This window comes from Anas acuta, chromosome 2 (genome assembly GCF_963932015.1).
Source record: "Anas acuta chromosome 2, bAnaAcu1.1, whole genome shotgun sequence".
NCBI classification, from domain to species: Eukaryota; Metazoa; Chordata; class Aves; order Anseriformes; family Anatidae; genus Anas; species Anas acuta.
The window spans coordinates 5460981-5577760 of record NC_088980.1 but is presented as its reverse complement, the minus strand read 5'-3'; the positions used below and the strand labels follow the sequence as shown (position 1 = coordinate 5577760).

The following is a 116780-nucleotide window of genomic DNA, read 5'->3' as shown; positions in this document are numbered from 1 at the left end:
CTCCAAACAGGTTGTTTGGGCAATGAAAATGATTCCACAGGAACTCAAATAAACCCGAATATCCTGCACAGCCAGTGCTTAAAAAATAGTGATCTTATTGTTTGTGCTTCTGGTTCTGCAATGTTTCTAAATATCTCAATGATCCATTTATGAGGCTAAGATTATTTGAGATGCATTTTTTTCATGGCATTTCCATCAGCCAGGAACCAAAATATCATGAAGAGACAGATGCTGCATTATTTCAGCACCATGCATGGCTCCTCAAAGCACTGAAAGAGTTGGAGAAAAATAAAATACAAAGATTTGAAACTCAAGTATAAGCTGAAGCTTGCAAGGTCTCTACCAAAACAGCAGAGAACATACAAACTTCAAAATACCAGATGAGTTGCCATAGGTTTCTGGGATCTTTGGATATAACATGATATTGTTCATGATTCTTTGTCCTAGCAGGTCACTGTATTCTCACACAGTTTGTTTTAGGCAGATATTTTCAAGAGCAAATTGGTTGGATGAACTACTTGTAACAGTGGACAGGGGATAGATGACCTTGTCTTGGCCATACCTCTGGCTGGTCACAGGAGAAATTTAGCTGCCGATCCAGCTCATGAAATAGTAGCCATGAAATGTGCCACATTTGAAGTTAAGTGCCCATGTTGAGTACAATCTGTCCCAACTCCATTTCAGGCACTGGTCTCCATTAAAATGCTTAATCTTAGGGCAGAGAGCTTGGTGCTCACAGTCTTCTCCACTCACTGATAACAAAAACATTTTTCAGGCTGATACTTTCCTACCATAAAGATTTTAATGTACCTAGAAAACAAACAAATAAACAAGCAAACAGACATCAAATGATGAGATATAAGCCAGCTGCCACCTTCAGCGTGGCAGCAATCAGCAGTGTACTGAAAGCCTTCCAGCAATAATCCGTCACCATTTTTCAAAGTCTTAAGATAATTTCCTTGCCCACAGTGCCATTTGATGGCTGCTAATCACCTCCCCATCTACCAAACCGTTAGTGAGGCTTATGCCTGGGGCTGGTAAAAATACCTCTGAAGACCAGGAGTATTTGCCACGCATCAGTGAGCACTTAAAATAAATTTCCCTGGTGTCCTCCCTATAAAAGATTTTATCCTGCATCCCCTATAAAAGATTACCCCACTTTGGGAACACGCTGCAGGAGTACATGTATTTATTCACAGCTACGAGCAGAGTGATCTTGTTTATTTGCTAAACAGCTCTGCTTCCTTCCTTGGTCATGATTAAAGGAAAACATTATTTTTTATATGGCAGAAACACGTCAATAGTTACACTCTGCTCTGCCAGAACACACCTTTGTGCTCCATGAGAGCTCATCACTGTCAAATGTTTGCAATACTACCTAGATGTAACCGTGATCTGTATCACAAAATACATCAAAACAGCTGGATGCAAATCAGTCCAGTGACTGAAATTTATTGTGGCAAGGATCAGCACTCCATCATCACAAGTGATGCTGTGTTCATGCAGCTGCCCATCACCTCTCCCTGTTTTTTGCCAAATAGCCTGCTTGTTTCCTCCAGTGAGCCAACATCTATGCCAAAGATGCAGAGCTTCAATTTCTCTTTGAGAGACCCACTAACACGGTATCACTTCCCGTCTGTTTCCTGCTACCATTTTCCACTTGGAACATCTAGCTCTTTGCACAAAAGCACATTTCAGCTTCACCTTCACCAGCCCTGCCCTCCCTTTGGCATCAGCACAGTTCTGCAGCCACGTTGGTGAAATTTATCTTGCCTAATTGCCCAATTCTCTCCAGCTATATGGGCCTTTTTTCATTGTAGCTTTATCCCCTTCTAGATTTCATTAGCTGGGTCTTCACTGAGTGTACTGTGAGCTTAGACACTTATTACATATGTATGTGACAGGACGATGGTCTCCTCATTATAGAGGATCTGGAAAAGCAGAGGTATGTTGAGATCATTGAAGGCTGAAGAGAAGATGGAGCTTTTGTTTGGATTCTTCCATCTAGACAGAGGGAAAAACTAAAGACATTAAATTCTTCTTCTTGAAAGTGTTGGAAACCAAAGATGACTTGACTGCACTGGTCTGTTCAGCCAAAAAAAAAAAAAAAGAGGTAATTAAAATATTTATGTCCACACAGGCACACATTCCAAGTGTCTGTTGCAAGTAAAAGAAAGTGCTCTGGTTTCCTTGTTAGCTCATCTCTCGAGATATGCTGTGTGTTTCTGATGCAAAAATATCTTTCATGCTTCCTCTGTTCAAGTCTAAAATCTGGCCATCAGCCCACACCGCATAAGAGCAGGAAATTAAATTTGCCTGTTCTCTGAGCTGACTGTGCAGAAATCCAGGATCAGCACATGTTAACAAAAAGCAAAAGGGAGAGAGCACCAGTAAAACTCTATCAGATCAAACTGGGGCAAAACAGACCATAAGAAAAAGAAAGAGACACCCTCATATGAGGTGATATCAGTACCTGGAGCACTGACCTAGTTACAGTTAGGATAGAATCGGATGGATTTCTTCTGGGGCTTTGGGAGGTTTAACTTGCAGAGGACCTCACCAGGTAAGCTGAGCTTCTGCTTTGCACCACAGCAACACAGAGCCCACAGAGGTATTTACACTGCTGCCCACAGCCTCTGACCACGCAGACAAACTGGAGCTATTTTTGCAGATAGATAGGCTGATGTCCAAACTTTTTAATTCCCTTTCTCCCCCCAAGGATAACATAGCTGGTGTTGGCGATGCTTTCCAGAGAGATTCCTTGGACTCTTCACATAAAGTGGTGTTTGAGGAATTGGGTCATGGTGTAAAATTTAGCCCACAGAGTAAACCACCAGCTTTATGGAGCAGCTGGAGCTGTAAGACTGAGACGTGCTGTCTTTATGGGGTTTGGACTACATGGTTTATGTGAGCAGCCATGTGCTATCAGTGATTTCAAGAGCTGCCCATCCAGAGTTTTAGAGTCGGAGTCTCTGAACAATGTTTCTTAGCTCGCACGAGACTCTTAAATGATTCAGTTGTGTGAATCATTTGCTTTTGATCAAATGAATCATTCTCTCATGAGGAATCCAAGGATGGCTTGTCTTTCTGTCCCAACTGAACATTATTGCTGACCTATCCAAGATTAAAAGTGAATAAAATCAGCCAGAAATCTGAACTCCCACAACAAAGCTCTAAAAGAACATCAAGAAAATCCAACACAAGCAGCAGATTCAGCAAATAGGCTTGCGTATGTCTTTTTTCCAAGTGGTCAAGATTCAGAGTTATTTAACTGCAGTTTCTCCTTCTTCAGCCCTTGTTGAAAGAGGTGTGTGCCTCATGCCTGCAGCCTGTCTACTCCGTGGAGCGTGTGGTCACTGACAAAGTCTGCCTGCACCACTCGTGCTTCTGCTGCAAGATCTGTGGGAAGAAGTTGAGGTGAGTGGTAGGACCCCAGGTCCATTTATTTTTAAGGGATGTCCGAGTAGTTTCCATCAGAATGGCCTGGTGGTAATTCCAGCGGGGTGAGCTCGAGGTAACAGGGAGGGGCAGTTTCCTTGATACAAATTTCCTCTCCATGATTAGTCTGAAGACTGCTCACCCCAAGCTTGTGTACACCTGTGAATCTGCAATCTGCACAGTGGTGCAAGGGTGAGGTGCAAACACGAGAAATATTTTCACGTTGGGAATGCTGATAGGGATTTTAATTGCAGGAGTAGTCGGGGTGCTTCACATGTTCACAGAGTCGGGTGGGTGAGAAGGAAGCTCTGGAATCCTCCACCCAGCCTCCTGCAGGTCCACGGAGGGCAGGTTGCTCAGGGCCACGACCATGAGGTGTGTATGGTTCCAAGGTCAGAGATACAACAGCCTCCTGGTTGCAGCCACTCTTTCAAGACCTGATCGCCAGTGAAAATGTTCTGTTCCTATATCTAATCACGATTTCCCATGTTTACAACTTGTTCTTATTGCCTCTCATTCTGTTACTACACCTCCTCTGACCCTCCCACAAGATAGACACACAGCAACGAGATCCTCTCCTTTAACCTTGCCATCGTAACACAGCTAACCCAGCTCTCAGCCTGTCCTTATATCACACACTCCAGGTCCCAAACCACTTTGGTGGCCCTTCACTGGACTTCTTCCACTATATCAATGGTTTTCTTGCACTGGGAGCCCAAAACTGGATAGAAAACTACATATGTGACCCCACAAGCACCAAACGGAGAGGAACAGTCACTTCTCTTGACCTGCTTGCTGGGCTCTTACTAATGAAGTCCAGGATTTGGGCTGCTTTGTCATGAGGGCACACTGCTGGCATGTTTTCTGTTTGTGATTCCCCAAGGAACCTTTTCTGCAAGGCTCTTTGTTGTCTTCTTGCCCCCCAGTCTGTGCAGACACATTCTCTTATCATGCAGTCATTGTATCACAGGAGCCCTGTGAATTTTTACCCATATGGGCCATGCTCTCTATACAAGGGGAGAGATGAAGCCCTGGTGTGAAGCCTGGCTGATAACAGAGAAAGGGATCTCACATAACTTGGTCCACAGCTCCCCAAGGTATTGCAAGGAAATGTTTAATTTTTCACGTGTTTCGGTTCTTGAAAGAAAAAAATCAAACATATCCTCAGCAAACAGACACTGCTTTTGAAAGGCTTCATTCTTCAGACCCCCCCTCTTTTCCCCGACAGTTTCCAGTTGCAAAACAATTTTGCTGCAAACCTGTCCGTCAGCGCTACTGCTAATCCTCCCCTCCCACACACCCTCTAACAGCTCTGCCAATGTGTTGTTTTCCAGCTTGCAAAACTATGCTGCCCTCCGCGGGGTGTTTTACTGCCAGGTCCACTACAAGCAGATGGCTGGAGCTGAAAACAGAAGCGAGGCAAGGAGGCTGCAGCAACAGCTCGGGGACCATCAGGTTCAGCGAGCAGCAGTGGTGGGCAGAGAGGCACAGCCCCAGGGCTGGTACAACAGGGCCGAAAATAAGACTGAAGGAAGAAGGAAACCCACATCCTTCAATGCACAGGGCAGCTTGCAGCTGGCTGAGCAAAGGCGAGAGCTGAACAGCAGGCCTGTGCTCTTAGGGAACAAGCTCAGGACCAGCTGGCCACCTTCAGAAACAGCATTGTTGGCTGGAGATGGAAAAGATGGGAATCTTTCCTGGAAAAAGCCTGCACTGAGCTTGCAAACTGGCCGGGCTGCAGGCAACGAGGAGGGCAGGATGGTGCTCGGGGTTCAGAAGGGAAGAACAGCAGTGGAGGCAGCCGTGAAGAAGGGAAGCTTCCTACCTGGTGTCACCTACCCTGAGAAAAGACAGCAAGCGTGTTCCTGGCCTAAGCCTGGAGAACAGCGAGATGGTGAGAAGAAGCTGGCATTTGGGGACGGGGATGTACCCGGGGGGAAACGAGGGGGCAAGGTGTCCCAGCGAGTTGCTGCGTTCCAGCAGGGCAGGGTCCAGGAGCAGAGAGGATCTGTCTCTGCCTCCTCCCCCATGCTGCTGGAGCCTGTTAAATCTGTGACACATCAGAGCACCAAACCCACCAACTGGAGGTACCTGGGGACCAAAGGGGGCTGCAGCCTGCCCACAGCAGGGCTGCCGGTGAAGGAAAATGAGGCCCGTGGGTCTCTCTTGCCACTGAGCACGTCCAACGAAGGAGGCACAATGCCTGCAGTGACAGCTGACAAGCTTGAACAGACCACAGCCACCCCAGGCACTGCAGGGGGCAAGCATCATCTTGGAGAGAGAATGAGCAGCCCACAGCTGGTCTGTGTGCCAGGAGAGCTGGAAACCAGAAACACCACAAATATGGAGCCAAAATACAGAGCTGAGGGGGATGATCCCCCTGAATACAAAGCTGAAGACCAAGCTTTCTGCCTCTCTGGTGTGCCAGGGAGCCCCAGTGTAGCATCCAGCTCCCTGGAGCCAGGAGGACTGAGTGCATCATCTGAGATAGCAGAGCTGGTGCGTGAGAAATCAAAGACAAATGTTGATGAGTTTCCTGGGAAACAAACACCAGTGAGTTTGGAGGAATACACGCTGCTATCCAGTGTAAGTCATTTGCCTGAGGTTGAGAGCAAAGGGGTAGAATTTGAGAAGACCAAGGAAATTAAACCAGCAATTACATTGGGGTATCTGGAAGAACCCAGTCCTGAGCACACATCTCAGGAAGAGACACCAGAAAAGAACAGAGCACCTTCACCTGGTTTGCCAGAGAAGACAGATGACCACGATGTGCCCCAACTACAAGAAACAGAAACTCAGGCCACGTGTAGCCCGCTGATGGCTAACCCTCATGGGAATATTCTGGTCCATGATGTAAAATCACCTGACGAGGATTTTCCAGTATCAGCAGACATGCCTTTGAAAGGAACCTGCGCCACTTGGCCCTCACCTGATGAAGCTGACAACTCCAAATCAAAGGATCCAAGTGAAGTTCTTGATGGAAAGTTCTTTAACATTTCTGAGCAACCAGTCAAGAAATTCGACTCTTCCAAACTGAGTGAATCCTCAGACAAACATGGGGGTCATCCAGAGGGTGAAGAAAAAATGGAACTGAAACACCCAGGAGAAAGCACTGTGCATACATCAAGACCTGGTGACCAAAGCAAAGAGACCAGAAGCAGCCAAGCCAGGACAGAGGTGCTGGGTAAAGGTCTCAGGCTTGGGAAAAACCCCTTCACTATGCTTTTTGGTTCTGAAGACAAAGGCAGCGCTCCCAAGAAGGAAACGAGCCAAAGGAAACCCACGAAGCCCCAATCAGCCCTTGTCACTTTGTTTGGTTACTCCTCAGAGAAGAAGCAGAGTCAACAAGAAATGCCTGCAAGATCCTCAGAACAAATGGATGCTGAAAACAAGCAGGAAAAGCCCCAGGGCCAATTCAGCTCCTCCAGCCAAGCAAAACAAGAGGCCTCCAAAAATGATCAGCTGCCACAGTCAGGGAAGACAGAGGTCATCCCCAAAGATACGCAGGAGAGTTCTGGAGGCTGCTCAGATACCACCGAGGGCAAGGAGACCAATATCTTGTTGTTCCCTCCTGGTACAAACATTTCATGTGATGATAAACACGAGGGAACTGAACTTGAAATTCGTGACCAACCAGCTTCAGACAGGCAGTTTAAGCAGCTACAGGAGAGCTGCTGGCCCTCTCTTGTGCCAGCAAAGGAAAATCAGAAAGAAGATGCAGCAGACATTGAAGGTGGAGCAAACCCTTTCCATCCTCCTCCAGAGCTTACGCCTGTGGCTGATAACAGCAAAAAACTCACCAGGGAAGGAAGTCGTCGTGATGCTCATCTACTGGAAATTCAGAACTTACCAAGTTTGGATATCCAGGACACAATGGTAGAGGATGGGATTTTTTCTTCATCAAGCAATTTAAGAAAGTTACCTGAGGAAGCTGAGCTTCAGTTAGACAACGTGGATCTTCTGGAAGACAGTAACGTTCTCCTATCTGTAGAAAACAAAGGACAAGATTTTCCCGGGATGGCGAGTAAAATCCCAAATTTAGACTTGCAAAATTCACCGACGGGAACTTCACCTTGCTTTGATCCGAATCCTTCAGAACTGTGCCAGGAAATCCTGGCAAGTGCTCCACTAGAACCGTGGGACCCCTCCAGCTTCCCCTTTCTTGTTGGACAAGACGAGATTGTTACTGGAGGCTCAGAAGGGATTCAGGGCTGTGCACTGCTGCAGCACTTCGATCTGCAGTACCAGGCCCCAAAGGCTGCAGAAGATGCATTTGGATGGGGTTGTAGTGCTGAAGGCTCACCAAACAAACACCTCTCTGTGCAGGAAGGCAGTTTTCCTCCACTGTACATGATCACCAGCCATGCTTCTGAACACCCTAATCAGGGTCTCTTTGATCCCTTTTGTATTGATTCAGACCAAATTGGCCAGGATGTTCCTGCAGAAATGGACGGGAGCAGAAAAATATCAGGAGCTGAAGAAGCTCATGAAAGTCTCTGCTCTGCAGACCCAGATGCGTTCAGTGATGACCCTTTAAACCAGGAGTTCTTTATATAGTTGGAAAAAGAAAAAAAAAAAAAAAAAAAAAAAGGAAAAAGAAAAGAAGAAAAAAATAAAAAAAAAAAAGAAAAAAAAGAGAGAACGAAAGTTAGTTTCTGAAGTTAGTTGATATGGGACAAAATCTGATTCATGAAATCAGCTCAGAAATCCCCACTGCTCTGGCACTAGGTGAATTCAGTTGTGCATAGGCTGATTTATTAGTGGCTTAAGGAGCTAAATTTAAGATCTCTCTATCCTGGTCATAGTGGATTGGTGCTCAGGTCCCAAAAAAAGAACACCACAAAGATTGGCTTCACCATGAGGAACCTCCAAGGAGAGATTAACCTCTCCAGTGGGAACAGCACCCCATTCCCTGCCCTTGGAGGGGGAATCCTTGACCCCAAGTGCACAAGCAAAATGCAATGAGCAAAGGCAGAGCTGATGGGGGCACAACAAAAAATCAGCTCCAAATTTGGTTTAGGTGTCTGCAACAGTAATATTTCAACATAAATTAGATATCTAAGCCCACTCAGAATTAAAGGAGAGTCAGTAAGCACTGGCAATGCAGTCCAGGGAGTGATTCAGCCCGTGATAAGCAACTGCATTCAGAAAGCTAACAGCTCTCTGAACTCAACCGAGCTTATTGATTGATCTCAACTAATTACAGTACAACCTTAGATATCTATTTATCATAAAGACAGCAATATTTAGACATCTAGAGCTGATTACATGGCTTGTCTATGCTTAACCATAGATATCTCGCTCCCCTCATTATATTTTTCCTTATTTAGACTGGAAAATTGCTTCACATGGGAGGTTACTGTCATTATCCTCTTTTTATAACAATAAGCGAAGATAAGTGAAATGACCTTGCCAAGGTCACCCAGTCAGAAGGGCACAGCAAGACAAGGCATCCGGGTCTCCTGAAGTCCTGCTGTCCCTGTGTGGTTTCACGCTGACCCTCGCTGGCTGCCTTTTGCTGCCGTAACACAGGTGCTACAGAGGTTAACAATTACACGGATGATAAGCAAGTTCACCTTGAACATCAGAGACAAAACACGAACACGCCTTACAAAAAGGTTCATGGAGCACATCGCTTTGACCGTGTTAATCGTCTGTCTGTTATAAAAAGGATAAAGATGTTAAAACAATTAATAAATACACATATCTCTGCTACATCGGTGCTGAAACGTACACTGGCTCTGTCAGATCTGCTGGAGGAATAAAACTGCTTAATGACCGCATCTGCTGCAAAGTCGGTGTGCTTTGCAGGGACATCAGTGTGTGTCCAAGGAAAAGAGGGGTGACCCATAAAGCTACGTGACCCATTAGGTGCTAAATTGGTCTCATCTTGGGGTGGGACAAGTGCCTCGGGACAAAGGTGCTGGCATCCCACAGCCCTGGTCAAGCTCTATTTAGATATGGAGAAATGAGACCTAAAGGTTTGAAGGGATTAAGCACAGCATAATTGATGTCCAAATGGGCTTCCAGCCACAGTCACTGCTGACATCCCGAGCTCTGCTGAGGCTGCAGGCATGTCTGAGTCACCCCCCAGGAATTTTTGTGGTCAAAACCTGACCTCTTTGCCACAGGAGGTGCTGATGGCTGAGGAGTAGGAAGGAAGACCATGTAGGCTGGTCATGCACCACTGAGAAAGGCACCTACCCCCATGTGTAGCAGGATGGGGTTGAAATGCCTCTACACGGTAGATCTCCCCAGCAAAGTCGCCCCACAACAAGGATTTGGAGTAAAAGGAAACCTCTGGAAGTTATTTAGCCAGCCTCCTGCCCACAATATGTCTCTGAACAGCAGCTCCTGTCGTCCAAGGATGTGGGTCCAAAGCTCAGTGGCATGTTTGGCCATGTGGTGTGTGTGTGCAAGAACTAATTGCTCCTCTCTCCCCTTGCTCCTATTAGCTTAGGGGGTGATGTCTTAAGGTCACGTCTTCCAATATCTCTCACTTCCATAAGTACACCAGTGCTGTACCTATTCTACACAGACCTGGACTTGTCTGATCCTTCTGTAGCTCTTCTGGAGGCTCAGATTCACTCCTTGAGCTGGGGGGTGATGGACGAAGGGTTTGAGAGGAGATATTAGTGAGCAAGTCGGTGTCCACTGACCTGTCCTTATTGCTTTGGTGAAAGCAGCCAGGAGACCTCTGACAAATCACACACTGCATTTCAAACGCTGAGGACAATCTGGGTTTCCAGTTCCCAGGAATAAAGATGCAAAGCACTCAGAGAGGCTGCCCGGGTAATAGCTCAGACGTGCAGCAGAAACCAGGTCAATCTCCTTTGCAAGTGACATCAGAACCTCAGGCAAAACCAGGCCAATGTCTTTTCTTATCCCCAAACCCTGTGTGCTCTGTGTGTGTGTGACAAGTCTGATATGTTTTTTTTAAGGGTACTCTCCCAGTCAAATCTCTTTTAGGATTCTCTTCAAGACATTGTAGTTTAGATTCAGTTTTATGACTGACCAGGGCTTCTACCTGGGGCAAATGAAAATCGACAGCTTGGGACACAGATCTCAAGATCATGTCTCCTTGATGATCAACCACATCTCCTTGTCCAAAGGAGAAGTCATCAGGGTGGGCTGTCCACCCATTAAGCCATTGGTGAGAGCAGCACATGTGAATGAGAAGCTGCAAGCCCCCTGTCTGCCCTGGCATATGGAGCAAGAGCAACCTTTCTTGTCTGAAAGGGGATGTGCACGGGGGAGAGGAGGGAGCACAGGCAGCAGATGTGGCCCCAGAGAAGACAAGAAAAAAACCAGCACAGTGAGTCCACCTGGAAACTGCAGCAAGTATTTCCTAGATGGGAAGTCCATCCTGCATTTTACCGTGCCACATCAGTCCTAGGTGTTCAGCTCATATCAAGCCATCGTGTCCCACTGGGGAAGTCAGCCCTGCAAATCCAGACATTTGATTTGGGGTAATTCAGCATGGGGAGTAGCAGGGCAAGGGTGGGGTTGGCTGTAAGGAAAGGCATGGCAGAGGAGCATTGGCTCTGATCACGGCAGGGGCAGAGCAGGAATGTGGCCCCAGGCCCCCAAACACTCCTGCTTCCCTTTCAGCTGCACGGGACCAGCCCCAAAACCCACACTGAAACCCCTTCTGTGGATTCACATCTCACAGTTTGGAAAAAAATCACTCTGCAGCACAGCTGCCTTCAGGAGGTTTGGGGAGATACTGGGATAAGACAAGCTGTCCCCTCTCTGACCCCAAGAGTGACAGTGCTCTGGCACCTTTGTTCTGGCCGCAGGAACAGGGAGTGAATGGCTGGTGGCAAAGTGCATCCCACAGGACTCCGATATATCTCATCTTAATGGGGGAAAATGCTGATTCAGGTGCTCATGAGAAGTACTCATTTTATCACAAATGATTAGGGGTTTAGTGCTCAAAGAGTTTAAACATTAATGTTTTGCTATTTAAGCAAGGCGTTCTGGTGCAGCCCGGACATAGATGTACACAGCATGGCCGAGTTTGGGGATTTTATAAGCGCTCTGGGGGAGTTCGGGCTATATCAGAAATGGCTTGTGCTGTTGCTCTCCCTCCCGCTGCTTCTTAGTCCTTTCCAAATGATTGGCCAAGTGTTCATGGTTGTGGACGTGCCTCACTACTGCAACACCAGCTGGATCCGCGCCGTCGGCCCCAACCTGACCGAGGAGGAGCAGCTGAACCTCACCCTGCCCCGCGACGCGGACGGGGCGTACGAGCAGTGCTCCATGTACTCGCCCGTCGACTGGGACCTGGGCTCCATCGTGGCGTACGGCCTGAACGTCACGGAGAAGTGCAGCAGTGGCTGGGTGTACCCCTCAGCACAGCAGCCCTCCCTGCTCACCGAGGTCTGTAAATGCCTTCGGACGCCCCGGGGACGTGCAGGGGAAGGGATGGACTTTGGGGAAGGCTGAGGCAGAGGCGGGGTGGGGCTGAGCCCAGCGTGTGCTCTGCCCACCGCACAGCCCCTTGCCAGCACCCAAGGGACTCACGGTCTGGAGGACCGTGGCCTGGGGGTGCCTCTCTGCACCTCTCTTCCACTCTCTCTCCCCACATTCCTCCCTCATTTCTCCTTCCCTCTTTCCTCTGTTCCAGCTCCAACTTTCTCCTGGGCACCTTCCCGTGGGCTAAAACCAGATGAGGGAGCCCAGCCTCTGGCTTTTCCTTGTCTCCCCTGGAGCCCCGTGTCCATTTCACATCCAGTTTCTCTGGAGGCCCCTCAGCAGCTGCTGCATCCCTTCCTTCTCCTGCTCCAGCCATCCTTTCCCAGCAAAAACGGTGCTCCCCTGTGTGGTGGTTTCACTCAGGTGAGCAACAGAGCTCTACCACAGCCGCTCTCTCATTCCTCTTCCTCATAGCGAAAGGGGGAAAAAACAGCAATGCAAAGGGCTCAGGGTTTGAGATAAGGAAAGGGAGATTGGTCAGCAATTATCGTGACAGGCAAAACAGACTCGGAGTAGGGAGACAGTAAGATTTATTGCCTATTACTAACAAGCTAGAGAAGTGAGAAAACAAAGGAAAGAAACCAAAAGCACCTTCCCCTCATCCATGCTCTGGTACCCATGGGTGCAGGAGGACAGCCTGCTCCACCAGGGGCCTCTCCACAGGCTGCAGGGGAACTTCTCCAGTGTCTGGAGCACCTCCTGCCCTCCTGCTGCTCTCACATTGGGGGCTGCAGGGCTGGGTCTCACTCCTCTCTCTCCCGGCTGCTGTTGTGCAGTAGTTATTTTTTTGTTTGTTTGTTTGTTTGTTTGATTGATTGATTGATTGATTGATTGATTTTCCATTTCTTAAATCTGCTCTCACAGAGGCACAAACAATATCACTTATTGACTCAGCTCTGGCCAGCTTCGAGGCCCTTATCTATCATGAAGCAGCTTCTGGATTCTTCTCCCAGAAGCCACCCCAATAGCCCCCAGCTACCCAAACCTTGCCATATAAATCCCCTACACCATCCCCTCCTCCTGCCTCCAGCCTGTCCCACCCTGCCCGGCCTTTGCAGCCAGCTGCTGGGACCCCTCTCCGAGGCCCCACTTCCCCCAACACTTCCCAACCAGGAGGCTCCCTTGGGCTGCCTGGCCTTGATGCTCTCCTGCAGGTTCTGCTGCTTGAGGGCATTGCTGAGTGCCCAGGGGGCTGTCCCACGTCCCACTTGTGCAGCTCACACACACGTGCTGGAGACTTGTGTCCTCGGGAGAGGGATCTGTGTTCCCAGGGACTATGGCAAGAGCCTGTCAGCAGCAAAAGCAGCTGTGTTTCCCTCCTCCAGTTCGACCTCGTGTGCGACAGGAAGGACCTGACGGACATCTCGCAGTCTGTCTACATGCTGGGGCTGTTCCTGGGAGCCATGATCTTTGGGCCACTAAGCGACAGGTGAGGAGACACTGACACCTATCTGGAGTTGTTGCCTGGCACCCTCAAACAACACAGCTGAGGCTTCAGGATGCCCATGCACTGGTCACAAAACACCTTCTTCACAGAACTCTATCCCCATTCCTCAACAAGAGAGGTGATAGGAGAGGGAGGCAGATACAGCCTTAGGGGTCCTTCAGAAGTCTCATGCCCAGCCCCAGTTCTTGTCTCAGCTACCCAAGGTTGTCTCTAGGGATCCTAGAACATGGAATGGAGAAGGGCACAGTATGCACACAGGGCATTTCACAGGTGAAGCTGTATTACAGCCTGTGTAAGTCTGGTCCTCAATGCTGTCAGCAGAGATAGCATGGGAGCCCTTCAAGGGCATGTTACTTTAACCTTTACTGGTATCACATCTGGCCAGAAGTGGCGATGCTGCTTTTGCTGTCTTTTCCTCCCTGGGTCAAGGAGCTCTATTCACACAGAAGTCAAACCCCTGGTGTGAATGGTTCCCAAATCATTGTGTATCCCTCTGGATTCCCATGGGGTCTCTCCAGATACAAACAGTAACTTCCCTATTCCTCCACAGGATCGGCCGCCGGCCAGTCCTTCTGATCTCCATCTTCATCCAGAGCTTGTTCGGGTTGGGAATTGCCTTTGTGCCCCATTTCTATGTATACATGGCCTTAAGATGTGTCGTGGCAACTGCTGTGTCAGGAATTCTGATTACTGTCTTGGCCTTAGGTGAGTAGGATGCCCTTGCCCTGAGGCAGACCAATGTGGCCTCTCAAGATATGATAGAAAAAGACATAAAAGATAGTCCTGTGCATTTTGAAAAAAAAAAAAAAAAAAAAAAAAAACCAACAAAAAAAAACACCTCTCAAATCAATGCTTAATAATAGGCCTATTCCTCCTCTCTCAGGGTGACAGCTCAGGGAAGATGATAGATGTAGGGAGAGCAGGAGCATGGGGGGCTCCCCTCGCAGGGACAGGACAGTCAATCCAGAAGATGCTGTCAGCACACGAAAAGGGATATGAAAAACTGTCAACTGTGTCCCTACTGTGTGAGACTATTTCAAACATGTCTCTGACAATGGAGGTCTGACTGAAAGTCTCTTCTCCTCAGCTCGTGGAGAGTTCTTCTCCAGGAGCAACAAACTGCTTGAATAAGGGGAAATCACTCACAGTGACCCTCAAACTCTGTTCTTCTTTTCAGCTACGGAATGGGTTGGGGTCTCCTATCGACCACATGCAGTGCTTATTACTCACTGCTGTTCTGCCATCGGACAAATGATTCTGGCTGGCTTGAGCTATGGCATTCGTAACTGGAGGTTGCTGGAAATTGCAGGATCAGCTCCTATGTTTGCCCTTTTCTTCTACATCTGGTAAGAGGCAGGTGGGCAGTATGCTCCTCACAGGCATGACAGATGCCAGAGGGGTTTCCGCAGAGCTCAGCACATCTCCCTGGGCCACTGGGTCTCAGAGAGCTGTAGCTGCTTTGCTTCAGGTCCTCAGATGTGGCGTAAACATAGCCCTGGGAAGCCTGATAGGAGGAGGTATTTAGACCCCCCTGGCAAACATTGTGCCCATTACTTGTTAGGCCTGGTTGCAGGGAGATGGGCTCCAAGGAAAGTCAGCAGGTCACAGGGCATCTTCTGCTTCCATCTCCTTGGCAGGGTGCTACCAGAGTCAGCTCGGTGGCTGGTGACAAAAGGCAAAATAGAAGAAGCTAAGAAGGTCCTTCAGAAGGCAGCATCCATCAACAAGCGCACCATCCCCCCGGATCTCCTTGAGCAGGTACCAAAACCAGTGTGGGGAGATGCTCGTCCTCAGAGACCTGCCTCTGAGTGTGGCTTTGTAGCACTCCTTGAAGCTGGGCTTACTTGGTAAACATCTTTCCATGAACGCTGGGATCATTTAGGGATGTGCTTTTCTTCAGTGAGGACTTCAGAAGTATGGAGGATGATCATGAGGTCCCTGCTCTGTAGTTTTCCATGCCTAAATGCCGAAAGGGGAGGAGTTACCACCCCTCCCATCCCAAGGACCCTGCACAGACAAAGTGTTCATCCTGTGGAACCTCCCAGTCTCCAAATTATTGCACGGGGCAGCCACACCATAGGCAGGGGAGTCAAGCCCCACTGGGCTGCTGCCCCTCCCACAGCAGCTTTGCATCACAAGCCTGTCCCACTGAGTTTATCCTTTGTCTTCATCTGGAAAAAGAGCTAGCCATGGGTTTCCTTTGTCTGCCCTGACTCTCTCGCTGTCTGAATTTTGAAGCTGAAGTGTGAGAAACAGACCAAGCCTGGAAGTATTCTGGATCTCCTTCGGAAGAAGCACCTCCGGAAGGTGACTTTAATCATGCCGTGTGCCTGGTAAGACATTGCCTGGTTCCCTCTTTCCCACCTTCTTGGTGAAGAAAAAAAGGTCTTGAAGGTTATTCATAATTGTAAATTAACCCCATGATTTTTTTTCATGTCCATTTGTGTTTGCCATTTTTCTTTCTCCTGGCACTGGACCAGATCCATCTTGTCTGGGTTTGGGGAGAAGCTGATTATTCCAGATGCTGTGGGGGTTGTAATTCTACTTTCATGACAGACTCTGTGTTTTGGAGTAGTTTTGTATCCCCACAGAAATTCTGGCTGCAGAATAAATATTGCTGAGCGTATCAGTGTCTATACTGCTTTACCTCATTCAACTATGTTCTGCAAAATTGTCACAAGTGGTGACTAGAAGCAAAACAGAGGTTCCTGGGAATTTAAATAAGTTGTTTGTGCTCTAACTAGCCTAATTTTTGAAGAAAAGATCCATAGAAAATCCATCTGATTGCATGTTTCATTCCATTGCATTTCAGGTTTGTGGACAGCCTAGTCTACTATGGTCTGAGCCTTAGTGTGACAAATTTTGGTCTTGACATCTATCTCACACAACTTGCCTTTGGGGCAGTGGAGTTACCAGCTCGCATTTCCTGCATTTTCCTGCTACAGTGGTTTGGGAGGAAAAAAAGTCAGGCTGTTCTGCTGCTGCTGGCTGGTGTGATGTGCCTCCTCATCGCTGGCATCCCTGAAGGTGAACAACCTCTTCCCAAGTCAAAAGAGAATCCAACCCCTATCTGTCCTGGTTTAGAACCTATTCCCCCTTATGTGTTTCTACCTACACACTGCCTATAGAGTCTGTATCTTTGCACCTGCTGCTATGCTTGTGATACAAGCAAGGCTGAAAGAAAGAGCAGGTTTGCGAGATGCTTTCTAGCTCATAGATAAGATATTTCCAAGTGAGCACTTCCTGATGACCTGCAGTAGCTCAGTGACTCACTCCAGTCACAGATTTAGAAAATGTTCAAGGCCTGGGAACAAATCTATGTTCTCGTTGCCAGTTGTCCAAAGGTTATTTTTCCAAACATGATGTCTGGGAGTGGTATCCAGTAGCTTAGCTGGCAGATTTCCTTGCAAAGTCCGTTAGAAAGGGCTGTCCCAAAAAAAAAACGTCCAACTGCAGAGCCTATGCCTGAACTTTGTCCATGGAAGCCACAGCAACTCTATCTTCCCCTCAGACCAGGCCGTGGCGATCACTGTCCTGGCCATCATTGGCAAGTTTGCCGCCTCAGCCTCCTTCTCCTGCTCCTACGTCTATGCCGCAGAGCTCTTCCCCACCGTCGTCAGGTGAGGTTTCGCCAGGCTTTATGGCTTCCCTCCCACAGGGCTATCCCCCTCACGGGAGCACAGGTTGTGGCACCCCACCACGGGGGGTGCTGGTGGCAATGGTGGCACAAGAGCCTGGCCGTGCCCACAGATGTGCTTGGTCCCTGGGAATGGGGAAGAAGAGGTGGCACAACATGGCCGCCATGGCTGCCCTATACACCTGTGGCCTGTCCCCTCAGCAGGGCAGCGCTGACATGGCTGAGGAGAGCAGCACGGATGCGTGCAGCTCTCCTGTGTGGCTCCTAAACCCATGACAATCCCTCATGGAGGGAAGAAAAGGGGACGTGGCACTCCACCATGGTAGTGGTAATGCTGGTGACAGGGCAGGGTGGAGGCAGCATGCCATGGCCGCCGGCTCTGCCCCTTGCGCTCCCCCTGTGGTGTCGCGCTGCTCCCCCAGGGCACTGAGCCCGGCCCGCAGCTCCCAGTGCCCCTCGCTCCTGCAGGCAAAGTGGCGTGGGGCTGTGCTCAATGGCGGCACGGGTGGCGGGGATCATCGCCCCGCTGATCCGCCTCCTGGAGAAGTACCACCGGGCCGTCCCCATGGCCGTCTTCGGCAGTGCCCCCGTGCTGGGGGGACTGCTCTGCTTCCTGCTGCCCGAGACCCGCGGCGCCGAGCTGGTGGATGACACAAGGGGTGGCCGCCCCACGGCACAGGTGAGCCTCCGCGCTGCCTCCTCTTGCTCACGGGGGACAGGGGGACCACAAAAGGGCCCATGGGCATTGCATGAGCTGCGTGTGGGGGCGTCTTTGGGGGCTTACGTTGATGGGAGGGCAGGGAGTGGGGTGCCCCATTGCCGACGGAGAGGAGGGAAAGGGGTAGTAGTGATATGCCCCATAACACATCCCAGAAGGGTATCTCAGTCTCATGGTGGTCACTGCTGCCCTCCTATCCATGAAATGAAAATACCCCGGGAGTGGAGAGCACTTCCCTCGGCTCCCCCATCCTCCAGAAAACGGCTGATGCCTTGTAGCTGTGCTCTCCAGCCTTCAGCAGCTTGTAGCTTCGAGCTCCCTGTTCCCCATAGGGCTGGTTGGAATTGCAGCCTGGTACTTTATTAGGTATCCATGGGTGCTCACAGATGTGTGGGAAGGCGGATTGTTGAAGGCTGCATGTCTTTTGGCTAACTTCTGAAGGCTGCCATCAAGTCATAATCTGTGTTTCTTTGCTTTTTAACTCTTTTCTGTTTCACAGCAAGGTGTTTCTGACAACACAGGTGTGGTACCCCCTCAACAGAGGTAAATATCTGGAGGTCTGAATTTAAAGATTTAAAAAAATGTAGATTTATGGCCATACAGGAATTATTCAGAAGTCAGGATGGATACAATATAATGCCTTCCTTTCTCCTTCCTGTCTTTATTAGCAGTTTGGAGACTTGTTCGAAGACAGACACTGAAGAGCATGGGGCAGACTCAGAGCATGCACCCTGAAGATGCTTGGAGAGCAAGTGATGAATGGACAGGCACATTCTGAAGGTCTACTCTGATGGAGTCTTTTTTATAGCAGAACAATGAGGCACTGTTGTCTGTACGCTGGTCTTGCAGCTGATCAACAACCCAACTGTATTCGTTGTCAGAGGGAGAGGAGATCTGTGTCACTCTGCGTGTGGAAAAGATGCACTTGGAACTGTTCTCCAGACCTGGCCTGTTATGCCCGGCTGTGCGAGTCCTCCCCGACGTGTTTCCCAGTCCTTTGCAAACTGGTACCCGTGGAACCATCCCTGACGTGTTTTACAGCAATAAGGAACTGCCAGTAGAGTGGTATTACTGGGCAAGCGAGCACCGGACTGTGTCCCTCCTGCACTAATCGCTTGGGTCGTCAGCCTTGGCGGCGGCCCGAGCCTCACCGTTTGATAAAGATGTCACTGAAACCCTGTCACACACGTATTTAGGTTGTATTTCTATGTGGTGTTGAATTTGAATTTCTACATGAATAATATAAATTATACTTTGCGTTTGATAAGAGACACTTGTAATGCAATATGTGAATAATAAATGGTGTTGATTTTTTTTTTCCTACTGTTTCACAGTTGGCCTTTGTAACTGCTATTGGCTCTGGAGTGTTTTCTACACAGAAATTAGAAGCCTGTAATTTAACACACAGATGGAAACGTGTTTGGTTTCCATCAGCCACAAACAATGCAGAAACAGAGTGTTAAAGCACTCTGGGTAAAGACTGGGTTCAATCAGGACTTATTTTTATTTCCAAGTCTTCTGATGAACAATCTTTGTTTAAATATTTTTTCCTCTATGAGCAGCTGCAGAAGCTTCCTGAATTGTGTGGTGCACGCTGTGTTTCAATTTCAGTTAAACTGAGTGGACATCTGGACATTTTACCCCCGTCATTGTCAGCCTTTACTGGTAACCTTGGTTGGCTGCTGCCAGCTCTACCACAATTTAGTGTCATCTAATGTCATGCAAAGGCAAGAGAAGGGTGGCCTCCTCTTCTGTTCTGCATAGTTACAGTCAGAGTGTGCATTTGGTGCCCTTTCACAGAGCTGCCTCTTCAACTCACAGTGTTAATCTTGTTCCCAGGAGAGTGCTGATCACTCAGGTTTGTAGCATCCTTTTGTTTCCAATTATTTTGTGCCATGGTAAATGGTGTTTTGAAGGCTGGGGTGTTCCAATGCCAAGCCAGGCATTCTTGGAGGCTATACTCATTCTGTGCTTTGGCTTTGACACAGAAGATCTCCTCAAATTGCAAGAGTGTGATGGGACCTGGCCATGGCTGGAGATGAGGACTCATTAACACTTACTCATTGCACAGAGTCACGGCAGCAGCACTGCTTCTTACCTCCTCAGCCATTCTCTGCTGTATCCCTTTCTGCAACCTATTCTCCTGTCATGGGTCTGAAGCTCTCCTAGCATGGAGCTGGGAGGAAGGAGAAGACAATGTCCTCTGCTCAAAGGACAGGCTCCGGGATCCTGACACCTCCACCCCACAGAGAGAAGTTGGGGCTGATGCAGGGTTTGATGGTATCACTGACATCAGAGCTGTGCTGATTGCTCCTGTGCTCTCAGGGGGATCCTCTGGCAACAGGAGCTGCTTCACCCAGCATCTCACCTTGCCTCAGACAACAAGTCTAAGCCTGGTTCTGCTGCTCCTTCACACCTTAAATATCTCTGGCCCTGCCTGAGCATTTTCCTTGGCAGTGAGGAGGTCTTAATGGATAAACTTGGGTCTCCTCCAAGAGGGAAATGGAGGTCGAGAAGTCCTGACCTGAATGCAGGCGTAAGTTAGGATCTAAGTGCAGAAGCAGGGCTTTGCTCATGTGCCAGCTGTGAACAGCCTGAAGAAGACTCGGACATAAATTGATCTGTCATGGCAAACTCTTCAGTCACCCACAGTGTCCCTGACATTTGCTCACCACAACCACCTTCAGCACCATCCCAAACTGTCTCTCTCATCACGCTTTGACAAAGCTCTCTATTAAGGCCTTGCATTTGCTACTCCATTTTGTTCCCACCTCCCCTTCAGACTTCTGACTCCCTCCCCTTGGCTATAGGGTTATTCTCTTTCCTGTAGTTATCCGTTCAGTCACCTGAGACACCTTTTACCCAAAACCTCATTATTATGTGAGCTCATAACATCCCATTATATGTATGCAAAATGTGTTTCATTTACACATGCTATTTTAACTTGACTTTGTATTATCAGTTCTATTTACTACTGTGCAGGACCACACATTGACCAGTTAGCAATGGCATTAAAGCACAGCGATACCATTGGACATCCTCCCATTCCTGCTGAGCTGGGCAAATCACCACAGGTCAATTTAGGTTCTCCTCAGCCAAAAAATGCATCATCCCATAGTCTTCAAACTAACCAGGTGCAGTGGTCTAGAGAAGAGGAGGCAAAATAGATCTTCAGCCTACTGGAAGCATAAATGAGTTGGAAGTACATCAAATGTGTCTGGACACCATTAATTATGAAGCAAAGTGAAACAGAGAGACTCAGAGAAGAGTTCTTACAAGGAGAAACCATGTTTCACTCAGTAACTGTTTTACTCCAAGCTCTTCCCTCAACATTTACCCTCAATTCCTGATTTTCCATAAAAGCCTGAAAGAGGCAGACTCCAGCCTTTGTAAAGGAAAAAGAGTGTTCTCACTCAAAAGACTGAGCACCTCTATGCTCAGGTCCACTGAACAGGAGCACCACAGCCAAAATTGAGCAAATGCCGTGGAGAGCAATGCCAGAATGAAGATGGCACCATAGCCATCTGTGGTGGGACTGTTGCATGTCACTGATTTTATCCAGAGCGCTGTCTTCAACAAACTGCATATCCATGGGATACTTTAATCCAAGGAAAACATGTAGGCATGACGAGGAGAAATAACGTCTCATTTGAAAGCTTCACAGTGTTACTAGAAAATAGCCTTTGAGCTGTACACGGTCCAAGCTTTGCATATAACTTCTGGACTCCGTTTGTATAAAGCTAGAGGTAAAAAAAAGTCTTCTTGTGGGACAGGGAGTAAGAGGAGTGGAAGCACAGGAAAAGAACATGTTTTTCTTCATAATTTAAGACAAAAGTGTTTATAAAACATTTCAGTGTAGGTTGTTACAGCAAGAAGGAAGAATAGAATAGAATAGAATAGAATAGAATAGAATAGAATAGAATAGAATAGAATAGAATAGAATAGAATAGAATAGAATAGAATAGAATAGAATAGAATAGAATAGATCTGATAGTTCCCGGAAAGATTTGCACTTTTCTTCTAAGAGACCAAGTGCCACAACATCTCTCAGTTTCCCAGAACAGATAAGCTAATGTGGTCCTCCAGCACAGCCTGACACAAAACACCACTACACCCTTTCACTCAAAGCCACCAGCACCAAGGCAAATATTCTGCTTCCTCTTAGACATCCTCGTTCACTGCTTGCTGTTTATTCTATCATGTTCTTTTTTTTTTCAGTTCAGTATCTCAAACCTTAAAAAAAAAAAAAAAAAAAAAAAAAAAGAGTGTTTTAAGAGAGAGTGAGAAAACCATGCTAGACAGTCAAGAGAAATCACTCCTGCAAGTGTGAGATTGTTTTCGGTGTTACATCTGCTCTGGCTTTTCTTTACTGAACACAGTGCTCCTTTGCTAGTCTATTCAATACTCTGGCAGGTGTCTCAACAGGAGAAAATTAACAGTCTCACATTCTTGGAGATGGGACAAGAAAGAGAAAATATTGCATCCATCCTGGCTTCAGATTTCTTTCTCTTTTCTTTAAATAAAAAGCATTTTCTCCTGTGACAGCACTGTAGAACATGAAAGACAGCATGCAGTGTCTGAGGACAAACTATAGAGGGAGATACAGGAAGGCACAAAAGAAGAATAAGGCCAGGAATTGGCAGTGGCTGCTTGAGTAGGGTAGGTGGTGTACTGTAAATGGAGACCCCGTTTGTCCTCAGTGCTGCCACAGCACCAGGCAGCCTCAAATTAGAGCTGCTTGCAGGCCCAGCTAGAAATAAGTGGTCTTAGTGTATTCATTGTCTTGGCCACCATCTTTGACTTTCACTTGTCCATTTTCAGAGCTGCTGTTGGCATTTTCACAGGCCTAATGAAAAAGAAAAGAGTTAAAAAGCAAAGAAACATGGATTATGACTTGATGGCAGCCTTCATAATTTAGCCAAAATACATACAGCTTTCAACAACCTGGCTTCCCAGACATCACCCACTGTCTGAGCACCCATGGACACTCTTCTCCAAAAAAAGTACCAGGCTGCAATTCCACCCAGCCCTATGGGGAACAGGGAGCTCGAAGCTACAAGCTGCTGAAGGCTGGAGAGCACAGCTACAAGGCATCAGCCCTTTTCTGGAGGATGGGGGAGCCAAGGGAAGCGCTCTCCACTCCCGGTGTATTTTCATTTCATGGACAGGAGGGCAGCAGTGACCACCATGGCACTGAGATACCCTTCTGGGATGTGTTATGGGACAGATCACTACCACCCCTTTCCCTCCTCTCCGTCGGCAATGGGGCACCCCCACTCCCTGCCCTTCCATCAACGTAAACCGCCAAAGATGCCCCCACACGCAGCCCATGCAATGCCCACGGGCCCTTCTGTGGTCTCCCTGTCCCCCGTGAGCAAGAGGAGGCAGCGCGGGGGCTCACCTGTGCCGTGGGGCGGCCACCCCTTGTGTCATCCACCAGCTCGGCGCCGCGGGTCTCGGGCAGCAGGAAGCAGAGCAGCCCCCCCAGCACGGGGGCACTGCCGAAGACGGCCATGGGGACGGCCCGGTGGTACTTCTCCAGGAGGTGGATCAGCGGGGCGATGATCCCCGCCACCCGCGCCGCCATCGAGCACAGCCCCACGCCGCTTTGCCTGCAGGAGCGAGGGGCGCTGGGAGCTGCGGGCCGGGCTCGGTGCCCCGGGGGAGCAGCGCGACACCACAGGGGGAGCGCAAGGGGCAGAGCCGGCGGCCATGGCATGCTGCCTCTGCCCTGCCCTGTCACCAGCATTACCACTACCATGGTGGAGTGCCACGTCCCCTTTTCTTCCCTCCGTGAGGGATTGTCATGGGTTTAGGTGCCCACACAGGAGAGCTGCACGCATCCGTGCTGCTCTCCTCAGCCACGTCAGCGCTGCCCTGCTGAGGGGACAGGCCACAGGTGTATAGGGCAGCCATGGCGGCCATGTTGTGCCACCTCTTCTTTCCCATTCCCAGGGACCAAGCACATCTGTGGGCACAGCCGGGTTCTTGTGCCACCATTGCCACCACCACCCCTTGTGGTGGGGTGTCACAACCTGTGCTCCCATGAGGGGGATAGCCCTGTGGGAGGGAAGCCATAAAGCCTGGCGAAACCTCACCTGATGATGGTGGGGAAGAGCTCTGCAGAGTAGACGTAGGAGCAGGAGAAGGAGGCTGAGGCGGCAAACTTGCCGATGGTGGCCAGGACAGTGATCGCCATGGGCTCGTCTGAGGGGGGAAGAGAAGAGACTGTGGCTGTGAGATGGGTGGCCTGATATCACCGCTGAAGGATGGTGACTGGGGACTTGTGGTGACAACCACATCCTCTGAAGGGAGTCATTGCCACTGATCAGTGCTTGAACATGGACTGAGGAGCAGCTCTTGTCTGGATGCCACCCTCAGGACACTGCATCCATCTCACCTCTCCAGCAGACTACCCAGAGGGCAGCTCTGTCAGCTGAGCGCATTGCTCAGACCTACCCTCTCCTATCAGTTGGCAGGCAAAGATTTGCTGACCAAAATGGTCTGTGGGTACATGACCAAGTCCCTTGTGTCCATGGCACCAGGTTCAGCTCAGTCCCTGACAGACATGTGGGACTGCAGCCAGATGGATTGGCAGGATGGGACCTTCACCAGCAAGGGAAGTGCTGGAGCTGTCAGCTCCCTGCCCCAGAAGCTGTGCTCTCAAGGCAAGAAGAGGTTGTTCACCTTCAGGGATGCCGGTGATGATCAAACACACCAGGCCACTCAGCAGCAGGGTGCCAGCCTGGGATTTCCTCCTCCCAAACCACTGTAGCAGGAAGATACAACCAACACGGGCTGGGATTTCCACTGCTCCAAAGGCAAGCTGTGTCAGGTAGATGTCCAGTCCAAAATTAGTCACGTTCAGACTCAGACCATAGTAGACGATGCTGTTAACGAACCTGAAAACAGAGCAGAATCGCAACAATCACATCTGTTAGCCATGAGAAAATACAGTAGTGACCTCCACTGACAACATTTTCAGCATCAGCTGAAAATCTGATCTGATGAAAACCTGAATCTGAAATCAGCTGAATTCCAAGGGGGCATAAAACCCGACCAGTACCACAGGACTGCCAAAGCTGGGACTGCTAAGTGTTTCCCACAAGTGTTTCTCACTAAGTGAGAAACACCATCATTTCATCTGGAATAGCCAGAAAGAGCAATAACCATCAATATCATCACCAAAACACAAGGTGAATTTACAATTATGAATAACCTTCAAACCCTTCTTTTCTTCACCCAGGAGCTAGGAAAGAGGGAACCAGGCAATGTCTTACCAGGCACACGACATGATTAAAGTCACCTTTCGGAGGTGCTTCTTCCGAAGGAGATCCAGAATACTTCCAGGCTTGGTCTGTTTCTCACACTTCAGCTTCAAAATTCAGACAGCGAGAGAGTCAGAGCAGACAAAGGAACCCCATGGCTAGCTCTTTTTCCAGTGGAAGACAAAGGATAAACTCAGTGGGACAGGCTTGTGACCCAAAGCTGCTGTGGGAGGGGCAGCAGCCCAGTGGGGCTTGGCTCTCCTGCCTGTGGTGTGGCTGCCCCGTGCAATAGTTTGAAGACTGGGAGGTTCCTCGGGATGAACACTTTGTCTGTGCAGGGTCCTTGGGATGGGAGGGGTGGTAACTTCCCTGCCTTTGGGCATTTAGGCATGGAAAACCACAGAGCAGGGACCTCATGATCATCCTCCATACTTCTGAAGCCCTCACTGAAGAAAAGCACATCCCTAAATGATCCCAGCGTTCATGGAAAGATGTTTACCAAGTAAGCCCAGCTTCAAGGAGTGCTACAAAGCCACTCAGAGGCAGGTTTCTGAGGACGAGCATCTCCCCACACTGGTTTTGGTACCTGCTCAAGGAGATCCGGGGGGATGGTGCGCTTGTTGATGGATGCTGCCTTCTGAAGGACCTTCTTAGCTTCTTCTATTTTGCCTTTTGTCACCAGCCACCGAGCTGATTCTGGTAGCACCCTGCCGAGGAGATGGAAGCAGAAGATGCCCTGTGACCTGCTGACTTTCCTTGGAGCCCATCTCCCTGCAACCAGGCCCATCAAGTAATGGGCACGATGTGTGATGGGAATCCAAATGCCTCCTCCTATCAGGCTTCCCAGGGCTATGTTTACGCTACATCTGAGGACCTGAAGCAAAGCAGCTGCTGTTCCCTGAGACCCAGTGGCCCAGGGAGATGTGCTGAGCTCTGCAGAAACCCCTCCAGCACCTGTCATGCCTGCAAGGAGCATACTGCCCACCTGCCTCTTACCAGGTGAAGAAGAAAAGGGCAAATATAGGAGCAGATCCTGCAATTTCCAGCAACCTCCAGTTACGAATCCCATAGCTTAAGCCAGCCAAAATCATTTGTCCAGCGGCGAAACAGCAGTGAGTAATAAGCACTGCATGTGGTCGATAGGAGACCCCAACCCATTCCGTAGCTGAAAAGAAGAATGAATATTGAGGGTCATTGATGTGATTTCCCCTTCTTTAAGCAGTGTGTTTCTCTCCTCCAGAACCTGAGGAGAAGGCACCAGCAGTCAGGACACTGATGTGTAACATACGTGCAAGTCCCCAGTGTTTCATGAGCTGCATCACCTCTCCTTAACCCCAGGGTGTCCTGTCAGCCACAAACATAACGAGGGTAAAGTACACCAGCCTGGACACCTACAAGAGGACGTGGAGCTCATGTACCTCAGCTCTCTGCTCCCAGTGTTTGGATGTCCCCTTGCTGGGGCAGGGATTTGGAGGGATTGGGGCACAAGTTAGTGGTGTCCCAGAGCCCTTGGGCTCTCTCCCTGTGTTGACCACCTCATCTGGGAGGCAGTCCCCTTGCCCTCGTCTGAGCACTGCCATCTCCCAGACACCTTGTGTGGATCTCACTCAGGTTTGGCGAGATGCCAAAGGGCAGTGACGACCAGGACCTGTCCTCACCCCTCTGTATTGCCTCCTCAGCAAACCAGCTGCAGAAGCCACTGAGACGTGTCAAGCTGTCTGTCCTGCTCAGGTTAAAACATGAGCCATTCATTTGGGAGGACGTTTTTCAGGGTGTAATGAATGACTTTTTATCTCTTTGCAGGCCATTTCTACTGCCTCTTGAGAGACCACATCTATCTGCCTCAGGGCAAGGGCATCCTACTCACCCAAGGCCAGTAAGGTCATGGTGATCCCTGACACTGAAGCCCCCACGACACATCTGAAGGCCATGTATACATAGAAATGGGGCACAAAGGCAATCCCCAAACCAAAAAAGCCTTGGAGGAAGATGGAGATCAGAAGGACTGGCCGGCGGCCGATCCTACAGAGGAAGAAGGACATAGTTGGTATTTAGAGACCCCACGGGATGGGGTAGAGCCTGGAGGGACACACAGTGATTTGGAACCGTTCATCTTTCTTGAGACTACCCCCAATTTACACGTGAAGCACTCTGTGCAGATGCTTTGCCTTCTTCCTTTCCACTCCATGTCCACGCAAGGCCTAAAGACCACTAGGGTCCTTAGTTAGGGTCACTAATTTTGGGACACTCACTGTAAGTTAGAGGCAGTGACAAAATACACAGTGCTGTGGCCAGCCAGCCCTGGAGCAGTGCACGGCGCTACACACAGATGGTTTAGAGGAGACCACGGGCAGTTCCTTGTGTGTCCTCACCTGTCACTGAGTGGCCCAAAGATCATGGCTCCCAGGAACAGCCCCAGCATGTAGACAGACTGCGAGATGTCATTCAGGTCCTTATTATCGCACACGAGGTCAAACTGGAGGAGGGAAACACAGCTGCTCTTGCTGCTGACAGGCTCTCACCTGGGAACACAGATCCCTTTCCCGAGGACACAAGTCTCCAGTGTGTGTGTGAGCTGCACAAGCTGGAGGTGGGCCAGACCCCTGGGCACTCAGCGATGCCCTCAAGCAGCAGAACCTGCAGCAGAGCATCAAGGCCAGGCAGCCCAAGGGAGCCTCCTGGTTGGGAAGTGTTGGGGGAAGTGGGGCCTCGGAGAGGGGTCCCAGCACCTGGCTGCAAAGGCCGGGCAGGGTGGGACAGGCTGGAGGCAGGACACAGGGCACCAGGGGAGACAAGGAAACTGGGGAAATGCCAGAGGCTGGGCTCTCTCATCTGGTTTTAGCCCACAGGAAGGTGCCCAGGAGAAAGTTGGAGCTGGAACGGAGGAAAGAGGGAAGGAGAAATGAGGGAGGAATGTGGGGAGAGAGAGTGGAAGAGAGGTGCAGAGAGGGAAACACTGGCGATGCCAGGAGGCAGGGCCTTGGCTCATCCGCATGGCCCACAGGAAGCTTTGTCTAAACCCTGAAGGTCTCTGGAGGGCCCAGCAAACTGAAGGACAAATAAAGCTCTTGGAAAGCAAATGTCTTTCAGAGGGAAGGTGCCATGACAAGAACCAGGGAGAAGAATAGAGGAACCTGTGGCAGGGAGACCAAAAAGGTGCCCCCCAGCCAGGTACCGTGAGTGCCTCGGGTGCTGGCAAGGGGCTGTGTGGTGGGCAGAGCACATGCTGGGCTCAGCCCCACCCCGCCTCTGCCTCAGCCTTCCCCAAAGTCCATCCCTTCCCCTCCACATCCCCGGGACGTCTGAAGGCATTTACAGACCTCGGTGAGCAGGGAGGGCTGCTGTGCTGAGGGGTACACCCAGCCACTGCTGCACTTCTCCGTGGCGTTCAGGCCGTACGCCACAATGGAGCCCAGGTCCCAGTCGACGGGCGAGTACATGGAGCACTGCTCGTACGCCCCGTCCGCGTCGCGGGGCAGGGTGAGGTTCAGCTGCTCCTCCTCGGTCAGGTTGGGGCCGATGGCGCGGATCCAGCTGGTGTTGCAGTAGTGAGGCAGGTCTGGAACCATAAAAAGCTGGCAGAACTGGTGGAAGGCCAGGCTGAGGCACGGCAACATGGAGAAGAGCACCAGCCGCTTCTGAAACGTCCCCAAATCCCCGACTGCCTTCAGAATTTCCCCGATGCCCGACATTGTCGGCTGATTCGGGAAGAGGACAGTGCATGGGACAGACTTTCCTGCAGGCTGGAATTAATGTTTAATCCCAAGATAAGCTCTGCAGACATGGGCAGGCACTACAAATATGCAGTCTCTTCAGGAGAGACTCAACGCCTGGTGTTTTACACGACCTAAGTGCACCGTGTAACACATTAATCATTTCTGGGCCACCCACGTATGGTGTCTCCTACTGGGTAAAGCGTGCAGGACCAACCCCATTTCAGGAGTTCTGGATCGTGCATCTGCCAGGGCCGTGTGGGCATGACACGGGGGAAGACCGAGTTGTCCGAACCGATTGCAGGTGCTGCTCTACTCGAGCGAGCAAGGTTCTCGGAGGCCAAGACAGCCCGGCGTGGTGAGGAGCTGGGAAAAGTCCAAGAAATGGAGTGATGCTAAGGGCTGGGCAGAGCCGGGGAGGAGGAAGGGTGGCCAGCTGGCTGCCATCCCAGCCCACAGGAGCCTCCGTTTCCTTCATCTCCTGTGGCTTCCCCGCGAGCCCTGCGTGGGACACCTGCCCTTCGTGGCCCTTCTGGGCCACCCCACAGTTCAGGGAGGGGGCTGCAAGCAAATATTTGGGGGAGGCATATGTGGACGGTGGAAAACTGGAGCAGGGAAATGGTGCTTGAGCTAAGTTTTGTCAGTCATGCTGCATTCCCCTTTAGGGAAATGGAAACTTCAGGAGGTGCTCACCCTCCGGGGTAAGGTTATTTTCCAGGTGCAAATTCATCAGCTGGGAAGAGACTGCGAGAAGGCGATGGGGAGGTGGTGAGGAGAAGTTTGGGAAGCCCAAAAGGAATGCGCAGTATGGTGTGGACCAGTGACCCACGGGAGGGTGGTGAGGCCCTGGCTTTAAAAAGCTTTAGGAGCAACCATAACGGGATTTCCTACAGGAAATGGAGGCTGAGAGATGTGGCTGGATCTGGGGTCTCTCACCTCCGATGCGTTTTGTTGAGGTCCTGGCTGTGCTTCGGGTGTAGAGGGAAGACCTCGGAGGCACCTCTGGATCAGGTCTGACCTGAAGAATCATCCAGCCCTAAATGCCACCCTGACCCCAGCCCCACGCAGACATCCATGGACCACCACCATCGAGTGCTCGCGGGGGTCACCAAGCTCCCCATCGCCCAAATAAATGCCTCGGGTGGTGTGGATGCCACTCAGACAAACCCCCAGCCAACTCAACGACACGTAAAGCACACACCAAACACACGGCAATGGACAATTTGTTCTTTATTGATTAAAAATTAGAGACATGCAGTAAAATACAAAGTCCAAAAAAGGGGAAAAAAAAAAAAAAGCCTGAATATTTTACATCTCTCATTATAATCTACAATACACCAAAGTTGTGAAGAGGATCCGTTTTCATTAACAGAGCATTGTCCTTAAAAGTAGGAACTTAAAATTACCGCCTGCTTTCAGGTTCGGATCAGAAATTCGCACAGAAAAAAAAAAAAAAAAAAAAACAAATCCATAATGACACTGGAAAACAGTTATGAACAGCATTGGCACTTACTGGAACAACATCAGAAAAGACAGTTGTCTAGCACTGTAATAGCCCAAGTAGAAATTTTTGGATTGCTACCCAAAACGCCTGGAGAGCTACAGAGCAAATGACATCAGTTGCTTGCTGATTTTCTCCCGTGAAGAACTAACGAGTCCTGGGTCGGTGCAAACTCACACTCTGAGTCCTGGCATTGGGAAGGTGGGCGATAACTTAATAAATAGAGGCTGTGTTGTCACACGTGAGCGGTTCGAGTCCCACCTCTCTCAGCACCAGGACCCAGGAGGCCCCCAGGGTGTGCAGGCAGGAGGAGGAATAGCACTGCACACACTGCACCACGACCACGTCGTCATCAGCCACAGGGCGACACGAGAAGTCCGGGTGCCAGCCCACTTTCCCCAAGCCAAGAGGCTCACTGGGGGAAGCCCTTGGGAGTGCTTTGTGTCAAATTTTTATTTTTTTTTTTCTCTTGTGGCAGAGCTGGCACGCACATGAGTGGCCAAACCCAGCCCCTGTCAACTCCTGGCACCCACCTCCTTGGCTGGTCAGGGCTCCTGCTCAGCACCCCAGGGTGCTCTCACTCCCAGGCTCTCCTCCTCCTCTCCTTCGCCTTCCCTCTCAGCAGTCCCGGGGCTGCAGAGAGCCGGCAGCTCCATGGGGACAGAGCCAACACCCACCTACAGGCTAAAAGAAACTAGGGCAGTATAAAAAGAGCATGCACAAGGCAGGGAGCTTCCGCAGCTGCTCGTAGAGGAAAAAAAATATATAAATATAGATTGTTCATCAGAAGACTTGGAAATAAAAATAAGTCCTGATTGAACCCAGTCATTCTGCTTTAACACTCTGTTTCTGCATTGTTTGTGGCTGATGGAAACCAAACACGTTTCCATCTGTGTGTTAAATTACAGGCTTCTAATTTCTGTGTAGAAAACACTCCAGAGCCAATAGCAGTTACAAAGGCCAACTGTGAAACAGTAGGAAAAAAAAATCAACACCATTTATTATTCACATATTGCATTACAAGTGTCTCTTATCAAACGCAAAGTATAATTTATATTATTCATGTAGAAATTCAAATTCAACACCACATAGAAATACAACCTAAATACGTGTGTGACAGGGTTTCAGTGACATCCTGATCAAACGGCGAGGCTCGGGCCGCCACCACGGCTGACGACCCAAGCGATTAGTGCAGGAGGGACACAGTCCGGTGCTCGCTTGCCCAGTAATACCACTCTACTGGCAGTTCCTTATTGCTGTAAAACACGACAGGGATGGTTCCACGGGTACCAGTTTGCAAAGGACTGGGAAACACGTCGGGGAGGACTCGCACAGCCGGGCATAACAGGCCGGGTCTGGAGAACAGTTCCAAGTGCATCTTTTCCACACGCAGAGTGACACAGATCTCCTCTCCCTCTGACAACGAATACAGTTGGGTTGTTGATCAGCTGCAAGACCAGCGTCCAGACAGCAGCGCCTCATTGTTCTGCTTTGCGGACCGACTACATCTACGGACGCAGGATGAAGGACATGGTTTGCGGAAGGACTGCTTAACGTAAATCAACAGGTTCAGCCCTCATGCCACGCCTGGCACTCATGTGGAAAGAACCCAAATGATATATAAAAAAGCAAAAAACTTAAGGCAGTTTACAAAGGGAAGCTGACTTCTAACACCTCGAAGTCAAGAAACTTCTCAGGAACGCAAACACAAGGGAAGATGGCTCTCCCTCCTGTGGGTTAAGACTTGGCTTGCTTTCTTAGGTGCAAGCATTCAAACCAGCAGTTTTAAAAATACAGCTGAAGAGAAGCAGATTTCTCAGCACTCCAGGTGACCCAAACAACATGTACATTGGTGTTTCAGGTGGAAGGAGAAGGTAAGGAACAAAAAAAAAAAAGATCCATTCAGTATTAAAACTTGTGCAAAAATAGCAAGTGAAAAAAAAAATGAAACCACATGTAAGCAAACATTTAGGCGAGATCATCAGAGCAGTGGAACCCCCGCTTCGTACTCAGTAGTATTTTTCTTTAAAGTAAGGCAATAATAAAACGAACATGCAGGCAATGACATGTTGGATCTGCATGTTTGAGATGACATACAAAAACATGAGACTTGTTTACAAAAGGTGTAAACGCCATCAGTAATTTCAGGAAGGTTTGTGATCCTATTAAGGAAAATGTTAAAGCTTCTAGGAAGGGGGCTGTAGTTCAATTCTTTGGCAGTAGTGGTTTTTTTTTTTTAGGCTAACAGAAGCATTACGAATATGCACATGTGGGTTCTCTGTTGGGAAACATCTCCTGGGACCATTGTTTAGCTGATGCTGAGCTGTGCAAATCCTATAAGTTTGCCATCATCGGGAATATCTGAGCCTTCGACACCGGACGCCTGGAACACAAGGAACAGAGATGCAAATAGCACCAGACATGCTCTGCCCTGACACCGTGCCTCCTACCACAACGAGGTACATCAGATACAGGCTGGGGAGGGAGCAGGTACAGACAGCTGAGCATTGCGTTCAGTAGCTGGCCCTACCCAAAGTTAAATTGTTGTTGTTTTTTTTTTCCCTTTTTTTGGAGCTGGGAAAGGCTGGGACTGAAGCTTTGCCAATGCCTGCTCTGACTAGGGCTACGTGCACTAAGCAGGGAGAAAGAAGCAAAAACAGCTTACTCCTGGAAAAGGTCAGAAGTAACATAATTCACTGCTTTCACTACCACCCATCTGGTTACACCCTTGCGGTGCTACTAAAATTCTCTGTGCCTTTCACCACCTCTGAAGATTTCATCTGCTGTTACCTCGCCTCTTCTAGCCTCTCTTAGCTGGCCCCCACCCCCAAATTTCTTCCTCAAAGACCCTTCTCCTCCGCTCTCCTCCAAGAAAGGAGCCAGTGGCACTTCTTAGCCCACTTACCTGCCACTTCTGGGCTGGTGTACCCTCCAAGCCCAAAATACCCCAAAAAACCTTTCTGTAACATTTTGGTACCTTTAGTGGCCGGGACAGGGCAATGCCTGTGTTAGCATTAGATTTGGATTGCACACATTTGATGCCTACAGGAGACGACCACAGGCACCTCTGTGCAATGCTTTATCTTTGCGAGCGACAGCTGGGTCAGTTAGGGAAGAGGGATAAATACCAGTTTGAAAGTGACGGATCTGTTTGCCTGGGGCTCTTCCACAATTTTCTGCAAATTAGCTGCGACTGAAATCACACACAGACAACAAGAAGAATGGGAAAATGTTAGGACAGGCTAGAGAAAAAACATCCCAAAGTCACAAGGCCTCTTTATATGACTCCAAATTAGAATTGTTTAAAAAGATACAGGAAGTTCAGGCCTCCATTAGACTCAATCTATTTAAATCTAAAGCTTTAAACCGTGAAAACGCTGCCACTTGTTACAATGCTTCTTTTTCAAAGGTTTTTCCTCAAAGTGATGGGATTAGAAACAATGAACTAGCCAATTGCACCTGAAAACCCAGTTCCTCCTGCACTTTCAGCCCTCCCAGATGCTGCAGGCGGTGCCTAAGGAAGTCTTGCTTGCTGTAGCTGAAGCACACAGGCACTGTTAATGGCTTAAAGTTTCCCCTGCTGCATAAAGGGACACATTTGTTTAGGAATCTGTTGCTGGAGGTAGCTGTTCACATGCACTGGAAGTGCAGCAACACGTGCTGTTGCCTTGGGCCAACTGCACCACGTGCGCTTCACGCTTCCTTCCACAGCCTGACTTAAAATGAAATAAAATTAAAAAAAAAAGCCTGGTTGATTCCACTCCCAGACCTCTCTTGTACAGAGCCTCTCAGCAGCACAGGCTCGTGCAGCAATTTGGCAGTGCCTGTGTCAGATGAGCTTGATTTAGCTCATGCACTGATTAGCCTTCGTTTTGCACACAAGGAACATTTGCTTCATCATCTTTCCAACCAGATCATCTGCCTGTGAACTGACAGTTGCCTAAATGCACTAGCACAGAACTGCCACTAGAATTAAAATTAACAGCAGTTTTGTGGAGCTGTTGCAGAAGAGGACAGAGGCCAGAGAGAACTTTCCTCGTACCCACTCGTCAGGTCACTTTAAAGATGCGGAAGTGACTGAAATGGTTAGAGCAGACGAAATCGTTTGTACTTACCTATTACCAGATCTCTGCCATCAACAAGCCCTGCTGAAATTAGTTCTTGAGACACACCATCAGCAGTATCTGTGGGGGAGAAACACAAGAGCCAGTTACCAGGCACAAGAAGTTGTCCAACTGATGGAGGCATCGTGCAAACCTAAAAGAAACTTGTGCAAACCAAACAGCAAAACTGTTCTTCACGACCTTCCACGTGGAGGGCAACAGCCCAACAAACTGCAGTATCTGTGCTGAGATGTCCCTCAGTCAATTCTTCTAGCTACAAGTTTTAAAGATGGGAGCCAAAGCCACAGAAGGGCAGGGGAAGAAACTCGCACACACTTGTGGGTGTCAGCGAGCCTGCTGCCCACAGCAGTGCAGTGAGGCAGCTCTGAGCTACGCCGTAAAACTCAGTAAATTCACTGCAAGTCTGAAACTAAATCCAGCTCCGGAAAATTCACTGAATGCCTGTGCCTGCGTCGTGTCGATGAGAGTTTTACTGCAGTGGTCTCTGACAGCAGTGCTCTGAGCACTTGCTAACAGCCCAGACATTAGGCACACCTTGGAATACCCTTTTAGGAAAGCCCCATGGACAGACGCTTCCACAGACACAACTGAACAACTCTGAACACAGAAGTTCCCCTTCACCAAACCCACCCTGACATGCAGGACTTTCACACCAGCTCACCTCTCCCTGGGGTAAATTCAAATCGGATATCATTGAGCTCTTTTTTCGAATTCCTGTGGGAAGAAGAAAATTTTATATAGGAGAGAACATTTCATTGCACTGAGCAGTGCCCAGGAGAATGTGCTGTCACTGCAGAATCAGTCTGTGAGGAGAGCTGAGCTCACCCCTGCACCTTTTTTCCCCTTGCAGGGCAAAAACCGCTCACTTGGCTGTGCTTTGGGAAGCCAGGCTCTGTGTTGGCTGCCTGTCAACTTCCCAGACCCGAGTGGGCTGAATTTCAGGATACACGAGGGCCACAACGTGGTGTAAGGCCATTTACAACGCTTTGTGGAGCGCCCTTACAACCCTTTTTCTCCTTTCTCTAGGAACATAAACCAGAATCCACGTCTTGAACTGGATAAAAAGCTCTTCAATCTCAGAACTGGCTGATGTCTAAATCTGTGCCTCAATACCCCGATGATCCACAACACAAGGACCCCTGAATCCCCGACCCCATTTAGGGAACCCAGTTAATTCTTTCCCTCCCAGCCCACTGGAGTTTGGGAGATTTATACAAATACCAAAACCTCTTTCAACCTACAGTTCTTGCCAGGCTGAAGAAGCAGCGAAGATGAAACCTGCACCCAGGGTGGATGAAATCCAAATCCAAGCTGACAAACACTACAAGGCCACCACCCTTTTAATTGAAGGGGCAGATGGCAAGGTGGGCTACAGAAATCTCCCCGTGTTCCTCTCCACAAAGGCTCACCTTACCAGAACAGGGCAGTTTTGTGTCCTTACCTTAACCTTAGTACGAGGCTGATGGGGACTTTCGTATCTTCCTGTACCGGAGCTGCAGCAGGGGCAGGTGGGGCCTGCAATAGGATTAAGTTATTTTAAAACAAAGACCTCCTTTCTCTAGTATTAAACCTAGAGATAACCTTGATCGACTGTAAATACAAATTAAAGTTTAACCCATCATTGGAGCCATGACACTACTGTGAAAAACAATGAGTATTAAATGGAAAAACTTTATGCTTAAACAGTAATTCAGGAGGTTCTGCAGTTGTCTTTAAAAGAAGAAAAGCTACTGAGCTATGAGAAACGTCAAATCAGCAGGTAATTTCAGAAAAGGTGCTAAATGTAAAGAGACTGCTTGCTTTGCCTCAAAAACTAAGGTTTTGGGGCACTCATGACAGCTTCAAGACCTCACGTGTTTTAATCCCTGCCCCAAAATATCTGATTTTAAAAACTGATACAGTTGTGAAGAACACCTAGGGAAAAATAATTGGTAGATTAGCATATTCTTCAATTACTTTTTAGTGAAACTGAAGACTTTAGGAGCATCTAGCAGTGAATTCAGAGCTGCCTATTCTCACTTCTAAATTACCTCTGAATAATTATTGGCGCACGCAGTCAAAGCATTTTATAGTGCTCAGCAGCAGACTTCCAGTGGGAAGGATCCATCTTTCTAACACTACTGATATTTCCAGTGAAGTACTAATTATCAATCAAACTCCACAAAAAGAAGAAAAACCAGAAAAAAAGTCAATTACTCTTCCACTGTGCAAATCACCTGTGCTGCATGTGCAGAGCCAGGGGTTTTAAATCTGCAGTAACAAGACAGACAACGCCTGGCTGATAATTGAAGCCTAGAAATCTTGACCAAGTTCTTTTCCATCTAGATCATTTGCTTTTTCATGAGAGAAAATGATCGCCCTTTGTCTAAGAGGAGTATTTTACTCCATCTGTTGGTGTTCTCCTGCCACAAACGCAGCTCAGTGCTACCGACCACACTTTTGGTCTTGTTGAAGCCTGAAAAAGTTTTTTACCAGCTCAGTGAAAACAAACAAGAGCCCACAAAGAGCCCATCAGTCTGCAGAAAGGTAGCCAGGGAGTTACAGGAACCGAAAGAAAGCTATAAAGAGGTGCATGCTGACACAAAGAGCCATAAAGAAGAGCGGGGTGACACGCGGAGCTATAGGGAAGGACGCAGTGACACAGGGGCATGAAGTTCACCTCAGGCCAAGCTACCAACAAACGAGCTATTGGGGACGAGTGGCAGGGAGCAGGATACTCTGCTAGAGCAAATCAAAACACTCCGGTTGAGGCCAACGCCGCTACATCAATTCACTGAGCTGACAAGTCCCAGCCTTCACTGCTGCTGCAGTTTCAACTGCTGCATGAAATTCAGGGATTAAACACTGGCCCCTTTTCAAGAGATTTGAAAGGATTTGATTTAAGCGTTAAAGCTACTTTTACCGTAGCCAAGAATGTGGCAGCCCCCAGCCCTCCTGGTTTTGTTTAATGACTAAAGCATCAGCTCTAATGGCTTTGTAAACAGGAACACGAGCTGACTGCAGGGAAGTGATACACGGATCTTTTCGCTTGCTTTATAAGAAAAATAACGGAATGTTTCTAGGAAGGACTCATTTCAGTTATTTTTCTAACCCAGGCTGCCAAGTTTCTTCCCTCTGGCTCTGCCAAGGGGTGATGCTATCTTGGACCTCTCCGGCAGGGCCAGCCTCTGCCCACCAACAAATAGGAACATAACATTAGTGTCTTTTATAAAGAGGTGCCATCACTCAGAAGCCTGGCAAACTCGGCGTTGCTTTACTCCAGCAAGCCACAAGACATGTTCCAAGTATCTCAGTAATGATTTGGTTTGGCCATTTTTCTCTTTTTAAACACAAGTCAGTGCTCTTTCCCAACTCTGGCACGTCTGCGTATCTGACCTATTCCCTACACTTTAAAGTGATGTAGCTAAAAATCAAACAGGGGCTTGTCGAGCTTTTACATCCCCTGTTCTTCCCCTCCAGGATCAATTCTGCTCAAAATGTATGTTTGAAAAGTACCACAAGATTCAGAGCTTCCCAAAGACGGAGTTTCTCTGCTATTTTTGACTGCTCCAAGGACAGTTTCAGGCTTCCTGTCTCTCCTTTGAAGCCAGGAGAACCTGGATGTTCTGCTTTCTTCTTCTCATTTTTTCTCTCCATTCTTATTCCATAGACTGCAGTGACGCTGAGACACAATCAGAACCTGTTTGTGCTGCACCTTAAACACACTGCACCTCTTTAAACACAAGGAACAAGCAGCTGCCACTCAAACGACTCTCCCTTCTTACCTTTAACCCTGCCTCAAGCCAAACATTACACTCCCTGAAGAGCAGAAAAGCATAAATCACTGCTTACCCACGGAATATGAACAAAAAACTGCTGAGCCCACACTGGCTGTCTTCATTTTGGCAAACCAGCAGGCCAGCTGTCTCTTCTATGCACTACTGCAACCCCAGACAAGCAATTTCTAAGGGTTTAGCTCATTTTAGCATGTCTTGAACAGAACAGTGAAGTGCAAAGCTGAAAGCTGGCATGAAGGCTGTCAGATCTCACCTGGGCTGCTGCCGGGGCTGCTGGAGGAGCCTGGCTAGGTGGAGGTACAGCAGCTTGAGGTTGTGCAGGTACTTGTCCTGCAGCCTGAGGTAGTTGAGTAGGTGCCTGTGCTGGAGCACTGAGCGAAGGACCTGGCGGCTCGGCTGATGGGAATAGCTGCAAGCAAAAAGGTGTTTGAATGAGTTAAGAAAACCTCAGAGTTTGGACTCAAGCACTTGCTTCCCACAGAGTAATTGTTTGCCACATAAATCACGTCGAGAAGTTTGATGCCAAAGGCATTCCCAGGCCCCAAGGACACTAGCACTGATCCCAAGTTGGTGTTCAAGAGGTTTAATGTTTCCTCACATCCAGGGACCCTTCTTGCCCTGCCATTTTCAGTTTTATTCACCAGTAAAGAAGGATAAGAAACCAAGACAGCAGCATGACCATGGATCTTGGACCAAAATTAAATATTGATGCTAGCAAGGCTGGATGCACACAGACCATATCCTACCTTGGAAGAGAGCTGCCCTGTCCAGTAATTTTCCCTTTCTCAAAATCTGAGGCCTATGGATATTTTGTAGTAGCCATACAGTCAGAGCACAGCAACTCTGCTTTGCTTTGTGCTTCTCTTCAGAGAACACAGCCTAGCAAAGCACTTCAATATCTATCAATAATTTATCTGTTCATAAAACAAATGCCAAGAGTCAGAGCACTGGGGGATTCAACAGAAAAGTGCATTCAGACACAGTACAAGCTCTTCCAAAAAAAAAAAAAAAAAAAGTGTGTAATATAAGGGTGGTGGAAGGAGATAAATGAGTAACTTTTTTGTTTGTTTGTTTTTTAACCTCTCGACTTATTCAAAACAGAGAATTTGATTTTGGCATGGTAGCCGAAGGACTGTAAGCTTGCTGGCTTCTTCAGTGCACCCTCCAACTTACTGCACTCGGGTAAAGGAAACGTAACTCGTCTTGCACGTTTAAAAGCCTGGGCATTAGACCTTCAAACTACAATATATATCAAGGGATGGATCACAGTGGAGAAATTCAACCCAAACAGATCCCAGTGTTCAGTTTTTTCTTTCAATTTAGCCTTTGCTTAAAATTGCACTCCCAGAACCGTAGTCTTTCTTATAATCATTCCTTGCAAAGAGGTGAAAGTAGAACAGGGCAGCCTAACCCAAAACTGATTTCTGGGAGACCGACCTCTCTATATCTTCCAACAAAGGTAGTGAAAGGAAAGACATGACACATTCTCTAGAAGATAAACAGTCTCTATCACTGAAAGATAAGATATACTTATATTCATAATGTCAGAAACACAGGACAGAGCTGAAGGCAGATTATAAATTGCAGCTGAAGTTTTGTTTATGATCTAATTCTATTAGAGATTTATTTCACAGCTTTCAGCACAGCTGCCAAACCAGTGAATTAGACCATGCTTAATAGACCTTTAAATTTTTTAAAGCAATCAGAACAACGTTGTTCTGTTTAGATTCTTCTTGCAATCAATTCACTTACAAACTTTTGCCACAGCAAGTGAAGTTGAAAAGATATGCACTAAACATATCTTAGAATGACCTCTTAGCATTAAATAGGCAATGATTAATTTTCTGTGGAGGTTTTCAAGCACAGCTCAGCCAGATACTAGCTTCTAGTTTACACAATATTGTTTTCAAAGGCTAATAAAAACACACTCCTTGTAATAGAAGTAACAAGAAGTCATCATTTCAGGAAGCAATTTGCATTTAAAACTTACCTCTGAATTCTGTACAGGTTCTTTCACTCTGGGAGACTGAAAAAAAAAAAAAAAAAACACAAGAAAAAGTTATTATTGCCTTGACAGAAATTAAATTTACTGATGAAAAGGACCTTTCAGAGCCACATTGAACAAATGAAACCTACATTGTTTTCAAATTATGTATATATATTAAGTTTCATAATGAAATGGAGGCCACAGTCTGTTGCCAACCTAATCATAATACCTCAAAACCTGCAATCGTGCTGCAGGATTGCAGTTGACAACCAGTGTATAAACTGCTGTAATAATTAACCAGCAGCAAAACCGAGTCCCCTTGAAGATCATTCAGATTGGATCAAATTGCTCACACACTGAGATGGCAAAATCCATTTTAAGCTACCCACGTCTTGCAGAGAAATACAGGAAACAGATCAGCCTCAGCCTTCCATGCGCTGCTTCAGAGAAAGAAATCTCCTGCCTGCTTCTTCTCACCCTTGGACTCTGCACCATGCTGTGCTCTCCATGAGAGAGAGCAGAAAACTGACGGCCGTGCACGAGTTCAGCAGTGCAACTACCAGAGGAATGGGGAGGAAAGTGCAGTCAAAGCAACGTGGCTAGGCCTTGCTTATCAATGAGCAAAGACAACGAGCATCAGTTATTTCACGTGAGCAGAAAGGAATTGCCAAGTATTCCAGGGAATCTCTGCAATTTGGATATCCTGCAGCTCTGACTCCTAACGGGTCAATTACTGCCTGGAGATAAGATAGGCAGGGTGGCTTGGTCCATGCTGGGATTAACAAATTGAATGTTCTTTCTGTGCCTAGAGGTCTAAAAGACAGGTTGTGGTCAGGATGGGACGAGTCTGACAGAAGAAGAAAAGTTTCATGATGCTACTGACTAGAGGCAGTTAGTTTATGAAGTAACCAACGCCACTAATTTAACCAAAGCAGGTCAGGGTGATTTGTAATGGATGACCCAGAAGTATCTCAGGAGAGAAAATAAAAGGTTTTATTCACAGAACAGCCACTTGCAAAAAGCCCTCTGGCCAGGAGGAGAAGGAACAGATCCTTCCCAGTGACTAAGTGAGGACAGGGTCAGGAAAAAAGTCATGCAGCTGGAAAGGTAAAAGCTGAAATCCAACCTGGAAGGGTAAAGGCTGAAACCCATCTCGATATGTTAAGCCTTCACATGACAGTGACCAGGAAAAGACAAAAAATGTGGCATTGCTCCCTGAGACAGACAGCCACGCTCCACATCTGCAGGCTACAGCTTCAGTGCTGCTCTTTCAGGCAGAAAGTTCACAGCTAGGGTACACGGATGCCTCGAGGAATAACTAAAAGGAGCTTGTCTGAAAGATCACAGTGTGCTAGACACTGCACAGGCAAGTTTGGGGACACTGGCCCTGCCCCACAGCTACCAACCAACCCAGATCAACGGCAGACAGAGGTAAACTAAGGAAAAACATGAGCAGGCAGAATGGAAATAAGATAAACATCAGAAGTCATTTATTTAAGGCACAAGTAGGATGACCCTGGGGATGTGCTTAAATATATTAATTTATTTTTGCCTGTGTAACCCAAGAAATGAGCAACCAGTGAAATGTGACCACACCACACAGTGTTACATAGATTTACTGAGTAATGGAAGGTGAACGATTTAAAAACCCACATACTGCAATTGTTTTAGTTTGAATTCAAGGTTTTAAATGCAGAGAGCAAGGAAGTTTAGCAAGGATTCAGATATAAAATGTAACGTTGAGCCAGCAAGTTCGCATATTCAACCAATTAGGCAGAAATTTCTGGTTCCGTTTACAAGTATTTGTCTGCTTTCAGGTGCACTCCTAGCAACAGACTTGTAAAACACACATTTGTACATATTAATTTCACCCTCTTTTTTCTGTAAAGTGAAAACAAGCAAAAAAATGCAAACTCTTTACACATAAGCTTTTATACAGGATAGGACTGAAGTGTTTTAGCAAATAAAGTCAATGGGCCAGCTATCCTTTTAGGGTGACAGCAGTAAAATGCAGGTGTAGCTGGAATAAAAGGTGACACTTAGTGAATATAAATCATTCAATTCAACAATTTAGTTGAAACTGCAATGGAATTATGGGCAGGCAGAATTTATACGGCGTTTGAAATATGGTCAAAACGCAGCATTGACACTAGACCTCAGTAATATCCCTGTATTTGGAGCAAACATTGGCAGTTTAGATCCAAGTCTTAAGACTGCTTGAAAAGGGATCAAATGGAAGAGGCGCACGGGCATTCCTGTTCTTTCACCTGAAGAAAATAACTCAAAAGCTGTGCAGAGAAAAGACACCCAGGGAAGGACTCAGGCACCTAAGCAGACAGGTAGTGTGGTGGCCTCCATACTGGTTTTGGTCTCCTGAAGATCCACGTTGTATCTACACGGGGTGTCCCAGAAATGGCAATATTCTTCTACAATTAGAGTAGCTGAATGGAGACCTGCTGCTCCAACAACCATCCTTTGTTAAAAGACTAAAGGTTTCTTGAATGGGAGGCCTAAAAGTTAAGGCCAAGCATGGCCTAAATTAAAGAAATCAGAACAGACAGAAGTACAAGGAACTATGCCAAAGCTCCAAGAAAATAAACTCGCTTGAAAAGGAGCTTGTAAACATGTGTTTTTTCTGTGTAAAAGGACTGAAACAATTAAGTACTGTTCAAAACACAGCAAGCAGTGGTAATTCATAGGATTCTGAGCTTAGATACAAGACAGAACAAATTCTAAGAAATCCCTGAAATAGAGGTAGGGTCTTTTACAGTATTCCATCCTAAAAATTGATCATTTTAGCCTACAAGAGCTATTTAGAAGATTTGAGCTTATAAAGAACAAGAGGAAATGACCTTAAGTTGAGCCAGGAGAGGTTTAGGATGGATATTAGAAAAAAATTCTTCACTGAAATGGTTGTGAAGTATTGGAACAGGCTGCTCAGGAAAGTAGTTGAGACACCATCCCTGGAAGTCTTCAAGAAATGTTGGATGTAGAGCTTAGAGACATGGCTTAATGGCAGACTTGGCAGTGCTAGGTAAAAGGTTGGACCAGGTGGTCTTGGAGGTCTTTTCCAACCTAAATAATTCTGTGAATGTCAGTAGTACCCACCTGGCACCAAGAGATCCTCCTTGACTATACATGAAGCTTGATACAGTAAGCTCTTTTAAAGTCACAATAGCTATTGCCACAAATTACTATGTGGAATTATTGTATTAATAATAAATTAAAACATTTAAATTAATACATTTATTAATAATAATACCTTTAAACCCCTAAGCATTTCCAAAGATGCTAAAGACAAAATTTTGCTTTTAATGTTTAAGTATCTACACAGACCAGTAGTAGAAGGAAAGAGAAAAATGAAAGTTACAAAGCGATAAATGCTTCAAACCAAAAATGTTTGCTTGTTTTTTCCCTTTTGTATTGAAAAGTTTCCTTTAAATAGTTTGCTTTAAAAAGTTTCCTTTTCGGTGTAACTGGTAGTACAGAGCTAGGCCCGCTGTGGGTCAGCTACCAGCCCTAAGCACAGGCCACACCGATTTCAGTTCCATCCTGGAGAGGGCAGCAGGACAAAACCTCTCCTGACACTTCCAGAAGAAAGCATCTCGAGCAGGCAGTACCCTTCAAGAGAACATCCCAGCTTGAGTGCATTAGCATGCTGAGACAGGAGAAGGTCGCCTGACTTCATGTTCCCAATTACGCCCAACAGCCCTGAATTAGAGCAGCTGTGCCCCAGGACGAGCACAGAAGAGAGATCAATAGACTTATTTTAACCTTCAGTCTGCGTTCTCTGGTTTGGCTGCAAACTCAAGGGGCAGGATAACAACAGCTGAACCATACTTCAAACAAGGCTGCATGTTTCCCAGAGACATTTAGACATACTATAGGTAGAAAACAGAGATACCAGAATTTGAGGACCCACCCTGAGCTGTGAAATTGCTGCTCTGCCTTCCTCACTTTCTTCGTCTAGTTCGTCATCGCTCCACTCCCAGCCACCATCTTCAGTCTTATGAAGACGTCCACTGGAACCTGGGACTCTCCTTACCTGCTCAGCACAAAGACAGAGAACAGACATGTCAAGAAGACAGCTTCTAAAATTTTTGTTATTATTATTTTTTTAAGTAGAAATGCACAAGAGCATCTTCAGCCAGGACATTCAATTATTTTATTAAAATATCTTAGCTCTATGTAGAAAATGCTATACTACTATAACTCTCATAAAAAAAAAAGTGAAAAAAAAGGTATAAAAACTAATACAACTATAATAGCAAGAGCCCAGGAGCTTTACAGTACCTTTTTGGATCTTTCAGTAATTGTCGGTGCTCTCTGCAACATCTTCTCTTGTAAAAACTCTTTATTCTGGAAAAACAAAAACAAAAAAACAAAAAAAAACATTTACATTGCTGAAAATACCCTTTGATTCCTTCAGTGCCTCTGAAAATGAAACTGCTTCAAGTATTTTTAGCAGAAAGTGTTTTATATGCTTCACACTCTCCTCCCCTCAAAGAACTGAGCTCTAAAAAGTTAATCACTGTCTTCCTTTGGACTACAGTATACGGTCTTTCATCTTAAATACCTTTTAAATTAGCAGTTGCACTTTTCCTGCACGCACTGATAAGAAGTTAACGATTGAGGAGTTGTATAAAAGTGTCTGATTTACTGGGGAACGTGATCATACTCATTACATCACAGCATCTGATATCCTGCTGAGACATTTTAGGTTCTTCCCTTTGCAGATCTTACAGCATCTGGCTCTAGCCACTTTGCTGTTTCCTCTCCCGAAATTTATGCCTGTCCTACTGTCAAAGGCAAGCCTCAGATGTCAGGCCAGGACGCGGGAAGCCCCACACGCAGGGGTAATGAGACGCAGGAATAGGGGCAGCAGGAGTTAAAGTACAAGCACAGCACGTGTGAAGTTTAGTGAGGAAGTAAATGCAGTCATCATGGTAAGTTAAATATTGGGGAACTGCTGTGACGCTTTGCTTTATTAAATTTCCTCAACCAGCTGCATTTTGATACATGGCTCTCAGCATTATCAAAACATACTTTGATATAATATAAACTGGGTTTATATTTGGTTCAGTATAAGCGTGTAGAAGCTGGACTCCTCAAGTTACAGCTGTCAGTTTGGCAGTGGCCAATGTCTGAAAGTCATTTAAGACTGAGTGCTAACTGGCACATATTTTCACTCTGGGTTTAAGTATTGCCTCTTTCACAATAACGTTAATTTTCTATCACCACATAAGCTAATATGTTACTCTGTCACAGTTTAATGAAAGCATGAAAAAGATTTTGTACACGGTGAAGTGTGACGTGAACTAAAACGTGAGCCAGAGAGAAAGGTCAGCAATGTGTAACCTCCTTGTCACTTTGGACACCAAATGTGCATTCACTACACAGACGCAAACAATTCAGTTGCCTAAAACCCCATTAGGGATAACAAAAAACTAGTTAATGCTGTCAAGAGTGCAGACATCAACTAAACTTGCCCTAAAGCAACCTCTTACATTTCCTAAGTTGGCTCACCCTCTAGACTTCCTTGGCTGCACATACTGGATTTGTGTTAACGTTAATAGGACACCCTGCTCCTTTATGCATGCCCAGATGTGGCCATTCCCATATAAACACCTGAATTTGGGAGCTGAGTGCTACTTTCATTAGGTGCTGACACTGCTACGCTGTCCCAGGTTCAGATATCTCTGACACTTTACTGGTGTTCTGCTGTAAACCCCATTATTTTGATGACAAACATACCAAAGAGAAAAAAAATAAGCACACAGAAAACGTTTCCTCATTCCCCTGGAAATTAAATTCTCCCTTATTTTGGTTTGAGTCCCCCGACAAGACGTCACAGATGGGATAGGCACTGATCAGCAGGCACTAAGTAGATAAATGCTCGCTGGCTGTTTGCCCTATGGCTATAAACCAGAATTTCCCACTATTTTATGTCATAGGATTTTCACTTTCCCTAACACAGGGCATAACAGCGTCAGGTAACCCTCCACACACTGAGCCTTATTCACTGTTTTGCAGAGAGACTGATCAGAGAGCTCACTAAAGCACAAGCTACAGCTACTGCCACGGAGACCTTTATGGCCGGCCACGCAGCCAGAATGGCACCGGCACAAGAGGAGAAAAAAGCCCAAACCCACTGAAAAGCCATTTAAACGCTCGAGAATTTCTAAATAATTTCTCCTGATGGTGGCATACACGAGGAGGTAGAGAAGAGAGGTTTCATTCTGTCCGTTCACAATGCCCCATTCAGCTCAGCCAGCTATGCTGGCCCCCGCACCAGTAAAGCTCTCCCCATACCTAGCATGCATCTGGTAACTCCTCTCTCCTCCCTCTGCACAGATCGGTTTAGGAAGTGCTTTCTTACCTTTGCTTTCGTGAAAAATTTGTGTCTTAAAAGTTCTGCTGCTGTTGGTCTGTGGATAAAAACAGGTAGAGAAAAAAACGTTATAAATGTTCCCTTTCAGTGCAAGAGTTCTCCAGCTTGTTGCAGCTGTAACATGACAGCTCCTAAGGGCATCAGCTTCTCCTGTATAAGTGCCCTAAAAGTCACTCAAAGTAAATTTTACACCACCAGTCCTTTAAGTGTCAGTGCATTCTGATCAAAGCCTGCTGTGAGTTAACTGGGCAGAGAACGGCCCCATTTTGATGCTGAACTTGGCTCTCAGAGCCTGGCTGACACGACCACAGGAAGAATTCACTGCCAGTTGAGACAAAGGATCCTCACCTAGAGCAGGAGGCAGGACTTGCCATGTGCAAGTGGCTGAGCTATTGCAGACACACCTGATTGTATATGTGCAATTAGTTCTATTAAATGCAAGTGGGACAAAGAACCTTTGTCTAACGTCAAGTCCAAATTATTTTCCCTTTTCAGTTGCACTTTAGGACCAATATTGAGAAGTAAAAGCCATCCCTTGGTCAATTCAGGAGTTTTCTAAAGACTCAGACAGCTGCACAGCTGCTTGAATGTATCTGATTCTGCAAGCTGCTCTTCACAGGCAACCTCCTGCTCCCATAGTAAAGACGATGACAGCAGCTGTTGGTGGTGTTTGAGAGAAGGGGGATGCCACCATTCCAGGTGATTATGGTTAATTTTGATCAGCACACATTCTAACCTGCAGGGGCAGGACATGCTTTAAAAATGAGGAAGAAAAATATTAAGCTGGGGAAAAAAAAAAAAAAAAAGCTGCTATCGGCATTTATCAAGCACTCCACTGGATTCATTAAGCCTTTCAGACATAAAGCTGGTTAGAAGAGAGAGAGCCCATCTCACAACCTGTAAGAAGCTTTTGTTCCAGGATCTGTCACAGGAGGGAACTGCAAAACATCTTCATTATTTGTAATTTAGGAAGGGAAAACCCTTTCCAGAATCAGTTTGCTTACTGAGGACAAAAGAAAATTAAGTGGTATAAACGTAAAAATCGATCTGTGGCAATGCTTCTTTGTGTTTTGTTTTTTTTTAATCTTACATTTGAAAGAATGATATTCCTAATGCAGGACAAACACGCCTTTAACCAGCTTCGCTGAGGCTCTCCTGTGTGATGGGCTGTGGGTTTTAAGCAGTGCCATGGCAGCTGGACCTTCACCCAGCTTCAGATGCTGCCACAACACAACAAAATAAAGCTATCCTGGGAACCACAGCATGCACACCACCCCCTCGGTGGTATTTCTAACACCACGCGGTGTCAAGCTACTGTTAGGAGGAAGACTGGAAGTGTCGTCAGGTCACTTGAGCAATCTGTATTGACGAAAACACATTGGGTAAAATTTGCCAGTGTTTTTTCCTTAATTTGTTCCCCCCAAAACAAATACGACGTAATTAATCAAGTCAAAACGACGCAGAAAGCCTTCTTTACGCTGGCAAATTTTTTAACAGTTTGTTTACGAAGCTTTGCAAATAAACCCATGCTGCCCAATACCTAATTGCTGATTCACAAACACCGAGCAGCTTTGACCAGAAACAAACCATGAACTGCAGTCACCTGTCGGAGGCGGCAAGGGGGACAATGGTCCCAAGCAAGAGGGGCCTGGGATGCCCTCGTTAACCCAAATGACAGCTGCATGCCCTGGCCAGGCACGGCGACAGACATTTATCCTTAAAAATAAGGACAGCCAGAAGAATTTGCTGCTACACAGCAGAATTGCTGTGTTCACCGTGACCACAAGGTTGGAGAGGAGTTTTGACATTTTGTTTTCCTTCAGTTGACTTTGGCATTACAAGTTCTCACCTTTTCTCCGGGTCCTTTTGTAGGCATGAAGAGATCATCTTCCTAAAGGACTTCCCATACTTCTTCAGCATCTCTTTGTCTTGCACGCCCGTTTCCAAAGATGGAGGATCGTTTTGTAGCGTCAACATTAACACCTGGAAGAATCACGTCTATTGGCAGTGAGATTTTTCTTGGCTTTCGTTAAGTACAGAGCTTTGGAACACAGCATTTTCAACAAGCATCTGAGCCAACAAGGTCTGTTTCACTGCAGCAGCTCTCACAGGAAGCCTGAACTCAAAACAACTTTTTTTCTTAAGAGTTTCAGCTGTCTCTTCCTAGTTGCCAGACAGCACAAACTCACCTCACTACCTTTCCCTCAAGAAAACTACAGGGTCTCTCCTTTTCCCTTTTTTTCCTATAGCCACCAAGGAAACAATTATTTTCAAACCTTTACACCTCAGAAAATTCTGTCAGCTGAGAGTTTCAAAACTCATCCAACACAGAGAGTTGCCTCCACCTCCTTTCCTCGAGAAGCCAGGCTAATTTATACCCAACAGCCCAGGCTACTGCCTCCTATTGCATCTCCTAGCCCACAGAGCAGTCTGCAGGCCAAACCAAAGGTCAGGATGAGCTTTCAGGCAGGTTTGGCGCTGTGAGAGGCATAAGGACTGCAAAACTTTCAGCAGCCTTCCTCATTTCAGCTGAGCGGTCATGCAAGATGTTTGATTCAAAGGCTGTTTAGGCTCCCCTGCAGATGTCTTGCATTCAAAAATGAAGTTAGTGTAAAAATGCTGTTAAATTTCTGTAAAAGCAGAAGGGCAACATGAAACAACGAGTGCTCACTTCCATGTACCACCACAACAACAGGTGAAGACACGTCTCACACAATCAATTTGGCTTGATGGGTACTTATCTCCTTCACCTCACTCAGATATTCCAAAGGAAAAGACAAAAATTGCTCATTTCCATTTTCGCTTGCCACCTACCTACAGATGAATATCTATTTTTAGAGAAGGAAGCAGCAAAAAGCACCTTTAAAAAAGCTTTCAACAGCTCTATTGCTTAGGGCAGCAGCAGCCCATCAATCTAGCTGCAATTATACAGTCTGCAAAGAATTCAGGTTTTCTTCCCCCTCTCCTTGGAATGTCACTTAATGCACGGGTCATTTTGCTGCACAGCCAAATTAACCTGCAGTGAAATACCATCACACTCGATACATAACACAAAAAGGCCCTCTCGCAGGCCGAGTAACTGGAACCCACACTTAGTAACTGGGAATTAATAACCTACCGCATGACAACGTGATGCTAAATGGGTGATCTTTGTATTCGAAGCTGCAGCCCGTGCACTGAAATCAATAAACAGAAGCACGGCTTGCAGAAGCTACTGCAGAATGCTACTAATAACCAGCAAGCAGATGGAAATACCAGTGAAAACAGCAACAGCTACATCAGCACAACGTTTCCCTGAACTCCTCACTGTTCTGCCACAATCACTGGCACGGTATGAACTTCAGTGGCATTTCCAAACCACTCAGCCACTCTAACAGTCTCGGCACAGAGCTCATCCAAATCTTGCAATGAATACTGTTCCCCAAGAGTTAAACCACTGCAAAGCTCTGGCATTTGAAGAAATACATGGAGGCCCCTCCTCTAATGAGTTAGGACCTACTGGACTCCCAAACACTATTGTAATTAAGAGGTGGGAGGAGATGCACCCAAGTCCTAAAGAGATGACACCTGCCTTGCATAGGATTCCAGCAATAAAAGGACTTGGAAAAGGAAAACTTGCTACATGATATGCCTGAAATTGTGGTATTTAGCAATAGTGGTACAAGCAAAGTGGCCTTCAAGAGGGTGGGAAGTGCAGAAAAGGGGCCCAATGTTTTGTGGTCATGACAGGGCCGCCATCAGATCTCGCAGAGGGCCTAAGGAAGATCTCAAAGCTCAGAAGAAGGGCAGGATGCTCCAAACCTCAACTAAGGAGGTCAACTCTGCTAACTTTTAACATACAAACTCTTTGAAAGAAGAACAAGCTAGAAGCAGTTCCTGTTTCAATTATCAGGAAAGCGGGGAAACTTATGCAAACTAAGACAACCCAAAGTGCAAGATATTAAAAAAGATTTTTGAAGTGGCAGCGTTCAAGCAACAAAGTTTCCTCCACTTCAACTTCAATAAAATATTAATAGCACCAATTCCTTCCCATTTCCTCCTGATGTGGTACTTTCCAGAAACACCTGACCCTGTTGAGTGATTAACAGGACTGTGTTGGTGTTAATGCAAGAAATTCTTTTGGGAAAACTAGTAACAGCATTTCTGAGAGGTTTCCAGAAGGATCATCAATGCAAAAGGAATAGTTTCCCCATCCCAGTGTCAGTGGATGCCAGATAATATTTTCCGAATCATTATTTACAGTGGTAACATCTGCTGCCTACGGAGAGGCTCCAGGATTGAGCCACACAGCACTTTCCTCAGGAACGGTGACCCTGGCAAGTCTCGGGATCTAAGTAAGAGCTGTGCACAGTTTCAGACAACATTGATTAAGAAGTGTATTTTTAAAAGGTGACTTCAAACATATCTAAGAACATCGTGATCCAGAAACGCAAGGAGAGAGGACAAGCTCTTCAACAAAGCAGTCTGGCCAAATTCTTTGGGACATCCCTGGAACACACAGATCCTTTGTCTAGCACAAGTATTTGAAGACCTGCTCACCTTCATCGGAGGGTATTTATGGTAAGGAGCTGCCCCTGTAGCCAGTTCGATAGCAGTGATCCCAAAGCTCCAGATGTCTGCCTTGAAATCGTAACCTCTGACCTGAAAGATATTGGAGAACGTTAGCACCTGCGTCTCCTGGTGTCGTACACCACCATCTCCTTCTTTAGGGTTTTAATTATCCTTTCAGCATTTCCTTACTCTCCCCTCATTTCTCAGCAGGAATTTGGAAGCACCACTACTATAGTGTAACCAGATGGAAAAAAATACTTTCTTCCTACTCTCCCACAGCTCCTAATGCTCTAACACCTCTTTGAGGGCTTAAGAAGCCACAGTCTGATGGAAATTATGGTCTTGTGCTGTGCAACCCGGGCTGCTCCATCACAGGCTTCTCCTTTGCGGAGCATAAAGGGGCACTGGGTTAACCCAGGCTCTGCCTTCTACACAAAAACACAAAGTCATTAAACAGCACAATGAAACTCTCAGAGTTAATAGAGGGACTGTTATGCCCTCGGGACACGTGCCTCACTACACTTGTAGCCAACTGCTTAATCAATCTGACTGCAGACACACTCAACCCCGAAACTTCAGGGCTGGGAAGTGCCTGGCAGCTCAGTAAAAAGCCCCTCGTTCCTGTCCGCAGCCTCGTGTTTCCCTCCCCTAATTAAGAGGAGCTTCTGCACTTGACATTAAACACAGGCTTGTTCAGGAAAATTTATAGCATTTACTTCCCCTCACGCACAGGAAAAAATATTTCATACGCCAAAGCGGTTACTTCCTCATTATCATTAGGTAATATTTTGGCACTTGCTTTCTCCACTGCAGGGGAGAGACACCGTGTACTAACTCCAAGAAGAGCTACAAAAATCAAAGTGTTTTGGCTGCTTAGCGTGGTTTGTGTTTCTTCTTGTTAGACCACGGAAAAATGAATAATGAATCAGAGCAAGGCTAATAGGCTTACTGTATTCAGCCCCACTAACGAGCTTTAAAAAGACGCCCATTGTGACGAAGCCAGGAATATTCCCCAAACTGCCTCTGAGATGATCTGGAACTTGGAGACCAACAAAACAAAAAAAAAATCCCCTCCTCCGTTATTTTTCATGTGATTTGATAACTGAATTAACGTTTGTTATAGCAACAGCAGTTTGTATCTTGTACTCAGTTCTTCGACTCTGCAGGCATCGTTTTCACGAGCCTTCAGAGCTCGGAAGACTTCCTAAAGCAGAGTTTATGGAAGCCATTGTTATGGATGGATTTCAAATAATTAAACTAAACAAATCTATAGGCATCTCGTATTATTTATAAGAATACAGTAGATAAGGAAATATGCCGTAAGTTTTACAAAGTGATGTTTCCTTTCACCATTTTTAGGTTTTGAGAACGACTTTGGCATATTTCTTGTCTCTATCTTTCAGCCAATCTCAGATCCCTGCGCTGTACAACTCCCCATTTTAACATTTTTCATTGTATCGTGGAAGCCTGCTTCCAAATGAAATCTAGGAAATTCCAATCTGCCTCTGGTAGTTCACCTTAACATCTATCCGATATGTATTAGTCACCATCCCGAGGTTAGTTTATCATCTGTTTCATCTCATCAACTTTTCTTTTTGCCATAAATCCACCAAGTGAACATTAAAAGACAACACCAGGCCATCACGTAATAATGTACTAAAGCTCCTTAATGAGGGTGAAATAAAACAGATGGAATCAAGAATATCCACAGACCGGAGGCTCACCCACAGCTACCCCTTTCTTTTCCCCTGGTTGGATATAATGGCTCAGAGTGACACCTGCTGGAAGGCAGCAGGATGATATAAACGGGCACGAGGATTTGACAGCAGCATCCAAAATGCCTCCTTACCACCTACTATTCACGAGTTTGATGTGCACCCTCACAGAAGTCACAGAACTGCCTCCTTGGAAAACATCTGCCCCGTCGAATACACCCCTTTTCTCAGTTTAAAAAAAAAAGTTTCTTCTTCCCCCCCCCCAGTCCTTTGCTGATTGCAGCCACCCCTGAGCACCAGAGGCAGCACTGACACAAAAGATAAGCAGGGGCAACTCCAATCCAGTTCTAGACACACTAAATGTGCTTTTTTTATTTACTTTTTCTTCCCCCTCTTAAAATTCAATAAGAAAATCCAGAAGTATGTGACGGCAGAGTGGTTCAGAAGCGAGTTCTCAAAGACAGCTCCTGACTTGGGGAACGTGCCTCGTGCCCTGGGGTGTTAGACTCGAGGAGATAGCAGGAGTGCTTTAACACATCGGCCCCGCAAAGCTGCAATGGGGAGTCACTGAAAAGGCCAAGCAGTGAAAAAGCCCTTCATAAATAGTATATTTAAACCCCTCCAAAATTAATTAAATTCCTGAGGAAGTTTTAGGTGTAGGAAAAAAATGTATTAAAACTCTCCCACTGTTTTAGCTACATTTCACTCTAGATACGTGGGGGTCTCATTCAATTTCTCCTAAAGTATTTTATTGCGAGTAATAGGAAAAAAGTTACAAGCCAGGTTTATTTTAATAAAACAATGTTTTTTCCTTTTTTTTTTCCCTTCCAGGAATCTTTGTAACAGAAATATTTTGGAAAAACATTTAGATCGCTGTATTTTCGCTTGGTGCACATGCCAAAACTGAAACCCTGAGCTCTCTGTCAAGCTTTTTTAGATGATGAGGAATATTTCTCCGAATGTTTATGGCACCGAACAGCAGTGCAATAAAAAGCTCTACAAAAGGCCTTGCTGGGATGTAGCATGTTGATTTTGCTCAGCAATGGCCAGCAGAGCTTTACGTTCAACAAGGTTTTCAGGTGGCCTTCGTCAGAAGCCGTGCAGACAAAGCTGAGCCCTGTCGTTTAGTCTACGAGTAGGAGAGGACAAAAAGTGACATACCTCCACCCAACAGGAAGCATGACATCTATGAGCCAGCCAAAAAAGCAGAAGAGGAAGGGGGAGAGGCGAGCATTCCTCAATATTTACAGGCTGGGCTCTCGTAAGCCAAGAGAAACTGAAAACCTCGAAGTCAACCGTGCGTAACTTTGCTGTGAGAACTCCCCCCTCAGATAATTTTCTATTTGCTACCTCAAATTTTCGGATTTGCCCATGCAGAAGAGCACGTTACCTGACTGGCTATGTGTGTATTTAACGTGTGTGAAGCTATTTATATTCCACCTCATGCTCAGGCATGAGGGAGGGGCAGTTTAATCATCTTTATGCAACTGCTCAGCTGCCTCAGACTTACCTGGGGACAACCCTCAAGAGAAGCAACACGGCCAGAAGCTACCGAACCCTAAATAATGCACAGGACAAGCCTAGCAGCAGTACCAAAACCTAAAGACAATTCTGTGGTTTTAAGAAAGCCTTAAAGGATGCAAAATTAGCATTTTAAGTTGAAGTAAGCATGGCTGTTGTGAACAACAGGGAATTCCACGTGCAGATGGGCTAAAAGGATGCTAGGAAAAACGCTTCACCTGTTCCATCACTTCTGGTGCCATCCAGCAAGGTGTGCCCACAAAGGTTTTCCTGACTTTATTTCTCGTAATGTCGCCACCGGTGGCCAAAAACGCGCTGACGCCGAAGTCTGAAAAGCAAACAAACGAGATTTGGTTAAGAACACATCCCAAGCAAGCTGAAGGGCTTATTCCCAGCCACCTATCAAGCAGCAGACCATGCATGAGGAGTTTCCTAATGAATACTCTGCAGCTGACCATCCAATTACTGGGGAGAGCAAAATGTTTTGGGGCTGGCTGGCGGAGAGGAAAATTCCACTTTCCATCACAGCCCACTGGACATCTCAGCCCACCCTCGCTCTCCTGGCAGGCCTGCTGGGGCACAAACCTGCCTCTGACAGCCTTTATTTGCATTTCTGTACGTATGTAACAAATTATTGAGCCTCGTTAGCGTCTTACTGATATTTACAGCAAGGGTTTTCTGAGCAAAAGAAGTCCATGCATAAAAATCTCCCGGAGTTTGTAACATTTGAGTGCCACAACAGCATCCTGCAGGGTGGAGGCATCACTCAGTCCCTCATTTGGGATCTCCTGTTAGCAGAACGTGCTTTGCTCGGTAATCTTCCATCACAGAGATGCTCGGTGCTTCAGCAGGACAGGTTCTGACTGCTTACCATGCCTGAGCCTCACAGGGGATGCCTTGCAGACACCCTGCACAGGGTTCCCTCGCTTGAAGCATTTTCCACAAGCTGCAGGATGCTTGAAGATGCACTGTGCATTCACCCAAAATTATTTCTTTTACAACAAAAGCACAAATCACTCTTCTATATGACAACAGCGACGCCGATGCTTTCCCAGTTAAGACTGATGTGGAAAAGCAGAGCTGCAAACAGCAGCAGGGGGGTGCAGGGCCAGCAATAGGATACGAGATGTTTGTTCAGAATTAAGCATTACAAAAGAGTTGGCAACCAGGCCACTCAGGAGACTTTCCTTTGAATACAAATAAAATCAGTCAGGTGACAGGGGAACTAAACACAAACCAAAAGTATTTCCTCCCGACTCGCTCTAAACAACACCGCTTATGCCTCGCAGAATTACAGACCTACAACTGGTCTCTACAACGGAGTTTTACTCCCTTTCCCCTGTTTCTATTTTTAATTTTTAAAAGCAATCACGATCTTCGATGCCGTTTTTGAGGTTGATGACAGGCTTGGAGGGTGAGCCTGAACTCCAGGGGTTATTTTACGTAACACCAGAACGTTATTTGGGTTTGAAAACACAGCTCAGCCACTGACAGATAACTGCAACTGAGAAATCAGCTGCTACAAAAGATGCCTTTTGCAGATCTGCCAGCAACAGCAGCCACGTGAGAAGAGGGCCGAGCTTCCCCCTGCCCCACAGCAGCAGTGTCACCGACCTCTCAGTACTGAGAAAGGAAATCACCCCTGGGAATAACACCATGCCGAGAGCTTCCAGCTCCCCTGGGTTAGAGGCTTCCACAGACACGAACGGAGAAACCAACCATCAATAATTGAAGGTTTGCATTGACGAGCAGGAGGTTGCACTGAAACGGCAGGGCTAAAATCCTGTGTTTACACCAAATGCCTCCAATTAGGGTCTGGCTTCTTCCAGATGTGCCTTTCTGTCCCATTCCCTCTTCCTGGAGGCATCCCATAGTGCTGCTAGCCTGGAATCTGTAGCGTTGTCTATCCGAACATCTATGGCTGGAGGCACTGCGACCTTTATTTCTCTGGAAAGCCACAAGATCTGCTTCCTGCAACAGTGCTTTGGCTTTTTCCACGCGTGCATCTCATCCCTGCTTTTCTTAGAAACTGAAAGGGCTTCCAGAAAAGCCCGGAGTAAAATTACGTGCACTTTACCCTTTATTATGGGCAGCCTCGCAAGACCTATTGTTCTGAACACAAGAACAATCAGGAGTTATTTTAAATAAAGATAATGCTCCTAGAAACTTGTCCGGGTGCCATCAGCATGCTGTTGTGATGGGCTGGTGGATGTTATCTTACCTCGGCTTCATTCTGAGGGTAAAGGAAATGCCACTCAGAGCAAAAGCAGCAAAACCACGCGGCGCTCACCGCGTTTCACAGCAAACACGAGGCTGAGTTCCTAACCTCCAGGCTGGAATCGCGCCCCTACCGTCTGCCAGCTGAGGTCTGCAGAAAGCTTAAAAGGAATGAAATCGTATTCCATTACACGGTTGATTTATTCAGTGTTTTCCCAATCAATTCCCCTCATTTGCAGTGGGCTGAAGCTGGCACGAGCAGCCCGGGCTACCCGGCCGTAAGGAATGCCTTTGAAGCAGCTTTCTCAAATGTCACCTCGCTGCCTTTATCCAAGCCCCAGCTATTAAGATAAGCGGGCGTTTGCTCTCAGGAAATATCTGGGAAGCAATAAAATAAAACCCTGACCACGAGTTGGGGTTCAGCCCTCACTTCTGGGCAGTTGATGTGATCTGCGTCTCCTCCCTCTGCCTAAGCTCCTGGATTCCTGGGGGCTGCCCCTGTGACACTTCCCTCCCGAAGGCTAAGCCAGAGAAACGTGCAATGAAATAGGGCAGAAATATGCCGAAATCTGGCAAATTTTGCCTTTTGCAGTAGAAACTGCACGTGGTCATAACTCCACAAAAAAGAAGTCAGCCTGGGACAACTCCTATTTTAATATTAGCTTAATTCTTAAATCAATATACCTGCTACTGTATCTAGCTATACCACCAGGGAAAAAAAGCCACTGGGCACTAACCAGGAGCCTACTGAGATCCGAAAGGCTCCCGAGAGCTGGCTGGGTTTAAATCAGACCCTAAAACAGCAACCTCTGGGTGCAGAACAGCATAAACCAACCTTGAGTGCAAACAACTCAGCTCTGATTTTAAACTCGGACAACCAAGATGCTGCGCTTCCTCGAGCAAGAAATAAAAAGCCCTCAGAAGACAGCACCAAGCGTCTCTTGCACTGAGCACCTTGCTCCTCGCACGTCAAAACTCGCTGCAGTGGTACTGAGGGCTGCTCTTCTGCAAAGCTCAGGCTGTTCGAGCGCTGACAGCGAACAAAGCCCGAGGAGAAGACGATGCAGGCAGTGGTGAATGGCAATTTGCTGCAGGGAACGCAGCAGGTTGGTGAGACAGCAGAGGAAAGAAGATTAGGGAAGGGTAACAAGCTTAGTTTCCTTTGAAGACTACATGGTGGTATGGTGCTGTTGGATCTGTAAATACAGAATCACAGAGTGCTTTGGGTTGGCAGGGGGCTCAAAGCCCATCTAATCCCACCCCCTGCCATGGGCAGGGCCCCCTCCCACCAGCCCAGGCTGCCCCCAGCCCCATCCAGCCTGGCCTTGGGCACTGCCAGGGCTGGGGCAGCCACAGCTCCTCTGGGCAGCCCGGGACAGGGCCTCACCTCAAGTCCAGGGCTGTGAGCTTGCTGCGAGCCCTTCTCACTGCCCTAAGGGCTTTTTTCTCACCCAAATTCTCCTTTGGCAGGCAGAGCTCTCCGCTCACACACATTTCTAATCGACGACAGCTTTATCTTTATATGCACCACCATCAGTTTAGTCCTCTTGCAATCAGGGCAGGGTACATACACAATTAATGAAATCTCTTGAAGTAAACGCACAAATCGCTTCTGAAAGCGAGCTGGTTAACGAAGGTTAATGAAGCTACGCCAGAGGGGTGAGGAAGCCCATGAAGATGTCGCCCTTGGAGGAGTTCACAAGCGGTTACGTTGCTTGATTGTTGAAACATCTCTTCAGGAAACCCCACTAGGACACGCAACACGAAGCACGGGTTACCTCACATCACGCTGCTGCAGGGCAGGCACCAAAACTCCTCCCCAGCCACTCAGAAAACCCTTTTTTTGCCTTTTTTGAACCGCGGAAGAGGCTGGGAGGTGTGAGTGCTGGAGCAGCCGCTGGGGGCTGGAGCCAGCCCTGCAAGCAGCGCTCCTCTCCCCGAGTTAGCTCCCGATTTCATCTCCCGAAGCTGCGATTTCCTAAGCTGAAGTGGGGGAATGGCAGTGCCTGCGTGGCCGCGCGGTGTTTATGCAGGGCACTATTTTAGTCCCGTGAATTAGGAGCAGTCAGGAACAGGGCGAACTGGTGACAAGTTGGCATGGCTGGGTGGAAAGTTACACAAATTCAGTTACACAAGTTTCGCCTGGCCTGAAGTATCCCCGTTTTATAAATAGATAAAGCGAGAGGGGGTTCGGCAGCTTGCCCGGCATCAATTAGCGAGTCCCCGACGACTTTGTGAGATCTCCATCTCCTCCAGCCACCAGGCAACGCCTGGAAATTGCAGGTGAGCGAGTATTTGATGGTATCGTTGGACATCCCAGGGACTAAAATCAGGAAAAAAGGAATTGTTTTGCTTCCAGGCTCAGCAGGATGCTAACATGACGCCTGCGTGGTTCTCACCTGCACCTTGGCAGAGCGTGCCTCCTCTCCCATCCGTCCCAGGCTACCACGAGCCTGTTGCTCTGTCTCGCAATAACCCACAGGACCTGCACAGCTCAATAAGCTCACGACTATGAAACCTTCCTGGCTGGGAGAGGAAGCCTCCTGCTTTACGCTGCAGGACTGGAAGCGATGCAGTTTGTGTCGGCAGGAATGTTTTTACCCACGCGAGCCTTTAGACTCCGCGGAGCCAGTAAATGCCAGGGCACAGAGGTTTTGTGTTCTGATTAAAAAAAAATAATACAGTAATTGCCATGGAGCACAAAAGCACGCAGCTATCTCCATTTACATTGCAAGCACCGCCAGCGCGGCCCAGAACAATGATATCTGGGAAAGAAAAGCCCAGCTCGTGAGAGGACAGATTAATTCAGCGGGCGAGGAAACACTCCAAGCCGAGAAAGCGATACGCTCGGGATCGTAACAGGCTCCAAAAGCTTGGTGCCAAGCCACAAGCCCAAAGCAGTGCCCTTGGAAAAAAAAAATCAAAAAGAAGTGATTTCGGATAAGGGAGCAGCTTTAGCTCAGGTCTGGGTGGGCAGCGGTACCTGCTGCAGGCAGTTTTATGCCCTGGTTCAGTGGCTGCACATTTTGAAAAGGAGCAGAGTTAAAAATAGTCATGAATAAAAATACCAAGTCCTAGGAGCCGGGGAGGAGTTTTGAGCTGGGTGTTTGTGCAGGCCATTAGAGGAATTTTTAGAACTCGCACTTGTAGCAAACGCCTCTGAACTGAGAGATTGCTCCTCCAGCACACTGCCTGCACCAGCCACAACCTCCCAGCGCTGCTGAAGTGGTTTCAGAGCCAAAGTGCATCCCTCAGCTCAGAAGTGCAAGCAGGACCTGAGCGAAGTCAGGCACACCTTCATCACCTCGCTTCTTCTCGCTTCTTACCAGCCTGTATCAGCAAAGGAGGCTTTTAGCTTCCAGGGAGCACAAACAGAATTGTGTAACACTGCAGCAAGATTGCTGCCATGAATCGTGTGCGGGGAAGGCTCCCCAGCGTGCCTTACATGAAATAAAATCACCGCCGTGTTGTGGTGGCACAGTCCAGCAGCGGGGTTTCCTCCATCACGGGTCAGGCGGTTTCTATGAACCTTCCTAAAAGCAGCTCTTTGGTTTCAAAGGATTTGCAGTTTAGGATTTGCATTCCTTACATTTAGGATGCGCATTTCTTCAGACACAAATTGTGTCAAGCAGCAGCGAGCACGCAGGAACAGGAGCGTGCAAAGGCCAAACACTAAAGGAGAACTTCTCCCCACTACTCCGGGTAGCTTTGGGCAGCTTTGATACAGGAACAAAAGGGAAAGGATCCATTATAAAGCGCTGAAGTCATTTTTTCCTACTAAACTATTTGCATTTTTTACGTACAGCAGGCCAGCGCCTCCAAGGGAGGTGCCCCATTTACTCTTAACCTCAGGCTTCGTTCCACAGCTGATCAAGTTTTTTTTTCTCCCCCGGTGGTGTAACTTTCCAGCGAAACTTCAATACATTCCTTCCATGGGAATGCGGTGATGTCATCCGGATGATAATTGAGGCAGCCAATTAGCCACCAAATTATTCATAAATTGCATTGAGCTTGTCAAAGGCAGGTGCTTTGATCATGTCGAAACAAAACTCCCTTTTATTTGGGCTGGCTTGCTCCCAGCATTTTTTTTTCCCCTCCTCAAAAAAATCCACGAGAATCTTTGCTATTTCATCCTGGGTCAGGAGGAAAGGAAGCTGACGTGTTAGAAATTCCCACAGAAAAAAAATGTTCACGGTTTGCCCACGTCAGGCTCCTCTCTAGCGTTCGGCCATTCATTTATTTTTGTTTCTTTCAAGCCATCGGCTGCTGTCACAGAACTTGAAGCGTTTCCTGGCGCTGCCACGAACTTGTTGACCTCGGTGGAGTTCAGTTTTCCTACTTGGTGGCAGGGAAGATTACAGAATAACTCCTCGTGCATGTTTATGCAGAGCAAAAATTTCAAAAAGGGAACTTTGCACATCTCGCTGGGTTGCTTTCGCAGAATATGCAGAGAGAAGGATTTCATCATTTAAGCGTTGCGCATATAAACCACCAGTAGACAGCTCGGTTCAGGGGAACATCCCCAAATCCCGAATAAATGAAACCCTTTAAAATTCACAAAGGCTAAGCAAGAGGTTTTATGAGAGTATTTAAGTCAGCCTTAAAATTATCCATCAACTAAACATTATTCAGAGGACAAAAATACACGAAAAGGCACCTAGCACCTTAATAAAAACCTTAATTAAACAGTCATGCCCTGGCACCCTTGTGGAAGAGAAACACAAGAAGCTTTCTCCTGGGCTGGCCGAAACGCTGGAATAACAGGGCATTGCTCTAATGCAACAGCTATTTACAGCCTCTCCCTGCATATAACCTAGCATTCTGTATGATTCCAAACCCTAAATCTTGGCCCCATTATGGGAAAACCTTAAAATACCCTTCAAAAACTTCGCTGCGCAACCAATCCTGCCTCCTAGTGGAAAATCCATGCCCCTCGTACCAAGGTCCAGGCGCAGACACACACCAGGGGGTTTCACACCTCAGCTCTGTCCCCGGATCCGGCAGCTGAGCTCCCCGCGTGGCTGCTTCCAGGATGTTCACTTTGCCCCACCAGCCAAAGGATTTAATCACGCTGGCACTCATTACACCAAAAATCAGTAGTTTAAGATATCAACATGCAAAATTCTTATTCTATTAAAAATAAACCAACTGTGAGGCTTCTTGAAGCTAACATCTCCACGTAGGTTTGCCCATTCAACCATTTCTTCAGACACACGGCTATGCCCAAAGCTTTTTCAGAGCGATTAGGAAAAAGTTACCTGCAATTTGCACCGAGCCATCTTCTCCGAGAAGAATATTTCCTGCTTTCACATCCCTGCGGAAAGATAAAGCAGCGGTTAAGTGGAACTCATTAAACCTGTCCTTCACCCAACAAAAATGTCATCCAACTTCGTTATTTCTCCTGCATTAGCACCTCTCGCTTCGAGTCCCGCAGAAGCAGCAGGCACTTAGCACCAGCTGTAACTTCAGCAGACGTTAAGTGGTCTCCTCGTTATTTATAGCTAGGAGCATTTTAAGAGCTATGGATACAAAGAAAGTGGAAAAAAAAATTAACAGAAAGTTCCCTAACACAAAAAAAAATCCAGCAAACCAAGTGGTTTGTCCCAGGTTCTTGATTTAGCTATTTTTCTGGAAGCAGCACCTGGTTCTGGCCTTACAGGAGGCAGTCCAAGCCGAGTGAAGCAGCTTTATACCTTCAGCACCTACACGGCCTCTAACTTTGCACCCAAAGCACGCAGACCCTGTGTGGACACACACCGGGAGGGCTGCGAGCAAAGCACCTGCCTGGGGAACGGAGGCAGCAGCGAAATAACATTTCACCACACACCTCGCATTAATCTGCACAGAGAAAGGAGGGGGAAAAAATGGAAAAAAATAATTAAAAAAAGCACATTCTCCCCCCACCTCCTACAAATATCCCAAATCCTTGCGCAGAAAAAAGCAGGAGTTATTTTTCTCTCCTCCCTCGTGCACCATGAGCGCAGAGCTGGCACGATGGCCTGGCCGAAGCATCCCCGAGGTCTCCTCCTTCCTGGCGTCCGAGGATGCCCAGGCTGCTGCCAGGGTAATTTTCAACACATCCTCTCCACCATTTGGGCCTGCTCGGTTCCTCCCAATATCCAGAGGAAGATATTGGCATGGGGAGAGTCTCCCCCGGCACGGAGCAGGACAAAAGGGAATAAAAATTCCTCTCCGTAAGGGCCAGAGAAGACGGTTTTAACAGCAAAGCAGCGCTGCGAGCTGACTTCAGCCTTCAAAGCAGCATTTCAAGCCCTGCCAAACGCACACCTCCTGCCAGCAGGGACCATCCGAGGGGCCTAATTCATAGCTGAGGCACAAGTGTAAAAGGAGAGGAAAAATACTTGATTTAATGATGAAGAAAACGTAGATAGAAATGCAGGGAAACACTGAGGTTGTATGGGGAGCCAGCCTCCCAGAGCTGATTTAAAAAGAAGAAGGGGCTTCAAAGCAGTAAGGAGATGTGACGGTGCCACGGGAATAACCAAACCTAAAAGAAATCCCTGCTGGTCACCCCGAGATCTGCCTATTTTCCACATTCTCCTCCCACAGCTGGGAGCTGCAGCCACAGCAGACCATCAGGCAGCAGCACGTGGGGACCCTCCAATTAGGCACCTTAAAACCATCCTTAAGACAAATTAATTAGGTTTAAAGCAATGAGGAGGGGAGAAGGAATAGCGGTTTCCTGTTTATCCTCTCCAGGAGATGCTCAGAAATTCACCTGTTGAATGTGAGACGTTTTTGTCCCTCCAGGCCACGGTTACTGCCAAGTCCAGGAGTCTGAAGGCAGTTCCCACTGGCGTGGCAATGCCCCTGTCCTGGGCTGACAGGCTCAGAGTAAACCGTGTGCCTCCGGCATAATTACCGAACTGGAAACAGGAAGCAGGAATTATATCACCTTTTAGATGAAGCTACAGAAAGCTGGAGCGAATGTTTTCTTTTCAGTAGCTTAACAAGCGCACCCATCATTTGGGATGTTCCCACTCCACTGCTACTGCCTTCCTCTCTCCTAATGCCTCCAGGAGCCTTTCTCCAAAATCCTGACTTTGTTTTTATTTACCATGCACTTCACGCCAACAGGGAAGAAGGGTTTGGACTCCCTCCAGTGCAAATCCTGATTCTCCACCACCTCGGCCTTGAAAGGTTTCCCAGCAGGGCAGAAATGCCTCCTCATTTGCATTCTGAACTGGTTCAGCTTCCCAGAGCTACCCAACCTTACGGTTTCACTTGCATCACATCAACGCCTCCAGGCTGGGGCTGGGCCACAGGCACTTGGTGCTGTATAAACAAAATTGATCCCTGATCCAGCAAAATCAGCATCCAGCTACAAGAGAGCTGGAAGGCAATGTGGGGATGCTCTCCAGTTGCAAGTGTAGCACTTCCATGCAACCCGTTTCATTTTTCAACAGGCAGGAGAAGAAATTAGGCTGTAAACCACATCCTAACGGGCTTGTTTCCTCTATGAAAAGCCCGCTCGATCCCTTAAAATCCTTAGCGATCAGCTCTGCCTTCTTGGCACTGTCCCAGTGTTGTCACTGCAGGGACGTTAGGGTTAAAGGCAGACTTGCTGCCCCGAAATGGAGCATGACATTTCCAGCAGCCAGCCGCGAGCTCGCAGCCCCGCCGTACACAGCACAACCCCGCAGCACAGACTTCGAAGAATTTGCCAGCAAAGCAACGGAGCATGACAAGTTATTGCTTTTTGAATAACCCTCTTCATATTGTTTGGAAATCAGAAAGGATTCGCTTGGCTTGTGCTCAGAAGTCTTCTTCAAGAGTTACAACTGCGACAGCAATGTAAGGCTGCTGAAAATGCAGTTTGTGTAAGGGACCTGAGCGAAGCGTGGCATGCCAGGACTCCTGCAGCCCAGCAGCAAAAAGAAAACTGCAAAGTGAAGGGGAAAAAGGAAAAAAAAGCCCTGTTTATGAAGCCTTACTGTGCCTTCTCTTCTAAGCTGCCTGTATGTGCCTCTAGGACGCGGTGCTGGCTGTCAGCGCGGCCGTGAGTCATCTGCCCATTGGATGTGATTTACATCAACTGCACCCAGAAACGTTCACGGGCTGAACTCCGCAGCGCGTAATTTGGCATGAAGGAGGCGCGGCTGGTCCTGCCAAGTTTCATTTAAAAAAAAAAAAAAAAAGGTGCGAGATAGAAGAATTACTGCTTTCTGTTACCGGTAATGAGCAACTCGGCATTTATGGATGCAACCCATTGCTGCAGCCAACGTTATTCCGAGTAATTTGCAAAATGCTTCCAGGACAGGCTCTCTGCTTTGTTAAACACAAAGCAATTTGGGGTGTTATACACCAAAGAGCACCGTTCTCTCTCCACAATCAACCACCTGACTGGTTTCAGTGCTGTTACCTACGTTACCTCTTCCCCTTGCCTTGCAAGGCAGGATACAAACAGTTACAGGAGGCGCCTTATCACTCGAGACAGCGCTGCAAAATGGCAACGAGGCTTGGCACAGCAGGATTTTTATGCTCCCCAAAGCCAACGCGTTCAGCTTCACGTAGGAGACGTTTGAGACAAGTGTGTTGGAAGCGCTGGAAGTCAGAGCTCTCCCGTTCTTGCTCAGCAAAGCCACGCTCACTAATATTGCCCTGCCCCAGGGGTGAGCCTGAAGTATTAAACTTCCAGGTGAGATGCAATTACTGACCTGCACGGTGCGGTACTGAGCTCCGCAGGGGTGGATTTGGGAAGATATCCCAACGCCAGAGGGCTTCCAGCAGCACAAGGCGGGCAGAGCAGCGTCCTGCTCCCCCCTGCACCCACCTGCAGCAGCGGGGAGGCTGAGAGCTCGTAGGGAAACCCAGGATTTATTTCAAGTCTCATACACGTTAGAAGTATTTTTAAAGCCTCCAATTCGCATCTGTAAGAGGACTTTTCCCCTCCAGTGCTGCAGAAGTGGGCTGCTGCTTGAAATCCAAGGTTTGGGGTGCCAGGAGCCACGACTCAGAAGCCTGATTCACTTCAGGTTAAGTCACTGCTTCGGCTCAGACAGGGGGGAGTGCAGCGAAGCAAGCTGCCGGAGATGTTCCTGAAATCTGGGCTGTCATCTCGGCGAGCCGAATAGCTCCGAGGACTTGCAAGATGCTGAGGCAGGACAGCAAACGTTGAGCTAAGTCAGCACGAGGCTGACAAAGGCAGACAGCGTGGGGTGAAGAGTGCCACATCACTTACTGCCTCGCCGTGTCAAACGCCGTTATCACAGCGGCTGCAACTCGCCTTTATCTCAAAGGATGATGTCCAGCTTACGCCTCTTGCTCCTGTGCCAACTTTGATGGTTTTCCTTCTCTTCCCACGTGCTTACGAGCCGTGTGAAGGTTAAAACAGAGGTGTGTTGCGGTGACAGATCCTGTCTGCCTCGGTCTTTGCCTCCCACTGCCGTGCCTGAAGCCCAGCATCAGCGTTCAAGCTGAACCACTCCTCGGTGCAGGGGCAGAAAACTAACCTTAAAAGTCTTTCAGGACAGATCGGCTCCTTCAGGAAGATGAAGGAATGGTGCAAGCACTACACCTCGCCCTGCCACCAAGCACCGAGATGATCTAACCACAGAAACCTCCACAGCCCTGCTTCTTCCTCCTGAGAACTTGCCCTGCTGCACATCGCTGTTTGGTGGCATCACACAAACACAGGGGATTTGGGATTTCTCCCATAAATTCACCTCCTCAGCCCTTCCATTTCCTGAGCCAACTTCCTCTGGAAGGACAGCAGCGTGGAGGAGATGCAGGGTGTGTAGCTACACACACACAAAGCCACCAGCATCGGTAGGTGGTGGAGAAGGGAGAAATCCGAGACACCCAGGGCTGGCAGGAGACTTGCCCCTTTGACTTTCTGCTCCAAAACCCAGAGTAAGGCAATTTTAGAGGAAAGATCTCCTTATTTCATCCCACTTTTAAAGTTAAGGCAGTTAAAAATGGGGTGAGTTTCCATTGTAAAGTCACCTTTTAGTAGAAACAGTCCTCTCAGCGCTGCCAGTCCATCTCAGCGATGCTTTCCTCGCTTCCACAAAACGATGATTTTTCTCCAGCAATTCCCTGTTTGTTGTCCTAGACGTGTGGGGGTTTTGTCTTGAATGCGTTTGAAAGCGTTAAGCTTTGAAGTCTTATAAGGACTCCGCAAGATGGGACGTGATTCGATTTAGTAAACGCTTAAAGTTAACATTTCATGAGGCTGCACCAGAAATTGGAGCATGCTTAACGTTACCACACAAACTCGGTCAATTCAAGTATTTCTGAGGCTTTAGCGTAAGACGTGAATGAAGACACTGGAGTAGCCTGAATAAATGCTTAAGGCTTCTCCCCGCATGCAGCTTTTGGGATCGCTGAAGGCCAGGGGAGCTCCTGCATGACACAGGGGACAATATTCAAAGCCAAATTTTTGAAGAGTGCTACTCACTTGACACGTTGCTGCACAAAGGATGAACACCAGTGACTTAAACAACAACTCTATTGCTGGAGAGATGTTGAAGAGCCTGTCCCAGGTCACCTACTCCCAATAACCCACAGCAGATAAAAGCAGAGGCGGGAGATGTTGCAAACAGGGTGGCTGTGAGGAAATGAAGGCACTGGGGTTCTGCAAAGGCAAAAGGTAAGCGAGGGCGACATTTTCTCCCTCTCTATGTATTTGATATAACTAATGCTGCAGACAGGAATGAAGATTACCAGCCCTGAACCACGTCCAACCCAAATACTCCCGACAACTCAGGAACTGCTGGAGACCACACTAGTTTAGTGTGCAGCTCGGGTAGGGCTCACTGCCCCAAACCTGCAAGTGCTGCTGAACCTTTCACAGCTCACCCCGCTCTGTCTCCTGCTCCTTTCCTTCCCAAAATCAGAGAACCTGAGCTGGAAGGACTCCCAAGGAGCATCGAGTCCACCTCCTGAACTCTCTGCATCAAACTTCTTATCTTCATGGAACAAAGGGGACAGAAAACCTAAAAACCCATCTCCGTTTAACGCAGCTTCTAACAGTTGTACTGAAAAGTTTGTTTGTATTGGGTGTTTTTGGTTTTTTTTAGACTAAATCAAAGTGATTTTGGCAGGGCATGCAGTGACAAAGCCCAGGGGCAGCACCTGGGTCATGCAGCAAGTGTCCATCTTTTGGTGTCCCCACGGAAGCAGGCAAAAGGACCCTCAAACCACGCTGCCACCAGCCTGGAGCCGCAGCAGGGCCCTGCTTTCCTCAGGAAATCCACGTTCACCCCAGGAACTCTGATCGCCAGATTTCAGGCTTCGGGGCTGAGATAGTTTTCCTTGAAGCAGATAGAGGCAGTCTCCACGGGAGCTATTGTTTCTGGCTGGATGCGGATTTGGGATTTACATCTGGTTCTCATTTTCTCCTTGCAACCACAGGGATTTTTTTTATATTTTTTTTTTAAGACAATGAATTTCTGGATGATGCAGTGGAAGAAACAGCCACCAGGAGAGCAGGCTGGTTTGCCAAAGCCCCACAATATTCCCCAGTAGGACTGCGGTGCGCACAGCAGGGAGATGCAGCGGTCTTTGTGCTCGCAGTGCTGCCCAGCCAGGTGTTTATTTGGGGGAGAAAATCACCGAGTGCAATCCAGAGCATTTCTTCTGCTTTCCCACCGAGGAGCCCACGGGCACAAGAATAACATTTCCATCGCTCTGGCTACTCAACAGTTTATAAATTCAAGCTGCAAAACTTTTAGTAACCACCACCTCTAAAGGTTACTTCTGTCCATCCTTTATTTTCAGGGAGAAGAGACCAAAGCACACTCCCCTGAATATAAAACGATTGCAAAACACCGGTCTGGAGTCAGAACCTTCATTCCCCTCCCTTTGCTCAACACTCCTCTGCCTCAGGGGACACAGTATTAGTCCCATACCTCCGAGGTGCCAAGTTTCTGTAGGAGAGGGCAGCCTCTGTGAATTGGATCAGGGCAATCCCCTTCCCACGGCTGAACAAGAGCTGGTTTCCAAATTACTGGTGTCCTGACTTAAAAATAAATCAACCTGGCAATTAGAGGGGAAAGGCTCCATATCCCGTTATCCCCCAGTCTTTCCTTTCCAAATTTCACTGCTGAAACACTCCCTAAAAGATTACAGCCCCGGCTGGAGGGGGGCTGTGAAATTTTCTTCTGGTTTCACTAACACATCTGCCATAAGGACACATCCAGAATATTATTTCCAGGGTCTCTTCAAAGCTACGTCGCAACAGCTGCCACAGCACCCTGCTGTCCCCGTGCTCGCTAAACTGATTTAAAAAAGAATAAAGAATCAAAAGGAATAAATAAATAAAAATAAAAGATGGTTTTGTACTGGAGCACGAGCTGATCTGAGTGTATCGAATGGGCTGCTGCACCTCTCTCCGCCCCAAACAGTACAGAAGTGAAAAAATTAAAGCTGGATCACCGCCCTGCCAGTATTTCGAGTGCATGAGACCCTAAAAACTTCCTCAGCTTTTTTGTTTTAACAGCAAAACAAGCATCACGTCCATTACGCTGCAAGAGGAGAATCTGACAACACACAACCACTCCAGCAATATATCACTGCACCTGGACCGAAATATTCGGTTACACAACGGCTAATCACGGGCAGGAGGGCAGGAGATAAGCTCGGAGATAAAAATAGGGAGAAAGACACGGAGACCTTGCAGCAGTTAATCGGCGTGATAGGGCTGTCAGCTGCCCATAAAGAGCAGCACTTGGACAAGCTTTGAACTTCCCTCCAACGAGCCCCTTGAAACAATAAACCCTACCCCCGGGGTGCTTTTGCTTTTTTTTTTTATTTTATTTTCAGGTCATTCATTAAACTGCTGGGTACCTGCTGAGCCCAAAACCACGGAGGAATCCAATCCCAGGCAGGGAGAGCCTCGATGTGCCCTGAGTGTCACCTGCTGCAGGCACCCTGATAAAATCAGCCTGGCAGCGACCCCTCGCAGTGTCACAGGTCCTGGGGGACTTCACAAATGTGTCCAACCAGGGTCTGTCCCTGCAGGACGGCTTCACACGGAGCTTTCGGAGTGGTTAACCCGTTAACAGGGTCACTGGGGTTTCAAATGGTCCTTGGGATCACCAGAAGACACAAAACCATAATGGGGCTGCAGAGCTGCCAGTCTGAGAGAGGAGGCAGTGCTGATCTGGGGGGGGGTGATGGGGATCATTTGCTCTTGTTACCTGGTTCATGAAAATAAAACCTATTCTGCTTTCTCCTCTGCCTTTTCCACAGGGCCTCGTGCTGTTCCTTTCATCCCTTGCACGATGAAAGCCAAAAAATATCACTTTGGAGACACGCTCTGAACAGCAGCTATTCAGGGCTCAGCCTCGCTCCGGCTGTTAATTAGGAAAGCAAACAAAAAATTATAATTTAAGCTTTCACTGCGTATTTGGCTTTCGGATCTCCTCTAGAGAATACCGCCCAGCTACCCTCCCATCCGAGGCAGGAGATTTACACTTCCCTGCGACGCCAGCTCCCCCAAACCGTAATTGGAAGTGGCATTAAGTTCAAGACGAGCTTAGGCCGGGTGAGATTCAGCAGCAGCAGAATGTCATTAAGCCGGTTTTCCACGTGTTCACTTAATTTACCCATTTAACGTGGTACATAATTCAGAAGTATTGAGCCTCTCTGCTGTCAGATACACACCCTCTGGTCTGACAGATGATTTAGAGCAGCAAGGAGCTGTCCCTGTTTGAGGTCAGCATTCGGGTCCTGACATTAAATATCCCGGATACTCTGTGCTTGGCTGGATTGCTGCTCGCTTTGGGTTTGTTAAAGGAAGCCCTTCAGTTCTGCCCCTTCCCAGCTGACCTCGTTTCGGCCCGAGGTGCGCTGCAAACACCGGATCCCACAGCTCAGCCATCCCCTGGTGCCGTTTCCTTGAGAGACAGAAGCTCCGAGCTACCCCCGGGGACCAAAACGCAGTTATTTTAAACACTTCCTCTCAAGAGCATCTCTGGCAAGACCGCAAGGCTTCCACCTGCGTTCCCCATCAGGCAGGAGCAGTATTATGACCCCTCGAGTTAGGCAAAATAGGAAAACCATACAGAGATTCGTATGCAGTGCAGCTGGGACCTCTCCTTGTGCAGCTTTAAGTTGTGTTTATCCCGGTGCTGTACACACATCTGGATAAAACGCACGCCAGCACGATTAACTCCATAAAGGAAACGTGCTTCCTCCCCCAAAGGCACATGAGCCTGCCTTGTGCCAACCCAATCGGGAACCCATCCTTCGTGGCACAGGTAGGGAGCCCACGCACAACTTCCCTTCTGTGCCTCGAACATTAGCACTGCTCCAGGTTTCTCTGCAGAAAGAAGTTCCCCAGATCACTCTGCTCCCACGTATAGCAGTAATCTGAACGCTTTTTTCCAATAAAACACCCTACAAGTAACTGCAGGAGCCGCCCTCAATAAATAGATCAAAGAAGCTGATGCACAACAGCAGCCCTAAGCTGCACCAAGGACACGGCTCCAACAACCGCGGTGATGTCTTTACTAAATAAGAGCAAAATGCTTCAATGTGCAGGACAAGAGCAGTCCCAGCACGTTGGATTCAGTCCGTTGCAGAGTGATTCAATCTGAATCACATTTTCTTCGGAGCAAGCGGTCTGAACCCTGCGAGCATCTCGCTTTTGCTGACTGCAGGAAGGAAAAAACCACGAATATGCTTTGTACAGTCCTCACCACAACCACCAGTTCTGCTCTTCCACTGCAGCACGGCCTGTGGAGAAGCACCTCTCTTTCAGCATAGAGATCACCATGCAACATCTTCACAAAAAAATTAAGGTTTAACATGTTACTGCTGCTTTAACTTATGTATTTTTCAGTTTCAGGAGACGAGATGAGCCAAGCAAATCGAGTGGAAATCACACATTAGCAGGGTTTTGTCAATCACTCGTGCAAGAAATGGCCACGTGCTCAGCAAGCAAGATGTTCTATTATGTTATTAGCTTTCTAGGCTGTCCAAAGTCAATTCTAGAAAACATAATTAAAACAGCCGGGAAATGAAACCTGCCTTCAGTGGAGACAACCATCCTTGTTAGATCAGAGCTTTAATGGAGGCTGGAAGCTGAAATCTGAGATTTCCTTCAGGGAAAAGAAGGATTCCAAAATCGTTTCCAACCTTCTGGTTCGTTTTAACCCCAAACAATCTACAAAGACCAGTCGGTTTGACCAAAACTATGAAATAAATGCCGCTTGGATTTTCTAATTAAAAGAACGTTTTGAAGAAAAAAAAATAAAGTCACCTCTTCTTGTGCAGCTCTCGCAAGCAGACTGAAGCTTATTCCAGCACAGCAGCAGCAGTGCTTATCATGGCATTGTACCAGAAGATGACCAAGCTCAGCAAATTCCCAGGGAAGAAGAGGCTGTTGTTCCCAGCAGCAGCCTGGGGCCGGGATGATGTATGTTCCCCACAAGCTGTACGTTCTATTTTCAGTGCACACTTAGGATTGCGTTTTTATTTTTTAATGGCAGAACGTACTGACTTAGTATCCTCTCTTTCTACAGCACGCCACACCTTGAAATGCCAGGGGACAGGAAAACATGCTTTAAAAATACCTCCCAAATGACAGAGCAGCACAGAAACCCGCGTCTCAGCGATCCATCAAATCCCAGGCCATTAGTTAGCGGGCTTTTACCTACAGAATAAGTTTTTTCACTTCTAATTCTGTTTCCATCTCCTCGAAATGAAATTACCCGAATTTACATTTTGTCACGTTGATCTTGCAGCTAGCTTTAAAAAAAGAACCAGGCTTGAAGGGCTCTTTATTCAATTGCCCAACGTTTCTTACGCAGTGCTCTTCGTGATCTGCAGCACTGCAAGAAGCAAAAGCAGCTGAAGTTTTTCCAGCTCTAACAACTACTCATTGTAGCTGGAGCTTGACCCTTGAAAGGAGGTTTTCTGTACAAGAACTTTAGATATCCTGAAGTTTACCCAAACTTACCCTGCTCATGGCTTTCCTAAAGAAGTAGCTACTGTGTAGAAAGTCAAGTTTGCAGTTTCAGTAAAGCTCCCATCTCTATTTTCCACTTTTCACACCCTAACAGCTGGCTGTGTGGTGGGACTGCACGCGCTCGGCTGCTCTGTTTCAGTGACACGCATTTCAGGATGATGAGAAATGTAAAATACCTGTGGATTTGCCCGTTTTTATGCAGGTAGTCCAGCCCCTCCAGCACCTCCTTGAGGATTGTGGCTATACAGGGTTCATCCAGGACGCCGGTCTTGTGTTCTCCTTTGGCCACGATGTGCTTTATAATATCCAAAACGGAGCCTAGAGAAAATAATGAAACACGTTAACGTGAACTAGAAGAACTGATATGCAGCTCAGGGTATTTTATAAGCTCTTGGTACCCAAGTTCTTGGAATTTGTTGGGAGGGGAAGCAACAACGGTCAGGATGACAAGTGCCTGAGAGGTTCTTTGAACAAGCTAAAACTTGAAGTGTACACACACAGACCTCTCCGAAGGGCTTTAAGTAGATACTGATGCTACAGCTGGAGGAGCAGGAGGGGGAAATGGAAAAAGCAGGGGGCTGCCAGGACTCACAAGCAGCAGGCAACGAGCTCGATAAAATTAGACTAGTTCTGAGCTCTCATAAACTCAATGCAGAGGAACAGCAAGAAGAAATTAGTATGCTAAGGGACGGCACTGCCCTAAGAAAAAAAAAGTAGAAATAATTATACAGAGAACAAACGGGGCTGAATTCTGACAGTGAGTCACTTCTTCACTGCAGACAAAACTGGGATGGCTTAGCCCCTTCCCTAGAAACATCAGCCTTTAGTTTTTCTCCCAGCCGTGGTGTGAATGACATCACCTTGCATGACAAACCACACTTGATAGAGCAACCCACCCCCCGGAGCTGCAGCCAGGAACAAATGGAATCAATGACCAGGAAGACGTCTCTTGTGCCAGGTCCCATTTTGATGATATATTGGGTCCTGGGCTCTTTGAGAAGATCATCTTCAGTCTAGATGCACACACAGAGCTTGATTTTATTGCTCCCACAGCTCCAGCACAGGATGTCTCAGTTTGTTTGCCAGGCGTGTGCTAGTTAGCACCTTCAGCCTTGAGTTTATATGGTTCCATCACCGGATAGCCAAGCACTAGGATCTTTAAAGATCTGGGCACAAAGTCGTGTTAGCAGTACAAGTTCTTAAAGAGTGAGGAAAGCAGGCACGACTGCAAGGCACAAATGCAGCCTGGACTGTCTCTGAAAGGAAACACAACACTTCTGCATCTGAAGAGCGGCAAAAGCTGAGAAACTTGGTCGTAGGAATTGGGTTAATGCAGAGATTACAAAGTCCCACCTCGCAAATTCTTGAAGTAAACTGAAAAATACAAGGGGATTTTTTTTTATTTTTTCATTTTTGTCCTTTTCATCCTTTAAGGATGAAGGGATGAGTGTCAGAGCCAACGGAAAGGAAAAGGAGGGTAAGAAAATGGGAGAACCCATGTGTGAGCAGGGGAGGATGCTGGTAGCCTTCCTGTGCCAGCAGTGAAGCTGCTCTGAGTGCTTGCTGCTCCCCTGACCGGCACCTCCAGCTTCCTCGTCCCCAAAAAAATTCACTTGGCTCGTGGGATTTACAAAAGACCTGCTCTGAGCACACACTAACAAAACAGAACAAAACAGATAAATGAAGTAGAGAAGTCCAGTTGCACAACATCCCCTCAATATTTCATGTCAGAATACTCTTCTTCGCCTTCCTTTATCCCGTCCAAGCACAGAACCACTCCTCTTTGGTTAGTTTTGACTTGGGTCTTCATCAGCCAAAGGTTTTACCCAGCCATAATTCAGGTTGTTTCTACTTATATATTTCTTCATGTGGAGCTTTTAACACCCCACAAGTTCATGGGCACACGCTCCTTCACTGAAATCTCACCTTTTAGGCTGGCTGGCTAAAAAAAGGACTCTCCTGGACACCACAGGGACTCACCTGGGATTCAGCCCGTCACAATCCCTATTTTAGAAGTCCGTGCTTGCAAGCCCTGGTGCTCTTATTTTGGGCACGAATTTTTGTGACACCTATGAAAAAACCACCCAGCCCCCTCCTCTTCCACTCTTCAGGTTTTCCCTCTGAAACGTGCCTTTATCTGGGGAACAAACTGTCGCTTGTGTACAAGTCCAGTGAAAATATGTGGTTCTTCACCTACTCGTTTTGTCCTCCTCCCACCCACAATGCTGTCAGCAGACTTGGTTCAGAAACATTTCCCTTCTCCTGCGAAGGGCTCAGGGAACAGGAGGCGGCAGATCAGCTGGTGCTGAAAATCCTTTGGTGGAAAACCCCGTGTTAGCCAAGGTTGTGCTTAGCTCAGAAAAAGGAGTGGGGGCAACAAGGCTGTCAGCGAAATGCTGAGCTCAGGGAGCAGCAGAAGAGCAAAGAGCAACCTGCCTGGTGAGCAAAGCGTTGTAGGGATCATCCCCATTTTGTTTACACGCGTTAAAAAAAAAAAACAGGTTTGCTACCAGCATCACAACACGGTGTTGTATTTCTCCCAAGACATGGATCAGTAGCTGGGGAGGTCGGAGCTGCCTCCAGAATCAAAGGAAACCTTGTAAAAGGTGGCGCAGGGGGATACGAAGAGTGCAGCCAAGCTTCATTTCCACACGCTGCTGAGTGCAGGGTTAGAAACCTCGTGACATTCTGGTTCAGGAAGCTGCTGCGGCGGGACTGAATACCCCCAAAGAGAAAACCACAACTAAATGGGGAGCCCCTCAAAGACAAAGTCACGGGAATCTCACTGCTGAGGAAAACAGCTGCTACTACAAGGCTGGCAGTGTATTTCAGCATCAGCCTGAGATATTCAACTCAGTCATTCCCAAGCATCTCGGCTAAGGGTGCAATTCCCTTGGTGCCACCTCCTTGTTTGCTCAGGCAAATGTTCTCACTTTCCCCAGTGCTGGTTTCTGAGCCAGCTTCCGAACCTGCTTCAAAGAGAAGCTGGGGAAGGAAAAAGCTCACCTGAACTTTGCTGCACCTCTGCTTAAATGCAGTTGCAGTGTGGATTTGTGCTCCCTGTGTGCAGCGGGGTTGAACAATCTGCAAGCAAACAGCTCCCACAATCGAGTGGCCAGAAGAGAAGGTTAACAGCAGAAATAAGGCACACGCTACAGGTATTACAGAACAGCTATCACAACGTTTTTAAGGACAAAAACCCACTAGAATGTCTTTTTTTAAACCTTAAGCTGGGAGAGAAAAGAAGTGAAGGCTGGCTGAGGCTGACTGAAAAGCCATGCCAAGCCCAGAAGGGGAAACACGTCGGGAAAAGACAAAACAAGACTGAGGGCAGAGCCAGAAGCGGAGCCGAAATGTAAACACAAACAAGGCTGCCGTTTAATAAGGATGTTTAAAGAAGCCTCGTGATGAGCAACCGATCCCAAACTCCACACGAAGGAAAGGAGAAGATGCTTAGAGACTGATGCGGGAAAAAATGCAGCTATAAACAAGTTCCTGCCTCTCGAGTGCATGCCGAGCAGCGCGCCGCCAGGAAGCCCACAGGATGCCGTGCGACGTGAGGAAACATTTTATGTTGTTGCCCGATCGTTTCTGAAGTGCCTCAGCATCGTGCCACCCATCACCAACCCTGGTGTGATCGCAACCCCGTTGTGGCTGCTTAGAAAGCAGTCTCCAAGTGCAAATTGAATGGAAGTTGGAAGCGAAGTGGTTTTCTGCTCAAATTGCAAGAACAAATCCCCCCTCGCTGCTCTCCCCCAGGACGGGAAGCTCAGCAGCGTGCCTTGCCCTTTCTGGCACGGCGAGGGAACAGCTGATGAGGTCTGACTCCCTCCTCAGAAGGCAGTTTCCAATTTCCGGAAGCGAAGGGTTCATTTCCACCCACGACAGCAGTATCTGAGCAACGAAGACACAAGAAACCTGCGAGCAAAGCAGCGTCCTGAATTTACGAGAGGGCAATGTCCTTGTAGAGGAAGATCAGGCAGAGCATTCCCTGTGTGAGCCCTAATAAACGCGGTCCTGTCCTGAACCCCACACACACACACCCTTTGAAGGCCTGGCACAAACAGGCTGGAAAGCATCCCTGGGGATCACCGGCGTTTCACCACCCGGTTTTGGGAGAATTGAGATGTTCAGCAGCCGTATCCTTTGAGCGCTGGGGTTTGTTGCTGCTGCTTTAAGACCTCTCAGCAGAAGGCAGCGGTTTCGGTGAGCCCGGCTGCCGTCGGAGCCAAGAATGAAACCTGCACCTCGTCAGCCTCTGACAAAGCCAGGAGGAAAACGCTCAAGAAGGAAGCGCAGCCGCCTGCGGCCGGCAGCTCTGGGGCCGATGAGGGCAGAGGCAGCAACGGAGCTCGAAAGGAAAGGGAAGAACAAGTTACACAAAGCAAACCAAGACACCGATGGAGTCTTCTGAGGTTTTCTCATTTTTTGAAGTTTTCGTAATCGTGGTTAAGGCATATCAGAGGGAGAAAGTTAAGGGAACTTCCACTTCTTGCCCCTTTCCCTCTAGAGCTCTTGTGTGGATGCCTGCGAGGGACGACAACATTAAGGCAGGAAGCAAGATGTTAAAATAAGGGGGCAGGGCAGCCTACTGTGGTTAGGCCTGAGACATTTACAGGCAAAAACCTGAAGAAAATAAAGTAAACAATTTAATTTTTCATGTTTCTCTTATTATAGCTAGGAACGGGGACATATCCATACAAGCTCCGTATCCCATAATCGTATACAGCCCCTCCAGCCTCCTGCCTTCTCCCATCCTTAATGGTTTGAAATTTATTTGTCGAGACACAAATTCAAAGCCCTCCGGAGGGCCTCAGAACGGCGTAGCTCTCTCCTCACAGAATAATTCAGCGTAATCACGAGGATTTCTAAGAACCTGTGGCTTTGGTCTGGCCCCTCCTAATTGCAGCAGCGTGTTATGATCAGAGATTAACGCGGCAGAAGGAGGACGAGATGTCTTGGGTCCCCACCAGGGAGATAGGACCTAGATAATCTTCAACTTTGGGGAAAAAAGGCAAGGTTTAGCTATTCCAATATTCCAATCTCCTTAGCAGATTTAATGAGGAGCCTTCAGGAAGGCAGAAGATCCAAGAGCCCTATCTGGAAACATGTCAGCATTTCAAAAATTTACGGTATGAAAATATTTTTGGAGGGCTCCTCTGATTTAGCCTAGGACAGTAAAAGTTGCTGTGCGATGCAGCAGACGGCTGATTCTTTTAAGCACCTGTTTTGTGGAGTTTGCCACAGCCGAGGGTCACCTGTTAGCTGAGAGCTCTTCAAACCAGGGAGAATGTAGAGGAACAAACGGGTCACAGGCAGAAAAAGCACCAGAACAAAAGGACAGCTGCTCCTCTTCCTCAGAAAAAGCACCAGGAGGCGGAGAGCGGGACTGGGCATCAAAGAGCTTTAAAAGGCACGAGTGAAATCCGTGAGATGGGAATGTCAGCGAGGCCCAGAGCAGCTCAGCAGCTGTCCAGAAATATCCATCGGGGTTTAGTTTGAAGTAACAGTGGACCAGAAGGCCAGGGTGCCAAGCTGACACTGCTGAGCTTAGCTCCCTGAAAAATGGTTTCATCACCACAGGGAAGGAGGCTGCGATTTCTGCTGAAGGGAACAAGCAGCAGAGAACTTCCCAGATCTGCCTCGGGCTCACGTTGCCAGAGCTGAAAGAGGGTGTCAGAGGGACGGGGCACACCAGCACCTCTTCTCAGTGCCAACGGAGATAAATAGCTCAGCTTCTGGGACAACTGCTCTCTGGCTTCGTGGGATACCTCCCCTTGGAGAGGTTTCTGAAATATCTGCCTGTACGGCTAGGTTAAGCTTCCAACAAGCTGACTGTACCCAGAAAATAAATTAAACTGCCCTCAGAACAACAAAAAGAGGCTTGCATCCAGGACTGTTTATCAAAGCAATAACATCCATGTAAGCAAAACTATTTGCAGCCTGAAAACGCACGCCAGCATCGATTGACACTGATGGAAGAGAAGCAGTAAGATCCTGAACTTTTACCCAGAAAAAAAAATCCCAAGTAGGAAACCACAATCAAACAGATTTGATTACGTGCTCACTGGGATGCACAAATCTCAGCCCAGGCTCTATGAATAGTTCGATGGAATAAAAGAGTTAGGCTCCACCTTTTTGTTTTTCCTTCCCCTTTTGGGTTAATAAAAAATAGCCCAAGTTTTTTCCTGTTGAGAAATTCAGCTCATTATTTTTCCCACTGGCTGACAGATGACCACGAAACTCAGCCCGTGTTATTACTGATAAGCAGTAAGCCGAAAGGAATGAGAAGCAGTTTTGAAAGCATCTCTCGTGACATAAATCACCCGGCCCAAAAACAACAGGAAGGAGTCTCATTAAAAGTGAATGGGAAAAGCTCTTCAGTCAGAAAGCTCCAAATAAAAAAGTTTCTTGTCCCGTCCTAAGGGCTATCCCATAAAACTTGTCTAGGGCATCTAAAATGCCATTTCTGAAGTACAGCCATGCAAAGAGTAGAAGCTGAAAGAGGCTGGGAAACCTCTCTCGAGGTATTTCCTGCATAAATCCTAACAGGTCACCCACAAAAGTCTACTTCAGCCATTCCCCCAGCCCCCAAATGTTTTATTTTAAGTGAGAAATCAGCCCGTCTTTTATTGTATGACCCTGGCCTTCCACGTGAGAAACAAAAGGTGAGATTTGGTAGGGCTGCTTTACAGCAGTACTGCATTTAGGGCCAAATGTGCACAGGGGTCAAACCCCCGCTGTATAATGCAGAAACCTGTTCAAGGTGACTCGTCCTGACAGCCATTTCGCACCACCAAGAGGTTGGTGCTGAAGCTCTGGTTATTCCCCAGCAATTTTCCAGTCTGCTCTTTACCTTTCTGGGCCATCTTTTCATTATCAAGGCACCACAAAGTCTGATTTATTTTTTTTTTCCAGCTACACCCAAAAAAAGAAAGACAGAAAAGTGAGGGCAAGCAGAAGCAACGTTTGGAGGATCAAGGATTAGCCTAACCCCGACTTGGTTCCAACAGAAAACCACTACGAAAACGTCACATTTTCTTCAAGGAGGCCATGAATCCTCCTGAAAAAGGTCAAGAACGTTGCTGCTGTCTGTCCTGCACCCCTAAAATGTTGGGAAACTTTTCATGTTGGGAAAGCTTTTCCCCGTAGACACTTCCTATACCAAAATTATTTGCACTGAATTGGCAAGGGATTCGTTTCTGCACACAACCAGCAATCCTATCCGTAACGACCCGCCTGTTAAGGGTCCCTCCAAGGAAAGACGAGGTATTGCTTAATGACACACGAGCACATGGGTCATTATAAAGCCTTTAAAAAAGGCTCAAGCTAGCATGAAATCCGACCGCCCCCGGGAGAACTGCTGAAGTTTTCTAAAGAAGATCCTGAAAGCTGCCTGTTTTCTGGTCATTAGCGAGCTCTCATGGAAGAAGCCAACAGGTTGAGCCAGATTTTTCCACATCAGCATCTGGCATTTTACAGCCTACGATATTAAGCCAAGAGCAAAGAAGCCAAGAAGGTTTTTTTAAAAGGCAAGAAAACCATTTTTTCAGCTTTCAATGCCTTTTCACTCTGGTGCCAGGAAAATCAAGCCTTCTCAAGACAGGCCTAAGGCTTAGCAACACTCCTCAGTTGTCATCCAGAACCCGAATCCCTTTCTTTTCTCGACGGCAACTTAAACATGAAGTCTGGAAAATACTACGACATCAGATTAGGCATTAATGATAGAGAAAATGTAAAAACTTCCTTTCTTTTTCTCAAAAAAGCTGTTTCTACAGCATCTGAGAGAATAAATCCAGGAAGGGGAATGTTTCCCTGGCTCTAGTAGTTTGAAATTGCCCCAAGCACTCACAGTTATTTTGTCACCCAGAACTAGTGACAGGTAACCCAGCTCTGAGGAACGAGACTACCCAAATCAAGCTGCTCCTACCCTGATCTTCTCCCTTTGTAGCCCACTAGCATTACAGGGGCAGTTCTGCTTGCAATCCAGGTGATTTAAATTCCTCACAAGGGCAGCCAACGTGTAAATAAGTTAAATCAGTACTCAATGGTTGCCTCCGAGCTCCAGGTGAGAAAAGGTCAGGCCCTCAGCCCTGCAAAAGGAGTTGCAAACATCACTGTCCCCACTGGAAAAGTAGGAACTGGTGGGCTCAGTCATATACTTCTCTAGTCCAAAATTTTATCCTAGGCTTTTGGAGCACAACTAAGAAGCTTTTGTAAATGTGATCCAAGAAACACCATGTCAGATCCATCAGCTGAGAAGATACAGGTTAGATTTTCTTTTTTTTTTTTTTTGTATTTCTTTTTAAGTTTGGGATGGTTTCGACTACTGCATCTGTACCTGAGTTTCTCCTATCACTGTCTGAAGTCACATCCTCCCAAGTATTCAAGTGAGTCACTCAGCAAACACATACAGAACACCATCAAATATGCAAAGCAGGCACTAAAACAAACTACCAGTCATGCAGTTAGGCATTACTACCGGTGTACATAAAATGAAAAGCTGTTTCTGAGCCAAATGGGTTGAAGTTGAGCATTATCATTCAAGCGTGTTAACTCCCAAGGAGGAGGGAAGCCTGGGAGGGAGACGGGAGCACTCCAGCCAAGTTGTGACGTTGTTTTATAGGGTATGTAAATGGGATCACTCACCTCCACTGAGCAACTTCATCACCAGCCAAAGCTCGTCCTTCACCACAAAGGAGGTGTAGTAAGATACGATGTTGGGGTGATGGCACTGACTCATCGCTTGAATTTCTTTCTGCGGAGAAAAACAGAGCATTAGAAGCTGGACTCGAGGGGTTTCGTTCCGTGGGTACAGAAAATAGCTCCCTCGAGACACAGTGTTTGAAGAGGGTGAGAAGGAAAAGGCTACGTGGGAGCTACCCACAGAAAAATCCAGAAATGCTCTTAACACTCAGCCTGCACCATGCTAGGGCTCAAAGATATTTTAGGATGCTCTACCTGTCTGTCTGCCTGGTCAGCAGAATGCAAGAAGTGACGGAAACCCCCTTGGCAAAGGCAATAAAATGCTCTCCCACCAAGCACCTGCTTCCAGCTGCAGCAGACTTCTCCTGAAGATTTTACCTACGAGGTTCACGCCGCCACCTCCTCTCAGTGAGCCACTACACACCAGGTGTCACCAGCTGAAGGCTATCCTATAGAAAGGGAAATATTGGCCTCTGGGAAGGAAAAAAAAGAGTCTCTCATCCCTAATGTCTCTCCCCAGCATGAAAGCAGACGGCTCGGCTCCGAGGGCACAAAGGACAGCTCCAGCTTCTGTTGTAGGGGAAGAAAACAGCCTGAGATCACAAAGTGTTTGGCTGCTACTGATGGAGCGCAACAAGAAGTGCTCTCGGATATGAAATTGCTCGAGTTTTGACCGTGCTTATTCATAGATTTTGTTACGGGTTGAGGTTTTCCAGAGTACAGGAGAACAATATCCCAGAGCAGAGGCTGAGTTTTCATTATTCAGGTACAAATAACCACCATGGACAGAAAGCCTCCCAGTTTCTTGGTTTCCCCCATCAAAAGCCATCCCTTGGGCAAAGGCTGGCACCTCACAAGGGGAAGAAGGAGAAAAAGGTCCCCCCACAGCCCTGCCCTGATCCTTTCCTCCCTAAGCACAAAGCTCCCTGCCACCAAAGCTCCAGGGGAAGCTCTGCCCACGCCTCGTGTTCCTCTCGCCCTGCTCTCGCCGGAGCTGGATGATCTTTAAGGTCCCCTCCAACCCAAGCCATGGGACTGTGGGGTTAAGGCAGCCCCACAAACGCACTCACAGAGATCTCCCCCAATTTACCGCTGCTTTTCAAGGAGGAAATGAGGAATTGGTTCCTCTTCCAGCTCCTCCAGGAGCACCTCCAGCTATCCAGGACGCCCCAATAGGCTGATTCTTCTAAACAAGAAGGGATATTTGAAGAGCTGTGGAGTTGCAGGTCACTGATCTCACGCCGTTGACTGAAAACCACTCTGCGAAACTAAATACAGCCTGAAATGAAACCTAGCTTCCAGTTTCTGCCAGGAGAAGTGGGTGGTGGATGAGCACAGGTTGGATTCAGCGACTGCTCTGTGCTGTGTGTCACACGTCTCATGCAAAACCTGCTTAGGAAGCTGTCTGTAAATGTCCACTGCACGACCTCCCCTTTACGCAGCCTCTCCCAAAGGCAGCTCATTTAAATTCACTTGTTTAACCTGAGATCATTTGGGGTTTAGCTCTGAGAACTGGGCTGAGCCCTTGGTTAAGGGATCCACGAACCTGTCCCAGCTTTTGTCCTTCCACCTGGAATTAGCTCTTGATATAAGGCTTTAAATTAATTGTAAAGCTTTTTTTTTTTTTTAAGAAACATGCAAGTAAATCCAGGTGCCTAACCTCTCTCTGACAATTAAAGATAAATAAAAAGTGCACAAATGGCACCAGAATAAAAAAAAGAGGTGGAAAGAAGCAAGTGGGATGCAGCTTTGTGAAGTCTTCCCATCAGGCAGCCCTTCCCAAAAGCCACCATTCTCAGAAAGGCTCCAGAGGAGCTGGTTTTAATCTTTCCTCAGTTAGACCTCAAAATATTTTGAGCTGACTCCCTGGGAGATCAAGCGAATCGTACAAAAAGCCATACGCAAACATTCCCTATTTTTTATCTATTAGCATATCCCGTCGGAATCCAGGAGCCAGCGAGGCAACGTCTGGCCCGAGTTTATTTAACAGCCTCGATCTGGCTCGGGTCTCTGCCATCGGGGCAGCTCTTCGCAGGGATCCTGTGTCACTTTATTACTATTTTATTGTTCTCCAAGAATTTCCTCTCCTGCGCGTTACCAAACGCTGCTCCCCAGGCTGGAAACAACAGTTTGAAGAAAAAAAAAAAAAAAAAAAAGCTTGCGTTTGTCACGTGCTGCAGCGCACACAGGGGGGTTGCTGTGGTTGCTGTTATTTATTTTCCCTTTTCGCAGCCGTGTGCCAAAACACCGCCAGCTCGGGGCTGTGTCGCAGTGGCGGGTTGAACCATTCCTTGCATGGCTCTGATCAGTAACTCCAGCCCAGCCCACAGCGTCCAGAGTCCCCCTGTTATTAAATCCAGGTGGAAAAAGCAAGGTCCGTGCAGCTTTTCCCTGCCACCCCCAGCCTCCTACCCCATTTTATAGTTTTCTAGGCTCGTCTCACAGTGGCTACATCCAAGTTTCCTTCCTCTTTGCTCCCGTGGAGGGTACCAGCATCCTGGAGGCTCGCTGCTTTCAGCTGACGATGGCAAATCACAGTAGGCTGGGTGGCTGAAGAATTTCCTTGCCTGACTGAAAGCCGAGCAGCTCTGTCACACATCACACTGCCTGAGCTGAGCCATTTTCACCTTCTACTCCTTCCTTATCTGTACAATTCAAACACAGGGGTGAAAATCTGGCTTTATTTAGTTGTGCTTCCTATATGTGATGCAGCACGGATGCTGCCTGCTCACACCTGGGTACCTTCAACTTCCCAGGAAGCTGCTGGTTTGGTTATCCTGGCTGAAGGCATCCACAACCCAAAAAAAGATGGGGTTGGGAGGGAAAAATCAAAGCAGGGCAGATGCAATCTCCTTGAAAACACCAAGCGGTGCTCGAGCTGTGGGTGGCAAACACTTGCTTTAAGTGAAACTCCAAGGGTTTAGTTAAAAGAATGTAAGTTCGAGAATATTAATTTATTTCTGTTTTTAAATATCAGGGTAAAAAAAGCTGAATTCTTCTGCTACAATCGCCTTAAAAGCAATTATTTGAAGGTGATGAGGAAAAAGCACAGAGCTCAAAATGAGAGATTCCAACCCAGCTGCCATGCCCAGTTCACCTCCACACCTCAGGACATGGAGACTGGGACTAAAAAGGGATTCAATTCCCCCATCCAGAACAACAGTGGAAAATGTTGCAGGTACACAACAATCCTGAAAGGAGCAAGAGGTCTTCATAGAGGAATTAACCTTAGATGATGGGAACAAACGACCCGTGTGAAACATGCAACGCGGCGCCTCAAATCACCACGCGGAGGCTGTGTTCCACGTGGGACTCCCTGGCACTGACACCTGGGGACTTGTTTTTCCCTCGGAGCAAGCCTCCAGGCCTGGAAATGCCACTGTGATGGCAATTCCTGTAAGATGCCACGGGTGAAACATCTGCCCTGCTCCAGCAGCCCGCTCCTTTGTTCCCACAGACCTTATGGTCGGCTTAATCCACTTGTAGGAGCTGCTGGCAGATCAAAGCCACTTCGATACCCCGTCCGAGTCTTCAAAAGAAGGTGTAAAACCCCGTAACCAGCGCTTACAGAATCATCTGCCCAGAGGGGAGACTCCTGCCGAAGCCTGGGCAGTTAACAGTTGGCTCAGACGTTAAACCAGGGGAGTTCCTAATCCTGCTTTAAATCCCATCTCATTTAACCTCCTCAACTAGAGGTTGATTTCTCTAATCTCACGCCATGTTTGATCTCCGGATTGCTGGCAGCGAGCTCCCCGGGTCAATCCCCTGAAATTCAAGAGGACATTTCCTCCTGCTGGAGTCCCCTCGGCACCCTGAGACGAATCCGCGGCAGTAACCGAGACATCGCGCAGGGTTTGCAAAGGTTACCCCGACCCACACTGCTTCTGAAGCACTCTAGAGGAAAAAAAAATAAGCATTTTAAGTGCAATTTTCCCTTTTTCTGTGCCTTTTCTGGGCAGTGCTGTAACACAAGAGCACTGATTTAGTGCCTGGGGGACAAAGCGAAGTTTCCCGTAAACTGGTGTGCTCAGCCATCCCCAGAGCACCAGAAGGATAATGGATCTAATGAAAGCCCAAATTCGTGCTTTTAGCAGTGTTAGGGGAGAGGAGAAAGCACGTGGAGAGCATAACACGCTCTAGTATGGAGCCGGCTATTTCTCTTTGCACTCACCTCTCAAAAACACCGTTCTCTGCAAGGACTCACTCACATTTAGGGGTTTGGGAGAAAAAATCTTGCAACGACAAGTGGTTGCTCAAAAAAAGGTAATTAACCTGATCCGGGAAACTGCCACAAAGGGAGATGATAGGACTCAAAGCCTTGAGAATACCCTAAAGAAGCAGCAAATGCAGAGGCAAGATTAAGAAATCGAGAATGTAACACACAGGAGGGAGATGAGGAGTTTCCATCCTTTTGGCTCTTGCACTAAGAAACGCCATCCAACAAACTGACAAACTCAGAACAAGCCAAGGGAAAGCATTTTTTCCACAAAACACACCTGCCTTGGTGACCCCAGGAAGCTCCTGCAGCTCCACAACACCCTTCCCGCCAGCCCTCCACTATTTAAGTCTCCATAACTGCCTTTTTAAGACATTTTCAAAAATCATTACGAGATCAGCTTAAATCTGGATACATCGGAGCTCAACTGTTGCATGTCTGAACGGGAACTTGTTTGGGGAGAGATTTTCCCCAAATGCTCAGAGCTTGATTCCTGCACTTTCCTCTGAAATAGCGGGCAGTGAGCACTTACTGTGTCTCTTAGATCAGGTGGGAGTTTGCTGGGGTATGCAGAAGAGGAGAGCCACTCATATCCAAGTGCAAACAAAAGCCTCAGCCTCCTAATGGAGCTGTGTAACAGAATCTTTGGTGTTCTTCAACCTAAAACACGACATCTGAGGAGAGATCAAGTGGTTTTGATCGAAGGGCCGTTTGCCACCAGGTTCTCTTTGCTTTTATACAGCCTCCTGGCTTAATGTCTTGTTATTTTATAGTTTTTTTGCCCAAGGTTGTCAGCTGGAGCCATGTAACCGTGTGCTGCTGGCTATAAGAAGCTACCAGGCAAGTGATCGAGTCTCTTTACTGACAGCATGTAGAGGAAGAGCTCAAAACCCTGCCCTCACCCCAGGCACTAACAAGCACGATGTGGAGATGTAAACATCCACCTTTACAAGAGGCCTACAAAGAAGCCTGCAGAAGGAGCCACGCTCTCTGGTCCCAAAATTGGGAACTCGGACCTGGTGAGAGCCATTCAGCACAGTCCTGCCCCTAACAGGAAAAATCACGGTGAGGAAGGGGTCAGCTAGAGACTGAAAACATGCAATTAGTTATCAAAAATGCCATGGTGAGTCTTCGTAGCATCACTTTCTGAACCTAACCCCTTTTAGTTGGAACTGGCAATGACTCAAAGGCCAACAATCTCAATTAAATCTCCCGACGACACAGTTGGGTTTACCACCAAGGCACAGCAGCAAGGACGAGCAACAGAAAAGACTTGAAGAGCACCAAGGGATGGCAACAAGACAGAAAGACCGACTGGGAAAAGGGAAGGGAGCCCGAACTCTAGTGAGAGCAGCAAGAGGATGTGACTGCAGGACATCTGAAGAGTCCTACACACGGCTCTTCACAGGCACACTAAAAGGTGACAGCTGGAACGGAGCCTTTCCTCTCTACAAGAGTATTTGCTGATACCTACAGTGATAAAAACAGCATTTGTCACTAGATGGGAACTGGAGCCATGGTTTAAGTGACTTGCTGAGGATTAGAGCTGAGCAGAGCTGCCTCTCTCCCTTCTGCTTTCTCACTGTGCCTGGCAGAAAGATGGAAAGGGTTAAAAGATCCTAGAGAGCTGCTTTAAAAAGAGAGGTGACACAAGACCGCTCCCTGCTTCTCCTCAGACCCTGCCCTCAGTATTTACGTTGGGAAGTTTTATTCCAGACGCCTCTCTCAGCTTCAGGGGGGACACCTCACGTTCAGGGGAATGCCTCCGTGCCTGGCTTCAACCCAGGGGCCTTCCACATTCAGGGCGAACGCGGCAGCTGCTGCTCCCACACGCAGCAAAGCAGCAAACAAATCCCATCAACATCCGAGCCAGATAACAAAAAGCGAATTTTGGTTTCCATGGCTACCTGCCTGAAGCTGTTTCCCATTGAGAAAAATCTTCAGAGGCGCACATCAGAGGGAAATCACAGAGCTGTAGCTCCAGAGGAGCCCACCTCCTGTCCCCAGCTCGGGATGAGTGAGGGTTTCCACGCAGCCTGCAGCACAGCAGAGCGATCCCTTTGCTGGCATCGGTCCCATACCCAGATTAAGAGCAAGAGCTCGTTTATTCAGGCTCTCTCTGTACAGGTGAAGGATAAAAATGCAAAGAACTGAAGGAACGGGGGAGAAAGCAAAACCACTCCCCTAAATTCTGAAGCTTCTGGAGGCACACAGCTTTTGATCCCCCTCAAACCACAGAGCTCTCGTACAGGCAGCTGAGCTTAACCCTTGCACGTTAACTCCGCTCAAAACAAAGGGATCACACAGAGCGCTCGGCTCCAAACAATACCCTGAAGTTCTCCAACAATTGATCTTTTTAACGTTTTCTTCAGCGCTGTGTCCCACAGCCAGCGGCTGAACTGCCTCTGGTGCAAGCAGCCGGGTTCTCTCCCAGCACCGCGAGGAAGGATGCGAAAAGGTGCTCGGCAAGCAGAGCTGACTGAGATAAAACCCGCGGGGTCATCGCGGCTGCGTACCAGGAGCTCGTCCATGCTGGTCTGACACTTCTCCAGATTGATCCGTTTAATCGCGACCTTCTCCTTCTTCGGAGCACAGAAAGCTGCCTGCACCACTGCGGTCGCTCCGCTCCCTGTAGGGGAAAAAAAACAGAGAGAAAGGGTTAACATCACCTGATGGGACTTGTGAGGAAAGGAAAGGGAGGCAGACAACAAAAAGTACAAGTGCCAGTCAATAAAGGCAGCAGCGAGGTAAAAACCAAGCAAATCCCACCCCTAAAAACTGCCCCTTTCAGGTCCATGCAGCTCAAGGAGCCGTGGCAAGGAGCTGGGCTCGCACAACCCACCACGTGGACCTTCCCGAGGGCTCAGCACAGGCCATAAAACAAGCCGGCAGCTCGCTCCTAACAAAGGGCTGATTCTTCCAGCGGGCTTTGAAAAAGGCCGCCGAGGTCACACGGACTTTTAACCTGATGTGTTCGCCCCCAGTGTCGGAACAAGGCACAGCCTCTGCTCCCAGCGCTTAATGAGATTTTTGGCATAGTTTCGTGCCCTAATTGCTCTCCTGGTCTCCCCTCATTGTATGCAGGGGCACGAGGCGAGCTTCATTCAGTTGGGCTCCTGCTCTCCCGTGGCAGCTCAACGCCTCGCTTCTCAGGATGTGAAGCAGGCGAAGAAGCTCTGAAGTCAAACCTCTGGGCAAGATCCCGTCCTTCAGGATCAGGGAGTACCCAACTGCTTCTGGACCTGCCTTTATGAGCCTCCAGAACCAGCTGCAGCGTTCGCATCATTTCTATCCCAGGCATAACTCTCAGACCCGTTTGGGTCGATGAGGGAGATGAGAAGACCTATTCAGCATTTTGGCATAAACCACCCCATTTGGGAGCTTCTCAGCACTATAAAACCTCCTGATGCTGCAAGACAGAATCACAGAATTTCTAGGTTGGAAGAGACCTCAAGATCATCGAGTCCAACCTCTGACCTAACACTAACAGTCCCCACTAAACCACATCCCTCAGCTCTACATCTAAACGTCTTTTAAAGACGGGTCAAGCAAAACATTTTTGCAAAGGATCCTTTTCCTACGTGCAGATAAACCGGGGGTGAAAGCCGACAACCCCCAAACAAAGGGCACTGAAGCTGCCTGCAGCAGCTCTCGGTCACTTTTTGCACAAAAGTCACACCAAAACCCATCAAACCCGAGCGCCAAGCTGGGGAAAGAACCTGAAATCCAGCCCTAAAGCATCAAGAAAAACTGCTCCGTCCAAAATAAATGACAAAAGCTCCGACTTTGGTACCCAAATCCCACAGGAAACCCTCCTGGGCACAGGGTGGGGAGGATTCCCAGCTCAAGGCTCCCCCCGGTCCGATCGCCACCTGCTCTCCCCGCTCCTCCCCCCTTCTCCAGCTCGTTCCTCATTTCTTTCAGCTCCTCTCCAGTGCTTAATTAGAGAGAAACAATGAGATCTCCAAAGCCTACCAGGCGAGGATTAAGCCAGGCTGCAGCAGGACGTGCCACCAGCAAGCTGCTCTTCGGGAGCCGCACAAAGAGGGGAAAGCGTGGAAACCCCAAAGGGCACAGAAACAGACACGGGGCCACCAAAGGGTTTGCGACCCTAAAATTTGTTTAGGAAATCAGAGGGGGGAAGAAGCGAAGCTGCAGCAAGGATGTGTGAATGGGAACAAGCAGGGATGCAGAGGATGCCGACGGAGAGGAGGAGGAAAATGCCTGGCAAGGAAGTTTCTGCGAGTTTTGGGGGCAGGTAACAAGCACATGGGGGAAGGAGGGAGAAGAAGTGGTTCCCCACCTGCTGGGTGGATAAAGAAACCCTACAAAGGCAGTGTTATAGGGTGGCACAGCTCGGGCGAAGCAGCTCTCCCTGCAGATGCTGCCTGAAAGGCACTAGGTCAGGGGAAAGGAGAAGGAGAGAAAGGGAAGAGACCCCGAGGGGTTTTAGGGTTTGTTTAATGCCCCCTGCTTCTGCCCCCATAGGCTCTCGGCTCCGGTCCCAAGCCCTGGGGTAGCAGCTGCCAAATTCTTCCCGGAGAGGGTCACGACCTGCTTTAGGAAGCGCTGCGAGGGAGGAAGGCGTGCCCTTCCCAGCCCTTCTCATGTTTCTGGGTTGAAAGGGTGCTTTGGGAACTAACCCCAACTTCTGACAGAATGAAAACAACCCAAACCTCCCAAGGATCGCCGCTGAAGCCCTGTTTCCCCGGGCCAGACATCTCAGGGCCCGTGCTCGAGCCCAAATTCTCCTTTAGGACTGCTCAGATCCACCTCCAGCCTTCGAGCCCAAAGCCTCGGATGATTTAGGGGTCTTCACAGCTGCTAATGCCAGCCCAGGAGCTGCAACCACATCCCTGGATGTTTCCTCACGCCAAGCTCTGAAGCCACCTCCCTGCTGCAGAAGGGATGATCTAACCCTTCTGAAGGGGAAATTCAGCTGGTTTTGCTCAGTGCCTGCTTGGAAAGCCCGTGGAGCCCTAAGGCCGCAACCCACAGCTAAGAGATAACCGAAAAAAAACCCTACAAAAGCCCCGGAGCAAAGGGAGCTCCTCTCCCACAGTCCCACGGGGACTCGGTGAGCCCTCCTGCACCAGGGGAAAGAGGTCGAGTGGGAGGAAAGAAACAAATAATCCAGAGAAAGGAAGAAATAAATCATCTATAAATCATCTGTCGTAGCACAGAAGCTTAAGGAAAATGAACAGACAACAGCGGATTTAACACAACCGTTGTGAGGGAGCCAATTTTAGGGTTTGTATTGGGGGATGGAGGAAAACCAGCAAGCCCCAGGGATTAAATATATTTATACGTATATCCCAGCACGTTATATAGAGTGAGATACACGTATATCTATCTAACAGCATTCACCTACAAAGGATTTCCCTCTAAAACACAACTCCACATTTTCCCAAAGCTCAAGGCTCTCCCCACGGGTACCTGCAGCAGGCAGCTCACCCCCCAGCACTAACCCTGCCCAAAGAACTCCACAAAACGAGAAGCAGGTTCCCCAAACCTGCCTGTAACACAAAAAAACAGCCCAAATATCGGAACGGGGTGCAAAGTTGCTGCCTACAAACCCCTCACCGAGCCCCTCTGCTCCTCGATTCCACCGCTGAGCACACAAACACCCGCCAGGCACCACGAGGAGCCCGGGACATTTGGGGAACCACTTTGGGCCCTTTTCCCCAGCCCAGCAACTCCAGGCAGCCCCTAGGGTGGGTTGCACAAGCCCTGCATGACCCACAGCATTTATTTAGGGTGCTGTCAGCAGGCTGAGCTCAGATTTGCTGTTTCAGACCAATTAGATTTATTTGATCAGGTGGCAGCATCTCTGGGCAATTTAACGGGCAGGCAGAGCAGGGCTGAGCCATCCCGCCTCCAAACACAACCCGCAGCGGTCCCACAGAGCCTGGCTGTAAAGGAAGCAGCAGGAGACAGATTTCATTTCGCAGGCAAGGTGTTCACCCCGGGATGAGAAGCTTCATCTTGAATTCATGAGGTTTCAGCCAGCAGGAGAGCCCAACGTCCTGCTGCCTGCCTGGAGCTGCAGACACCCAAAATGAGGAGCGCTGCTACCTGCCCCGCTCACCTCAGCGGGTCCCAGCTGATTTTCTTACGAAGAATATTCTGCAGGTGCTCTCCCTCTTCATACTTCCCTTTTCTACTACTCTCCACACCATTTTCAGAATTCCCTCCTCAAAGAGCTGGAATTAACCCTGGATCCCACAAAAACGGATTTACAATCCGCCAAAGACCAAAAATGAGCACGAGCCTTAAACCTGACCTAGGACAAAAGGCAACCCAAAGTTTCCCATGTGGGCAGAGGCCACCCCAGCTCTCCACACTCCCATCTCCCCAGCAGACTCCTCCCTGGGGATCCCAAAGGCCAAGTTGCACCCGCAGCGTTCAGTTCCCCCTCCTCTTAAAAAAAAAACAAAAAACACAGCAGCTCTTGACACAAAACGGATGAAAATTGAAGGTTGGCGAGGAACAAAAATCTTCCCAGGAGCTTCTCTGTACCCAGCAGAAAGGCGTTTTGATTTGGCCAAGCCGTCAGGTGCTCCCCGTGCTGCTCCACAAGCACACAGGATAAAACTTTAATGGACGTACGGAGGGAAGCTCCAGCTAATTTGGTGAGAAAGTGAATCAGCGCTCTGGCTTTCCTCTGATTTCACTCGCAGATGGGATTTGTGAGGCTTTTAGGGCTTGCTGAAGACAGCCGTCCCCTGAAGACCTGAAGGGGTCTAAGAAACCCTAGCAAGGCAAATTAGATCCTGGTTTAGTAGAGGTCGATGCATAACCAAGTGGTTTTTTTGCAGTGTGGAATTTCTCTTGTTTGCACACCAAAAAAAAAAAAATCTGTTCAGCAAAAAAGTCTGCGCGCGGTGACTCACATCAGGAAACAATGATCCTCGAGAACCTTGGGGAGTGGTGCAAGAAACGGCTCCAAGAAAACGTTGCTGGATGTCGTAGCTATTGTGTACGGGGGGAAAAAATACGGGATCCTTTCATTTTACGCTTCAGATCACCGCAGATCCCCACCTGCCTGCATTACCTGGGTAGGAACAAGGGATATGAAGCCTGGGCTGGCTGACCCAAGAACCCCATTAGCGGTGTTTGACTTCATCCACCAGAGTGCTGCGTCTCTCCCACTGAAGTCTGACCCCATAAAGACCCCGCAGCAGGTCTGAGCCGTGCCTCCAGGCCTTCCCCTGCCTCCAGGCAAGACGCTCGGAGCTCCGTTCACCAGAAACATCCCCTCTGTGCTCCTCCAGGTGAAGTCCCGGGAAGCCAGGCTCTATCATCACATCTCCGCTCAGCAGGACAGCAGGCAAGACTCACCTGAAAGGTGCAGGATCCCAATATTTTGGGGATTTTGTAACGCTGGATTCCAGGGCTTGGCAGCAAAGCTCTCTGACGAGCACCCCGTTAGCACGTCTATGGCTGAATTCGCTGCTGCGGAGATTTCCGACAGGTATCGTCCACGTGAAGGGAAATCTTCCAAGATAATTTGCCCCAAAACCTAGTATTTTAAGTAATTTGCTCACTCAATTAGCACCCAGCACCACTGCCCGTCAGGAGAAGAGATTTTCTCTCCAGCCACCAGCTTGGTGGGCCCAGTTTGCCAGCTCTAAGAGAGATTTTTGGGTTAAAGTGAAGCTGTTTAAATGCTTTTTGGGTGCTGAATGTTTGAATCAGCGCTGGAAGCAGCTACCACACAGAAAGCAGCCCCAGGAAAGTATGAACTGCTGCCCCGTGGAACACCCTGTATGGGTTTTTTTCCCCCTTAATGCCCCAGAAGAGCTGAGAGCAGCGGGAAGGCTGCCACACTGCTTCCCTAATACCACGTGCTCCTTGCAGGCAGCCTCCTGCACCCACATTTGTCATTTTTGGTCCTTTTTCTGGCCTCCACCTGCTTCCCAGGGCGTTGTATCCCCCCGTGGGATCCGCGAGCACGCAGCAGAGGCAGCACACGGGGTGCACACACCTCCTGCTTTCGCTTCCCAGGGGAGTGCCGCAGCTCAGCCGGTATCAAAGGTCTCGGAGGAAGGAGAGGTGCCAAGGAGGGGAAGGGAAGGCGGGGGGGGGGGGGATGCCCAGAATTGATTTTATGTCAGCTTTAACTTAATACAGAACGAAAAAAAGGCTTCTCCACCAGCTTTAAGTGGAAGAAGTTGACGATGAGCACACGGAGCCAGCATCTCACACACTTCACCCCCCTGAACGTGCCGCAGGAACCCATTTGTCTGGCCAGGCTCGGGGAGGAGGAGTGGGAAGCCACGAGGAAACGCTAAACCAAAACAGATGGCACGCAGACCGAAGCCTGAGCGCTCGGTTTAGCTTGCAGGCAGTTGTGTTTTACAGACAGCTCCGCGTTTTCTTGAATGGGTGTAAAGCAGGCGTAGGGGGTGTCAGTGAGGGAGGCAGCTCCCAAGCACCAGGAGACCACGGGTACGTTGGTAAAATCTCCACTTCCCCAAATTTTACCTCTACATACCTGTAAAAGAAAGCTGCTCCTGCATGTGTACTCACCTGTACTGCTTGGGGAAACCCCGGCTGGAAAACTAAACCTTAAATTGAGCTCACAGACAAAAGCCAACTACAGCCATTAAAAAAAAAAATCTAATTATTTAGCGAGTCCTTGCTTCAAATTTTTCAATTTCAGCTGGATTTCTGCGGGGAGAAGCAGCTCCCACATCTGCTCACTCAGCCTGCGCAGGAATCTGTCGGGGGAGAAAGGGCGCAGGAATGGAGCAAGGGAGATTCCCCCCTCGATCCTTTATCTCCTGCTTCCAGCTCTCTTTCAGCCTTTTTGGAAGCTGAAGGCCGGCTCTGATCCTGGGCACCGGGAGGGACTGAAGCCTCGGGAAGCCGCTCGGCAGCTGCTCCCCACCACCAAGGGGGCAGAACAACCACGGCCGTTAATCCGTACCTCTGTAACGGCGTGAGTCACCTCTGCTGCTGAGCAATAAGGTGGTTTTTTTCTTGGTATCAGCCCGAATGAGGAGGGCAGGTTTGCAGGAGTTCCCTCTGCAGCTAGGAAACGTGCTCCTTTATTCCCACACCGCGCAGCGCGGGGCCCTCCGCGCTACAGGACAGCCCCACAGCGCTGTTTTCAGGCAGAACGAACCCAAATTAAGGAATTTAACTGCACGTAGATTGCTTTTTTTTTTTCCTGATGTGGGAAAAAGCCTGAGCTGGTAACCCCCTGAACGCTGTGCTCTCAGCTTCAGGAGACATTGTTCACCAGGAAATAAGTGAAATCCTTTAAAAGCACCGGCGCGAGGTTCGGCCCTTCCCACGCCGGGTCCTCCCTTTGTTCCCTGCCGAAATACTTTTACGGCTCTGCAGGAGTGAAGGGAGCTCAGAAACCTCCCCCCGAGGCTTCCAGGGGCCGCGGAGCAGCCCAGCTCGGTGACATTTTGTCCCACAAATCGCAGCCGTGCTGGGAAGCTGGCGTCACATCTCCATCCAGGCCGCTGGCAGGCACGGCGATGTTTGAAGTGAGTGAAAGGGGGGGAGGAGAGGCGGGGATGGCGGAGTTAAAAAGAGAAACCAGATGTCTGCAATCCACACGGCGCGCCCCAGCGGGGCAGCACGAGCCTTCGACGAGGGGATGACATCCCAAAAGTCACCCCACAGGACAGGGGAAGGGACAAAACACTCCTGCCCAAGCTCGGGGCACAACCGCGGGGGCTGTGAGCGCTATGTCCTCCTCATAACGGTGTGGGGCTGTAGGATGGGTGTTTTGGGCTGTAAAATGTGAGTTTCGGGGCTGTAGGATTTGCATTTTGGGGCTGTAGGATGTGCTTTTCCTGCAGCGAGTATCCTAGGAGCAGAAGGGCATCTGTACCCCTTTTTTTCCTGTCCCATTCGGGGCTGAGCTACAAAGAGGCAGCTCAGCTCGCCCAGCCTCGCACACCGAACCCCAAATCCCCTCTTTGTGTGATCAGAGCACCCTTTATGCCATTTTGATGCATCCTACATGCAGGGACCGGTCCCTTTCCTGGGGATCTGGGAGCCTGGCGTTGTATCACCCCCCTCCTGTGGGGGAAAAGCCACGCTAAAAATTAACCTCTTGCCTAGGAGCCAGGAGAGCAGCAGGAGAGGCACCGACCTCACGCTCACCTGTGGCACCACCTCGGCCGGGTCACATCCCGGCCCTAAAGCCTTTTATCCCTCAAACAACCCCCTAATTAAGCAGTTGGGGCAGGCGGAGTGGGGGCCTCCGGTAACCAGAAGGGAAAAGAGAGCAGGAAAAAAGAAAAAAAAAAGAAATGATTTAATGGAGAGCAAGGGCTGGGGCCTCGAGACAAGAGGACAATGAATGGGAAGGCAGAGCGGCAGCACAACGAGGCTGGATGGTGGCAGCACAAAAATCCCACCCCACATCCCCCGATGGGACCACGGGGCTGGGGGGGGGGAAGGAGGCGTCCCCCAAAATGAACGGGGCTGCTCGGGAAGGGGAAATGTGGAGTTTCCTTCCAAGGAAGCCCTCAGGAAGGATGTGGGCAGGAGATGGGGGGGAGGGAACACCCCCTTCACAGCCACACGCGGGGAAGTGGGGCATGGGATGTGCCCGGTGTCCCCAAAAGGGGTGTGGTGAGCCCGCAGGGCACCCCCTGACCCCAAATCCACATTGTGGTGAACCAGGACGGGGGTGCAGACCCCCAAAAAAAACCTCCTCATATTGCAATGAGGGGCAAACCCCATAGACCACATCTCCCTTACAGGAGGGGACATCCTCAGGAAGGAAATAGGGTGCCCAGGCACCCCAACAACAACACGGAGCCCTCAGAAATAGGGGTTTCAGCCCCCCCCTTCTCCCCTCCAAAAATTAGGGGAAGGGGGCAGCTCCCCCCTCAAAATTAGGGGCTGGGGGCAACCCCCCTCACACACACGACCCCAAAAATTAGGGGAAGGGGGCAGCTCCCCCCCTACAACCCCTCAGAAACACTGGGGGGCACCTCCCCCTCACACACACCCCCCAAAAATTTAGGGGGCGGCTCCCCCTCACCCCAAAATCGTGGCGAATCCCCAAGAAAAACCCCGGGGGGCGCCTCTCCACCCTGAGAGAGAACCGCGAGCCCCCCCCCTTCCCTCATCACCCCCCCCTTCACCCCCGGGGCCCTTCAGCCCCAAAATTTCACCTCAGTCCCCCAAAATTTAGCCAAAAATCCTCACCGATGACCTCCTGCAGCTCGTAATCATCCTTGTTGATGGACCAGGGCAGCGCGCTGGGCTCCTCCGCCATGGCTGCGGTCCCCAAAACTGAGGGGGGGGACCCCTGAGGTACCGAAGGGGGGGAGGCCCTGAGGTACCGGGGGACCCCTGAGGAGCGGCCACGGCCCCGAGCCCGGCCCCGCCGCCGCCGCCTCCCGTCAGCGCCGGCCAAACTTTGGCTGCTCCCTCCACCTGCCCATGCCCAGAGCGCCCTGACGTCAACCGCCGCCACGTTCGCCTCGTCGTCGGGGGGGGTGGCGGTGGTGAGGCGGCGGCGCCATCTTGAGCGCGGCGCTTTTCCACCTCCTTTGGTAAATTCAGGATACAAAGGGATCCTCCGCGGCTCGCTCCGCCCTGATTATTTCGGAGACGGACTCCTCGTGCAAAAAACTGCGTAAAAAGTGTTATAGAAGTGTGGGAAATAGATGGAAAGGGAGGGTGGGGATGCCACACACAAGATGGCGGCCGCCCGCACCTTCCCCCTCCGCCCTCAGAGAAAAAGCGGGAGGATCACGCTTTGCTGAGCAGCGATTGGCTGCCGGCCGCGCAACCCGCGGTTCCTATTGGTGGACGGGGTTGTCAATCATGACCCGTCCTTCTGCAGGGTCCCTGCGCCCGTGGGGCCTTGGGGTGGTTGGGGAAGCCCTGAGGGGAGGAAGCGCTGTGGGGGTGCCCCGGGTACCCCGTGTGTGGGGTCAGAAACCCTCCAGGGAGGGTTTTTAACAAATTATTAATCCACCTGCACACAATAACAGAACCATTAAGGTTGGAAAAGCCCTCCAAGATCACCTGTTCCAACCATCCCCTACCACCAATGTCACCACTAAGCCATGTCCCCAAGCACCACGTCCAACCTCTCCTTGAACACCCCCAGGGACGGGGACGCCACCACCACCCTGGGCAACCCGTCCCAATGCCTGACTGCTCTTTCTGAGCAGAAATGTCTCCTCATGTCCAACCTGAACCTCCCCTGGCACAACCTGAGGCCATTCAACCCCAACATTGAGGGTTTCCTGAGGGAGCAGAGCGCCATTTCAGCCCCGAGGCTGCGTGCAGCGGGCCCCACGCCTCCATTTCATCCCCACCCTAGCTTCGGGATCCTCATTCCTCGATTAAAAATAGGGCCAGGGGTATGAAGGGGTCGGGAGGTCGGGTTTTCCCCTCCTCGTCTCCAAAGACAAGCAATTCTAAGGTTTCCCAGCTGACAGGTGTTTCTGCACACTCCATGAATTTCAATATTCGGTGACCAATCCAACACCCTTGCCTTGTAGATGATGGCTCAAAAGTCCGTAGCTGAAGCACTGAAGATCTCAATACATGAAGTGTTAAAAATAAAAATAAAAATTAAAAGAATGAGGAATATGGGACTTGCCGGTACCATGAACCCATGCAGGCCGCTGTCTACGTATTTAAGTTTAAAGTGTTTACGGCTTGGTGATTTATTCTTTACTGACATAAAACAGATAAAAAAACTGCATCTCTTGCTATTGCCAGGCATAGTAGTGATCATCAGAAGAATCTGGCAAGATTTGGGATTTCTGTGTCAGGTTTCATTGTTCTTTTGCCAGTTCCTATAGCTTGACAGGAGATGCTACCGTGAGGCAAAGAACATCAGCTATACATATTTTTAGCTTATTAGGACAAATTCCTGAGATGCTTCTGATGAACCAGGTTTTGTAGAGGGCCACAGCACCCTGCCAAACGCATGGTGTGACTCCAGGATTTTCACTCATGCCACCTAACACAGGACAGCATCTCCTTCTTCCCAGTCATTTTCTGTCTTACAGATGCAAGAGGCCAAGGGCCCACCTCGGTGCAGTTTACAGACGCTGAACAAAGATGGTCTCTGTCCATAAGGCAGAGCTTTCAGCTCAAAAGCTGTTCATTTTTCCTAGTTGTCTGCGTTAAACATGCCTCTGCCAAACAATATTGCCTATTTGCTAAATATGTTTTAATTACTGCTTGGAACCGTCTCTCTGATCTTTTAACTATGCTATAAAAGCAGTTTTTTGTAGCAATTAGAAGTAGGTTTTTACCCCAGAGCATGCGCTCAGGTGGCCAGTGTCATGTTTCTGATAGTAACAGCATGGTAAAAAGGGATCTGAGCCAGGCATCAGCAGCAAAAAAAAGATGGAGGCCCTGATCCTGAAAGTATTTAAGCACATACTTTAAGCCTTTCTAACCACAGTGATGCATATGCCTAATTTTACCACAGTGTTTATTTAGAGCCGGAATCGTATTTTGAATTCTCTTGGTTGAGGTAGAAGAATCGCCGCCTGAAGGCAGCGCGAGAGCTCCTATTGAATTAGGTCAATGGGACAGGATTAGGCCCACAATGAACCCCGTTCGTTGTGAATTAGCACGGGCTTTGATCAAAATTAAAACCTGAAATGTGAACCGACGAGACCACCAGTGGCCACATGAACATACACGAGTGAATGGGGGATTTTCACTCTTCGGGTCTGCAGTGAAATACGCACTTCTGTATTTTTAAACCCAAATCTCTCCCTCGCGTAAAATCTGGATCCCATGGATTTTGTAATATTTTTTTTAAATGACCATTAAATGAAATTTTAAATGAACACTTTGGATCCCTCAAAAGTCAGACGTTGCTGTCGCATTCATTCACTCACTCATTCATTCATTCAGCGAGTTGTGTCAATGGCAGTCTGGTGAAGGATGAAAAAAGGGAGCTGTCTTCCACAAAGATCTTAATCCTTAGCCCACTTTGCACCTTCAAGCAGCACCTTCTCCTGTTTCACCATTAATATCCTGCTCATCCTACTTTTCCCGATTTGCTCTATTTTGTCTGTCTCGTGTAGGTTGTAAGCTCTTCAGGGCAGAGGAAACAGCTCTATTTATAAACCAGCCTGTGAAGTGGTGCTGCTGAATCAAGTGGTTTGTTGCAATAACAAGACATTTTAGTAGAAATCTGAAGTGGAAAAACAGTTTCCTGTGTATCCACCTCCAGGCTTTAGGAGAGACCGAGAAGTGGAAAAACTCCAGATTTCTTTCAGGTGGGAAGGCTGCAGGCCAAGGGAAGCTCTCACACCTGGGCTTCCCGTACTTTTTGAGTTAAACTAAAATAAAACATCGCAGTGATTAGCACGGGCAGGCCCCACCTCCCATTGATTTTGCAGCTCAAAAGGGCTTCCTTCTGACACCCGGGGCACATGTTCCCCATCGACGTGCCCCGAGCCTCTGCAGGGAGCGAGAAGGGGCAGGCACACACACGCATGCACCAAATGCTCTCATTCTCGTAAGGCACATGGTTTCCTGCCTTTGTGAGCCAATTACTGTTCCAATTAAACTTACTGGCACTACCCAGCCCTCTGCCTTTTTTTTTTTTTTTCCCATTCAGGTAATGTTGGCTATCATAAAAGCGATGTTGAACGGATAGAGTGGCGGTTCTGATACTCAGTGTGCAGAAGTTACTGCCTCTAGTACCTGTAAAACCTGCGCTGGCTGGTAACACATTTTATCCTCGTCATAAGGGCAACCGTAAATAAACCTCATTTACACGTGGATTACAGAAAACGAGTCTGAACTCGTTCCCTTATCAAGCCATGGCAAATTTCATCTTACCACTCATGCAGCCTCTCAAATAGCTTCTTTGCTCCTTGGTACGGCTGAACTCGCAGCCTCTCTTTCAGAGCAGCCGTGCAGAGGCATTTAGTGGCACAGTTCAGCAGTGTTTCGGGCCACAGCATTTACTGCCACATTTCTAGTTCAAAGCTTTTTAAGGCATCATAAACCGCTGCTTGTAAGTGACCGCACATTAGCTGCCACCATTCCTACAAACAATGGCAGTGAATGTGCTTATTGCACTGCTTGGTACGGGCCTGGGCTGCTAAAGCAAGAGGCAGCCCCACAAAGCCTGTGTGAGTGCATTCACAGCAGCGCGAGTGTGCAGCGGCAAGCAGAATGCCTGACCTTGTTTCCCTGCAAAACTTGCCTGCTGGTCTTTCTTCGTGGAAATACTTCCAGGTTTATTGAGGGAATCTTACTCTATCCAATAACAGCTGGTTATTTAGTAAAAAACGAGGTGGTTTGCTCTCTAGGCAGCAAAGGCAGGCATGCACATTGTCTCCAGGTATTTTTCACGGCATTTTTTGCCCAGGATCGTGCAGTGGAGTAAGGAGGAGTGGTTTAAAACACTCTGACTGGAGAAAGTCTTTCATAGTGGTTGTTTTCAAAACACCAGTGCCAGTCTAAACCTCACAGACAGGTTTTCCTAAATGCTTCTGTGTAGCACCTCCGCCCCACCGCTCAGTGCCGGTGTGTAGGGCATTTAAACTCACCTTCAGGGTCACTTTGAAGTCAAGTAGCTGAAGGCCCGGTTCTAGCAGGTGGATTCTGGCTCTTACAGCGTGTGCACTGAAACCAGATTTCGCTCAGCAAACACACTGCTGGTCCCATCCCACTGCCTCTCTGCAGAAACGCTGCGTTGTTTTCTCCCTTCCTCCCCTCAAAATCCCCGGATTTTAAGCACTAGGAAACAAGCAAAGAGCATGTGAACAAGACATTTTTGTTCTTCTTACTCTTTTTTCAATGTTTATGCTTTTTTTTTTTAAGTATACAAATTGAAAGCCAATTAACCTTGTCTCTAACAAATTATAGCTTTGCCGTCTCTTTTAAATCTAATACAAAATTGATGCTAGGTTTAAGAGATAATTATGACAAGATCTTGATTGCCACATACCCGAACCACAGTTTAATAATCAGTTCTTGCCTTCTTCTGGCTAACAACAATGCTGTGTGTTTAAAGAAGCTGCTGAAAGACGTTTCTCTTACTCGTGCTTCTTTAAACTCCAGGAATCCAGCTGTCTCCTTGGAACAGCTCATCAGGGCAGAATGGTTTTCCCACCGGCCGTTTCTGTGGAGGCTAGATCAGGAAGCATTTGCTAAACGGCTGAGCAGGACAGGGGGAATAAGGATGTGTTTCAGAACTTTTCTCTTCTTCATTAAAAGCGCAACACAAGCAAGCATCCAAACCCTGCTGCACCAGCAGGTGCACCTGGACGGGCTCCTCTTTTGTAGGTTATGAAGAGAGGCCAAAGATTGTTGGCTCTGTTACATCCAGCATTGTGAGTGTGCCTCTATTTAAGGCCATTTCAGGCATTTTATTATTCAGCAAAACTCTTCTATCAAAATCCAGATAGAACTCCTAACAGAAATCAGCTTAATAATGCCAGATCGCCTCCTTGCTGTTTGGTGTTGCAGCCAAGAAGTCCTGAGTGTCCATGGGGACTTACATCGTATCTCGAGGGCTGGTCGTGGCAGGACTGAACAAAGAAAGCAGTCTTTGGGGAGAGAAACTGCTGCTTTCAGGTGATGCTTCGTGGATATTCTGGCAGCTGGGAGTTGCCCAGGCCAAATCTGCCCCATTTACAGCTGGCAAACTTTGAAGAAATAAAATAAAACATCTTTTGTGGCACTACAGGGAAGCATGATGAATTCACTTTAAAAGGCAGTGAGAAGGGAAACCTTAGAAATAGAAAAGATCAGGCTGAATACGATTTCATTTATTTTTTGCCATCTGGGAATGAGAAGTGTAAGGGAAGATATCTTACAAATATCTCCCTGAATCCAGCTACGCCGAGGCCAGGCGAGGTTAGTGGTTCACATGAACAGATCCTAATGCCATGAGTTTGCAATCACAGTTTAAGAGTTCAGTGTAACGGTGACTCACAGCTTATTACTGTGTCGATAGGAATGTAAAGAGATCTCGTTTGAAAAAAAAAAAAAAAAAAGAAAATAAATCTGTTTGGATGGTTCGCATCCTTTCCTCCCTACTCATGGATTCCTATGTCACTGACTGCGGGCTGCCAAAAATAGGCTGGCTTTTTGTGTAGCCCAAGTCAAGGAAAACCTTGACTAGGAGGAAATATTTACAGTGAAAGCTCCCTGCGAGCGCAGGGGTGTTTTAAAAAGATGGGAACTATCGAAGTATAAGGAGGTATTTTGCAGGAAGGAGAAGAGTTGATGGATCCCACCAGCTCCCTGCTTTGATATTTTGCATCACGGGGAGGTGAAAATTCACCTCGCCATCAGACGTAGGCTCAAGTTGTGCTTTTGTCTCCATTTCAGCAGCAGGAGAGGAAATTTCAGGGAACAACTCAGGACTGACAAGGAGCCAGAGAAGAGCCACAGAAGAAGCATCAGGTGAACTCTAAAATCCGAGGCTGTTTTGCGGTTGCCTGCTCTTGCTGAGGTCTCTTTGGATCCCCGAGAATCTGGGAGTTGACGCCTTGAGCATCTGGATGTCTCGGTAATGAGGGAAGCACTCAAAGCTCCCCAGAGAACAGAGAAATGGAGAAGGAGGCTCGCTAGGAGTCCTTTCATTTGCAGTCACCTGAAGCCATACAAATCGTTTAAGTAGGAGAAGGAACTGGGGAGGCACGAGCAAGGTGTCTGTGAGTTACGTGCACTCCATCCCCACCCCTTTGGGAAAAAAAAAAATGCAGAAACAAACTGCTGAAGTGTGAAATCAGGCGGCAGGGAAAGCTGTCACAGAGGATCAGAAATAGATTTAATAGGAAAAAAATTGACTGCTGCATAATTTGTGCAGATTGCTGGGAGAGGGAGGGAGAGAGATCCCCGGCTCCGGAGGGTTTAACTGCGCGCACCGTCTGGCGCGAGGTGCAGAAAGCAAGATTTCGTAGCCGGCGGTTCGACGTGTGCTGAATGCTTCCTCTTCAATACCCGACAATTAAAATCGATGACAAGATGCTAGGTAACAAAGGGAGATGACTGATCAACATGCATGTCTTGGAGCTGAAGGAAAAGCCGCCTGCCAAGAGCCGCATGCTGATGAGGGCAGATTTCTGAGAGCTCAGAGAGGAGATCTTAAAAGCTTCCATTCCCAGCGCTCGATAAAACAATGCAGCGAGCCAGATGCCAGACGCTGTGCTAGGAGAGGTTAAGTCACCAAGGAGGCTAAAGAATAACTGTTAGGAAAAACAGGGGATATTTGTTTTTAGGGGAAATAGCTTTGGAGGAAAAACCATGATATTTCTCTTCTTCGCCTTTCTTTCGAAAGATCTCAAAAGCCCATTAATGATACTGAAAAATTTGTGTTTTCAGTATCATTATTTGTTTTTTTTTTTAATACCCTTGTGAGGTTTGGAGATGCTGAGGCACTGACATTTTAAGGCCAACGTCCATTTTAGTCCTCAAATTTCCAGCAGATTTCCAAACATTTCTGCAAATGTTGCTCTGAAGCAGCCCTCATGGCTCACCATGGCTCGGGCAGCACAGGGACCAACACGTGGATTTTCAGGTTCATTTACCCACTTTTCCCATCTGAATTGCATTTTTTCTTCCCAAGGTGGCGGCTCACAGGCTGGCAGGCGAGCAGTTAAGCACCTCAGGACGTGCAGCTCTGAAATCCGTTCTGCTGACACTGACAGAAGGCGAGTGTGGCTGCGGATCAGAGCCAGAAAAACGCTGCAAAAAATAAAAAAAAAAAGTTTGTGAAAGTTCACTTCATCAGAACGCCCACGTGGGCCCGAACACACTCCCTCCGAGTCCATACTTTTCACCCTAATGGGTGGATAAAGACCCTTTTTATCACCCTGTAGGGTTGATTTCCTCAACAAACCCCATCGGGTTCATACCTTCGAGCCCTCACATTCCTACTGGGGGTTCTTCTCCCCCGGCTCCTGCACCTCCTGGCCTGTGGGCCCCTCTGCTCTCAGCGCAGGTGAAGCCAGCAGCAAAACCCACTGACCTTTTCCCCCTGCAGGCTGGCACCCAGCCTGGCTCATTCCTTTTTTCCTCCTTCACGTGACTGCACGCTCGGGCTGCGAGCAGAGCAAAATCTGTCTGGCCCGGGCCAATTTGTGTGCTTGGCAGTCGAGGAAACCCTGGCATGTTTCTCCCGGTGCTTCTGTGCTCCCAGCCTTCTGCCACCCATGTCCTCACCCCCCAGGTGTGCCAGGAAGAAGTTTGGAAGGAGAAGCTGCACCAAACCGTGTCCGGAGGGCAGGGACTGCCCCAGGGCAGGAGCAGGATTTGGGAACGGCGCCTTGCGTCAGCTGAACCAGGAGCAGTTGCAGAGGGGAGTTTGTTGCTCCGTCAGGGCAGTGCTTTATCCACCACCCTCCGGCCCCGAAGCTCGGAGCATTTTGCACCTTACCCAACGCCACCAGGTGAACGCTGTCCTCCAGAAAAAGAGGGGATGGTGCCAACATTCCTGCCTCCCAGCTGTAAAAGGGAATGAAATTGAAGTTCCTTCTGGCACAGGAAAAATGGCAGAGGGAAAGGAGCCACCACAGCCCTGACCCCACCGGGCTCTGAGCTAGTTTTACACTTAAATACAGGCAAAAATCACCCAGATCACTGAGTGCCACAACATCACATCGAAAGGGATGCTGTTAGGGACCGCGAGGCACAGGCCGTGTGCTGCAAAGGAGAGGAACCACATGTCTCTGAAGTACAATTTCTTGGTAATTTTCTTGCTGCTGTGACACAACGACACCTCTCCCCATTCCAAGCCTTCACTGAGGAAGCTTTTTTAGGCAAAACAAGAAAAGAAAAAAGAACCAGCCCGTATTATTCCCCACTAACGCTTCCTTCTGAGACCCAGGATATGTTTTTCCGACGCCCAGGAAGGAGGACGCTCGGCCCATGGGGGTTTTCTGCTTTATTTTACAATGTTTTCTCAGAGGTAGCAAAAGTTTGCTGGCAAGGAGGAAGAACCACAGAGGTGTTGGCTATTTTCAGAATGCCTGTACAACACAAACGCTTTTCTAAAATGCATATCAGGATAGAAATATAAAGACATCTGTGTACGTATAAAAATAAACGATTTGGTATTAACAGATTCAATGAGGACAGTTTCGGGGAGGGAAAGAAACAAAATTAAAAAAAAAAATCATTATTTTTAAATCTCTTTTTTCCAGGTGTTCAGAACGTTGACCTTCCAATAAGCACCGAAGAGGGGAGAAGGGAACCGTGCTGCCACGGGGCCGCGTTGACAGTAAGAGCATTTTGTCACCCACAGGCGTCACCCTGCATAAAGTCAGCGTGCCAAGACAGATGTAGAAATGTCACAAGTGCATACGTTGGGTTTTACTCGGAAAGGACTGACATTTAAACCACCTATTTTACATCCTAGGGCAACTGCTCCGCTTTGCAACATCCCCAGCCCCGAAGCGCAGCATCAGGACCCACGCAGAAGGGCTGAATCTGCCTCCATCCACCTATTTTAGGTGTAGTTCCCTTAAAATAGGCTGTGAGAGGCAAAGGAAAAAAGCCCCGGACACTCCCCATCTTCACCCAGGACTCACTCAGGCCATGGCAGGGAGCAATCAGTGCCCGTTTCTCCTCCATGGAGTGAGCAAGCTGCTCCCTCCAGCTCACAGCACAAGCTCCCGAGCTGGCAGCACGGACCTTTGCCTCCCTCTAGCGTCTGCACAGAGCCTCCTGCTTTTGTTCCTGCCCCTAATAAGACACCGGACAAGTTCTTTCAGCCCTCAATTCGAGAGGAATCTGGTTCAGTCCTGTGAGTAATGACCCGTAATTAATGTTGAGAGGCACTCTGGAGTATGGGAATTCACCAAGCCCCAGGAGCGGCCGGGGATCAAGCAGCCTCCAGAAACTCGTCCATAATTAACATTTAACGATTATGCAGAAGCCCCGAGGCAAGCAGCTGGCTGTTTCTGCAGGAGAGGCCCGAGGGCGATAGGACACGAAGAGGAACTATTTAGAAACCCATCATCAGCTCAACTTTTCTCCTCCCGTGCCCAGGGGGCTTCTTATTGGAGACAGGAAGATGCAAATGTCACCTTGGCACCGTGGCAGCGGTTGTGTTTGTAGAAAGGAGTGAAAAACACACAGTTTGCAGTCCCAAACTGCCCTGATGCTGGCATAAAAGGTGTCACCAAGCGTTGCTGTGCTCAAATCAAGGCCTGAGTGCTCCCAGCCAGGAGGGAGCAGCAGCCCCCGGTGAGTAAGCATTCATTTTTGGCGTGGGTGAGGAAAAGAAATGTGCACATTCCTGTCTGAGGAACTCAGCCCTGGTAATGCTTTAAAACATCTTTAAAAACTCATATCCACCTTAAAAATGTAAACTAGTAAACCATTAAGCTGTAAAATCAACAGGAGGCAGGGGCTGAAGTGAGGAACAAAGAGGCAGAGTTCAGACAACTGCAGATACACGAGCAAGCTTCCCCTCTTCCCAATTAGTGGGTAAATATTTACTGAAAAGCTGTTTAATAGACCAACAGGTCACTTGAAAGCACTGCTTGGGGCAGAATTCTTGCCCACACATCAGTGACTCTGCTGGTTAATTCAAACATGCTCTTTCCTATTAAGGGCACATTATCTTTTATAATTTAAACAGCCCCATCTATAATTCAGGACACTTTTTATTTGATATTTATCCTTGCGCCTTTGAGGCATCCCAAAAGCTGATGTACTTCTGGCAGGCTCTTAAAGGTCACACAGTTTAAGAGCCGGACCCACGGCGGTGCCCAGCTCTGTTCCTCTTCAAGTCAGTGAGCAAAAGCACCCTGCACCTTGTGTAGCGAGGCCTCCCCCTGAAAATACAGGTTTAAAGACTGATTCTCTAATAACAAGTGTCTGTTGTAAACGTTTAACAAGGCCTGGGAGTGTAAAATCCTGGTGTAAGACACGCTACTTAATCAGATGTCACCTGAACACGGGCAGACACGCTGCCAGAGCGCGTCCTTCCTCGCAGTTCTCGCTTCAGTAAGCAAAAAAAATCACTTCTGTCAAACCTGAGGAACTACCTCAGGAAGCGCTGGTGCCAAGGGATTCACGCTGCAAATGAACGCGGAACGGGAATCCTGTGAGAGAGCCGAAGGATGGAAACATCCGCGGAAAATAAAGCTGAGTTCAGTGATTCTGCATCAGTTCAAATTGCAAGGATAACAGCTTCAGTTTTCCTGATATTGCTAAGAATAGAGGTAAAAACCAGACCAGAAGACGTGGCCGATTTTGGTGCCACAATCGGTTGTTCTGCTGGTGCTGGCCATTCCCAAACTGGGAACTGGAGTCCGAAGCCTCCCCTCCTGCAGATCACCAAGCAGCCGTGGGATTTCACTGACGTGTTAACAAGAAACCAACCCTAAACGTCACTGTAGCCCTTAGAGAGCTTTTAAAATAGCACGACAATTTTGTTTACAAAAGCCTGCAGTTTGAGGCATTTCCTATCTTACACCAGCATTTTATGTTCCCAGGTTTCACTAAATGCTTACAATTGGCCTTCTCGTGTTAGTGACTCAGTTTTTAAATGTGTATTTCCTCTATCTCCAGTAGAAGTTCTTACTACACAAAATGCTGGGCGCTGTTGCTCACCGATCTGAAGAGGAACACCCGGGCAGTTCCTTTATCTCCCCGTACAGGTTAAGAAAAAGCAGAAGAGAAAATTCTTTGCTCCCACTCGCCGGCTCCAAGCACTGATGGTGAGGCTCCAAGTTCTGCAGTGGTAAAAGGCACCGCATGAGCGACACCATGGTCCCGAAGGCAAAGTCAGGAAAAATTAAAAAAAGAGCGGCCGGCACTCGTAGCTTTGCGTTATGGCAGCATGAGGGATTTGGCCAGTCTTGTCCAGAACCATTTTTTGGTGCAAGGATTGGTGTAATCACAGATTGTGATGAACCGCAGGATACTCGGGAACTCGTTCTTCATGGCTTTGCACTTCACGGGAATCAGCCTCTTGAGACGAGCGCCTGAAAGGTGAGCACAGGGAGAGCGTTACACAGAGCCCCGCTCAGATCACGGAGTCACAGAGTGGTTTGGGTTGTCAGGAACCTCAAAGCCCACCCTGTGCCACTCCCTGCCATGGGCAGGGCCCCCTCCCACCAGCCCAGGCTGCCCCCAGCCCCATCCAGCCTGGCCTTGGGCACTGCCAGGGATGGGGCAGCCACAGCTCCTCTGGGCAGCCTGGGACAGGGCCTCACCACCCTCACTGGGAAGAATTTCTTCCTAATATCTAATCTAAATCTCCCCTCTTTTAGTTTAAAGCCATTCCCCCATGTCCTATCACCACACCCCCTGCCCAAGAGTCCCTCCCCAGCTCTCCTGCAGCCCCCTTTAGGCCCTGGCAGGCCGCTGGGAGGTCTCCCCGGAGCCTTCTCCTCTCCAGGCTGAACAACCCCAACTCCCTCAGCCTGGCTCCACAGCAGAGCTGCTCCAGCCTCTGAGCATCCTCGTGGCCTCCTCTGGACTCACCCCAACAGCTCCCTGTCCTTCTGTTGGGGGCCCCAGAGCTGAGCACAGGCTCCCGGTGGGGTCTCAGGAGGGATGCTGTACGCATTTCCTCCTCACAGCAGCACACCCATCACAGGACCCAGGTTTGGTCCCGATTTTGTGTCATCTCAGCACAACGCCCCGAGCTCTCACCCTGCAGAGCAAGGTTCTGAATCACAAACCCTCTTTAAGAAGGTTTCAGCCAAATACAGCTCAGGTCCCACGTTTCATCTAGCCTGTGTGTGGCAGCTCGCGCTGAGCCCATCTGGGAGTGGTGAGGCTCTAACAAACTAAAGATATTGAAAAACAAAGTGCAGTTTCTTGTCAAAAGCAACCAGGAGTGCAGTGCTGAGTACTTCCAGATGTGCTTGGAGATAAAATCGAGGCACTCAGCTTCTCCTAGATGGTCAGTTCTGCTGGGTTATCTCCAGGTCTTTCTCTTCCTGCCCTGAATCCCTCAGAGAGGCCGCAGAGAGGGGCTGCGAGGGATCCCTTATAACAGGAGCTGCTTTTTGGGGGGCACGCACACGATCAGACAACCGTCCCTATGACAAATGCTGCTCGAAGGAGCTCTGGAGAGGAAGCTCTCCCCTCACAGCTTCCCACAGGGACACCTGTCACCAGCATGAGGCAAGGACAAGATCTGGGAACTGCAGGAGGTGCTTCGGTGCTGTGTGAAGCCACCCAGTTCGTCACTGGGGTGAAATTGCGAGCGAGTCGTGTTCCTTCTGCAAGCCCGTACTCACATGCCTGTTTTTACAGGCAGAGCTCAGGTTTTACGTTCAAACGGGCATTTTTTTCCCTTTTCCTGCTGGCCTAACTGCAGATGTAACACCAGAACTGAAAGCACTTCGCTGCAAATCCTCCTGGTTAGGGGCCAATGCAGTGCGCTTGGGATGCTCGATGGATTAATGGCCACGACAGGAATTATTGTGTCAAGGAAGGTGCTGCCAACTCCCAGCTCTGCCACCGGCTTCTGATTTAACTTCTGGCATGTCATAACGCCATGCCAAATCCCTCACCTAGAAACAAGGCTCGGTATGTGGGCACTCCCACAGATATTGCTCAAGTTCCTCCTCCCCAGGAGCAGGGACAAGCGTAGGCTGAGCGCTGCTTTGAGAGAAGCAACCTGAACAGACCCGACAGCAACAAACGGATGCTTTTCCAATTTTTTTTCCAACAAAAACACGGAACAGATTTTTCCCATCAAAGCTGAAAACTTATAAACGTGTAAAACCACTGTTAGCTTCAGTGTCTGCTTCTGGCGGTGATAAATCTGTTTGCTCAGGGAAGGGCAGCCCCAGGGCAGTCCCTGTGACTTTTACACGTGTGAAACATTGGTCGGTGGAAAGAGCCTGGGTCTGAGGCAGTCACTGCTTCTGTAGCTGTTGATTAATCATTTTCTCCTCTCTCACCTGTATTTATCTCACCTGTTTAATCACATCTAGGACCACACCTCATTCTGCATTTGTGCAGTGCCCACGAGTAAGGCGCTGATCTCAGCCGAGCTTCACATGTGACCGTAGTACAAGTTATGATGTGGAGAGGCAATTTTAAGTGGGATGTTTGGGAGATCTTACCTGGGGAAAGGCTAAGAGCAAATTTGGTCTGAAAGTCGCACTCGTCGCTTTCCAGGTAATCGTCTGAAATGACGACCACCATCCTCCGACACCTGGAACCGAAGCAGTCAAGGGAGAAGAAAAAATAAAAAGTCAGCGGAGACAATTCTCACCATCACTGGTAAAACTACTAATGCCTCCAAATTGCTCTGATGGAGAAATGAGCCCAGGAGCTGTGTTCCAGCAGGCATTAAGCACAGGGTACAGACTACAGACAGACAGACAGCTACACTACGCACAAAAATTTCATTACAAATACACTGAACCACTACAAGATGAAATAGCAAAGTCCAGATTGTCTGTGCAATCTTTATTTGGTCCTCTCTTTATCTATTATAAAAATGCCATCTTAATTATCTGCTCGCATGCTCCCCTTAATGACTGAGCATCGTTAGTGTGAGAATTAACTGGACAGAGCTCTGTTATATGACTGAATTCACCTCGCGTAATAATTTTGAGCTTTATTCACCAATTTCCTGCTTCCATTCGTTTGAGGAGCCTGGTTGCAAACTGCGTGTTAGGCTCTTTAGGGAAGGCTTTGCTGTGTGCAAACTCCTGCCTGGGGATTCTGCACAGAGCTAAATCTGGCAGGACTGAGGGAGCAAAAGAGCTCCAAAGGTCAGTATTTCCCCACGCTGCAGAAATCGTGGTAAAACCACACCGAGCTGACCCCTCTGCTCACCTCCTTTCTATAAGCTCTCCGCTGATGGACCACACACACGTTCCTGGCAAGACGTCCCGGTCAAAGACACAGAGCTTCAGCTTGAACTCTGTTTGTTCCAGCTCCCTGATCATCTCCTGGACAAACTGGAGGTCTTTCCGACAGTAGCAGATGAAGGCATCAAACAGCTCCGTTCCGTTCCCTGAAACCATGACAATTTTAGCTGTCATCTTCTCCAAATGAACTCCTGCAGCGAACATTCACTTCTGGCAGCTCTCATTTATTTAGCACTCGTACCAACGTTAAAGCTCTTAATTTTAAGGGCCACGTCTCTCGGAATTAAGCACCTCAATATGGCCGGATAGTTTTCCACTGCGTTATTTTATTCCCGTGCCAGTTTCACTGCACGTATCGTAAAGTTTTTATGCCAGTCGAAGCCTGCGAGAGTGAGAAGTAGGTCAGGCCCCGAAAGCTGAGGAGAGAAGCAGCAAGCCGGCAGGCAGATGCAGCCCAAGCAGCGCCCAGCCAAGCAGAAGGGCAGTTTGGCTGCCAGGAGGGGAGGGAAACAGAGCTGCTGTGGGTCAAAGCAGGCAAAGCCGCTGCACAAACCCCGACGTGTTTGCTGCTCGGTGGACGTTTGGTGGGAACAACGATAACAGCAGAGGTGGCAATCCCAAACTCAGACCAGCCTTTTTGCTTTTCTGTACGTCCCGCAGGGCTGTGCTGGGCAGCTGGAGGCGATTTCTACGCGAGGCATCGTGCAGTGCTGCGAGCACGGGCAGGCACTCACCGTACGGATCGTCCCTGGTGGTGATGCCCATCAGCTCCGACGTCTTCGGCACGCTGCTGTCGACGGCCGGCACCTGCAGCGGCTGCTCGGCTTGCTGCTGCTTCCTCTTCAAGTACTTCTTGCAGTCCTCCTCTGCAAAAACACAGCAGCAGCGGCACGTGAGGCTCCCGTGACGGCGCTTTCACGCTGCCGGAGCTCGTCAAAACAGAATTCAAAACCTATTTAATGGATTAAGGATTTCAGAGAGTAAAACCCTGCCTGGTTTTTGGTGCCTGTTTGCGGAAGTGTTGACCTGGAGTTTATCTAACCCCTCCTCAAGCCTCTCGTTGCTGCCTCCAGCATCTCCTCCAGCGTTTAGCTCCAGCTCACTCTTGCTGTGTAAAGAACTCTCTTCTAATTGTTTTAAACTTCAGCTCTGGTATATCCCCGTACACTTTAAGCATCACTTAACCTACTGCAGGCTGCCACTGCTGTGATTCTGAAATATTTAACATTGTCAAATAACTTTGGCAAGGGGGAATCTCAATTAGAACTCCTCCTCTTTTTCCTTTTCCTAATAAATGTCACACTTTAGTTGATTTCACACCTCCAGCCTTCGTAAGCCAGAGCTGCAGGTCACGATGAGTGTGTGTGCTCATCACAAACAGGAGGGACATGCAAAATTCCAGCAAGCCCCTGAAAAAGGCTTTATGTTCTCCAAGAGCTATCAGAAACCTTCTTGTGGCTCAGGCACTGGGATAACTGATAGGGCAAGGAGGTCTGCTGCTACGAATTTCCCAGCCAGAACAGCCCTGATCTATTACAAACAGGTTTTGTTCAAAACTGAAGTGGTAAATCCGATAATCAAGTCTTTGGAGAAGCGACAAGAAATCCTGCAGCCTCCGCTACCCTGAAACGGGCAGTTACAGAAGAACTTGAAAGTAAAAGGAGATTTGAAACTGGCGATTACCAAAAAGATGAACCTCCTGTCTGCCTTCTGCTGTGCTTAATATATAGAAATAAAAAAAATAAATAAAAAAAATAAATAATAATAAAAAAAAAAAACAAGCAGCAGTCAGAAAGCCCTAGTCACTCCGAGGGTTAGGCTGAAAAAGCAACAAGGATGGCTGGCACTGCAGCCCTGGCAGCGGGAAGGAGTGCCTGGAAGCACCCTGCCTGCAGTTGTGAGCAGGTGTTCATTTTAAATGCATTTGCTCTCTGTCTTCTCTTCTTCTTTCTCCTCGTTGCAGAAGTGGCATCTGTGCTGGCCCAAGATGAGTTTCTGCAGCTTGGTTCCCGGATTGGTCACCTCTCCACTCCCAGGTGCTTGCTGGTTCACCCGGACCAGCCACATTCACAGATTTTTGATGGCTTCATGCTGTAATCTCATCGATTCCTGCAGCATAAACCTGAGCCACCAGTGAGCCTGAAAGGATGAAAGACCTGCAGTAATTTGGCGTGGATCAGTCCCCAGCAGGAGTCACTGCCTGGGCAGGCACAGGTTAATGAGAACGAACAAGAGTCAAAGACAGTCAAACAAAGCCTGAAGTATTGGAGAGAAGGAATAAAAGGCGTTGGGGAGGATAAAACATGAAACCTAAAGTGGAAAAGATAAGCATGTGGTCCTTGTAAGAGAGAGAACAGACCCACACCCTGTCAAGCAGGAAAGCAGCACTTGTAACCGGTCAGGAAGACTTAAAAATCACTGAGTTTCAGCAGGAACCAGTACACACGTACCAAAGCAACGAATTTTACATCCCTAAAGACGATCGTACAATGAAATAAGCTGCTGAGAAAAATTAAACATAGGGCACTGCTGCTAAGATGGAAAAGCTGCCCCCTGTACCCGCAGGTAGGACGCTGGACCTGAAATGACCTGTGACAATCAGGAGGTAGAGGCCATGCAGGACATCCTGAGGCCTGTCAAGGGACTGAAGACGCCTTTGTGGGGTCAGCTGCATCGCGCCCCAGATCTGCTCCTCCCGTAACGGAAGCAGAGACCACAGGAACCTCAATGCTGATGTTTTAATCTCTGAGCTGAATCCCACAGCTGAAGTCCTAATACGTGAAGTCCTAGTTCACGAAGATGCCTTTCACATCAGGACATACCGCACGTGACAGTTTATGCAACTGTCCATTTTCTTTCTTCTTATAAAATAAATAGCTCTGACTTCTGCAAGAGTTTGGAGAACTAGCAACAGATTGCAGGGCCCAGCCGCAATCCTCAGCCAAAAATCATAAAAGACAGGAACGGCCACACTGGGTCAGGCTGTGGGTCCATCTAACTGTCCAAACAATGCTCAAAAACAGCTGTCTGAGGAAGAACAGAAGAATAAAGTAAACATAGAGTGATATTTTCCAAAATTAATCTTTTAGCTGTAATCTATTTGTAAGATCTATGTTCTGGACAACTCGCAGCTCAGACATTTCCTGAGCCAGTGGCAATATTTTTGTACCGAACAGCCCTACAGCCCTCAGTGGGTTTTTCTTCCAAGAACTTATCTGTCTCCTTTTATCAGCGTGGCCCACAGCTGGGCTCAACTTGTGGCTTTCCTGGAGCTCTGGCTCCTCCCGCTCACCCCGCTATTGTCTGTCTGGGGTCTGAAGAAGTCAGCCCACTGCACTCCCTCCTGGGGGCTCGGCTGAATTTGGGGCCACGAGCAGCCTCAGTGAGCGATGTGTGCCATTTCTGATACCTCAGGTCCCTCACGCAGCTGTGGCTCACAAAACACACTGATTTCTTTTTCCTTTCCCCAAAGTCTTCAGAGCGTTCTTCGTTGGGCAGAGCAGCGGGAGCACAGGGAAGCCCTCCGTCGGTTCGTAGTCAGGCTCTCCGCGCAGCCACATTCCTACAGCTTCAGCTCTTGCAGTAACAGGAAATGAGATTTGTTATTTCTTCATCGGTAACCCCGTAAACGACACGCCACAACACACGGCCTCAGAGCAGCCCCTGGCTTTGGAAGCGCTTCGGCAGTGAAGTTCCCCTCCAGTTCTCGCAGCCGGCTTCCCTGTGAACTCCTGTGATCGCGAGCAGAGGCTACAAAGCACAGGTTATAAAAGCAGCTGTGGGGCCCCCACGTTCACTGCTGTGTGCTGATTCTGCCTCGTAACTTTTCGGTTTACATGGAAATGAACTTCCCCTCCTGGCACCCTGACCCTACAGGTGGTGCTGCACACCCTGCACCCCAAATCTCCCCCTAGCACTGCACCACTCCCACATTATTCAATATCTGAGCCTCCTCATGGCCCAGTGTGCCGAAATCATCCTTGGACGTGCTGATAGGAACCGAGGGGGACCTCTGGATAAGATGAAGCTCGCGATTACTTCGCAGGGCTCACGGTTAGCAGAACCGGGGCGCCCTTCCCTCCTGAAAGCCCTGTGAGGAGGAACTGTGAAGGGGCTGCCGCGTCGCTGCGTGACCCCAAAAACCCCCAGTAAGGAGCCGTGGGGCTCAGTCTCCCCTCACACCCCCTCTGGGGACATCCCCAGGATAAAACCCGGACCCCTCGGACCCATTTCCACCTCCCCCGAGGTACACCCGCGCCTCACCCACGCTGGCCGCCAGGTCAACCAAGACGTCGTGGCGCTCCAGCTGCCTCAGCAGCTCGAGCAGGCGGCCCACGGTGGCCCCGCCGGGGCAGCGGCTCTGCCACTCGTCCAGCAGAGCCCCGGTGGGGTCTGGCAGAGCCTCCAGCCGCCGGATCTCCAAATATTCGCAGCCCAGCTCCTCGGCCAGCGCTGTCCAGTCGGCGGCGGCGGCGGTGCGGGGGTTGAGGTAGAGACCGAGGCGGCGCCTCACGCCGTAGTTAAGAGCCACCATGGGCACGGCCGCCAGCTCCGGGGGGAAAGAACCCGGAGCCGAGCCCGGAGTCGAGCCCGGAGCTGAATCCGGGGTCGAGCCCGAGCTCGCCGGTGCCGTGGCCATGGCCGGGGCCGCTTTCGGCTTCTTCTTCCCTCCCCCGGAGCCTTCCCGCCCCGCCTCGCCTCACGGGGCAGGACCCGCCTCTGCCTCTGCCGCCCCCGGGGGGAGGCGAAAGGAGGAAGGATCTGCGCTTCACGAGCCTTTATTATTACTATTATTACTATTATTATTATTAATATTTTTTTTTCCCAAATAGCACCTCAGGAATCCACATTTTGTCTTATTGTCCAGCTCCAGGCTTCTCCAAAGGATCTGGGGGTGCTGATGGATGCTGAGTGTGACCCAGCAGTGTGCGCATGTGGCTGTAGAGCTCAGGGATATGGTTTAGTGGGGACTGTTAGTGTTAGGTCAGAGGTTGGACTCGAGGATCTTGAGGTCTCTTCCAACCTAGAAATTCTGTGATTCTGTGATCCTGGCTGGTAGCAGCCAGCAGGAGCAGGGCGGTGATTGTCCCCCCAGGCTCTGCTCTGCTGGGGCTGCACCTCCAGGGCTGTGCTCAGCTTTGGGTCCCTCAATACAAGGACATCGAGGCGCTGGAGTGTGTCCAGAGCAGGGCTATGGAGCTGGGGAAGGTGATAGGACCAGAGGGAATGGCCTCAAGTTATGCCAGGGGAGGTTCAGGTTGGAAATGAGGAGACATTTCTGCTCAGAAAGAGCAGTCAGGCATTGGGACGGGTTGCCCAGGGAGGTGGTGGCGTCACCGACCCTGGGGGTGTTAAGGAGAGGTTGGACGTGGTGCTTGGGGACATGGCTTAGTGGTGACATTGGTGGTAGGGGGATGGTTGGAACAGGTGATCTTGGAGGGCTTTTGCTGCCTTAATGACTCTGTGATTGTCCCACCCAACACCCAGACCATCAGATTCACAAGGAAAGGCTGACAGATGATGTACACCCAATCTCTGTGTCCATGGCTCTGCTTCTGCTCCTTTTCCACCCAAAAGCTGAGGCACTTTTGCACATCCAGCTTTGGAGCTGCCAACTCTGCCAGCAGCAGCCATGTCCCAATTCCCCAGGTTAGCTCAGGC

General features: G+C 48.5%; 4 protein-coding genes across 5 annotated transcripts; 1 reads left to right on the top strand and 3 right to left on the bottom strand.

The window, feature by feature from the left end:
• Positions 1 to 7990: 7990 nt before the first annotated feature.
• LOC137852068 (solute carrier family 22 member 13-like) lies at positions 7991 to 19038 on the top strand. Its single transcript, XM_068673355.1, has 11 exons — positions 7991 to 11820; positions 13242 to 13345; positions 13914 to 14068; positions 14541 to 14709; positions 15001 to 15121; positions 15602 to 15696; positions 16176 to 16390; positions 16875 to 16983; positions 17469 to 17679; positions 18218 to 18261; positions 18387 to 19038. Exons 1-11 carry the CDS (start codon positions 11392 to 11394, stop codon positions 18451 to 18453), a joined length of 1719 nt encoding a protein of 572 aa, XP_068529456.1. The 5' UTR covers positions 7991 to 11391; the 3' UTR covers positions 18454 to 19038.
• Positions 19039 to 21004: 1966 nt separating this feature from the next.
• On the bottom strand, positions 21005 to 28743 carry LOC137852065 (solute carrier family 22 member 13-like). Its single transcript, XM_068673351.1, has 10 exons — positions 28307 to 28743; positions 27359 to 27462; positions 26854 to 27008; positions 25983 to 26151; positions 25573 to 25693; positions 24999 to 25093; positions 24406 to 24620; positions 23817 to 23925; positions 23120 to 23330; positions 21005 to 22564 (listed from the first exon to the last, which is right to left on the bottom strand). The coding sequence occupies exons 1-10, from the start codon at positions 28676 to 28678 to the stop codon at positions 22469 to 22471; spliced, it is 1647 nt and encodes a 548-aa protein (XP_068529452.1). The 5' UTR covers positions 28679 to 28743; the 3' UTR covers positions 21005 to 22468.
• A 2435-nt stretch (positions 28744 to 31178) lies between these two features.
• OXSR1 (oxidative stress responsive kinase 1) lies at positions 31179 to 96794 on the bottom strand. Its single transcript, XM_068673350.1, has 18 exons — positions 96526 to 96794; positions 87858 to 87970; positions 81069 to 81177; positions 72596 to 72737; positions 61741 to 61796; positions 54484 to 54593; positions 51018 to 51119; positions 48328 to 48461; positions 46467 to 46515; positions 44381 to 44446; positions 44010 to 44132; positions 40091 to 40126; positions 38354 to 38509; positions 35766 to 35839; positions 34986 to 35038; positions 34316 to 34384; positions 33329 to 33393; positions 31179 to 32583 (listed from the first exon to the last, which is right to left on the bottom strand). The coding sequence occupies exons 1-18, from the start codon at positions 96593 to 96595 to the stop codon at positions 32509 to 32511; spliced, it is 1602 nt and encodes a 533-aa protein (XP_068529451.1). The 5' UTR covers positions 96596 to 96794; the 3' UTR covers positions 31179 to 32508.
• Positions 96795 to 101089: 4295 nt separating this feature from the next.
• On the bottom strand, positions 101090 to 115825 carry MYD88 (MYD88 innate immune signal transduction adaptor). Of its 2 annotated transcripts, none has more exons than XM_068673349.1 (5): positions 115383 to 115825; positions 111854 to 111985; positions 111085 to 111265; positions 110364 to 110455; positions 101090 to 104013 (listed from the first exon to the last, which is right to left on the bottom strand). In XM_068673349.1, exons 1-5 carry the CDS (start codon positions 115756 to 115758, stop codon positions 103997 to 103999), a joined length of 798 nt encoding a protein of 265 aa, XP_068529450.1. In that variant the 5' UTR covers positions 115759 to 115825; the 3' UTR covers positions 101090 to 103996. The 2 variants fall into 2 exon arrangements, with proteins under 2 accessions (XP_068529450.1, XP_068529449.1); XM_068673348.1 differs by lacking the exon at positions 101090 to 104013 and adding an exon at positions 108004 to 108263 and having other exon boundaries at positions 115383 to 115824.
• Between the last annotated feature and the right edge of the window lie 955 nt (positions 115826 to 116780).

Excerpts from the sequence above, each read along its gene's own strand:
- OXSR1 (XM_068673350.1), bottom strand. The coding sequence starts at position 96,595 with ATGGCGGAGGAGCCCAGCGCGCTGCCCTGGTCCATCAACAAGGATGAT. Across the intron at positions 72,738-81,068 it reads GATGAAGTTGCTCAGTGGAG|GCTCCGTTTTGGATATTATA; the intron begins GTGAGTGATCCC and ends TATTTTCTCTAG. Across the intron at positions 54,594-61,740 it reads TGGCTCGGTGCAAATTGCAG|ACTTCGGCGTCAGCGCGTTT; the intron begins GTAACTTTTTCC and ends TTTGCTTTTCAG.
- LOC137852065 (XM_068673351.1), bottom strand. The coding sequence starts at position 28,678 with ATGTCGGGCATCGGGGAAATTCTGAAGGCAGTCGGGGATTTGGGGACG. Across the intron at positions 24,621-24,998 it reads TTAATCATGTCGTGTGCCTG|GTTCGTTAACAGCATCGTCT; the intron begins GTAAGACATTGC and ends CTCTGTTTTCAG. Across the intron at positions 22,565-23,119 it reads GTGGCCGCCCCACGGCACAG|GCCTGTGAAAATGCCAACAG; the intron begins GTGAGCCCCCGC and ends CTTTTTCATTAG.
- MYD88 (XM_068673348.1), bottom strand. The coding sequence starts at position 115,758 with ATGGCCACGGCACCGGCGAGCTCGGGCTCGACCCCGGATTCAGCTCCG. Across the intron at positions 111,986-115,382 it reads TGACCTGGCGGCCAGCGTGG|AGGAGGACTGCAAGAAGTAC; the intron begins GTGAGGCGCGGG and ends GTGTTTTTGCAG. Across the intron at positions 111,266-111,853 it reads CACCAGGGACGATCCGTACG|GGAACGGAACGGAGCTGTTT; the intron begins GTGAGTGCCTGC and ends TCATGGTTTCAG.
- LOC137852068 (XM_068673355.1), top strand. The coding sequence starts at position 11,392 with ATGTTTTGCTATTTAAGCAAGGCGTTCTGGTGCAGCCCGGACATAGAT. Across the intron at positions 14,710-15,000 it reads GCCCTTTTCTTCTACATCTG|GGTGCTACCAGAGTCAGCTC; the intron begins GTAAGAGGCAGG and ends TCTCCTTGGCAG. Across the intron at positions 18,262-18,386 it reads GTGGTACCCCCTCAACAGAG|CAGTTTGGAGACTTGTTCGA; the intron begins GTAAATATCTGG and ends TGTCTTTATTAG.